General features: G+C 44.7%; 4 protein-coding genes and 2 non-coding genes across 9 annotated transcripts; 3 read left to right on the top strand and 3 right to left on the bottom strand.

Annotated features, from left to right (window-relative positions):
* The first annotated feature begins 17,140 nt into the window (after positions 1-17,140).
* Tac4 (tachykinin precursor 4) lies at positions 17,141-24,897 on the top strand. Its single transcript, XM_076871210.2, has 5 exons — positions 17,141-17,374; positions 20,228-20,321; positions 22,220-22,249; positions 23,437-23,496; positions 24,649-24,897. Exons 1-5 carry the CDS (start codon positions 17,252-17,254, stop codon positions 24,678-24,680), a joined length of 339 nt encoding a protein of 112 aa, XP_076727325.1. The 5' UTR covers positions 17,141-17,251; the 3' UTR covers positions 24,681-24,897.
* A 7,741-nt stretch (positions 24,898-32,638) lies between these two features.
* Positions 32,639-63,129, bottom strand: Kat7 (lysine acetyltransferase 7). Of its 2 annotated transcripts, XM_076869431.2 has the most exons (15): positions 62,940-63,129; positions 60,141-60,288; positions 56,630-56,806; positions 55,257-55,496; positions 51,679-51,761; positions 48,135-48,224; positions 46,482-46,580; positions 45,014-45,124; positions 41,982-42,173; positions 39,121-39,210; positions 38,778-38,918; positions 37,518-37,611; positions 35,587-35,733; positions 34,950-35,056; positions 32,639-34,331 (listed from the first exon to the last, which is right to left on the bottom strand). In XM_076869431.2, exons 1-15 carry the CDS (start codon positions 62,952-62,954, stop codon positions 34,230-34,232), a joined length of 1,836 nt encoding a protein of 611 aa, XP_076725546.1. In that variant the 5' UTR covers positions 62,955-63,129; the 3' UTR covers positions 32,639-34,229. The 2 variants fall into 2 exon arrangements, with proteins under 2 accessions (XP_076725546.1, XP_076725547.1); XM_076869432.2 differs by lacking the exon at positions 48,135-48,224.
* Positions 63,130-64,932: 1,803 nt separating this feature from the next.
* Positions 64,933-65,005, bottom strand: Trnaa-agc (transfer RNA alanine (anticodon AGC)). The gene has a single exon. It is a non-coding gene; the product is annotated as a tRNA-Ala (tRNA).
* An 8,338-nt stretch (positions 65,006-73,343) lies between these two features.
* LOC143411035 (U6 spliceosomal RNA) lies at positions 73,344-73,448 on the bottom strand. Its single transcript, XR_013092764.1, has one exon. It is a non-coding gene; the product is annotated as a U6 spliceosomal RNA (small nuclear RNA).
* A 9,123-nt stretch (positions 73,449-82,571) lies between these two features.
* On the top strand, positions 82,572-127,286 carry Fam117a (family with sequence similarity 117 member A). Of its 2 annotated transcripts, none has more exons than XM_076870097.2 (8): positions 82,572-82,798; positions 108,378-108,547; positions 117,863-117,958; positions 119,324-119,434; positions 119,868-120,002; positions 121,244-121,442; positions 122,658-122,796; positions 126,073-127,286. In XM_076870097.2, exons 1-8 carry the CDS (start codon positions 82,603-82,605, stop codon positions 126,371-126,373), a joined length of 1,347 nt encoding a protein of 448 aa, XP_076726212.1. In that variant the 5' UTR covers positions 82,572-82,602; the 3' UTR covers positions 126,374-127,286. The 2 variants fall into 2 exon arrangements, with proteins under 2 accessions (XP_076726212.1, XP_076726211.1); XM_076870096.2 differs by having other exon boundaries at positions 122,646-122,796.
* A 2,329-nt stretch (positions 127,287-129,615) lies between these two features.
* Slc35b1 (solute carrier family 35 member B1) lies at positions 129,616-135,700 on the top strand. 2 transcript variants are annotated; one of them, XM_076870722.2, is made up of 9 exons: positions 129,616-129,817; positions 130,644-130,747; positions 131,327-131,457; positions 131,749-131,779; positions 132,373-132,530; positions 133,334-133,460; positions 134,440-134,546; positions 134,720-134,873; positions 135,463-135,700. In XM_076870722.2, the coding sequence occupies exons 1-9, from the start codon at positions 129,714-129,716 to the stop codon at positions 135,513-135,515; spliced, it is 969 nt and encodes a 322-aa protein (XP_076726837.1). In that variant the 5' UTR covers positions 129,616-129,713; the 3' UTR covers positions 135,516-135,700. The 2 variants fall into 2 exon arrangements, with proteins under 2 accessions (XP_076726837.1, XP_076726838.1); XM_076870723.2 differs by having other exon boundaries at positions 129,727-129,817; positions 131,352-131,457.
* Positions 135,701-142,153: the final 6,453 nt, after the last annotated feature.

Here is a 142,153-nt window from a genome sequence, read left to right as displayed (position 1 = left end):
CTCCCACCAAGCATTCACACGCCCCTGAAGCTGACTTCCCACGTCCTGTTACAGCTTCCGTTTGCCCCCTCCCCGGGGGTGAGAGAAGGTCAGAGTGTCCTTGCCCGTGTCCACCCCTGTTACCATGGCAGCTTTGCCACCATTGATGTTTTGCAGGCGTCACACCACTCTTCAGGTGCTTGGTCAATCTCTGTTACTCTGCACCCTCCCCTGCTCAGGGACACCCAAAGGAGCAGTCTCCAATGCTCAGAGGGGCACTCATGTTTCCCTAGGGAAGAACTGAGCTGGTGGGGTGTGCAGGAGAATCCATGCCTTCTCTGTCTAGGCGGAAGCTGTCCTCCCAGTGTGGGAGGCAGGAGGCAGTGGCAGGCCAGGTGGAGAGTCAGGCAGGGAGCAGGACTCCCAAAGCTAGCCAGAGAGCCAGAGCTCTGTGAACAAGGCTGCATGTCCCAATGCTCAGACCTGCAGAACTCACAGACCAGGGCCCAAACTCATTCCTGAATGTGACATAAATCAGGTTGGAACCAGGCAGCATCTTCTAGATTTTCCCATATGGTTTCTCTCCATCAGTCCAGATGATTGACAGCTGATAAAACCTGATGTAGTTGTGAAAAACTCCTTCCCTATAGGTAGCCTGTCTTCCAAGGACTTCTCCAGGTTCCTCAGTCCCTGCCACAAATCTACTCAAACACCTGTCCACCCACACTCTCACCCACGTACCCACCCTTCCATCTACTCTTCCTTTCTTAGGCCCATCCATCCACCCTCCCTCCACCTGTCGATCTATTCATTCACCCATTCAATCACGTATCCACCCATCCATCCGTGGACCACACACTCCCCATCCACACACCCCACCCGATTACTTACCCATCCATCCACTCACCAACCCACCCCAGGAGCTTGCTCCCCCTATTCACCTACCTGTCCAGCACCTGCTTTTCTACATTTTTACCCACCTATTCACCCCTGTCTATTTTTATCTCTTCTATCCCAGACACTGACCCAGATCCTGACCCCCATGGCCTCCCAGTTATTGGGAAATCCCAGCCTCCTCGGTAGCACACTCCCTTAAAGGACTAAGGCTGGCACCTCACCACCTCCACAGAAGGCCAAACAAACAGACCTCGTCTGCAGCATGCGTGTGTGTGTGTGTGTGTGTGCGCACATACACACATGAGTGTGTGTTTACCATGCACTGACATTTTGATAGAAGAGAAGAATATGGAGGGGTCTTAAGAACAAAAGGGATCCCAACCCATTAGGCAGGAAGAAGATTTCCATCAATATCCCCCAAGCATGAATGGGTGGCAAGAACTGTCCACAGAATGGGCCCCTGATTGCTTAAGGATCGGGTGTGACTCAGGGATGGGCCAGCCATCTCACCCAGCTCCCACTGGCCTGTTTCCATTCCAGTTTCTCAAAACAGCAGACTCAGGGGTGGAAGGAACAGGGCACGGAGGAGGCAAAGGCCAGGCAACAGGAATTAGGAGCGTCTTCTTGACACTTCAGAGAGCAAGACCCTGGGCTCCAGCACGCCTCTGTTGCTCACCAGTTGTGGGACTGTGAATAAATCTTGAGCTCCTCGGGGCCTTGGTTCAAACCCCCGTGAAATGGGAAAAGCAGCAATCCCTGCCAGATCTTGCAAAACTGATGAGTGCATATGAAAGGACTTGGAGAACCATTTCTAGTTTTGCACAATACAAAGAAAGTGCTAGACGTAAGGTCTCAAAGTCAGGGGGCAGTTACTCTAAACCATTCTAGTCACCCTCCAGATGCAAGAGAAGCCACCTGGAGCTCTCCAGAAACACATTGAAAAACCCAGACTCAATGTCATTGCCAAGTCCCCTCATGGAACGCCATCCCTCCAGAACCCAAGTTGACATAGCCTTGTTTCTCTGGGGTGCAGAGCCCTCCCTAGAGGGGAGCCCACTCCCTTCTCTCTCTGCTCAGAGCTTTCTGGCAGGATTATGACCTTCCGCAAGAATGCAGAGGAAAGAATGGGAGGTCTGAGCTATGGCCACAGGAGCGGGGGCTTGGGTAGACTCAGACATCAGGGTGCCACCAAGGCATTGGCCTGCACCCCTGCTTCCACAGCAGTGCTGGGCAGGGGACACACACACACTCCCTGCTGGAGAGGCTGCGGTGAGGGGTGAGGGCACCGCCCAGGGCTCCAGGTGTTGGTGCCAGCCGGGTGGGCTGGCACGAGGTGGGGAGAGGGCGGCGCGGGGAGCTAATCCCCCCAGCGTCTCCCAGACGCCCACAGAGACCAGGGTGAGCTCTTTGTCTGCACGCGGAGACGACAGAGGGCGGCGGGCAGGCGGGCAGGCAGCCGGCTCCTCTTTCTCTCCCCTGCCTCCGCCCCGGGGCAGGTAGGAGCCTGCCTTCAGTGGGGACGGGTCGGAGGGAGTGGGGGTGAAAGGATTAGGGGAGAGACAGGCGCTTGCAACTCCTAGGGTTCCCTCCCTCAGGCCCAGGGGCCCTGTGGCTTTGGGGTGGGGGGTCCCCGGAAGGGCAATGGGGCATGAACCTCAGCGGGGAACAGGCCTTGTTTGCAGTGGGAAGCCGAGATGCAGCCGCACATCCACAGGCCCAGTCACACTCAGAATCACACACACACAGCCGAGTCCCAAACTGCTTCCATACATGTGTTTACTAACAGTCTCACACACAGAGGCCAGCCTCCAGGGGATAATTACACAGCCCCACAAGATCACAGCGGTGCAGTTTAAAACAGCCCTCGTCCTCCTCTGCTCCTCTGCTCACCGGCTGCCCCCCAGGAACACCAGGATGGAGTCCCTGCCATCCTAGCTGTCATCAGCAGGCAATGCCACGGTCACTGGGGGCCACCTCATACCCACACAGCACCAGAACCCAGCAGTGCAACCCCCCACTTCCCCAGGGCCCCAGTTTCCCAGCTCCCCACCGCCATGTTCAGATCCACTAGGCCACAGTGCAGATCAAATGCTGTGGCCTTTCACAGACACCAACACACTCGATGTGTCGTGGCCGCGCTGGGTGACTTCTTTTCCCCTGCACCCATATACCTGCCCCCAGCCCTCTAACATTCGCCAAACATAAATGCCCACACGTCAGTCAGTCTTCTTGGAAAGCAGTAAAAAGCCACTCCCTTCCTGTTGTCTGAACTCTGCCCTCTGCCCACCTCACCTAAGGAAGGACCCTGGATTCCCCGGCTGAGGCTAAACGCCAGAGAAAAAGTCCCAAGTCAGGGATGTGCTAGGTCTAGGCTGGGCCTGGGTACAGGAAGCAGGTGCTGGCATTGTCTCTGATACCTGCAAGGACCTTGGAGCTTTGAGGACATATTTTTACCATTGCCATGAAGACATTGTTGCCCCGACTGGCGTCAACTTGCCAACCCGCAACCCAGCTCCAGGGGTGGGCAGGATCACTTGTGCCCTTCTCCTCCCTGACCCTGCTCCCTGCCTGCAGCCTGGCTGCCCTGCAGCCCAGGAGCCCGGTGTTGGCAAGCTGAGGCCCACTGTGGCCGGCGCCTCCAAGGATGAAAGACCTCTGGCTCCTCCAGAAACCAGGGCTAAATATACCCCTCGCCTGCTTTCTTGTGCCTAACTGGAACCAGCTGGGCAAGACCCACCCTTCCGCCTGCAGGACAGGCCGTGGACCAGCACTTGATGGACAGGCAGGCCATCTGCAGACGGCTGCCTGAAAGCCATGCCTGACAGCGCCGGACCCAAGAAACAGCTCAGAAACCGACCAGAGAAGCCCACATCTCAGTACCCCTTTCCTCCAAAACCCCTTTAAGGACCAGGGTGCTCCTTCAAAGCAGGTCACCTGAGACCAAGCCTGGCATGTGACAATGAAGTTCCTCTGAGCCTCAGTTTTCCTAAACTGTACAATAGGAATAAAATAACCCCAACCTCAGAGTGCCTTAAACATGAGTGAATACAGGCACCTGGCACACAGTGAGCACATGCTGGTCATTGCTGTAAGATTCTGAGAATCTCTCCTAGGGCTGACACTGTCCTGAAGCTGCTGGTTGCCCAATCTTAGACACCCAGAGATGCGGGTCCAGGGCTCACATCAGCAGGAGTGTGCCCACCATACACACACACACACACATACACACACACGCACACAGGCACACACGAACACAGGGGTGGGCCGGGGTAGAGTACACCAGTGAGAGACCCAGGGAGGTGTCCATGAGCCAAGACACACCCCCACCCCCAGCCCTGGCCTGGCCACGTCCTGGCTCCCCTCCCCCGTCAGGACTCCTCCCCCGCCTGTGGTCTGTCCTGTGGCTGCAGCTCCCACGCCTCGGCCCAGTTTAGCGGCTCCAGCCCTCGGCCCCAGGACAGCCCACTCTCTGGCCCAGTCCAGAGGCCTGAAATAGGAAGGAAGAGGGGCCTAAAAATAGTCCTAATTACAGAGGGGCCCAAGGGGGTGGGGGGTGGCGGCTCCTCTCTGGCTCCTGGGCACTGCCACAGCCTGCTCAGGATCCTGCTCAGGCCCTAGGGAAGGGACCCCACCCTGGTGCCCCTGGCCCCAGCCCACAGCCAGCCTCCCAGTGGAACAGGAGCCAGGGGGAGGAGATGGGCCAGTAGGGGAGCTTAGCCCAAGTTAGGGCCCACGCAGTGCCCTGCCCTGACTCCAGGACTGTGACAGCCCCACCTCTTTTGCCCCCCATACATGAGGGTCATTGAGTAACTCCCGGCCTCAGAGGGCCACTGAGGGTGCGCCCTCACTCAGCTACCTTCCCCTCCTCCCTCCAGCCCCCGGGCTCCTCCAGCACTCTCCCTGGCTCATGCTGGCACAGACAGGGGACCCTCCCAGAAGGCTGCACCTCCGTCCTCACCATCCAGCTGGCCTGCCAGCCTGGGGTTCCCTGACAAAGCACAGGGGCTGCCCCCTCTACTTTTCAGCCTCATTAGCATCAGGGTACATAGAGAGACCAAAGAGCACAGGAAAAGCTGGTTCGTGGAGAGATGTCTACATCCTGGAAGATTTAAGGTCTAAGGATCGATCTAAGGTCCCTGGACTCGGGAGCATCGTGAGACAGGTTTAAAGAAAACAACCCCAGAGACAGAAAGAAGGTGGCAGGGACTGAGCGTGGCTGACTGTGACCTGCTCTGGAGACCTTTGCACTCCTTGACCCCTATCCAGGAACCCCCAGGGTTTGGCACCTGCAAATCCTGGACTTGAGGTCCCTCCTGCTATACAGCTGCTGTCCCACCTTCAGCAAGTGACTCCATCTCTGTTTGATTCCCTTTGTATGCAAGTGGTGACAAGAACCATACCTCACAGGGCTGTGAAAAGTGCTGTGACACTGTTGGCAGGTGTCACCTGAAGGGGACAGGAGGCTCTTGTCTCCACCCTTGACCTGCAGGAACTCTGCTGTTTGTCCTCCTCCATGTGTTGAGTCCCAGTGGGGGTGGGCATTGGCAAGGTGCAGACGTGGAGAGGGGTAAGGATGGATCCTGGGCATGGGTGTATGTGGTTGGGTGAGCACCCCCAGCAAGGAGGGGACACGTGGTGCGCTGGTGCCATCTGGTGGCTATAAATAGCAATGAGCGCTCCCTGGGGAGAGTGGGAGGAGGAAGGAATGGGGAAGAGGGTATGAAAGGAAAGGAGGAAGACAGAGAAAGCCCTGAAGGAGAGAAAGAAGGGGGGACAGGGAAGGAGAGAGGTCCAGAGGCCTCGGCATGAGGGGAGATGAAGAAGAATTTGCCGTGGGCCAGGCAAGCAAGAGCCATGTACCAGAATGTTTCTCTGTGGTGTTTCAGGGGCTCCCAGAGGCCATGGGGGACCTGTAGCATGTGGCTGTGAGCCAGGAGGCATGAAGGGCAGGATGGGGGGACGCAGCAGGTAAAATCAGGTGTTGCTCCAAGGGGACCTCAGATTCATGACCCCCAGACAGCAGGGATGGGGTAAAATCATTCCCATGGCCCAGGCCATCCCCATGAGCTTAGTCCCTGGAGAGACTGGCTAAAGGCTCCAGCATGGAGCACATTCTATGCATTTCACCCACAAGTGGAGCCCACAGCACATGCCACCAGCCCCCGGGGAACCCAAGATATGCACCTGTGTTGTGCAGATGGCCGGGAAGTGTTCATGGGATCCACCTCACCCTGGGCTCTGCTCCCTCACAGGGGTGGGAAGCTCAGGGTGAACTTGTTTACCACTTCTGCTCCGGGCAGTGGTGATGAGCTCAGACTGGCCCCATGCCCTCCACGGGCAGGGCCAGGCCTGAGTCATGGGGGTCAGATGACTGCAGAGGTTAAATAGGTCCCATCCTGCAGCCCCCGGGAGCTGCTGGACACCCCACCCTTACCCCGAGAGTGGGCCACCCTTCCAAAGGGGTCAGGCATTCCCAGGCCAAAGAGAGGGTGGAGAGGGTTCAAAGTTCAGGCCACCACTGTTGTCCCCTCCCCTGACCAGAGGACAACTGGGCTGATCCCCATGGCTGTCTCCCCAACCAGGCCCGCTCCCCTGAGCACCCATCCCAGGGCCATTCACTGCCCTCTGGGACATCCTAGCTCAGGTCACCACCCTCTTAGAATGTCACACTCCTTTAGTCACATGCAAGTCTCCAAACACACGTCAGAAATAAATGAAATGTTGACATTATGTGACTTCTCCCTGGGCCTCAATCTGCTCTGTGGTAATACAAGGAGGGGGCCTGACATTCTCCAGAGTCATGACCAGGGTGACTTCTGCCCTTGACCAGTTGTGCTATGGTTGATGAAAGCCAAAAGAGGTCTTCACCTGTCCCCCAACAGACCGAGGCCCTCCGGGTTATTTGCTGGTTACAGAGCGAGACCCTGGCTCTCTTCAGACAGCATGAGTAACCAAGGTTAGCCTTAGACACAGCCACAATCTCTCCTTTGTAATATATCTTTGTCTTCTGAAGTTTTTCTGGTATAGTACTGAGGGAGTTTGGTTTCCACTGAAAAGCACCTCTTAGTGCAGTTGTAAGGCCACTGTTGCTGCAGCCCCTGGGGACCCCAGGTTCTAGCTCACAGGCTCTGCCCCAGGACATCTCCCAGTGCTGCTCCTGACTGCGGCCTGGGTTGGGGAGTGGGGGGTCCTCACCTCCCTCCCCAACAGGACTCGTGGCTCCTGGTGGTCGAGGCCAGAGCCCTCACTCTGGACCTGCCTCACCCTGCCCCAGCCCTCCAACAGCCAGGTGTGGGTACAGGCCTGGTGGCTCGGTGGGTCCAGTGCAGCCCCTGTCACTAGGCTCGCTGGTTGGCTTTGCACCACTCAGTCCCCACCTCTGGGCACAGCTGCCCCATGTGTACTGGAAAACAGGACCCCCAGGCCCCCCTAAGCCAAGGGACTCTAGGGTTTTACAGTTGGCAGCAGAGGCAGTTGTGCGTGTTCCAAAACAGCTACAGAGGAGACCCGGGGAGAAAGCAAGTGCCAGGGCTCCTTCCTCCTGCCCCCTGCCCCCAGCCCCGAGCTGGCACTGACTCTTTCTCACTGCTCCTCTGGCAACGCCCGCTTCCTCCCAGCCCCCCCACCCCCAGCTTCACTGATCCCCCACACTCTACCCCAGGCGGCCTCATGCTTCAAGCCCCAACAGTGCCCTGCCCCCATCTGCTCCTCTGATCTCCTGCCCTGGCGGCCCTTTCCCCAGCTTGGCACTGCATCTTTCAGCCTGTTGTCTGCCAAGTCTGGCCATCACCCACTCTCCATGCCAGGGCACCGGGGTTTGGCTTTGGCCTCCCCAAATCTTCAAGCCTCAACACTGTCCTCGCCCACCATCCCTGGGCTCTGGAGACTCACTGGCTCCTGCAAAAGTCGGACCGGTCATCTGCCTGCCTCGGGGCCAACCTACACCCATCTCTGGCCGCAGTGGCTGGGAGGGCCACTGTCATGCCCTCAGGTCCCCAGGGAGTCTCTCACAGGGTGACAACAGGGTGGAGACAGCGGAGGACAACTTGTCTGCATCTCCGTCAACAACTTCCAGCTTGGTTCAAGCTTGGTGCTTCCCAGCACTGGGAAATCCCCAAGGTTGGCTAATGGTGGCATTTCAGGGCCCCCTAGTCAGGAGGAAGACTTCAAGCATATCTCCGCCTGAGGCCCAGTCCCCTGGTAGCCTGCTACTCCAGGGCACCCCAGCGCCTGCCCACCTCACTAGCTCACTGCGAGACCTTCTTCCTCATTTCACATTGCTGACCTCCTTCATTTTGGGGGGTGAGGGTGGGGGGTGGACCAGGGATTGAGCTCAGTGGCACTCAACCACTGAGCCACATCCCCAGGCCTATTTTGTATTTTAATTAGAGACAGGGTCTCACTGAGTTGCTTAGCACCTCGCTTTTGCCTGAGGCTGGCTTTGAACTCATGATCCTCCTGCCTTAGCCTCCCAAAGTGCTGGGATTACAAGCACGTGCCACCTCACCGCCCCCCCTATCTTCATCCTTAAAACCCTCTGCTCATGGTTTCCCATAGATCTCTTCTTTTTCCAAGTGGGTAGGATACATCAAAAAGTATAGATAACAAACCAGGCTTGGTGGCAGACACCTGGAATCACAGTAACTCAGGAGGCTGAGGCAGGAGGATCCCAAGTTGGAGGCAAGCCTCAGCGACTAAGAGAGATCTCAAAATAAAATAATAAAAAGGGTTGGGGATGTAGCTGAGTGGTAAAGCACCCCTGGGTTCAATCTCCATTACTGCAAATGATGACAACAACAATAATAAATACATTGTTACAGAGAAAATAGAAAACTATGTCTCCTCCATCTTCCCTCCCTCTTTCCTTCCCCAGAAGTAAGATCCTTCTTGAATTTATCCACTATTCCCAGGAGGTTTTTATACTTTTGTGACATATGTATGTATCCATGTTAAATACATATGATGTTTTTTCACATTTTCAAATTCTGCCTAGAATTTCAAGTTGAACCCCGTACTTCAAGCATGCTAGGTCAGTGTTCCACCACTGCGCTGTACCCCCAGCTCCGGTTCCTTGTATTGTTTGCTCAACATCTTGTGAGTTGTATCCATGTTGGTTGCAAGTACTCTAACTCATTCATTTTCACATGTAGTACTCCACGATCACAATGACCTACCTGTTCCCCTATTAATGGACATCTAGCTTTCTTCTCCTCCTCTTTCTTCTTTTTTTTCCATGTGTGTGTGTGTGTGTGTGTTTCTTGATCCTGAATGCAGGGTGCGTGCTAAGCCACGTTTCGTTGACTTCTATCTCTTTGGTTTTAATTGTGCAGGTAACACATTTAATTTGAATATTGTAAAATATTCAAATAAGGGCTGGGGTGGAGCTCAGCGGCAGAGGGCTTGCCTACTGAGTTCGAGGTGCTGGGTTCGATCCTCAGCACTGCATAAAAATAAATAAAATAAAGGTATTGTGTCTATCTACAATGAAAAAGTTTTTAAAACATATTCACATAATACAGGATGTAGATGATGGATGCTTCCCTGGACCTACCGCTCATCTCGGAAGGAACCACAGTGAACCGCTCTAGAGCCTCCTTCCAGTCCTGGATATATGTCTCTTCTCACATATACGCACCCTCCACCACATCTCTCTCTCTGATCGCTGCACCCCACTGCTCTCCTGATGCACCCCTCTTTCTCACGTCTCCTTCTCAGTCTTCTTCAGTCCAGCCCTATCCATAGCCTGCCTAGGTCTCCAGATTCAGCCTGTTTAGTCTCGATTTCCTTTGGTTTTCTTGGTCTCCCCAGAATTCACCAGCCTGGTATCCTGATCTCCTTAAACTCCACAGTCTTGCCACCCATGGTCCCCTGATGGCACCTGAAGCCTCGCCATCTTCCCTGCACAGGGCCCAGAAGCCTCCCTGAATCAGCCGCCCTGTGAACAGAGCCCTTTCTCCAGCCTCTGTGCCTCTGTTTGTGCCATCCCCACCGCCTAGGCCACCCACCCCGTCACTGCTGCTCTGTGTCCACTATTCCACATCTCCTCTGAGGATTCTTCCTGACCCTCCCAGCAAAATCCCCCACTCTGTGCATGGTGAATGTACAAAGTTCTACTGAAGACCAAAGGGCCCAGGTTGACCAGAAACCTCTCATGACAAAGGTCCCTTTTTATGAGCCCTGGATGCCTCTTACCTGCCACATGCTGTGTTCTGATGGACAGTCAAAGTGCTTCACCTCAGCCACATGCCTCTCTCCCCAGACTCACGGGAGTTTCCAAGGGGGTGTGACACATCTTATTTTTACCTGACATTCTATGCCTGGCACAGGCATTTCAATGCCTTCTTGGGGACAAGGAGTGCTCTGAGGTATATATGTCACCATCCTCTTTGGTTTTACCCAGGTGTGTGCTAGTGCATAGGCATCTCTGTGAGAACTAGAGAAAGCTTTTCCAGGGGTGCAGTCAAGCCCAAGTGGTTGGGTTGGTGCCATGAGCAGGGACCAAATTTCAGCTTCTACCTTCGGCCTCAGCAAAGTGTCCTTGTACAGTACTCAACCTGCACCACTGCATAGGGCAGCCCTGCCTCTGATGGTTTACTTCACCATCAAGGCAGAACTCAGCCGACTCCTCTCATGCCCTAACCGCATCCTCACTCACCATCCCACACATGCCCATACTCAAATGGCATCTCCATCCACCTCGCTTAGAATCTCAGATCTTTCCGTTCAACAAACTTGTCTGTTTTCCAGGTAATCCCAGAGCAAAGGCTCTTCCCCAGGGTCACTCAGAGCAGAAGGAGAAACAGACATCAGAGAGTGAACAGGGAGGAGTCTGGAGACAGAGGAGGTGCTTGCTGAGATGGAGAGATGGGACAGTTCCTAATGGCAAGTTCCTTAATTGCCACCTCTAGTGCCAGGCATAGATCACGAGTGCCCTAACACCTTGCTCTTTTGTCTGCAGGATCAGAGTGCAGGAACAGGGAGCCGGCTCAGCCAGGAGGAGCAGAGCCGAGGGCCCCGGCTCCAGTCCTGGGCTCTTCCTGGGATCACACTGGTCCAGAGGACTCAGAATTTTTTGGGGGGGGGTGGGTACCAGGGATTGAACTCAGGGGCACTCAATCACTGAGCCCCATCCCCAGCCCTATTTTGTATTTTATTAGAGACAGAGTCTCACTGAGTTGCTTAGCGCCTCTATTTTGCTGAGGCTGGCTTTGAACTCATGAGGCTGAACTCATGCTTCAGCCTCTTGAGCCACTGGGATTACAGGCATGGGCCACTGCACCTGACAGGACTCAGAATCTTTACCTTGCCCTCTATATGCATCTCTGCTCCCTGCTCCAGGGCTCATACATCAGGCCAAAGGGGGACTGGAGTTCTTCCTTCCCCACCCCTAGACCGACCCCTATTCTACCCAGACCACAGGTGAGCTTGGGTACCTCCAGGGAGGGGAAAGGAGGGCATGGGCAGCACCTCATCCTCCACAGCTGCCCTCCCTGACCAGTTCTGTCAGCTCAGGTATCCCAGACAGTGGTCAGAAGAGCAGAGCAGAGGATCAACCCCGAATGGGCAGCTCGCACACCTCAAGCCCCGCCAACCAGCCCAGTTCCCCGCCCACAGGCACTGTCTCCACATGGCTGTCTGGGGAGTCCTCCCCGACAGGAGAAACAAACTGTTCTGCAGACAGTGGGGTCTGGAGGCTCCACTCGGTAGACAAAAGACAGTGCATTATAATTATATTTTCAATTAGCCCTTCACTTTTCTCCTGCACTCACCAACCAAGATCCAGGAAGAAAAGGCTGATTTTAATCATGAGTTTCTCTGCATTCATTAATGGGGTCAGAGTCAGGTGCCATTATTGCATGCAGACTCGGGGAGAAGAAAGCACCCCACCCCAGGGAGACTTCTTCAGCGCCACATTCGAGGCAAGGGGCAGGACTGGGACCCACTCCCAAAAAGGGTCTGCACCAGCCTCCCTCAGCCTCAGCCCAAGGCTTCTAAGTCCACTGCTAAGGTCTGGTACATCAGAACTTGTCTAAAGAAAAACCAGCCACAGGGAGCTCCTAATCTGATGGGAGACACCTAGTTCCTGTCCTTAGGAAACTTGGCCTGATGGCAAAATATCAGGGAATACCTAAAACAACTTTCCTCAATCTGGGCTTTCCCATGGAACAAGGATGGATATTATCATTTAATTATATTATTAACAGCAATAATAATTATGTCATTTATTAATGCTTATAATGTGCCAGATGCTGCATGAAGTTCTTTTATACATTATCTTATTTAATCCCCAACAACCCTTTGACATGAGCACTGTATATTTATTAATTTTTTCAGTGAAAATGTATGGTTTTGGGGGGGTACTGGGGATTAAACTCAGGGACACTCAGCCACTGAGCCACATCCCCAGCCCTAGTTTTTATTTTATTTAGAGACAGGGTCTCACTGAGTCTTAGTACCTTGCCATTGCTAAGGCTGGCTTTGAATTTGAGATTCTTCTGTTTCAGCCTCCGAAGCCCCTGGGATTACAGGCGCAAACCACTGGAAAAAATGTACTTTTTGATGACATTTTAAGTTTACATGTAAAATAAGATTTTATGTTTTCTTTTAAAATATTCTACTTTTACTATTTTCAATCTGACAACTTTATGAAATTAAAGAATTAAAACCTAAATATATGCCCTTACCCTGTCATTTTTAAATTTTTTCATTTACTTTTTGGTACATAATAGTGGGCTTCGTTATGCCATATTCATCCACACGCATAACATAACTTCATCAACCTCTTTCCCTGTACCTCCCCTCCCTCTCTTCCTCCTCCGATCTACTTGCTCTGATCTGTATATTATTTTTCCCTTTTTATGAATAAGGTGAAGGAGCTTAGGGAGTTCATAATGATTAAATAACTTGCCCAAGGTCAAGGATGGTAAGTGGTGGGGGCAGAATTCCAATCTAATCCCCCCCCGCCCCAGTGTTAGGGATTGAACTCTGGGCCTCCCACCGGCTAGGTAAGTGCTGTATCACTGAGCTACAATCTCCAGCCTCCAGTCCAGAATATTCTTAACCACTCTGCTCTGCTTCACTTCTCTTGACTTTAAAGCTTTGTGTGGACAAGTAATTCCACTGGTCTGTTTGTTTTTCCTTATGGAACCTGATTGCTAAAGATGTGGATGAGTGTGGGCCTTTCAGAGGAAGTCGATAGAGAAGGAAGGAACCAGGGTGAGCAAACCCAGGTTCCTGCACTCCTGGGCCAGCTGTGCATTTGATGGCAGGGCAGGGCCTGGTAATAAGATAGGGATAGGGACTGTTAACTCTGATCAGCTAGCAGTGACAATCTATTTCTGAAACTGGGTGATGCCTTCAGACCCTTCCTATGGGCATAGCTGAGGAGCTATAAATGCCAAGAAGCAAGGCAGGCTGGCCACCAATGTGGGCAGAGAAGTCTGCCCACACAATCTCTGGACCTAAGGGACAAGGGTTAGGTCCATCTATGCGATGGGCTTACAGTTCTACTTCTAAACCCCAGGTGGGTTTAGAAGGACCAGTGTGCATGTGTCCTGCATCAGGAATGCATTAAAGTCTGCTGGGGATTCTTGCTCCTCTCTGGAGCTGTCTGCGTGGCATTCTCCACACTGTGTTAAACTGTCATGAGTGTCCCCTTCCTTCATCTCAGTTCTCTGACAACTCTCATCTTACCTGTGCTCAATAAATCCATAATCAAGGACTGGGAGCCCCAATGTAACCGCAAAGAGGTCCCCAAAAGCCATGACAGCTGAAAAGGTCCAAGCACAGGGTACAGAGTATTCTCCCAGCCCTGGGCTCTGTGGTGTGTTTACCCACTACCTGGCTAATAGAAGAATGCACTGCTGGCCCCAGGGGACCCTCCAGGGCCTGTCTCTGGCAGCCCAATCCCTCATTTACCTCCTGTCCCTCTATACAAGGGACAAGCCATGGGAGGGAGCCAGCTCTTGCACTCCGGGAGTTATAGGAAAGGGGAAGAGGCAGCCAGACAGAACCTTCCACATGGGGGTGCTGGAAGAGCGCAGGAGAGATGAAAGCAATGCTCAGAGGCTCAGTCACCCGGGTGGCAGAACCAGATTGTTAGCTGACAGCTCCCTGTCCCCTGAGGGTCCCCAAGAGGCAGCCAAGACCTCCTCACCCTTCTGCTTCTCCTCTCTTGCTCTTTGGGGCTCCCAGTCAAAGTTGAAAAAAAGCATGCAAGCGGCAGATGATCAGGATTCGAATCCCGCCTCTGCTAGTCAACAGGTGGGGACCTTACCCACGGCTCTCCACCTCCCCAAGTGACCTGTAAAATGGGCCAATGACCCCACCTCCTCTGACCGGGGCGGGCACTTGGATGTGGGTCTCCCCATCCCGCCCTCAGCTCGTGTTTCCTTCTCCGTCCCCCTCGGCTCCTTTTTCTTTTTTCTTTCTTTTTTTCTTTTTTCAGTCCCTCCCTCCTGTGCCCTTTTTCTTCTCAGCTCAGCAGTCCTAGCCAAACCGCAGCCTTTAGCAATCCTGCGCGCCCACCCGGCGCCCAGGGAGCCTCCGGGCGGCCGCCACCGGCCCGCGGCCACACCACCCCCACCCCCTGCGCCACCCCCGGCCGGTCTCCGGGGCGCAGCCTGCTAGACTGCCCGATGGCCAGGTCTCCCGAACCCGAACCTGCCCCGGCCCGCCTTACGCGAGGTCGCGCCCCACCTCAACCTACCCTGTCCACCCGGGGTCACACCCAAACCCGCCATCCCGCGTCCTGCCCTCCTCCCTGTCCTCGTCCTCCCCGCTGGCAGCTGCGCCCAGTCCCAGCTGCCGCCCGGGCCGCGAGGACAAGGCGAAGCGGGACGCAGCGGCCAAGGCCGTGCCCGGGTGGCCGAGGGCACCGGGCGGGGCGGCGGGCTCGGCCGCCAGGACTGAAAGCCCCAGCCTGACCGCAGCCCGAGGGCGACGCTGCAAATAGCCGCGGTTTCCAGCCGGTGCCCTGCCTGCCTCCCGGCCTTCCGGACCTTTGGGGTTTTCTCTCCCTGCTTTCCGCCGCCCTCTCTGCTCGGCCAGATGCCTCCTGCCTCGTCCTGCTGAGCGCACACCACATCCTGCCCCCCGCGGGGTGGTTCCTGCACCCGCGAGGACCGGAGCTGGCACCCGGGCCAGGAGACCTGCATCAAGATCCAGAGCTCCTGGGGTCTAATAGTCACAATTAAGTTAGAGTTTATTAAATACTGTGCAGAGCACTTTCCTAGCAGGACTTCATGAAATGCTTACCATGCCCTATGAGGGGCGGCTTCAATTTGCAAATGGTGAAACTGAGACTACCTTACTCTTTAGGGGCTAAGGTCACCCCCTTTACATCTGCAAATGGAAGGCCATCTCTTCTGTCCAAAGGCCCATGCTGGGTCTGCCTGCAGCCTTCTTCCCAGTCAGGCCCCAGAGAAGATGGGAAGGCACTGACTGGGAAGCTGGTCTGCCACTACTTCTCAGTGTCATCTAGAGCAAGCCCAGACGGCCTCAGTTTCCGTATCTGTAAAATGAAGAGGATGAAAAGCAAAACTCCATCAGTCTTTTTAATTGTGGTACTGGGGATTGAACCCAGGGCCTTGTGCGTCCAAGGAAAGCACTCTACCAACTGAGCTATATCCCCAGCCCAGTAAAACCCCATTTGTATGAAAGAACTTGATAACAACAGTGGAAAGCCCAAAAGAAAATGTGAGGCATTAAGCATCCTGCCTTAGACTTAAGTAAGAGTCAACAGGATACTTCTCTGGAGTGCCGAGAGGGACCAAAGGCCAGCCCAGGCTTGGGAGCAATAGGCTGAACCAGAGAACTGTAGCAAATTCTGGGATTCTGAAGCCATCCTGGCTGGGACCCACCAAAGAGATTCCTGGATGAGGGGAGTCCCCTCCAAATACTCGATGCTAGCCCTTATTTAGCTCTGTCTTAACTGGCCTGGACTCAGAGTGAATGCACAGTTATTATGGACCAATTGTGTGCCAAGTGCTGTCTTTCACAGCCCCCTTCTCAAAGAGCTCACAGCACAATCAACTACCACGTAGCCAACTAACAGGGCTGCCCTGTGCCCAGCTGGCCCATTTGGGAGAACTGGAGCCAACCTCCTTCTTCCAGGGTGTGCAGCCTCCCTCGAGGATCTGTTGCTCAGTGATCAAAACAGGCTGAGTTCCACTCTTCCTTCAGGCGCTACCCTTGTTCAGTACATAACCTGCACAGCCTCTCACAGCAGTCTTTGGAGAACCATAAGAGATGTATTTGGAAAAGAGGCCAATTAATTCTTGCTACAGACGGGATTAGAGACAGAAAAACCCTAATAAGGGGGTGCACAGTAAGTGGGACCAAACTTGAAGGATGATTGGGAGTTTATCAGGTGGAAAGGAACATCCGGGCAGAGGCAATGACAGGATAAACCATGAGGGCGGGAAGTCTCATCCTGTCCTGGGAGCAGATGGTGGGTTGGAGTCTCAGGCAGGGCAAGAGAGGCTGGCACATGCCAAACAGAATTTAGCCTATCTGCCACCGATAATAGTAAACAGGCATTACATATTTACCATCAAGCACTGTGCTGAGTGTTCCACATGCATTATCTCATTACATCAAATTTTGGAAAGAGTGCTATCGTTAACCCTGTTTTACATGAAGGTTCTAAGGTCACACAGTCATTCAGAGAGGAGGCTAGAATTGGAATTCAGGTCTCTGAACAAGCCCTGGTTCTAGATTTCTGATGGGTGGACAGACAGATGGATGAATGGATGCCTGAGTGAAGAGGGAGGAACTGAACAGGGAAGGTTTGTGATGTAGCTCGGTTGGTAGAGGGCTTGCCTTGCATGCACAAGACCCCTGGGTTCAATCCCCAGCAGAAGGAGAGCTAGATGATGGGGTACTAAGTTCTGGGAGGAAGACTCTCTGAACAGGGGAGCAGGCATCAAAGGGGGAGGAGCCATAGGGAGGAGCCACCTGTTTCTTCCTCTTTCCAACATGAGGTCCCCTGGGGGTTGTGGGCCTGGAGCTGGACGCTGCACACCCCACACACTATGCCATTGTGCACTGCCCCTGGAGGGAGGCAGCCAGAGGTGAGGCTGGTGTTGCATCAGAGTGCTAAGCCCAGGATCAAATGTTGGGGGCACAGCAGGGAGAGGTCTGATCCCTCCTCCTGAGCAGCTGGGCCCATCATTGGCCTTCCCAGACCAGAGGCGGCACAGGAAATGTCTCAGGGGTCAAATAAGCTGAGAAAGGAAAGCAGAACAGCTGGAAGGACCAGAGGACAGGGGAGCTTCCCCCACCTACACTCAAGCAGCCAAAAGGCAGCCACTGGAGACGGTGTCTTCAGGCTGAGAGGGGCTCCCAGAGGGTCCTCAGTCAGAGCACCCTCACCATGCTGCCCTGCCTCACCCTGCTTCTCCTGATAGGGCCCTCCGTATGCAACACAACAGATGACAGTGGAGAGGAACTGGCACTCAGCGCTGAAGCAGGGTCCTGGGTGACCCTGATTCTAGAGGTAACTTTGGGGAGAGGCTCTGTGCAGGGCAGTGGGTGACCCATGGTGGAGGGGAGGAAGATCCCTTCCACACCTGCTTGGAGAGCAGGCGGTACACTGTACACTGCAAGGCAGGTCAGCTGACTCCCCTCTGTGACTAGCTTCAAGGCCATGACCAAAGAGGTCACGGCTCACACGACTGAGAGCATTAGCTCTGTGTGTGTGTGTGTGTGTGTGTGTGTGTGTGTGTATAAACACTTATTTAACACATATTGTATTCCTAGTACTGTCTAAATGCATTATAAACACTAAACACATTTTATCTGTATTTCAACCTCATGGGGAGAGTACCATTATCATCCCTATTTCACAGATAGGGAAGCAGAGACAGAGAGGTCAAGTAGTTTGTCCAAAGTTGCATAGCTTCAAAAGCACAACTGCACACCTTGTCCAAGATCTTATTTTGTGTATCTCTGTATCAGAAATTTTCTAGAATATCCTTTTGAGGGGATCAACTTTGGGCAAGGTCACTGTTTTGTCACACATGTAGAAACACTTTTATTTCCTGACCAGTACTGATATGATAGCAGTCTTGTCTACTCCCCTGAGCACTGTCACTAGGGAGAAATCTAAAAACTGGAGACCCAACATTGCTACCACCACAACCACAACCAAAATCTGATCTGATCTGATTCAGAAGACAAAGACCTTTGACCTTGGAGCTCCCAATTCAACCAGGGAGAGGGGCTAATAGACCAGAAACAAACAGATAAATAAGAGACTAGTGCTCAGAGCTAGGTACAGTGAAGCACAGCATGGTCCGGGGCCATGCTGAGGTCCTTGGAAGCTCTTAGAAAATGGGGCCAAAGGAAGGAAGACTTGTGACATGGCAATCATAGTGATGGTTTCCTTTCTGGTTTAAACATGGAACTGTGGATAGCAAGAGGGCAGCGGGCCTGGGAGACGTGGACTCAAGTCAGCTTCTCCACCGGTGCCTGCTTCTCTCTAGACCTGTTTCTTTACTTGCAAAGTGGGGAGTAGGCATGATACCAAAGATCTTCCTTGAGCTTTGACCGCTTTAGGAAATCTATGCCAAATGGTTGGGAACCCGACAATATGAGAAGCCCAGCTGTGTGAGGAGGCACTCTGGATGGAGCCATGTGGGGACAGTTGTCAAAAACTCCAGCAAGTTCTGCGGGCTTTCTGCCCACCCACAACTCATCCTGCAGCCGTTCTCATCCTTAGTCTCCTTTCACTTTCCTCTGCCTCCCAAGATGCAGGACTTGGAGTACAGGTGGAGAGACCCGGTTAAAAAGCTGGAGAAACTTCCAAACGCTGTGGGTTGCTAAGCATTACTATAGGAGGCTGGCGCTTGGAGACACCTTCCCAATGATCTGCTCACTCCCCAGTTCAGGGCTCCCTGCCTGCTGTCTTCTCTGGAGCTGGGGATTTGGGTTAAACAATATGGACAGCTCCACTGAGGGAAAGATCTTCCTGAGTGAAAAGGAATAGATGCCTTCTAATGTCCCTCCAGAAACCCAGTGGCTAGAAAAAGGGTCAGTCCTATTTAAACTTTAAAGGGCCATTCTCTCCCACTTACATTTGAAGGCTGCCTTTTACCAAGGCAAAGTGGTTTTCATGAGCTTCTCAGAAATGGGTCCAAATCTCCAAAGAGACTTCCCTGGTTTCTGGCCAGGCTGGGCGACTCCAGCCTGAGACAGCTGCTCTAGCCACTGACGACCCAGGGAGGAGACAGATGGGAAGTGAATGAATTAGTCCACAGCTTAGAAAACAATCCACTCTTGATCCCAAAAGTTGGGACAAAAAAGACTGTGAAAGGCCTGTGGGTTCCTATTGCCCCCAGACAGGTCGGTGCTGGTCCTGCTGGAGTGGGGGCTCCAGCACTGCCCTGGAGGAAAAAAAGGATGGAAGAAAGAGCCCCCCGATCCGACCTCAGCTCCCAGTCTCTGGGAAGGTGCCTGCATACTCTGGGCCCTGACTGCCTGACTTCAGCCTTCCTGGAAAAGGAAGTCCCATTCCTTTCCCTGTTCCCAGAAGGATCCTATTCTGGGTTATAGAAAGGACCACCACTTCTGGGGCTCAGGCTAAGATGCGAGGGAGAAAGGGCTTTAGCCAAGGTCACGGAGGTAACAAAGGAGGGAGAACTTAAATCCACAGACTTGGATCAAGATGTTTGTCCTGTCAGCTCAAGAATTAAAATGACTGCTCAGGGTAACAGCCTCCGCCCACATGCTGCTGGAAGGCACAGGCTCCAGGGTAGGTAAATCTGGGACAATAGGGGAAGTGCCCAGGGCAAGGAAGAGAGCCAGAGTTAGAGTAGAAGCAGTCCCACCCTGTCTCCTTGGTACCCCTGAGTTTAATAGGGGTCCCTTCCTTGCCTATGTTGGGGATGTTTCCCAGAGCAGAATTCTGGGAGTCAGACTTTTGAATTCTGATTCAACCACTTGTGTGACCTTGGACAAGTCACTTACTCACCTTACATCTTAGATGGCCTGGGTTCATCTCTCACTTTCTAGCTGGGTGATTTTGGACATATTTAATCTCTGTCTACCTCTGTGTTTTCATCTGTAAAATAGTAACAGTAGAAGTACTAGGTAGTGTTTTCATAGGAGTTTGGTGAGCATTAAATTAGTTGCTACATTAAAACCCTCAGAACAGTGTCAGTAACTTAGTAGGTAACATGTTAGCTGGTAAATATTATAATGCACAATAGGATGGAAATATGCGAATGAGCTCAGTGCCAGCACACAGCAAGTGTCCTGTGACTGAGCTGCTGTTATTGAGATTATTACTGCTGAGGATTTCCTCCTTGACAGCACCCCTCACCCTACTGTTAACTCTCTGCTTCTTCAGGAGGTCGCTGTCCCCAGCATTCAGCTCCAGCTGCAGGAGGGGAAGAGGAGCAAGGCAAACCAGTTCTTTGGGCTGATGGGGAAGCAGGTGGAAGGTGAGTGACAGTCGCATGCAGGAGCCCAGCAAAGCATGGTTCTGAGTAGGTCCTGAGAAGGGGCCCTAGGTTAAAGCAGTGAAGCTTGAATCAGTTACTCCAGTCCAGAAGGGGTCACTCCTGAGATGAGGTAGGGTAGACCATTTATGTAAATTATCATCCTTGGAGTGTTAACAATGACAACAGGCAACAGATGTAAATAGAGACTGTCCTGGCATATGGGGAGCACAGACACCTTAATGGTGGGGCAAACACCTTGTACTCTATCTGGTGTCCCTGGCTTCCATTCCTGGGTGACTTTGGGGAGTAGCAGTAAAGCTAGAGGCCAAAGTCAATAACACGAGCAAAGCAACCAGCCAAGCTTTTTAGCTGTTTCTTTGGCTCAAACAGAATTACTAAAATAAACCTCTGTTTCCCAAGGGCACTGCCAACGTGGGAGTCCTGCCTAGGCGGGAAAGGAGGTTGCAAGCAGTTTTCTCCTTGCTTATTGTCAACATCCTATTTCGGGGGGGTGAGGGGGTACCAGAGATTAAACTCAGGGGCACTCAACCACTAAGCACCATCCCCAGCCCTTTTTATATTTTATTTAGAGACAGGATCTCACTGAGTTGCTTAGTGCCTTGCTGTTGCTGAAGCTAGCTTTGAACTTGCAATCCTCCTGCCTCAGCCTCTGTAGTCGATGGATTACAGGTGTGCATCCTATTTCTTAAGTGGTCATGCTCAGTGTTGGTGAGGACATGAGGAAACTGGCATTTTTATTCACTGTCTATATCCATCAAAATCGAAAATGTGCATGCCACTGATCAAAGTATTCATTTTAACTCTTTTGTAATAGGGAGAATTTGGAAATAACATAAAGACCATCATGGGGGAAAGACTGAAATATATTAGGCACATACATAACCTCAAAAACATTTAAAAAGATGAGGCAGCCGAGCATAATAGTGCATGCCTGTAATCCCCGCATCTTGGGAGGCTGAGGAAGGAAGATTGCAAGTTCAAAGCCAGCCTCAGCAACTTAGCAAGGTCCTGAGCAACTTAGTGAGAACCTGTCTCTAAATTAAAAAACATAAAAAGGGCTGGTGATGTGTCTCAGTGTCCCCTGGGTTCAATCCCCAGTTTAAAAAAAAAAAAAAAAAAGAGGCAGATTTGTGGGCAGATATGGAAAGAGCTCTAAGATATATGGTTAAAAGGAAAAAGCAAGTTACAGAACAAATATACATGATAGAAGCCTACTTGTTTAAAAAAAATTACATACTTACACATATATGCAAACTCAGGAAAAGTTCTAGAAGGATAAACATCAAACTGTAAGTAGTGGTTGTATCAAGGACAGGAAGTAGAGAATGAGGGGGATAGAATGAAGAGGAGCTTTAATTTTTACTGTACAAACCTTTACATGGTTTGGGTTTTAAAACAGTGGGCGAGTATTCAAGGACTACTTCTGCAGTTAAAAAAAAAAAAAAAGTATGCATATAAAAATAGAGAAAACCAACTTGTGACCAGTTTTGGCCTTAGTTTCCTCTTTTACAAAATGAGTTTGGGAATAGGCCATTTCAAAGTTCTCTTCCCAATCCAACAGCCCAGGAAGAGCAGGGGATGGAAAAGAAAGATTTCCTGAGTATGACAGTTTAATCTCCTTATCACCAGTGGGGACTCAGCTTCCAGTGGGGGAAGTCCCTTCCCCAAGGATGCCCACCCAGCAGGTGCCAGGCACCAATGAGGCCAAAGTGTGTGTATCACATTACTCCTCACTGCCTCCTGCCCAGAACACTCCTGCTGTCACTTGAGGATACCAGGGGAATGACTATAGCTCCAATGAAGACCCCCCTGCCCTACCTCCCCAAGCACCCAAAAGGGGTGGCACAGTCTTCATTCTTTCTTTTTCCTTCCCCCAGGAATACCTCCCATCCAGCCAGAGAGAGCAGGTAAGTGTTGCCCAGACCTTCTCTCCGCATGCTGTCTAGGGATGGGCAGGCTGTCCTGGCCACTAGCAAATCAGAAATGCAAGGCTGGCATTGCAGTATAGAGGGTGGGACCAGTGTGGTTTGGCCAAGTGCTGGGCTTTCTGGTTGTTTCCATAGAGGGTGGTCCATGCATGCCTCGGGAATGCTTGCAGGGCTGGGAGGAGACAGGGGTGAGTCTAGTTCTGCCAAATTTCAAAATCACTTTGGATCTAAATCCTAAAGTTGGAAAAGTGAATCAAAGATCAGAAGTGCTCAAAGCTTCAATCCCCTGCATACTGCAGGATCTTAAAAGTGAAAATCTGATTAGCTATTACCCTGCTAAAACCTTTCAGCTGAAAGGGAAAAACAAAATCAAAAGAAAGCAACCAGCCTGTACCCATGACCCCTGAGTGCTCTCGGGATCAAGCCCAACCCCAGCATACTTTTTGGGCCTCACTGACTTGACTCTGGCCCGTCCCTGGCTGCTGTCCTCCCTGACCACCTGCCCTGCCCAGCCAGTGTGGTCTCCTCAGCCTGGGCACTAGATTCTCCTTGGCATAGTGCACTGTGCTGTCCTGCCAGGTCACACAGCTGGTGTTCCCAGCCCTCCAGTGCACAGGCTCCAGATCTGCCATCCCTCTGTATCCCAGATACACAGTCTAGTTTCTTCCAAAAGAAGCACCCACTATTGGGCTGGGGATATAGCTCAGTTGGTAGAGCGCTTGCCTTGTATGCACAAGGCGCTGGGTTTGATCCCCAACACCCCCCCCCATCCACCCCCACACACTAGGTGCTAGGAAAAACAGATGGGAGAATGGAAGAAAAAGAAGAAATCAGGGTTGGGGCTGTAGCTTAGTGGCAGAGCTGCTTGCCTAGCATGCATGAGGCACTGGGTTCAATCCTCAGCACCACATAAAAATATATAAATAAAATAAAGGCATGCTGTCCATCTACAACTACAAAAAAAATTAAATAAAAAGAGAAGAAATCAATGAATGAAGACATGAAAGAATGAAACAATCCAGGGTATCCCTCAACTCCAAGATGATTGAGAAATGACTCCATTTTCGAGGTCCCAGCTTTGGCTCCAGTCCTGCCCTTCACTGGTATCCATGACAATGGTTCTCTGTTGCCTCTCTCTTCTCTCCCTCATCTTTCTCCCTCACCAGGGTATAAGCTGGGACAAATGGTTCAGGCCCTCCTGAGCAGGAGGGGATCATCCATGGAAGGTAAGCGAAAGCCCCTGGTGGGCCACAGGGACATCATAGGAAAGTGGCCTTGCATTTTGCTGCCAATCAGACAGAACAGGCTTCCACAAGCCACCAGCAGTAGCCCCTTGGGAGAGGGTAGGGGTGTAGGGAGGTGATCCCTGATGATTCAGAACAGAAATAACATGGCTCTGAAACTGTGCCCTCCCCACCCCAACATGCCCCAGCACACTCTGCTCTGCCCCCCAGGGCCAGCTGAATCCACAGACAGTGATGTGTAGTTCTCCATCCTGAAACATGCCCTTACTCCCTCACTTTCCATAAAGTCCTAGTCCTTCCTATTGAGAGGGTGGTGAAGAGATTCACTGCCTTCATCAAATGTCATTAAGTGCACATCATTCTGAGATGGGTACTATCCTAAACAGTTACCAGTTTACACCTCTGGCAGGCATCAGGCATGGAGGCTGGTAAGTGAATTGGGCAGGGAAAAGTCACAGGTCTGGAAAGCCCACACAAGAAGAGGATCAGTGGGTGCCCCAGAGGTCAAAGATACTTATGAACCTGAGCTCTAGGCTGCCTTCCCTAGTGACTAACCTCTTCCTCTGAGCACAGACTTTGGGGTCCCTCCCTTACTCTCCAAATAGAACATCTGCTTGGGAAAGGTCTCTATTTTCCCCTGAGATTTTCTTGACATGTTTGAACCACTCCATTTAAAGGACCCTGGAAGTCACCCCAACACCAAATAGAAACGAATGCCACAGGCATGCTGTGCACAGGAAGCTTAGAAGCTGTTGTTTTTTGGAGATGGAAAGCAATTTGTTCCAAGTCACAAGTAAGCTAATAACAGAGCCAGGACTGAAAGCTATGTCTCTAGTTTCCTGATCCATGGCACCTCCCATGTCCCCAGGCAGGCCTTTGGGACTTTTGAATGCCGCTTCCTCTTCTTTAGAGTAAATAACAAAGGATTGGCTCCATCCCTGTTCTGGAGGCACTTATGATTGAATAATGGAAGATATGGCAGCAGGTCTGTAATTCTGCCACCCTAGATAGCTACAGACAGAAGAAACATGAGAGGGAAATGGAGGGCCCTGGGCAGTGACTAGGGAAGGCCTTTCAGAGTAGGGGAGACATAAGAGCCCCCTAACCACCATCTGTGTACAAAACTCTCCCCAGACACAGAGGATGAGGACCCAGGTTCAGAGTGAGAGCCTCCAGAGGATGCAAGACCTCTTCCCTGGATCTCACTGCCGACTCTCTCCTCCCCGGGTCTTCGATCCTGCATGCTGGCAATCCACACCAGCCCCACACTGAACTCACTGGGCTTCTTCCAGAACTCTCAGTGACAAGCTGTGGTACATAGATGTACTGTGGTCACCCTGGTGAGCAGGAGTGGCCCTGCCCTCCCCCACATGTTGTGCATCACCAGAGCTAGCTTCACAGCACACAAGCAGGGACTCAATAAATGAATGACCACTGAATGGCTTTCTCTGTGGTGTGTGTTGGGGTGGGGGGTGGGGGTAGAGGGCAGGATGTCAGCAGGCCACCAGGCTTTTATCAGAATTGCAAAGGAAGCCTACTCAGCCCAGGTCCTGTTCTCAGATGGGAAAACAGGCTTGGGACACAGGTAATGAGGTCCTACACAGAGAAATAGGGAAGAGACCACAGGGTGAGGAGATGCAGCAGGTATTTTGGAGTGGGAGGAACTGAGGGCAAGGGAGACTTTTCCCCTTTAGGCTCCTCATCTTCTCTACCCCAACCATGACCTCAAGGGTTCAAACCCACACATCTTCTGATTTGGAGAACTGGGTCCCAGGTCACTAATCAATTCCTTTGTATAAGGTGGCCCCTTTGCCTTTAAGACACAGTGATGCCATTTCTTAGTCTTGGAAAGAGCACTAGGGGAACAGAACAGCTTCCAGCCTCAGGAGGTCCCCAGTGTGTTGGGGGGACCCTTGTCCCTGCCCTAGTAGTTTGAGGCAAGTGGGACACAGAGGAACCCAGAATGCCTAGAAAGAAGCCTATTAACCAGAACGAAGCCCCAGGGGAAACATAAGCAATGAGAGGTTCTGAACCAGGAGTGAGTTGGGAATTATGTGGGGAGGTTTAGCTGCAAAGGAGATCCATTCATTCACCAGGCCACAAGACGTTAAGCTTCTGTCACTCAAAAAAAAAAAAAAAAAAAACAGGTTAGTTTTTCTGGACATTTGAGTCTTGTCAGGGAATGTGGGTGGGAGTAGGTTATATTTAAAAGGAGGGGAAAGCAGGCCTTGATGGAGGGCAGGACCTTCATCTAGGTGCCAGGGAAGTGACAGGAAGGCTGATAAGGGGAAGCCAAATGGTGTCAGTACAACCTGTGGCTTCTTCCATCTGACCTGTAGTGACTTTGTCCTAAGACTGCCTGTTCATTGTAAACCCAGAACACACCCTGAGCCTTTTTTTTTTTTTTTTGGCAGGAGCTGGTACCTGGGATTGAACTCAGGGGTACTCCACCACTGAGCCACACCCCCAGCCCTATTTTGTATTTTATTTAGAGACAGGGTCACATAGTCACTTAGTACCTCGATAAGTTGCTGAGGCTGGCTTTGAACTCAAGATCCTCCTGTGTCAGTCTCCCAAACTGCTGGGATTACAGGTGTGCGTCACCATGCCCGGCTCCTGAACCTCTGTTTTATCTCATACCTGTCATGTCCAATGATGCATATGGGAGCAGGGGACAGTGCAGGTGTCCTAGGAGTCTTACACTGCCGAACTCTCCCGTCAAGGAGCTTCCTAGCCTCACCAGTGCCCATTTCACCCTAGCCCCCCCCGCCAATGGTTGGTCCCAAGGGATGGGTTGCTTCAATAACCCAACTCAAGGAGCAGCAAAGGGTTTTATGACTTTATACATGTGTTTGAAGTTTGGGAGGTTTAGGAAAAAACAAACATTTAATAAGTTTCCTCAATACGCTAGCACTTCCCTAGAACCTCAGATAGGACTGGGAATATGAAAGAAGTGAGAGGAATTTGCCCTGATGACCTAAGGTCCTTAGAAGAGAACCAAGATGCGCTCACTCTGGAAAGCCCACAGCCTTCTTGCCAATCATCTCTTTGGAACCCACCATGTTCCCTCAAGCTCCAGTTCCAGCACATGCCATTCCCTTTCCACTTTGTGGGTTCTTATTCACAGGTCAATTTCTCCATAAAGTTTCCCCCTTGGGAAACTACCCATTCATTGCCTGCTCAGTGTTCCCAAAGCACCTTACACACTTTCTTCCATTCACACTCAATAGAAAATGTGTTGCTCTAATTAGTTTGCCTCAAGGAAACCTCACCTTAATTATCTTTATACCCTCAGCTCAAACAGTAGTGCTTGATGCATAAGTGGTCCTCGGGGAGTGGGTTGGAGGGCTCACGTTTCCTGTCCACAAGGAGTCTGTCTCGAGGGAGCCAAAGTTAATGCAAGTAACTGAAGTAAATAACAGCAGCCACTGCTTAATGAACACAGTGGGTAGTCCTTGAACTCTGCATGTCCAACACTGAACTTCTGATCTGCATTGCTACACATTAGTATACCCAGATGCCAAAGAAAGCTGGGAGTTACTCTTCACCTCTGATGCATCCTCTAGCTGTGGAGGATGTTAAATTCTTCCACTTCTGGCCATCTCGGCTAGCTCCATTAACATAAGCCACCCTTGGCCCTTCTTGGAAGGGAGTGGCCTCCCCACAGTCTCTGCTTTCCATCTTGCTGCCATTCACTACTTTTTTTTTGTGTGTGTATGTGGTGCTGGGGATTGAACCCAGGGTCTTACGCATGCAAGGCAAGCGCTCTACCAACTGAGCTATATCCCCAGTCTTCCCCATGCCTTTTAAAAAAGGAAAATGGATTGTGCCCATCCCTGACCAGTTCAGTGCTGTCCTGAGATAAACACAAAAATCTTGTCAACGCCTCCAAGGTCCTGTGCTCTGTTCTCTCCTCCCAATCCTCAAGCTCATTACCAGGTTCTCAGGCTTCCCCAACTGGATACTGCCCCAGTTACTCTACTTCTCTCCTGGGTTATCTTTCAGGTTCTAGGATAAGGGCCCTTTTAAAGACAGGACTTCTTAGTTCAAGTTCAACCAATCCTCTTTTGGTATGCTTTCATAATACCTCGTCCCATTCCTGTTACACTGATCACAATAGAAAATAATTCGCCTCATCCAGGAGATTGCTGGTCACTCGTGTAGCACTAAATCTCCTGTCCCAGGGCCTAATGACACTTATGAATACTTGGGTACTGAATGAATGTCAGGCACTTTGCAAGACAATTCACCTTCACAACCACCATTCCTGGTCTGCAGATGAGTATAAGCCACAGGAAATGGCAGAGCCAAGATTTGAGTCAAGGTGGCTTCACTCCCCACATGCTCAAACCTGACTCTTACAAGCCTCAGGTGAAATTATAAGTGGGGCCTCAAAGGAATTCCTTTTTAACTGGGCCTATTTGGGTAGGGGAAAAAAAATTTCCCAATATGTCTGACCCCAGGATACCAGAATCTCCAGAAGCTCCATCTAGATCAAATCATTTCAGAAATGTTACGTTCTCCCTCCTCTTTGGAAAATTCTAGTATGCATTAGCTTACTGGAGGTTTTGAGAAGTCCAGAAGTCAAGACATATACTGGTACTTACAGTGTTTTCCAAATTTATTTGACCACAGCACTCTTTGTTCATACTTTTGTATTTAATGGAAGACTTCTGGGGAATGTTGAAGTGGAGGCTTTCCCAGTAAACACAGAGAAGGGGATAATGGGCAAATTCAACTGCATGCTGAGGCTACGTAGAAGGGAATGATGAAGGCTATGAGGGCTGAGTCAGCTTATGGAAAAACTTGAAAGCCAGGATAAATACGAACTTAATCTAAGGAGCACAGGAGGTCACATGAATTCTTGAACAGGGAAGTGACAGGCTGTGTGTCAGTTGTAGAAGCACATTAATCCACTTCTTATGAAGTCAGAGGCCTCAGAAACAATTTTAGAGTTGGGATGTGCTGAATGACCACACTGGGGCTGAATTGACTGAGGGTGCCATTCACATAAGAGTTGCCCAAGATGGGGATCCTCCCCTGTGCACCTTCCAATCACAAGAAGGAAATTAATGGAAACTATAGGATCAAACTGAATTCTAGCCCTTCAGAAATCCTTTTTTTAAAATTCTGCCCCCAATACTGGGAATGGAACCAAGAGTCTTACACATGCTAGGCAAGTGCTTTTACCACTAAGCTATACCCCCAGCCCTCATTAAGTTCTGTCTCGCTTACCCTTTAATTGTTTGTGTCAAACAATTCCAAAACATGGCTTAGAAGAATATTTCTCTGGGTTGGTGGGACTTAAAGCTGGATGTTTCATTGGCTTCCTATGGTGACAGCAGGGACCATTCACAAAGCTGCAGTGAGGAGTTTGTCTGAAATTGAAACTTTCAAGAAATCCAAGTGTGGACTTGTGGAGCTACCAGCTAAAGTAACTCAGTTGTCCTACACATGGTCTCTTACTTGGTCTCCCTTTCCCTGGTAGTTTAGCCCAAGCTCCTAGCTTGAAGACATGTCAGCACATGTCCAACAGCAAAGGTGGAAGCTACCAGAAGCACTTCCATATCATTTTACCAGTCAGTCAAAATGAGTCATAGGTAAAAGTGGACCACTGATAGGAAGGAGCAGCACATACTTACGGGGATGGGAGCAACTGTTGGTAGCCATCTTTGAAGATATCCAAGAGTATAAAATTCTGGTAACTTTGGAATAAACATAAAGCAAGATGTTTCCAGAAACAAATACCAATTAAGAACAAAGACTGGCTTCTTGGAATGAACGTGACTTGGTTAAGAAAAAAGGTGTTTCTCTCTACATAGAACACTTGGCAGGTACCATGAAGCCAGAGCTGTACAACAGCACAGGTTATTCTCTCCACTCTTGGGCACAAGTAAACAAACTTCCAAGCCCCTAAATGGCGATAGCAGGACCTGTGTCTGAAGTTATTGCACAAGAGTGAAGAGGCAGACTCATATTTTGGCACCAGGGGCATTTTTCACCACCAGGCAATCCTTTTGTTTCTTTCTTAGTGACATTTATTGGCATTGTTGAAGACACCACAAAGGAAGTGAGCAATTACACTGCCCCCATCAGCAGGAGATAGTCTGGAAGAAGCAGTCTTACATGTTTGTGGCAAAAAGTGCTGGAGCAAAACCAGTTGAGGTCCAATTCTAGAATTTCAAGATCCTGATGAACAGCAAAGGGTCGTTTCTGAATTCAACACGTGCTATTACTTAACAAAGAGGTTTTCATATTTTATTCTTACGACATGTGCAATTCTATACATTTTGTACGTATACATACCTGTGAGTCTCACAGGGAAGAGGGAAGCCAATGTTGAGAGACAGTAAGGCATGCCTTTGCCATCCCATTTCACTACACTAGATGAAATTAGTTGTGGAGTCCACTCACACTCAAGAACCAGCTTAGGGCCTTGGGCTAAGAGTGAAGGCAGGCCGAGAGCAAGACTCCTATTCTCACTGAGGCTTCTCAAACCAGGCTTTCTTAACCCCAGGTCCAGATATGGCCTTCAAAGGTGATTTCCTGAGCTGTAGATAAGTGTGTACAGATCTGCACAGGTGCATTAAGAAAAAAAAAAAAAATCAAATCCAGTGCTTTGATCAGATTTCGAAAGGTCAGAAGAAAACAAAAGGGAGTAAAGATGTAGCTAAGAACTCTGCTGCTTGATCCTCCACCTCATGAAACCACTGTTTTAATGCCATTTGACACTGATTGCTCATCAAAGGAGGAAAAGGCAGGGAGGTAAAGGACTACCCTTGGAAAGTTACTAATATACATCCAGAAAAGACTGGTTTTCATTTGCTTCATCTTCTAGAAGGAATGTGTACTGTAAGCAAGCTGTGGCTTTTTATATACTCGTTTTAGATGTTATGTAGCTCCCACCTTCATCTCAACTAACTGGCTTGACATGGTCAACTCCATTCCAGGCCCCTCCTAAACCCCAGCCATAACCTGTCCAGAACTATAGGGACGAACAAAAGTTGAGCAAATCAAAAGCATCACCTTGTCAACATGAAGGGTAAACTATATGCTTACTTGATATGATTCACTATTACCATGTAAGAAATGGGAAAACAGGGCTGGGGTTGTGGCTCAGTGGTAGAGTGCTCACCTAGGATGTGTGAGGCACTGGGTTCGATCCTCAGCACCACATTAAAAATAAATAAACAAATTAAAGACATTGTGTCAACCTAAAAAAAAAAAAAGAAAGAAAGAAAGGGGAAAACAACAGAGGCATCAGGTCACCAGACCGCACGACAGCATTATCAAAATATAGGATTTGGAACTAGAGGAGCAAGGCTCTCATCCTGTTGCTATTAGCTGCCAAGAACTCTCTGAACATCAAAACTTCTCTTCTGGAAAAAGCATCTAAGACCCCTCTTCCAGTGCTGTAAGGGCACTGTACAGGCAAAGGGGCAGTTTGTCTCTAATTCATCAGCAGTCCCAAGTGAGGCATATCTTCTGCTTCCCTGGTTTCCCACTCTGGCCCAACTTGCTACCTCTACAATCAACCAAAATCAACTCTTGTCTCAAAGTATTTACTAGCTTCCTTAATATTCTTGTAATGGAAGCTTTAGAAACATGGGTGTCTATAGCCAGGGCATCTAGCTAGCAGGGAGAGGATGATTAATCATTAAGGAATCAAAAGAGCTAGAAGAAAGGTGTGGGGCTTCACTGCTTATGGTGTCACCGTGGGTTCCAGGTTTCCCTGCAAAACCAATGTGAACATCAGCTGCATGGGGCTATTGCGAGGCAGTGATGCCACCCAGCATATGGGAAGTACATGCTAGAGGTTACTTCCTCCCAAAATGGCGTAGGTGACTCCCTGGACGTCAGGAGTTAGATCCAGGACTGTCAACTTCTAATGAAGGAACAGCTGAGCTTCTTTTATGCACAGGGGTTAGAGAACTTCAAAGGGGATATCGAGTCCCACTCAATGTTGTGCAGAAAAGTAAACACTCTGTTCCCATAGTTGTAAAAGGTTCAAACCAGAGAAGTCTTCCTTTTACTAAAAAGGGTAGCAACCAGTTTAGAGGACTGGGACCAGAACTGTGCACAAAACTCCAAGCACATTTTCCTCTGAGCAGTTCATTCCCATAGTTTATATTACCTACTTCAATTTTTTTTCAAAATGTAAAGAAAAGCAAAATTTTCCTTTGAGGCAAACATTTACAACAGGGAGACTTTGGCATGCATCATTAAGAAAAGATGAGTCTTTTCATAAAAAACTTCAGCTTCTCTTCACCCCACGCTTACCCTAATAAGTGGCACCCAAGGACTCTAGCCTTGCAAAGGACTCTTGGTGTGCCCAGAGGTATAGGGTCTCAACACTCCCAATCACAGTAAACAAAACCATCTCAGCAACACAACAACTCCACCCTCCTCTGTTTCTACCAGACAGATAGAAAGTGCCCAGCTTCCTTTCCTGCCACTGGATAAAAGCTGCAGACAATCTGGAAGAGAAGGAATGATTAGAGGTGACACAATTCACTATTGGAGAATGTGCTTAGAGATAGATGAGACATCTGTTTCTGACTCCCTTAAGTATCCATTGTAGCTGGGGACTGTGGTACACTCCTGTGATCCCAGTGGATCCAGAGGCTAAGACAGAAGGATCGTGAGTTCAAAGCCAGCCTCAGCAACAGTGAGGCACTAAGCAACTCAGTTGACCCTTGTCTTTAAATAAAATAGAAAATAGAGCTGGGGATGTGGCTCAGTGGTCAAGTGCCCCTGAATTCAATCCCTGGTTACCACCCGCCACCCCGCAAAAAAGTATCCATCATATGCTACCTATACTCGTTTCCCACTGATTCCTTTGCCCCTAAAACCAGACAAAAATGAACTCAATAAAAAAGTATGTGTAATACCAAGTAGCCACTGCTGGCACCAAAAAGAAGGCAGTTTGAATTCATCCCAACTACACAAGTTCAGACTTAGCACTCCCTCTATGGCTAGCACCAAGGGAAAAACAATTCCATAGCCACAAACCACATCCCTCAACAGTCTAATGCTAGAAAAAACAAGTCCCCACGCACTTACTATTAGAGCAGGTCAGCTGCATCATTTTCGTACACAAATGAGAGCCCCAGATAAAACGGACTTGAGCAGAGAACATGCTTTATTGAGGAGTAGATATAGAAGAGCACATTCTACCACATGTGGGGAAGGGTTTAGCATCTGTAAAAGGCCTTTACCCCTTAAGAAAACCCCCAGTGAAGTTGCTTTTGGATAAGTTTTAACAGTGACACTGAAACTGGAGGGGAGCCGCCACTGAACATGCTTAAAATCAACTCCCCCCAACCCACAGTGAATATAAGTAGTGTACAGAGATGACAAGAGAAAGGCACAAATGACCAGAGTCGGGAGTGTGGTAAGGGTGCCACATGAAGACAGCAGTGTTGTAGGAGACCAAGTTGGGAAGGGTGACATGTCAGACATCAAAAGCTGCCCCAAGATAGCAGGTTATGACGGGCTAGGGAGAAATTAGAGGGAACATCTCTTCCTTCACTTGAACAACACCAAAAATAGGAGACCAGAGAATAGGATGGTGTCAAATCCCAAAAAAGGAAATGGAGGAGGAGTTCTTGGAAGGGCAGAAGCACTTTAGTCCTAGAAGAGGGTGAGTAACTGTTGAAAAGAGAAGCAAACCTTGGCAGGTGGCCACTCTGCCTTGCTGAAAGCCATGGGCTGAGACAGAAAGTCATTTTCAATCACTTTCAACTTCTCCCAAGATGCTCTGGACAAAATCAATGCAACTTATGTGGAAGTACAGGGGTCCTATTAAAACTGGTATGAGGGAAAGGTTTTAGTACTATTAAACCAGTTAACATGAAGCATGAAAGGGAGAACTGGAAATTATTTTGGCACCTGTGAATGTAAAAGAGGCAGGGAGTAAAGAGAGAAGAAAACATTTACTGCTGGGCACTTTGTGGTGAAGCAAAAGAATTATCCATTCCCTTCCACAATGCCCACTGCCCACAGGTGAACTCAAACCAAAATACAATATCACCACCTCTTATTGCTCTCGTCATATCATTTGGATGGATTATTGTACTGTTACCAAAACTAATCTCTGGGAAACTCTAAAGAAGTATTTGGTTCTGGGCAGCCCAATACTGATCAAAAACAAGTCTTCCAATAAAAATGGAGGAAAAAAGGTTAAATAAAGCAAGATGAAATCTCATGTGAATGGACCCCTCCCAGTACACATACACACCCTCAAAAGTGCTGCCTCTTCCCTGCCCCTCCACAAAAACACTTGTAAAGAGTAACTGGAAAGGTCTTGGTAGTGGCAACCATATTTGGAGGTCTGGTGACCAGGCGGCAAGAAGCACTAGTACAAAGTTCAGAGGACAAGACACACCTCATGGGGCAAGAGAACATGAGGAGGGAACCAGTGACTGGACAGGTACAGTACCATAACAGAAATCCTTGGGTCAGTGCTATGAGGGATCTGCACTTGAGTCTAATACAGATCTCATCCAGGCAACCTCACTGAGGCCGAAACAACAGTTCCTCAGAACCAGCGTCTGCAGTGTAAAAGAAGGTCAGAGCCAGGACAGTCCTGAGGGGGATGGCCTTCCCAAAGGATACTGTACTTGCCAATCACAAGAGCAACAGAAATGACAGACAGATCCCTAGGGTACGGATTCCTACTGCTGGGGTTCGCTGGCTCGGAATGACAGGTCACTTTAAGTGCCCTTGGGAGGGGTCCATTTTAAGCAGCTTGGATCCATGGTTTTATTGGAGTTGGACCTTTTGGCCTCTTTGGCTATCCACTCATCAATCAGGTCCTGGGAAGAACAATGGAAACAACTGTTAGACTCGTTCAATCAGCATGCATTGACATACAGATTTTAAAATAACTACTAGCCAAGAAGAAATCACCAAAAGGTTAACAATGTATTAAGGTTTAAGAAAATATCATTTGATTTGCAAACGGCTTTCCTACCTAATAAATTTCTTCCAATTTTGCCCATAGTAAGAACCAGAATCATTATTCACCTATCTTTATTACACGTATGAGTCAACTAAAAAAATTAAAAGTGGGCATTAGTTGAGATGGCATTTAAAACCATTCCAAAAGCCCTGGAGTCTGTGAAGATTCCCCTCTATAGCTGGGCCATTCTTCCTAATCTAAGAAAATCATTAAATGATAAAAGTGCTATGCAACATAAAGCTGCTTAACTGGTGTCATCTAACTTTGAGACAGGAGCTTAACAAAAGCTCCCGATAAGGACAAGGTAGGAGATAAGCTTAATACCAAAGGTCACTCGGGCTTCACACTGCCAGTTAAAGAAATGAAGGCATAATATTTGAGCTCCTCTGTGAAAGGATGGGTGGTAAGACCCCTACTGGGCTCTGCTCAAGGGACAGTCAGCAAGGAGCAAGCAGCTGATTAAAAACCTCACCTGTCTCTTTAAAACTAGGTGTTTGCCTTTCCAATACTTGAGCATCTGAAGGGCTTGCAGAGTGCTGACAATGTCCACGGGATTCACGGCGGTCTCCTGACTAATTTCTGAAACAAAAGAGTCACTGAGAACCTGGTCAAAGCATAGACCCCCACCCTTTTTGAGGTTTCCTTTCTCTTAGGAGAAATCCAACGGGCTAGAATCTCTGATTCAATCCTACCTGTTCGGAAAATGTATACAAAGAATTTGACCAGTCAAATAAGAGTGAAAAAGGATATTATAATAAGAAGCTACTCTTGGTTAATTAGAGATATCAAGGTCAAACAGACCAAAATAAATCCTACCTTTGCATAAAAGGGATATCTTAGAAGCTCTTGCATATGTCAAAATATTTGTTTTTCTTCTTCATTTTTAAGAAACCAGTTCATAGCCATTCCCAGGGGTCAATCACTCTAGAATCCCTAGGCACTCTAGTGAGGCTCTCTGTAATGGTCCATATCAGTGGTCTTCATATTTAGAAGAAACACAGAATGGGGGACAGCTTTGCAGGTGACAAAAAGCATGAACAGGGGTCAAGTGGAAAAGGTAGGACATCTAGTGGAACTAACAATGAAACATTAAAGAATTACAAACCAACCTTTGATAGAAATCTCTTTGCCTTGAAAATTATGCAGGTAACGAAGAAGCACTTCTTTCCAGTAACTACGATAGCTTATGAGCCCCAGATCTGAGAGTGGACGTTCTGGAGAGCCAACTTTTTCTTCCACTTTGGAAAGTAAATAACCTGCCAGGGAATAAATACAGACTTTTTCTTTTTTTTAATTTTTAAGTTGCTGGTAGACCTTTATCTATCTATCTATCTATCTATCTATCTATCTATTTATTTATTGTGCCAATGTTTACTTATTTATGTGTGGTGCTGAGAATTTAATCCAGTACCTCACACATGCCAGGCAAGTGTGCTACTGCTGAGCCACAGCCACTGCCATAGCCCCAGCCCAAATACAGATTTTTTCTAGCAACACTATATTTCATCCTAATAGCAAAGAACAGTGCTAAAGAAGAAAGTTTAAGAAGTACAATTTGCTCTGCAGTATCAATTAGGGATCAGCCATTCAATGGAATATGTACTGTGTAGCTGTTAAATATAATATGCTGCCTTTGTATAAACAAAAGGGGAAGAAGGTGTATTTACAGTTACTTATAATAACACCAAAAAACAAAACAAAACAAAACCAAACCTCCGGAACTTTACTAGAATTTTAAAAACAATGACTCTATGTTGTGGTATGTTGCAAACAGGTTAAGAACACAGAGGAGAAGCCATTTCATTATATGGCTTTTTATATTTTTCAAAATTTTGAACAGATTATCTCAGTACCACCCATGTAGTAGTAGGGAGTGGGAAAGTGCAAATGAAGATACCTCCAGTTTTAACGTCTAACATTCAATTTATACAAAATATACATGAGAATGTGGTCTGCAAAATACATAATATGAAAAACTCTACTAGACAACTAATCTTTTGTAACCAAAAGAAACAGCAGGGAGCAAAAAAAAGACATGGAGTAGGCACTTTTAGATTCAAAGTGAATTACAGGCCAGGCCAAGCGGCACATGCCTATAATCTCAGTGACTCAGAATATTGAGGCAGCTGGATCACAAATTCAAGGCCAGTCTGAGCAGCTCAATGACACCTCAGCACACAGAGAGACCCTGTCTCAAAATAAAAATAAAACTAGAACACCCCTGGGTTCAATCCCCAGTACCACATTTTTTAAAAAGGTAAATACCCTGTTTAATATATGCTGTTGAATCAAAGACATTTTGTCCCAGCCAACAGCACTGTAACTCATCTCATCCCTGCAGATCCATCAGTTTTCCTGTATTTAGTAACAGCACTGAGCACACTTCGCGGCCATTAAAAATTATCAACAAAAAGCACAAAAATGTGGAGAAGTGGCACTAACAGACCGACAATGACACTTGTTCACGGTATGAGAGCTAAACAGGGCGACTTATTTGAATGTGGCTAAGTATGTGTGTATCCAATGACCCTTAATTTTTCCTGCACTGAGCATGTCCGTGGATGACCACAAAGGTGCCAAGATGTTAGGGTTTCAAGTAAATTTTAGTGAGCAGACAATTCCATAAAGGTGGAATCCAAGATTAATGAGAATAGAGTGTAATACTCAAAGTCTGTATCAGGTATATGGATTACCTCTAGACAAGTCCTTGAAAAATGAAATCCCAAACATCAAAGAAACAAATTTTAAGCCTTATGCATGTGTGTGTTCTGATTAAGTCTCAAACTAGGATAATCCTGAAGAGCTTGATTTTTTATTCTCCTAATTAAGTACCAACTCAGAGTCCTGTATTCATTGAGTGTTAACTGAGTTATCAGTAGACTGACAGTGTTTAGGATTTCTCCACTTGTTCATTCATTCACTAAGAAGCAGGATACTTCTACTACATCCCAGGAATTGCAGAGACCACAGGACAGATAGATAGACAATAGTCACAGGGTCCCTGCCTTTTGAAGCTTATGACTTTAGCAGTCCTACTTACTGAAATCAATAAGCATCTTGCCATAGCCCTGTCTCATGTACTGAGGCATGGTAAGGATACAGGATACGTTGTAGTTCAGGAATGAATTCTTTTCCTAAAAAGAGCAAACAAACGAGCAGATCATTAAGAGTTTTGGACCAAGGTTTTCACACTCCTACAGATATAAAATAAAGCTGCCTATAAAATATGACTAACCAGTCCTGGGGAGTGGCTATCAGGCTCAGTTATTATACCCATACCCTTTATGATGCCCAAAGTCATTAATCCTAGGGTTTCAAGCTGAGACCTCCAGTTCATTTTAAGGGGGCTAACTCTGGGTTCTTTATAGCCAGAGTATAGGTCAAGAAAGACTCCTGAGTGGCTCTACAGCATTCCCCCTTAAAATTTTTTTTTTTTAAATTTCTGTGTGGTGCTGAGAATCGAATCCAGTACCTCACATATGCTTGGCGAGTATTCTACCACTGAGCCATAGCCCCAGCCCTACAGCACCCTCTTTAAAAGCAATTTTTTCAAATGGAGACTATGTACTGGAAGAGAAGAAAAGGAAATTAACATAAATACTCATTCTGGAAGGGGATCAATAAATGATCAAATTGCATATAATACAGTTTCCATTAGGCAAGCACTCTACCCCATTCCTGAATTGTACACTTCAAGTGGGTTAACTGTTTGGCTTGTGAATGTATATAAATTTTATTTCAATTTTAGTTGCTATACTAAAAAGTCATAAGCCAAATCCAGCCTTTGTCGGTGAAGGCCCAGAGGCATTAATCTATGCTAGAAGGAGCCCAGCTAACCCCAGGCAACTGGAATATATTCCTGGCTTTAAGCTAATAACACTGAGGAGCGCGAAGCCAAAGAGTTGGCTTGACTGCAAAATGCGTACTCATGGATTACTAGGGAGGCCAAGGCCACTAATTAATAGGCAGCTCTAGCCTGCAAGTCCAGAAATGAATAAACCAGAACTTTATATATAAACAATCGGATATTTTCATTAAACTACCTTTGATACATGCATTTGTCTTTAATTTTCTTAAAGGAAGGACTTTCATCATTGCCAGGGGTATGGTCTCTTCCCCATCAGAGATTTGAGCCCCAAGATGCCAACATCCATCACCCCTGCTCTGACCATTAGCTGCTGCTTTTGTTTTGGCGCTGGGAACTAAACCTAGGGCCTTGTACATGCAAGGCAAGCACTCTATCAACTGAGCTATGTCCCCAGCCTCAGCCATAGCTTCTTAATCCCCAGATCCTACTGACCTTGGAAAAATATCCAATTAGGTGACAGCCAGTGTTGTCTGCTTCAGTCATAACATAGAACAGGAAGGGTTCCACATCATAATATAATGTCTTGTGGTCCAGAAAAAGCTTGGCCAGCAGGCACAGATTTTGGCAGTAAATCTGGAAGAGAGGAAGAGATTCCATGAAAGGGCCAGTGAATTCAAAACTTATCAGATAAAGGCCTAAAAATATGATCATATCATTATTGTGCACGCAAAATGTTGATATTCTTTACGAGGTGTGGTTAAAAAAAATACCCAACTCCTTCAGAAATCTATGAACACATATTCCCACCACTCTTATCTTACTTGCCACTTTTTACCTTATTTTTCTTGCCATCTACTTCAAACACAGAGATTGAGCCTTTGCGATATATCTCATCACCAGGGGGGTGTTTCCACACACACTTGGCCTGCAAGAGAATGAATTCCCATCAGGGATAAAGAGCTCCCTATGGAAAAGGGTCCTCAAAGGAAAAAAGCAACACAGATCAAATCTGGTTAACTGAACTGAGGGAAAGTTGGATACACATATTACAGATTTTTTTTCCCAGTAAAACAAATAAAGTCTTCTAAAGTCATTGTAGTATATTTGTAGAATTTTTATAACCATTTGGAACAAGTTTTCTAGATTGTATTCTGGCAGTGTCTTGGTCCAGGAGATTAAAATCATCTACTACGTAAAAGCCAGATAAATAAGAATATCCTTGCTTAGTGTAAAATGCCTCATGCCAACAGGAAACTCTTAAGCAGCTTATTTGTAGGAGCTTAGAGTTGCTAAGTACTTCACTCTCACCTTTACCAGTAACTTCTCATTACCACTTAACCATTACCGTCTTTTTCCAGATTAGAAAAATGACCCACAGTGATCAAAACCAAATGAACCACTATCTGCCCCAGCTCCAGGCAAATGCATTCTCCTTGTTATGTAAGGATATAAGAGAAAGTCTTTCTGTGGCTTAAAAAACAGGAAAGGCACCATGGCTGAGTTGCAGGACACTGGGGGGCATTTGGCCACAAGAGGGCACAAGCCATTTTCTTTTCTCACTCTCAATTGTCAGTATATTTGTTGCTGTTTTTCTTTTGAGGTGCTAGGGATGGAATCCAGGGCCTTGGGCATGCGAGGCAAGTGTTTTACAACTGAGCTACACCTCAGCCCTACCAATAGCTTTAATGTAGCCCATCACTCGTGTAAACAGGTTAATTCTGGAAAGGTTTCAGGTAAAAACATTTTTAAATGTTGTTTTAAAAAACTGTACGTATGTGGAATATTTTTGTGTTTTTTTAGTTTTTAGTTGTAGTTGAACACAGTATCTTTATTTTATTTATTCATTTTTTAATGTGGTGCTGAGGATCAAACCCAGGGCCCTGCACATGCTAGGCAAGTGCTCCACCACTGAGCCACAACTCCAACCCCTATGTGTTTTGTTTTTGTAGTGCTAGGGATTGAACCCAGGGCCTTGAACATAATAAGTGAGGGCTCTACCATGGAGGCACATCCCCAGCCTAGGAACATTTTATATTAAACAATTTTATTTTGATTCCTGTCAACTCAAGAATCCTGTTCCTCCCAGCAGCTTGGGAGGCTGACACAGGAAGATCATGGATTCAAAGCCAACTTCAGCAATTTAGTGAGACTCTGTCTCTAGATAAAATATAAAAAAGAGCTGAAGATGTGGCTCAGTGGTTGAGCACCCCTGGGTTCAATTCCCTAGTACCGAAAAAAAAAGAATCATGTTTTAATTTTGTTACATGTAAATCCAAATATTATTAACTGGAATTGCTTCAGAGCTCCACCTATAGTTTGCTCCCATCTCCACCCTTTTGCTCATGCTGGCTCTTTCCAATAATATCTAACACAACATTAATTTCTTTTACAACAAAAGCCAAGTCAAAGAAAGACCACTTCAGTTTACATGGTATTCAGAATAGTCATGGAGTAAAATACATTTATAATTCCTCAAATTTGATTTTTATAACTCATATAATACAGTAGGCCCCAAAATATGCAGAATATTTATTTGATCCCTGAATTTATTTAGACTCTTTGTTTCCTCTATTTCTTGTCTTGTCCTTTTGGCTACCTTCATTGGTGAATGTTACTAAATAACCAGGAAGAAAAAGGTAGAAATGTAAATAGTTCATATCATTAAAAATACCAGTTTTACTTACCTCCATGATCTACAATCTGTGTCAGTATTCAGTCCCCTGACACCATTACTGTCTATGCCAGTCCTCACCCATTACCAGCCCTCCATAATTGTATACCCACCTCAGGCAAAGCAAGGGTGATAAGAGTCTGGAGGGTTTAATTCATCACGGCAGGACTGGACCACAAAGCTACATGTGCTCCAGAGCTGGGAACCCAAAACAATACCACCAAACTAGGGAGCAGTACATAACAGGAATCACAGTAATCCTGGATTGTAGATGATGGGGAAGAAAACAGTTTTACCTAAAGGCTTTAGAGCCAAAGTATGTTGTGACTATAGAAACAAAAATATTTCATAACTCTCTACCCCTTCCCCTTTCTCTTTTCCTGCTCCATGGCAGAAATTCCCTTTAAGACCAGGCTTTTTGTTCCATAACTAGGGAAGGAAAAATGGCTTAAAGCTGAAGAAAATCTAATAAGCTTGTTAACAACAAAACCAGATTCAAGTTCTTATTCCTATTTTAAAATGAAGAATGCTCAGAAGCCAGAAAGTACTAAAACAACTTGAGGATGAGGCACCCAGGACATGGTCTTTAATTGAAATTATCTGTCAGTCTTGCCTTCTTTATATATATTTTCATTCAACATACATTTCCTGAATACTCACTGCTCAAAAGGTGAGCTACTCTATCTCTACTCTGGCTAATGAAGTCCATGCATTTTCATCTAGTTTAAGACACGCAAAACCCTGGGCAGAGGTAATTCATATTCTGAGGAACAAGTAGAGAAGAGTAGGAAGCAAGAAAAATAGACAAAGCAAGGCCTATGACAGGATGTGGTTAAGGGCCTTCAGCGGTTCTGAGTAGAACCAGCATCAGCTTGGCCACAGGCTATATGCCTCACCCTGAAACGTGACTTTCGATTCCCTATGCCTTTGTACCACTAAGATTGCTAGGACTGATATCATCTCTAGGGCAAAAATCTTGTAACACTGTTATGATAGTCAAGGCAGAGGAACCCAAGACAACTCACCATGTGGCGGCGGAGTATAGTTTGGCTCTTCATATATTTTAAACAGAATTCACACATGTAGAGACGTCCCAGCCGTGCATATTCTTCAGGATAGGGAGAATGGTACCAAGTATCAAGCTCATAGCGACCAAATGCAATTGTTTTAATCATGTTGCTCCCTTCTGTGATTTGGCCTTGCAGCCTTAATTTCTCCTATTGCCAAGGAGAAATCAAAAGTCAAAAGAAGATTAGAATTTATTGTCTTTGTTTTCAAAACCTGTAGTAGTAAGCTTGTGTGCAGGCCACCATGCTAGGCTATGGAAAAAAAAAAAAAAGACTTTACTTCTATGTATGAGATACTCATACTAGAAAGGGCCACATGGGCATGGAAAAATCAAGCAGACGATTATTATTTACTGTGTGGTGGGGCTAGAGATGTAGCTCAGTAGAAGAGCACTTGCCTGGCATGCATGAGGCCCTGAGTTTGATCCCTGATACTGCCAAAAAAAAAAAAAAAAAAAAGAAGAAGAAACAACACCCATATACCTATATTGCTCAGAGCATAGGTTTCAATAAAACTGCTTCGCTACTCCCTGCAACATTCTGGGTCTCATCAGAATGAGTCCTTGGAGAGGATGGGACTGTGGGTCAGGGGTAGAGCGCTCGCCTAGCATGCATGGGGCATTGGGTTCAATCCTCAGCACCACATAAAAATTAAAAAAGAGTCCTTGGATATGTTTTTATCAGTCAAAACCAAGCAGAGGGCTGGGGATGTGGCTCAAGTGATAGCGCGCTCGCCTGTCATGCGCGAAGCACTGGGTTCGATCCTCAGCACCACATAAAAATAAAATAAAGATGTTGTGTCCACCGAAAACTAAAAAATAAATATTAAAAAAAATTCTCCCTTTCAAAAAAAAAGAAACAAAAAACAGAATTATAATCTACCACAGATTCAAACTCCCTACTTTTCCAAAGTATTCTAAACCTAAATAAATACGAAACTAAACAAGTAAGATTTAGACTATCTCCTTTACTATGCAAAAGTTGTTTTTTTACAAAATCATATCTCAGTGATATATATTCACAATATTCAATTTTAAAAATAATAGCCCTTGGGCTGGGGATGTGGCTCAAGCGGTAGCGCGCTCGCCTGGCATGCGTGCGGCCCGGGTTCGATCCTCAGCACCACATACAAAGATGTTGTGTCCGCCGAGAACTAAAAAATAAATATTAAAAAAATTCTCTCTCTCTCTCTTTAAAAAAAAAAAAAAATAATAGCCCTTAAAATTTTTTTTTCTTGGGAGGAGCACTAGGGATTGAATCCAGGGGTGCTTTACCACTGATCTGTATCTCTAGTACTTCATATCTTTTATTTTGAGACAGGTCTAAATGCTCAGGCTGGCCTGGAACTTGTAATCCTCCTGCCTTGGCTTCCTGAGTCCCGGGATTACAGGTGTATGCCAATGTGCACAGCCTTAAAAAGTATGTGGACAACAATTTAATTCTGCAGTCTAAGCAAGTAGAAAATAGTTCTGGATCCCTAGCTTCCTTCAGTGCCGGGAACTGACTACAGAAGTAGTCTGTTGGGCTAGGGCTGTAGCTCAGTGGTAGAACGCTTGCCTAGCACATGTGAGGCACTGGGTTCAACCCCCAGCACCACATAAAAATAAACAAATAAAATAAAGGCATTCTGTCTACCTTACAACTACAATAATCAGATGGAAAGCTGTGAAAGGTAGGACTAGGTAATGCTTTTCCAGAACAGGAAAGAAAAGCAGCAACAGTGATGGCAGCCTATCCCAGCACAGAGGAGTCTTTAAACCTCCTTCAAGTTTTCAATCTAATTTTTTTTTAATATCTTTATTTTGTTTACTTGTTTTTATGTGGTGCTGAGGATCGAACCTGGATCTCACACATGTGAGGCGAGCGCTCTACCGCTGAGCCACAACCCAAGCCCCCTCTAATTTTGATATAATAAAAAAGAGTGAAGAGTGGAGATGAGATTTCTTTTACAAGCTTTTCCTGAATACACTTATCTGTTAAATCAATTCCCAGAATTTTTTTATCTATATTTGTTTAAAATTCTGCCACAGGCATCAAACCTAACTATAAACTAATTGTACATATAAATCAAAAGGAAACCATCTTATATATAAAACTCGGCTGTGTCAAAACTTAATTCTAAAACATCTGACAAAAGTGGTGGATGAAGGGCATGCACCTGTAGTTCCAGCACTGGGAAAGCTGAGGTGAGGAGGATCATTTGAACCCAGAGTTTAAGACCAGCCTGAGCAACATAATAAGACTTCTGTCTCAAAAAAAAAAAATAAAAAGGGCTGGGATCGTGGCTCAGTGGTAGAGCGGTTGCCTAGCATGTGTGAGGCATTGGGTTTGAGTAAATAAATAAATAAAGGTCCATCAGCAACTAATAAAAATATTTTAAAAATAAATAAATAATCTGACAGTAGCCCTCCCCCTTAATTTCCCCTTCACTTTTATTTCCTTGCTTTCAGAATAACTATTCAAGTGCAGTGAAGAAACCTTACAAATGGACAGGTCGCTGCTAAAGCTAGAGATGGGCATGGGCTAGTATGCACACTGTCCCTAGGTTCTCAGAATTGCAAATTACCCAATTGAGACAAAGGAACACCTACTCAAAGTGCCTCAAGTCAAACTAGAACTTGGTGGGGTGGTAGGTGGAAAGTAGGAAAATAATATAAGGAATAGGGAAGACAGGAGGAGAAGTGGTTTATTTATTGATTTTTAATACCTTTATTTTATTTATTTATTTCTATGTGGTACTGAGAATTGAACCCAGGGCCTCACACATGCTAGGCAAGAGGCACATGCTAGGCAAGCGGTGAGTGCTCTACCAGGTGGCTTGTTTTAAATAAGAATGGGAAGGGCAGTCACAAAAGAAGGACAGCTAGGGGAGGGGAAGAGACTTGAGCAGCAAAGCAGTATCATGGCCATCAGACTGAGGCTAATCATTTTTCCTGGTAGTTCTAAATGCCTTTCACAAGGGTCCTCAGCTTGGAGGTTTTAACTCTCACCAAATCCTCTGAAGCCCGGGCTTGTGCTCTTCGGAAAAGATCTAAGTCATACTCGCTTGTCAGGTTTTCCAAGAGAGGTTCCCGAGTGTTCCCATAGGTCTGTCTGTGTTCCTAAGAAAAGAAACAGAATGGAATACTCTCTGCTGCTAAGAAGTTAGTTCACTTCATTCCAATGGACATCGACCACAGCCATAAACTGTCTACTCAGCACCTACATACTAGGTGCTAGGGACTAAGCACAGACTCCTTAGTAGGTTAATACTAAAGCACACTCACTACCCATTCTAAAGAATCTGGACATGCTTCTACAACTCCAGGATGGAGTGCTGTTTATCTATACATGAGCAACCCCAAGATCAGAACTCTGCCTCCATTTCTTCATGAGAAAACACGTAGCACAGTGCAAAATATGAAGCACAGCAAACACAGAGGCACTTCAAATCCTGGAGTCCTGAGACCTAAAAGATTTTCCCTGATTTAAAACAAACAAAAAGATTCTCCAAGTCTTAGTGTTTTATGTTTTAACACATTAGACTAAAAGAAAATCTGCAAGTAAAGAGGGTGGCCAGGTTAATAAGCAGTCCTCTATAAATTCTTTGCCTTGCTGTAAATTTATAAATTGCTGTAGCCACCATTGCCATTGTCCACCGACAATGTAAGCTCCCACTTTAAAACTTCAGCCCAAAACTGCAAGGAAAAAAAACAGGCTAGCCTCTTTAAAAAGTCTCATTAAAATTAAGAAAGATTAAAAGAAAAATCACACAGAATTAAAAGCACACAATTTGGTTCTAGACAACTTTCGTATCTTACCATGGCTCTTGCTTACAAATACGTTTCTCTGGAGAGAAATCAGACAATGGAAATGTCTCTTTTAAATCTCTGATTTAGTCCTTCCCTCTGGGCTCTAGACTCCACCTTCCCCGCCAGAGGAGAGGAGACAATGGTAGTTAAATTAAGTGGATGGCTCATCCCAGGAAGAACATTCCTGGTTTTCCACATACATTAGCATCTGAAGAAACCATTCACCTGTACCTTTACCCCTTTAAAAATTTCTTCTGGAAGCTGGGGATGTAGCTCAGTAGCAAAATGCTGAGGCCCTGGGATCCAAGCTCCTGCATGCACTCACAAGGGGATACAAATACTGAACAGGACAGTGGCAGGCATGCAATCTGGTACCCTACAGCCTACTATTAAAGCTTTCCCTAGGCTACAAACCCAACAATCTGGTACATCAGGTGTTCAGCTACAACTTCACCTAACAACCCACCATCCATCAACACTCCAGATGTTTGGGGGCCTATAGTAAGTTTTGAGTGCCAGAGAGGAGTCACTTGGCATTCACTCAGCCTTCACTGGGTATTAAATTGCACAGAATATCAAAGAGCAAACCTGACAAAGCTTAGAAAGCAAAAGGAAATCAAATGCCACAGCAGGAGTTCATGCTAATTAGTACTGAACTCTTCCTTACCATGTATTTCTCTTTCTGTTCTTTGCTCAGTCCAGAATTTCTTTTCTTCCTGAGTTCGGCCACCTTTTCCTTGTATCGCAGCTGCCTTTCTGATGGTGCCTAAAAGGAAGAAGGAGAAAACTGAGAAGCTAGCTAGAAAATTCATCATGAAGTAAAGCTTCAAAGCATCATATTTTTAAAAAAAATTAAAGAAAAATACTGCTAGAAACAATTATAACCACACTAAATAATATGTCAATTTTGTAATTCCAAATTAGGTTTTTTTCCATTACCCAAACCACTACCTTAACTGCCAGTTAAATATGGGTTCAGGGATGCAAATTTATTTTAATACAAATTAAAAATGGAAGTCTCCATTAAAGCAACAGAAATAATAAGATAAAGATCATTTCAACTCAGTATTTATTGAATATTTACTGTTTTGTTTTTGTTTTCGTTTGGTTACTAGCAATTGATACCCAGGGCCTTGCACATGCTAAACATGTACCACTGATCTACATCCCAAGGCTGCTTACAATTTTTGAAGTAATGCTTACTGATCTGATCGAAAGTGATACAAAAATAAATAAAAACAAAAACTGAGTAAAACTAGAACCTAAGACAGATGATGACAAAGAATGTGGCTACCATTTACGAGTGCCTTCACCTGCCAAGCACTAGGGATAGGTAACTTTACATACATAATTTAGCTCTACCCTGACAGGTGGGCATTGTTTACTCTTTTTATTAAAAGAGAAATAAAAGTTTAGGGAGATTGGCTGAACTTCCTAAGACAACACAATTAAACAAACACAGTATTCAGAATCAGATCTGTTTGGCAAAGCCAAAATTCTTCCTCACCACACCATGCCTCCTTTGCTATCCACCTACAATGTAACTACAAAAACAAACCTGGATGATGACCTATGTATAATGTGAGACAAAGGCTGACATTTTGAGAACATAATATGGAAATACATAAGGAAGAGATTCACTACTGGTTCAGAAAGGATTTGAAAAGAATTCCTACAACAGCTAAGAGCTACACAAAGCCTTGAAGGAAAATATCAACTCCTCTTCTTGGTACACGTAGAGTTTCAAGCAGGAAACCAGCAAGAGTAAAGATCAAACACATTTAGGAAGAACAAGGAATTTAGGGCAATCAATGTGGCTTCAATGTTCACAGAGGCAGGAGGACTAGGACAAAGCCAGGATGCTTCCTGGAAATCATAGAAAGAGGAAAATGACTTGGTCAACAAGTGGCAAATGCTGAGGAAAAGTGGATGATGATCTTGCAAATGTTCTAGCAAAGTGGAGGGGGTCTGAAGAAAAACTATAATGAGATTAAAAAAAAGAAAAAAAAAGGAATGCAAAATGAGGAACTGGAACACCAAGTATAATCTTTTCAAATAATCAGAATACCTGTTAATATTAACTACTATTATTATAAAGAGCTTGATTACTCCACATGAGGTAAAAGTTTTGCTTGATGAAAATTTACTATTTGAAAAAAAAAAACACGATTCTCAGTTTAATACCTGAAAGAGCAGTTATTTAGACATACCATGGGAAACAAGAGGCATGGATATGACTATAAAGACAGTTATGGGGCAAAGGAGATCCAAGACATGGATCTCAAGCTGTGAACGGCCAGAGCTTTCACAAGGCCCGTACCTGGTGCCTGGTTGCATGCCTGTTGTTGTCATCTTGCCTGTGGGACAGCATCCTTTCTTCTATCTGCTTATCCCGGCTCTGTGCTCTCACCTGCAACCATCAACAACGTCAATAAATCCACCTGATTCTAAGACTACGTTCACTTAAAGTATAAAAATACAATAATAATCCCTTGAATTTATGTTGTACTTTGAAAGTGAAGTACAACTTATTATCACAATCTCCGTAAGAAAGAGATAAAGGCAAGCTTCATATTTTGCTTTCTCAGCCATTAACTGAGAACCAGAGAAGTGAAATGATTGCAGCTAAATGATGATAAAACTAAGATTTTAATTAAGTCTGATGACTCAAGAGCCTGGACTCTTTCCACTGTGCCATGAATAAGAAACTGTGAGAAGTGCAAGAGACTGAGGAAGGACAAAGAAAGTCGGGTTCAAGTCCACAGGAAAACTGAACTCTGTAGTTATGTGATCTCAAACAAATTATATCAGCTCTCAATAGTTTCAGTTTCATCACTTGGGAACTGAGACCTCATTTCCAACTGCCTATCTCAATTTCACCATTAAAACTTAGCAAGGTCAAAAGAGAAAAACTAGCATTCTTCACAATCCACTCCATCCCAAATGTTCCCAATAAATGGCAACACCATCTCAATAACTGATCAGACCAAAAGTCGGATGTCCTTAATTCTTCTTTCTCACAACTCACATTGAATCCATCAGTTAATCTAGTAGCTTGCTTCCCTCCAAAATACAACCTGAATCCAACCTATTAAGACTCTCCACTGATGCCACACTAGAATAGGCATCTAGTATCATTAATGCCAGGAATTCTAAGCAGTCTTTCAATTGCTCTACCCCATGTGAACTCTCCCCTAACAGTCCATTCTCCACGATACCAAGTTGTCATTTAAACAAAACGTCCATGAAATTGTATCAAATGTCTGTTCAGACCCTTCAAATGCTTCCTGCTGCCATCAGAATAAAAACAACTCCTTGTGCCAAGACCCACAAGGCCTTCAAGATGTGAATCCTGCTTTCTCATTTCCCTTGATGGTCCAGCCACACCGCCTATTTTCAATTCCTCAAAACCAACGATTTATCCCCACGTCCTGGTCTTTGTGCTTGTTATTCCTTCTTCTTAGCTATTTCTATTACTATTTCTTCTCCTAAAGCTTCACACAATTGTCTCTGTGCCATCATCCATGTCCAAGATCAAATGCCAACTCCTCAGGAATGTATTCCTTGATCCCCCCACCTTGCAAAAGCAGTACATTATCCTTACCCCCCAAATAGTCACTCTCTTTAGTTCTTGTTCCTCATAGTACTTATCTCTACGTGAAATTCTTATTTACTTAACAATTTATAGATTTGTATTGCCTCCTCCCATGACAGTGTATCCCTCCCTGAACGCAATTATCTTATTCACTGAATCCTATTATATCTGTAACAGTGTTTACCATATGCAGCCACAGAAACATGACTAAATCAAAATGGTAATATTGCTGACTACAAAGATTTACTGAGAAACTCCTGAGTCATGATGTATATGCAGGCAATTTTTAAACTCTAGAGCTTGTGCTGGGCTGGTGTGTAGACCTGTAGTAGAGTGCTTGCCTAGCATTCACAAGGTCCTGAGTTTGATCACCAGTTCTGAACAAAACAAAACAAAACTCCACACAAAAACAACATAAAAGATTCTATCATTTCTTGAAAATGTTCATGAAGTACCAGTTTAAACTCTCCACTTGGTATTCCAAGAGGAATAAAGATTTTTTTTCAGAAATTCTCCTGATCTTCCAAGCAACATGGTCCAGAAGTAAAGATGGATTATGTATGCTAAGCCTCCTTCTCCTTATAAAGGACAGTAGACAAAGATGAAAAAAATCAGAACATAAATGTTTTCTTTTTTTCAGAATTTTATTCCCCAGAATGAATTTTTTCTTTTCCTAAAAGAAGTTGCTTAAGGTAACATGCAGATACTGCTATGAACCAACATTTTTTAAAGTTATGCCTTAAAAAGATTTTGATGTAAAACCAACCACATTATCAGATCATTATATTTAAAGGCAAGCAGTAGACAATTCACATAACACTGAGATCAGATGTTTTCAGAGCAAGAAGTACCCAATGACTTGTCATCTTCTGATTAGAAGTTGGAAGAGCTATTCAGTCAAAGATGTGTTAGCCCAAGAGAATGGGACGACAGCAGGAAGAACCTATGCAAGAGAAGAAGCAGCCTTGCTTACAAAAAGATTTGGAACGAGGGCTGGGGTTGTGGCTCAGTGGTAAAGCGCTTGCCTAGCAAGTGTAAGGCAATTCAGTTTGATCCTCAGCACCACATAAAACTAATAGGATCAACGTATTGTGTCCATCTACCAAAAAAAAAAAAGATCTGGAACAAAGAAAAATAAAATAAAAGCAGGGTTCTTGACCTCAAAAATCCATACAAGCATTGGAAGTATACTACTTTGCTGAAAGACAAAACACACAAAGAAACTTTTGCCTGTGTGGCCTACTGGTAAATAAGAAAACAAATTCCTGAATCAAGGAGAACTAATGTTGGTTAGGAAACCTAATTTTTCTAAAAAAGAAATCTGTTTAGGCAAGCATAAACCTGATTCAGGTCTTGACAGCAAATAACAAAACAAACAAACAAACAAAAACTAACACTTTAACTGAGTATTTAGTTTAAAAAACTTGTCCAATGATATTTGAACGATCTATTAACTTGCTTCTCTTTTATTAATTCTATCCATGGTAGCAGCAACCTATGCAGGAACATACAGAGTAGGACCTTAGGTTCTACTCTCAAATATTTTCTCAAAATTCCAAAGGTCATTTAGAAGCTATATTTTTTCAAAAATTTAAAAGACGAATTAGCCAAAAGTAGGTGTGATTGAGAGTAACAAAAAGGAAAGTATTCTGCAGAAATGAAGAAAGGATAAGAATTATGAAAAGAAACTTTAAAAGCAAGACAATGTCATAGATTCATAAGAGAATCTCATGCATAAACAGAGACCACAAATTTTTGCAAATTATGCCATAGAAGAGATATGTCCCTAACAGTTTTTGAAGTGAGTTCACAATGGAAAATATCAAGGCATTCTATTACTATCCTATAGGTAATTTCCTTGCTAATTACTTCCAAAACACTCATTACATACTGAAATTCTTTTATCTGTTTAAGTGGTAGTTTGTTTTATTTTGTGGTACTAGGGATAGAACACAGGGAAACTTTAACCTGGGCTATATCCCCAGATTTTTTTTTTTTTTTTTTTAAAGCTAAGTTGCTGAGGCTGGCCTCAAACTTAGAATCCTCCTGCCTCAACCTCCCAAGTAGCTGGGATTAGAGGCTTGCCCAACCATACCTGGCATAAATACTTTTTTTGTTTTTATAAAGAATTGTTTTTACTGTTTCTTCCACTAGAAAGAACAGGACCTTGCCCATCATGTTCACAGACAAATCCCCAGTGTTTAGCAAAGTGCCACACAAACAGCAAGCACTCAATAAATTTATGCTGAATAAATGAGAATACAATTACCTTGCATTCATCGGCTGAGAGGTTATGATAGAGCGGGCATCCTGAGATGGAGAAATGTCTCTCGTGTTTTCCTGTAAGGTGCCCTGTTAAAGGATGGAAAACTTTATCTCCAGAAAGAAGATTTAAGCTTAGAAAATTCTCCACAACAAACCTGTTTTCTTGGTAAATATAAAACATATATTTTTATCAAATATATGTCACTCAGATGGAATCCACCAAAGATAAGTGATGTTGGGGTTATGGCTTACACCCACCATAAACTTTTTCCTACAGAATGCATATGTCAATCTTTGAACATACTTGTTATGTTTAATATAAACTACAGCTCCTTTTGTTCTGATACAAATATTATTAAATCCCAAAATGTCATAAAGTCAAACATTTATAATAAGACACAAAATTAGAAACAAGAACACTTTCCTTTGGTGGAATTTAACTCACGTTAAATTAATTAATGAAGTCATATAAATGAATAAGTGTATTATTCTTTCTATAATGCAATGCTATCCAATCTGAATTTAACTCCCTTCAATAATCAAAAGAAACTTAAAAACAAAGAAAATGCCCTTTTCTAACATACAAATAAACATTTTGATAATTTTGAATAGGATTAAGTATACCACTGCTTGGAGGAATGACTGGTTTTGTTTGAAGATTTAAGCTTCTATAATTAAATCTTGAAATTGGCAGTACAATACCTTCTTTAGGAGCTTAAACATTGGGAATAGTAACACGGAAAGTTTGTTTTTATCTAAAAGAGTGACTCTTATTCTTCTATTTTTCATGTGTTTTTTTGCAAACACACAGAGAAACTGAACATTATTTCCTTGTTATACATCTCTTTAATAAGAGGCTTATAAAACACCAGAGAGTGAAAGAACTGAAACATTGCTAATGAAGTAAAAAGATAAGTTACCTAAGCTGAATTTCTACAAAAATCTCCACCTGTCTTTCATGGAAAAAAGAAATTATTTAATTTTCAGTAAGAGATGCTACAATTCTAAAAACTATACAACATGTTATAGAGTATATTTTTTTAATTTTTTTTTGTTATTGATAGACCTTCATTTTATTTATTTATATGTGGTGCTGAGAATCAAACCCAGTGCCTCACACATGCCAGGCAAGTGTACTACCACTGAGCCACAAGCCCCAGCCCTAGAGAGTACATTTCAAAGGGCAAAAATAGTTCAAAAATGGTGGGAGTGGTATTCTATGACACTTAGACTACCAGGTCCTTGGAACTGTATTATTAAAAATGTAATTGTGGAGGCTGGGGTTGTGGCTCAGTGGCAGAGCACTTGCCTCATACATGTGAGGCACTGGGTTCGATCCTCAGCACCACATAAAAATGAATAAATGAAAGAAAGATATTGCATGCATCTTAAAAAAAAAAATGTAATTGTGGAGAGCCAGACACTTAGGTCATACACTGCAAAACAATTTTTCAGTCAACAATGGACCATGTATATGATAGTAATCCCATAATATTATAATGGAGCCAAAAAATTCCTATCACCTAGTGACATCATAGCTATTGTCCATGGTAGTAAGACCCATTACTCATGTGTTTCTGATAATGCTGATGCAAATAAACCTACTGCATTGCCAGTCATAGAAAAAGCACTGCCCATAAAATTATGTAGAGTACATAATACTTGAAAATGATAAAATAAACAACTGTTACTGGTTTGTGAATTTACTATAATATGGCTTTCATGTTAAGAATGTAGTCCTTCTATTTATTTAAAAATGTTTATTGAAGTTCCATGTGGTGGTGCATGCCAACACCACCAGCTACTCAGGAGACTGAGACGGAAGAATAACAAGTTCAAACCTTCAAGGCCACCCTTAGCAACTCAGCAAGACTCTGTCTCAAATTAAAAATAAAAAGGGTCGGGAATACAGCTCAGTGGTCTAGTGCCCCTGGGTTCAATCCCCAATACTGAAGGGGAAAAAAAGTTTTCTGTAAAACAGTGTGCCATATGATATGGGCAACAGCCTCACACACCTTGAGTTTATCACATCTCTCCACAGCACCATTTTCACTTATGTTTGATTTAATCTCGTTTTGTTCATCAGTGCCCTAGGAGCAACTGGCTGTTTTTTCAACACACACACCCCATATAGACTGGAAGTACAGTAAACTATACCATCTACATTTGTATAAACATACTCTCTCAGAATGCATCCCTGACATTAAGCAACTTATGACTATTTCCTGGACTCCCAAAAGACTACCTTCAGTGGTCAAACACCATATATAAAAATGTATCATCACTGCTACGCAAGCGTGCTTTCAGATACAGGCATTATTTCATTTTATTGTGCTTGGCAGATATTGGCTTGTGGCAACTCTGCATCAAATAAGACTACTGGCATCATTTTTTTTTTTTTTTCAACAATGCATAGGAACATTAGCTTTCTTTTAACAATGCAGTATTCTTCTTTTTTTTAATTTTTTTTTTTTTTTTTTTGCTGTATCTGGGACTAAACCCAGAGCCTTGTACATATTAGGCAAGCACTCTTTTTAACTAAGGTATGTACTTTTTTAAACCCTAATGCTACTGTACTAGGTAGCTATACATAGATTCTATGACATAACTGTTATATGCACTGGGAAGTCTCAAAAAATTTGTTGTGAAAGGCACCTTATCTCCCAAGTGATGTGTTCCAACTTTACACAAAAGCTTAACCCACGATATTTGTACCTCAGCTCACCTGAGCAGCACAAATGGGCTTCAAATCATTTAAGAATCTAAGAATCCCTAGTTATTGAATAAGAATTAAGTCTTAAGAAAAAATGAGATATTTATGTGAAAAGAAATACTTTATCATGTTTATATTTATTAAGTACACAAGCCACAAGATTTTAACTACTGAAGTCACAAAAGGCCAGGGTCTCACATGTATTTATTAGTTTCACAGCCTATTCATAAGAAATCTGTTTTTCTCATTTCCTTAACAACCATAGCCATGCAACCAATATTCTCCACTAGCTTATGCTCTATCAGTCCTCCTCAATGTGAACTATGTGCTATATACTAAGAAAACTGGAGATAGCTGGTCATCATTTTTTGTTTATTTACTGTTTTGGTACCAGGGATTAAACTCAGGGGCACTCGACCACTGAGCCACATCCCACCCTATTTTGTATTTTATTTAGAGACAGGGTCTCCCTAAGTTGCTTAGCACCTCACTTTTCCTAAGGCTGGCTTTGAACTTGTGATCATCCTGCCTCAGCCTCTGGAGTCGCTGGAATTATAGGCGTATACCACCACGCCCAGCTGTTTTATTTTTGATGCGAAAAGAAGGGAATTTTTCACTAGGAAAAGTTCTTGATAAAGTGGTTCATCATAGTTAATTTCCTTCCATTAGATCTGCTGTTATGGACAGCAGGCTAAGAAGCAGAAATGCTTTCATTCAAGTGAGCAACACACTGTTACTCTCCACATCTAACCGCTGAAAAGTCCAAGAAGCTAGATCACAACAGAACACAAAATATTTCTGGCTGATCCTAATTCCTCAGAAAGACAAAACCAAAGAACAAAGAAGTAGTGAAGCCAGGGCACACCAACCTAGAGAGTTACAGCCTGGTGTAGGACACTTCATATTGAAATTATAGCTTTCATGGAAGCGACGGCGCTTGGGGCGATGAGAGAGATCGCTGCCAGAGTCCTTCAGGGACATGTCCTTGGCAATGCTCTCATCATGAGACACGTTGGGGCTGGAGATGTCTATGTCAGACTCAGAAGAAGGTGCATTTCCAGTTGGAGTTCGAGGTGGTGACTCATCATGATCAGCTGCATTTTTAGTTTCTAAAGCAAAAGTAATTGGTAGAACTTATGAATGGGATTCATTCATTTAGAAGTTTACTATTCAGAAGAATTTATGGGCTTCTCATAAAGTCTCTATGACTTTACCAGTAACTCTTAGTTACGTATTTGCTATAAGATACCGACATAATTCCTTTTGTGCAACTTTAAATTCTGATTAAAATTAAACTTGGGCTTTACCTAATACATTTCACTTCTCTTACGTTTCTCCTAAGTTGACAGTCATGGGTAATCAAAACTCCATGGAAATAATTTTTTAAAAAATAACCATCACATTTTCTTTCTAGAAGAAACACAAAATGAAAATGGTTCTCTTTCTGGATGACATTGAATAATGTGGTATGAATATGACAAGACTTAAAACTCTTGAGTTAGCTTACAGACAGTCTAGCAATCTAATCTTGAAATTCCAGACTCAAAATCAAGGATTGTAAATCAAATGCTTACAGGGGAAAGGCAAGATCACATAAAGAGATCACTGTTCATCAAAAAGAGAAAGCTACCATTCAGCTCCAGCCAATTATTACTATGGGTAAATGGCTACTCAGTGTTCCCAGATCTTCCTATTTTCTTAATGAACTAGTAATCTAGGTTATTATATGAAATCTTTATATTTCAAAATACTGGCAACAGATTTTTAAAAATTTAAAAACAGTGCAAGCAAACCAGCCAACCATGTTGGTAAGCTACCAGAAGCTCAGCATCTTCCAAGCTCTACTCTCAGGCCTCTTGTTCTAAGGCCTTTGGGCAGGTGAATCATAACCTCAAAAGTCCTATGAAGGTCAATACTACTCAGAAATTCAGAGATAAACAGACTGGCAGGCAAGCATAATTACAGGAAAATCTGTGTCAGGCCATCTTCATCTATGGTTGAGAAGGCCCTACTCCCTTGGTCCTATTACAGGTTCTAATATGTACTCCAGCTACTCTGGACCAAGGAGATTTGAGGTACTAAACTGTTCTCAGCAAGATAAAAGAAAGAAATCAAGTAAGCAGAGCTCATTTGGTTGAATTTTTTTCAGTATTAGGTATCTATCTACAATGCCCAAGCCCTCCTTAAAAGCCAACTGCCCAGATTCTCTGTAATATGTACAAGTGACATCATACCTACTCACCTCTATCTGAAAAATCAACCACTTGCTCGGTTTCTGAGCCAGATGAACGAGTCTGCCGAAGTGGATACTTTTTTGGAGTCACTGGGGTGGGTTGCTGCTGACTACGGGTCACTCTCCTGGTAGAATAGGCCGGTTCCTCAGTGCCAAAAGACTGCAAATTACGAACAGGGCTGGAATCTGATCCCAATTTTAAAAGACCATAAAATAAAAAAGAAGGGAACATATAATTTATTAAAATGTAGTTTCCTTTTCTTCCTATTTTACAAAATTCAACAAAACTTTAAAAATACCCATTTTACTAAAAAACATAAGCAAAACAGTTTAGCTCAGATATATATATACACACACACACACACACACACACACATACACACAACATAGTATAATATTAATTGCTTAGGTTCTGGAATCAAGACTGAACTTGATTCAATCCACTCTACTACGGCAACTAGCTATGGCATTTTGGTCAAGCTAATCCCTCCAAACCTGTTTATTGACCTATAAAAAAAGAAAATACTGGTAACACATTCCTCATAGCTTGTGGTAAGGAGTAAGTGAAAAAATGCATAAAGAGCACTTAATGTAGTACCTGGTATGAAGAAAGTGCTCTACATATATTGGTCACATCCTCTTTCCTTCCATACTCTAACCTACCATAAAACAAATATTCTACTACTAATTTTAATATTATTATATATTATAGTATCCTATACTACTGTTTGTAATAGTACCATTCTATTACCAAGCATATTTTCCCTTCAATAGATGGGGCTTGTTTTTTCTTTCTAATTTCTAATTACCCATACTTTTTTTTTTTTTTGTACAGGGGACTAAACCCACTGAGCTATCCACAGTTCACAATGCTTTTAATTTTTTTTTATTTTGAGACAGGGCCTCACCAAGTTGCTGAGGCTGACCTTGAACTTGTGATCCTCCTGCCTCAGCCTCCTGAGTCAATGGAATCACCAGCATGCCCCACCACACCCAGTTACTCTCAGACTCTTATGCAAAATCATATTAGACCGAAAGACAAGACACAAAGAAAAATAGCTTCTTAAGTTCTTTTGGATGGCAAAACCTATTCTGATGCACTCAGCAGCCCTTTTACATCTCTAACCTGATGATACTTATAGGAAATAAAAGAAATTCAAAGCTGAAATTAAACCATATTCTAAACAACAAAATGAATCCTAGAATAATGTATAAATTGTAAAGATTCCTCAAGGACAACTGGGCACAGTGGCACGAACCTGTAATCCCAGTGTTTCAGAAGGCTGAGGCAGGAGGATCACGAATTCAAAGTTAGTCTCAGCAACTTAAGAGAGGTCCTGAGCAACTCAGAGAGACCCTGTCTCTAAATACAACACAAAAATGCACTGAGGATGTGACTCCTCTGCTCACAAGGTAGTCTACTTTTCACTTTAAAGAGAATGGGCTCACATATAGTACAATGTGAATGATGCTCCCAGGAGTTGTGCATTCTTTGATTGAACCCAGGGCCTCACATATGCTAAACAAGCCCTCTTCAACCTAGCTACATCCGCAGCCCAAACTGTGGAACTTTGTGGTCATGAAGTAAAATAACTAGAAAAAGATCCAGAGCTCATGCATTTCCTGTTTTTTTTTTTTAGTTGCAGATGGACACAATATCTTTATTTATTTATTTTTATGTGGTGCTGAGGATCAAATCCAGGGCCTAACACATTCGAGGCAAGTAATCTACCACCAAGCTACAGCCCCAGCCCCTCCAAGCTGTTCTGAATAGTTACAATCTTCAAGTATCTGAGGCATGGCAAATTATGCTTCTTAAAAGCATATGCCCTGTTCTTTGTACATACTGTTCCCTCTTCCTAGAATAACATTTTACCATCTTTCAACTTATAAATTCCTATAGATCCCATGAGAAGTCATTCTGAAAGACCTGTCTTCAGTTGGCTGCCTCACATCTGGGCTTCCATAATATGGGCAAATCTCGGGGTTGGGGCTTATTTGCTCAGTGGCAAAGTGCTTCCCTAGCATGTGTGAGGCACTGGGTTCAATCCTCAGCACCACATAAAAATAAACAAATACAAGCATTCTGTCCATTTACAACTAAAAAAAAAAAAAAATTAAAAAAAAACAAACACCTTTCTCACAGCCCTGTCCACATTATATTATTACCATTACATTTCAGCTATCTATATCTCACAATAAACTAAGCCCCTTGAGGGCAGGAACTGTGATTCTACTATTACAGTATCCCAGTATACTGGGATATAGCCCAGTATATAACAGAGTGCCTAAATTATAAGAACCATTTATCAAAAGCCCCGCTGTTGTTTAAAAAAAAAAAAAAGCTTGCCTTACAAGCACAAGGCCCTGGGTTCAACCCCCAGCACCACCAAAAAAAAAAAAAGATTGCGGAATTTCAAGGCCAGTAAAGCACACCTATAATCTCAGCTGAGGCAGGAGAATTTAAAATTCAAGGCCAGTCTAGGGCAACTTAGCAAGACCCTGCCTCAAAAAAATAAAAGGACTGGTATGTAGTTGAGTGGGAGGGCATCCTAGATTCAATCCCCAGTACCTCAGGGGGAAAAAAAGTGGAGAAATCAAGAGAAAATAATCATATTTCAGTTGAAACCTTAAATTAACAATAGTGGAAACAGTTCTTGAGAGAATATTCCTACCTTTTTACTTAAAAATTCATGTTCTTTTTCTCATTTTGTAACATGCTCATGTAGCAGCAATCAAATCAACACTAGTCAAGTACTCAAGGCAGATTGATCAGCAGCTTTCTGTATTAACTATAACTTGCTTTCATTTCTAGGCAATCTCTGAGCAGAATCATGAGGGGTCAGGCATATCCTCCAAACCTAAGCCCAGATGGGTAAATATACTAGAGAACCTTCAAACTATCTTCCAACTTTGAGATTCTTGTTTTTTTACTACCAAAGCAATATTCTGAGTATTTAAACAATATTTGGGTACAACTAGTTATATCCATCAAATGTGTATCTAACTACATTCCAGAATTAAACATGCTTTTAGAAGCACTGGACCTCATACAATAACAACTTCAAGAGACTCTTTTAAGCCCCTAAGCTCTTCTAACAGAGTGAAGAGACAACATTCCCACTTAATTGATGCTAATGCCATAGTCTTTAAAAAAAAAAAAAAAAAAAAAAGACTCAAGCAAACATATTACATCTGTGATACCTGCTTTGGGCACTAAGCCCAACAGAAGCATTTTTTAGTTGTAGTTGGACACAATACCTTTATTTTATTTATTTTTAGGTGGTGCTGAGGATCAGCCCAGGGCCTTGCACATGCTAGGCAACCACTCTACCGCTGAGCCACAACCCCAGTCCCAACAGAAGTTTTTTAAAGGCCTAATACTTCTGTATTTGTCTTACATTTTACCAGATTCTGTCATCTACAAGTCATGAGTCTAGTTTCCACATTAACTAGCACAATAATATGATAACCAGTGAGTCCACTGTGAAAAGTGGTCAGGAAGAACAAAGATTTTTACCTTGAGAACTCTGGCTTAGCCTGGCTGAGGAGCGGGTGACTCGGGCAGATCGGCGGGATGTGCCATCACTCTCTGAACTGTCTGTGTGCTCGAGATCTGTAGAAAAATCGGAATCTTCGGTTCCATCTGAACTACTGCCTGCATTCCTCTGTAATACCATAGATCCAGACATTAGCACAGAAGCATTTACTCTGTGGGTTTGTATAAGTACTGGAAATAAAATGAACCACGATGCTGGAAATACAAAGTTCAGACCAAGAAAGGACTCCCCAAGTATTTCTCCTCCCTGCCCCCAGCCAACTTCCCTTTGTTTAGGACATTTAAATGGAGCAACTTACAAATAAGATACCTTTGCTGAATAAGTAAAGAAAGAATTCTTGTATTATCACTAATTCTGAACCAAGTCCATTTGGAGATGAGTATCACAAACTGAAAATAAAAGTATCCACTCATAATGGTCTGGCTGACATAGCCACACCAAAACAAACAAACCGTAATAGTGTGAAAAATGTTGCTGCTATGTTCCACTGAACTTTCGGGTAATTTTGTTTATTTATTTTTTTATGTGGTGCTGAGGATCGAACCCAGGGGCTCACAGTGCTAGGCGAGCACTCTACCGTTCAGCCACAACCCCAGCCCCTTAGTATTGCATTTTTAAAAAGCCATACATCATTTCAAAATATCATAGCCTATAACTCTGATCCCAATAGAACTTAAGCAGAAAGAGATAAAACTTCTTCTATCTTATGCCATGTGTCACTGAAGTTTCTCTACATGACTGACAAAAGTGCTGAAAAAGATATCCTTGTACTGAAAATTCAAAGATATTCAGAACCAGGGTTTAAAAAATAAAATAAAATCACATTTCAATTAAGAATTATTTGTCAGTTAGCCTCCTAAAGAGTAATTAGCATAAAGATTACAGTTATCAATTGTGCATTATCCCTATCCATTTTACTAAGCCAGAAAGAGAAAAATATTTGCCAAAAGTGCCATCTAACTTCAAACTGTAAGTCCCAGTGTTTGGGTTGGGTTTTTTTGTTTGTTTCTTTTTTTTTCCTTTGGTGCTGGGAATTAAACCAGAGCTTAGCATGCTAAGCACTCACTCTTACCATTGAAATGTACCCCAAATCCTAATGCTCTATTCAAAGAATAAGCCCCTTGAGGCCAAGTATTTGGAATTCATAATTTCTCACACATTTAGAAAAGAAATACTTCATATATACCTTGGTTAAAAAAAAAAAAAACATAATCAAACACATTAGCATTCCTACAGCAAAATATATGAACAGTCACACCAAAGGGTATACACACAAAAACCATAAGTAGCCTCAGGATAGTTTAGGACAGATTTGCCAAACTAGTTACAAAAAAAAAAAAAAAAAGCATTTTGGAGAACTCATTGCATTTGGGCATTGCAGAAAGACTGTGGACTTATTCCAAAGTACTGACAGTATTCCTGTATAAATACCATCTACCAACTTAGGTCATTTTAGGAGACATTAAATGTGTAAACATTTAACGTGGTAAGCCTCTGTGGGAAAAGATTTCTCCAGAAATGAGCAGAATACCACCCACCCAGCTTTCCAAATATTTCATAGGTAACCTGCCCAGATATCAACAAAGGCCTCAGAAAGGGTCACAGAAAATCACTAGGATGAAAGGAAATCTTAAAGGTCACCTAGTTCAATGACCCAGATATGTGAATCCCTGACCTCTGACTTGCTCCTCCTGGCATGACCGTAGAAAGAACTCAACTCCTCTTTTTGGTTTTCAACTAACTCCAGAGCAGACTTAATTGCTCCTCATTTCCCTTCTCTTAACACTGTGTTTATATTCCCAAGTAAATAACTTACTACATCTTTCTATGGTTACTTGTATGTCTGTTTTACCCATCAGATTTATATCTTTAAGCCAGGGATTAAGCCTTATTGAATTTTTGACTCCCCAGCAACCAGTCAATGAAAATCTGTTGAACTGCACTACATTTGTTTTGTAGTTGTGGCTCTGCTAATGCCTGATGAGTAGCTTTGAGACATTCCAGTAAGCTTCTGTGTGCTCAGTTGAAAAAAGAGAAGCGGGTGTTCCTGTGTGATCTCATAAGACCATTCCAATTACAGCCAAGTTTTATTCAACCTACGAACAGCATTTGTGTCAAACTAAGCAAATACAGGAAGATGATAGCTTAGACGCTACAGGCCTGAAAGGGATCCCTCGGGAGTGGGCGCTGGTTTTCCATCACCTGGGTCCTCGGCTTTGTTGTGCCCCCCACCTGGGAAGGAGAACCTCACAACAAACCACGCCTCCGCAACTACCAGCTTCCACACCCGGAAGGGCGGGGACTCGGGTCACCCAATCCAGGCCCTACTAAACCGCGCCCCCACGGGACAGACTGCCAAGCTTGTCCAATCGAGAGAGGAGGGATCGTTCACCACAACCAGTGGCAGAACGCTGGGGCCTGGCCCAGACACCGCCCCCGCACGCGGGGAGGTGACCGTTGGGCCCAAATAGGCGGCGTCACCAGCCAATCAATGTGCTCCGAGACGTTTCAGAGACCAATTAACAATAAGAACGCCTCCGATCCGGGCAAGTAGAGGGCGGGAATAGTTGCAAGCATAGGCCGAGGCCAGGGTCGGGCCCACATTTTTCTGTTGGGTACCGACTGAACAGAGGGTGGCTGAGCTAGGTTTGGGGGAGCGGGAAGTTGGAACCCGACCACTTCAAGGCGTGGCCAACTGCGTCACTTTGCTTCATCGACTGTCCTTAAAAACCCGCCATCCCTCCTCTCCCGTTTCTCACCTTCCTTCGTGGCATTGCCGGCGGCTGCGGCCCGACGGTTCCGATTCGGGCAGCGGCGGCAGCAGCAGCAGGAACGGTGGCTCCGGCGGGCTCCGTGGCGGCCTCTGTAGCAGTCCCAATCCAGCGGACGATCCCAAGTGCCTCCTGCCTCTCAGCGTCTAGAGCTTTCTGCGCAGGCGCGGCGGGCTGAAGCGCTTTTTCCTTCACTTCCGGCTGGAGCTCGCGTCACCTGACGTTATGAGCCAGAGAGGGTGCTGGGAGGTTCTCTTCTCTGGTGAGGCTAGTGATCGCCATTTTTGATTTGGGCTGGAAATGGTACCGGTAGTGGACCTTTCGGCCAGCCATTTTTAGTTAGGGAAGTGACACCCTTCGTGGTCGTTGGCAGCCATTCTTCTTTGGGGCAGAAGCCTGACATTTGAAGTTCACAGTTTTCATCTTTACCTTGGGCAAAATTTCTCTTCCCGGTCGTTTTAATTTCTGGACTCGTAAAAGGAAATCCCCAGAATCCATCAGGTTGTCGAAATTTAACCCATTCGTTGCCTAACTGCCTAAAAGACGATTCCGTTTATCACATAAACTCAAGTTGGGAAGGGATAATTTTGCACAAGAAACTTGTGTTTTTTAGGAGTCAATTTGTGTCCCAAAAGGGTGGGAATAGGGATTCAAAAAAGGAACGAAAGAGTGGCGTCTGTCCTGAGGAAGTTTCCCCGTGTGGTAGAGGAGACATTGTCCTTGCCCTAAGCGAACAGCAATAAGTTTGTCGTTCACGTTACAGGAGGCGGCAAAGCTATTCTCCAAAAGCTGTAGCTAAAAAGAATTCTCAGTTTAGCTCTGTGGTGAGCACCCACCTCCTTCCCCCAATGTTTGGGTCTGAGAGCAGTGTGGCCAGGGTGGGAAACATTTCTTGAGTGTAGGAGAAACGTTGAACCCCATTTAACCCAAATGGACTTTGGAATCCCGATGTATGAGTCAAGAGTGCTTGTGGGGAAGGGAGGAAGAGGAAGGAATATTTTTAGTAAAGTTGGAGTCCAAAAAAGAATGGGTATTTAATAATGAGAAATATCCTTGACCATTTTCTTCTTCTAGGAAGAAAATGGTCAAGGATATTAGGTTGAAAGAAGAGCTATAAGGTTGGAAAATGGAGATCAGGCTTCAAGATTTAACCTCCCTGAAGGAATGAGAGGAATGAGGTTTGGCTGAGAGTGGCTTGGTGGAATCCAAGCAAGCTCAGGCACTAAGTTAGGGTATTGGACCCCAGTTTCAATCACCTGAGATAACTTACCCCAGGCGCAGAACTTAGAACAAAGCAACCTGACTGAAATGCTAAACAGAGGACTCTGAAGAGTTAAAATGCCAGACATTTAGCCCACAGGCACTATTCTTGAGGATATACTGGGCTATTATTGACACAGGCAGATTTAGTGTTTAGTATTTAGCTTTTATTGCTTAGTATATTAGAATAACTACCTGGGTTGAACTTATTTGAAGGTGTCTCATATTTCTTTTTTATGCCCCTTCTTTCTGTCCCTTTATGCATTTAATTTTACATTATCACTGTTATTTTATACTAACTGCTGTTCTCCTGAGGTCACTCATGGATGTTCTGGATTCCTGATTAGTGGTAAGAACCTCATATTAAGAACATATCTCAGTTTATACCATACTTTCTAATAGTGCCCAATCGTGTTTTTACCTGCAGTATATGCTTGCTAGTCAATCAGAATATCATTATCGTTTTTAGCATTACAGATATTCAACATTAGGTACCAATCTCTTATACTGGGTTCTCTAACATTGCAGCTGACACTGAAGAGTTTACAATTTCATTTAGACATGTTTCTTACTTTAGAAAGTACATGCTCTGTTGGAAAGATGAAAAAGATAATACCACCAGGATAGAAATATGATTATAAGGAAAACAACAGTAGATCAGCTAGGTATATTTAGAACAGAGAGAGGGGAACCTCTTTTTTTTTTTTTTTTTTTTTTTTTTTGGTGGGTGCTGGGGATTGAACCCAGGGCCTTGTGCATGCTAGGCAAGAACTCTACCAACTGAGCTACATCCCTAGCCCCCCAGAGAGAGGGGAATCTTAAAAACTGTTTTATTTTATTATTTATTTATTTTATTTTTCTCCTTAACTGCATGTAATCTTTTAGAGTCATTTTCATCATGACACAGTTATAAGCAGGAGCTATTGATTTCAAAGCCCCTGTCATCCTCACCCACCAAACTTCACATAGGCATTTTCCACAGTTCTCCCTGTCTTTATGCTTCTTCACAGGTTCTTCTTACCGCCTGGATGCATCTCCCAACACTCTTGAAATTTTTCTTTCTTCCAAGAGACTTTCCTCGTTTATTCTTTGTGTGTGTGTGTGTGTGTGTGTGTGTGTGTGTGTTTAGTTGTAGATGGACACAATATCTTTATTTTTATTTAATTATTTTTTTATGTGGTGCTGAGGATTGAACCCAGGGCCTCACACGTGCAAGGCAAGCGCTCTGCCTCTGAGCTACAATCCCAGCCCTCCTCAGTTATTCAAGTATTAGAGCTTAGTGATATATTATTTTTCATTGACTGCTATATTTATACTTGTACAATTGGTAGATGATGTTCCCCACCCCATTTCTCAAATAGACAGAAGTAACACAAATCTTGTTTTATTCATCACCTCTACTAATGTCCAGTGTGGGGCCTTGGGGTGAGCTGTAGCTCTGCCACTTTCTATCTGCTCTTGGACATGTTTTAAAGTTTATCTGTGCCTTAGTTCCCTCATCTGTGAAGTAGGAACATTAATGGCCACTTCTCAAGTTATTGTAAGGAATGAAGGAAATGAGTCTTGTAAAGCACTCATCACAGTTGCTGAAATAGAGCAAGTGCTCAATAAATGGCTGTTGTTATTTATATTTCCAGCCACCCTAGTCTTGGCTATAACATCCTAATGTTTGTGACTGTATCTTTACATAGTCTCAATGATTGATTGCTTTTGTCTGTTCAACCTCACTTCAACTCAAGAAACACAGAGTGATTACCCAGGTGTTATACGGCAGACACTGAGTCACACCAAGATGGACAAAGCACCATCTTTCTACTGAAGGAGCTTTGAGTCCAGTAAGGAAGACAGACCAGTGCCTTACTTTTCAGTAAGCTCAGAGTTTCAAAATGCTGTACAGTATTACATGGCAAAACAAAAGGATAAACAAGGTCCAGAAGTGGAACAGAGGAAAGAGTGAAGTGTTTGATTTGTAGTTTTACACAGAAGAAGTGAAGCCAGTGGAATTTGATAGAATGAGGTGCAAAGGAAACAGCATTTGCAGAAATAGACGTGTGGAACAGCATTGTGTCTGGGGGTGACTGCCTTGGCACGGTAGGGATGAGGTGTTTGCCAAAAAAGCAGGACTGATGTTGAGAACCAGTTCATGCAGGACCGTCAGGGCCCTGCTAAGGAGACTGGACTGGAGGTGGTGGACAGTTTCTAAAGAACTTTAAGCTAAGGAGTCCTGTGATCAGACTTGCATTTTAGAGACTTCATTCTGGCAGCTGTTAGGAGAATGATCAGAGTGTCAGAGAGACCAAGGCAGGAAATCATACTTCTGAGTCTTGTCTTGTAAACTCCCTTAAAGATCCTTCAATTTCCTTTGAGATGATCCCTTACCAGGGAATTGATAGGTATCATATTTCAAATTCAAGTGTAGTTGTTTATTGTTTCCTCAAAGGCCTAGGAGCTTCTAAAGATTGGAATCCTTGCCTGGCTGGTCACAATGTCTCCAGCTTCTCCCTTGCTTCCTGACTCCTAAAAAGGCTCAGTCATTAGGGTGGCACTATATTGAATAGTCCTGACACCACTGCCAGGTGTTGACAGTTAGGAAAGACTTGCATGGACCAGCTATCCTCCTCTACGCCTCTCTCTGACCATTTTTGTGCCCAGCGGGGTCAGGGATTGGCATTTCCTCTGTGCAAATGACTGTCTTATAAGGTGGGAGAACCATGCTGGGGCCTTTTTAAGACGATGCTAAGTAGGGGAGCCAGGTTCAGCTTTTAACTTTTGAATAAAAGTATTGGCTTACTCTCTACCCCTTTGGGAGAATCTCAAAGGTTGCTGATATGATCATAACTCATATTAAAATCTTTTCATTTACAGCTGCTTTAAAAATAGAGTCAGCATAGTCCTAATGCACCCTTCTTTCCTTCTCTTGCTGGAGGTGGCCTGGAGCTCCTCATGTCTTCTGGCCACTTGTTAATTTGGTTCTTGTATCACTCTTAGCAGTCCCCCCAGCCCACCCTGGGGGAACTTATTGGATAGATCCCAGCAGGCTCAGACACAGCTCCCCGCCTCTGCAGCTGGGGTTATAAATAACTACCAAAGCTAAACACTCAAATAACCACATTTTGAAAATTGCTTTTAAAAACCCACTCTATTCTGTTTCAATAGGAATTCTTCTCCCGTCCCTACCCTTCATCTCCCCCTTCCTCCACTTATCTACCTCCCTTCCGTGATCCAAGCCCCCTAGGGAAGTCAGTCTGAACACAAAGCTGTCTTATGATGAAGACATCGTTTTCCATATTTGACGGGGCCAAAGCCCTCCAGGGCTGTAGTTATAGTTACATGATGTTGTTATGGCAGCAGAGGCCTCAGGGCAACATATGTTCCTCGGTATAATTGGGTTTGCTTTAACAGAAGGTCTCTCCCTGGGTTTTCCATGCCCAAATTCACTTACCAAGAAGACCAGGGAATTGTGATTATGGATGGGCTTTTGTTTTTTGATTCCACCAAAACCAAATACCTTGTTATTCCCCAGGATGCAATGTACCCAGTAACCATGGGTTGAGACTTTTTAGATTATAGTCATTTTCATTATTTATTTGAACAAATATTTACTGAGCATCTGATATGTGTTAGGCATTGGGCCGGCAGCTGAGTGTGCACCATGAATAAGCCAACACCGTCCTTTCCCTATCAAGTTGGGACAAGTGTATATAGAAGGGATAAGACTTCCACATGCCCTCAGCCCCCTCCAACTTTTCAAAAATTATCAGTCCATTGTAATAATAGTAAATTTTTTAGGAGAATAAGACATCCTTAATCTTACCGCTACCACAAAGCTCTTTTTATTGTTTTACATAGCCGCCCAATTTTACTCCACCTGTACACATTTTATTGTATATGCATTCATTGTTTACATGAGATTTCATATTTTTGGCATACTCTTAACATTTTCTACTGTAATCTTCATGATTGTAACTGTAATAGCTTTGTGACTTTGGCCATACTACTGTGATATAAAGTGCTCTCATTCCCGTTGTGGGCTTGTGGGTCTTTCATGTCAGATAATGCTGCAGTCAGTATCTGCAGGCATCTATAGCTCTCTTCTATTTTTATTTCTGCCCTTGATCTATTGCTTTATTTCTCCCCCTTGAACAAATTTATATCATCACTAGTGCAAGGCTGCTAACTTAAGACATTGTTTCCAGAACTAAATGTTAACCGCTTTTGAAATTTCTGCAGTTTTTATTGAAAATGAAAACTCCCCTCACTTGTGCTTCTGATTTTATTTCTAGTGAGGATATACCCCAGTCTTCTGTGTGTGTATTTTCTTTTCTTTTCTGTGAACATATACACATTACTAATTTCTCTGACGGAGTCTTGATGATTTTCTTTTAAGTTTGAATGAGAAATAGAGACGCTTTACTCTGAGCCATATTCAGTTACAGAGTCAGTTATTAAGAAGTCAGAAGCCTGTTAAGGTGGCGCACATCTGTAATCCCAGCAACTCAGGAGGCTGAGGCAGGAGAACCATGAGTTGGGGGCCAGCCACAGCAACTTAGTGAGGCCCTATCTCAAAATAAATAAATAAAGGGCTGGGGATGTGGCTTAGTGGTAAAGTGCCCCTAGGTTCAATCCATGGTATCAAAAAATAAATAAGTAAATAAAAAGTACTTGGGCTGTAGCTTAGTGGCAGAGCACTTGCCTAGCCTGTGCAAGGCCTTGGTACTGTATGGGTGAGTAAAACATGCTATTGAAGAAGAGTGAAATTTTGAACAGAATGTATAGATGACACTGATAAAAACAGGAGGCAGTTTATGCCCTACCCCAGAAAGTATTGAGGGACCACTTTAAAAGCCATAGTCACTCTTAACCACCATAAGAACCATGAAGATGATTCTATAGACACCATTTTTCTGTAAGAAACTAAAAAATTTCCCAAACTAATCAACTTCAGGAGGATGAAAAGTGACCTTGCATTCTGCCATTTGTAAAATATGAGTCTTTTTAATTGTTGAAAGATGCTTTCCTAGGAATGGGTTTCCCTGAGTCATTTATACATGTTTACCCAAACTCTCTTGTGACTAACTATACCCAAATGTGAATCAACCGGCCAACATGAGAGGTACAAGCTACAACTAGGAAAAAACATTTTCTCTATTCAGTGCAGACTAGCTCATACATGGTTCAAATCCACAATCTTGGATTCCTCAGCCTTTCTCTAACTGAAGTTGCTGAGCCCAACTCAATCTCAGGGGTTAACAAAGATATTCTTGTTGGTCTGGAAAAAACATGAGAATGAGTAGGCATCTGGTCATTTTATCACCTGCCCAGTCTTGCCAGCAGATGTCAGTGCACCAAGCCACATTCTCCAAATAATATCTGGGATGAAAGGAAGGGCTTCAGAAAGGCCTGGTCTGACCATTCCAGCCCTCTTTTCCCATGGTTTCCATTAATACCTCTGGAAAACTATTAAGGCTATGTATGCATACATGCTTCCCAATAGTATTGAGGCTTAAACTTACCAGGTCAAGATCCAAGCCTCGGCAGAGTCAGAGTTCTTATCCAAAAACCTTCTCCAGATTGGGTGGAGAGCACAGCTGCTGTAGGAGGGGAGGTAGGGCAAGCAGACCATGTAAGTGGGGGGTGCATATGATAGAGTTATCTAGGAACAAGGCCTATAGTGTTGGGGTTGTTCCAAACATCACTGTGGAGCTGATATTCAAGTAGAGAACTCCACCCTACCCCTATGTCCACATTGGCAGAGCACATACCTTGCCTGAAGACAGTAGGCTGGTTTTTATTCATCAGTTTGGGGGCCTCCTCAGTGCCAATCAGGCATAGCAACACCATGCAGGACACTGGGAAAGTTCCTAGCAGTTCAGACCATCAGTATTGTTCCTTCAATACAAGTGTGAACTACATTAGTAATCTGGGGAAAAGAGTCATCATGGGCTGACTTTCTTTTTATGTGCCTATCCATGATGGGATAAAGACTGAAGACCTGGGCTGGGGATGTGGCTCAAGTGGTAGCGCGCTCGCCTGGCATGCGTGCGGCCCGGGTTCGATTCTCAGCACCACATACCAACAAAGATGTTGTGTCCGCCGAGAACTAAAAAATAAATATTAAAAAATTCTCTCTCTCTCTCTCTCTCTCTCTCTCTCTCTCTCTCTCTCTCTCTCTCTCTCTCTCCCCCTCCTCTCTCACTCTCTTTTAAAAAAAAAAAAAGGCTGAAGACCTTCTTGGTCAATCTTCTGACTAACCTTCCAGGTGGGCCTGACTCATATGACCCTCTGCCTCATTCTCTATGATGCAGTCTCACTTGGCCTCCTGCAATTCTTAGGGATGCTCTGGTTTCTTCTATCTCAGGACTTTTGCACATACCCTTTACTCTGCCTTAAATGTTTTTCCCCATACTCATCTTTACCTATTTCAACAATTCTTTCAGATCTTAGCTTAAATGCCATTCCCTTGGAAACCTTTCCCTGAGCCTTCCAGATTAGATAGGGGTTCCCTCTTGCACACTCTTATAGCACTCTGTACTTTTCTTCTTAGCACTTGTCCCAGCTTATAGTTTTATATATTTATTTGTGGTATATGGATTCTTTGCCTTCTGTTTCCTCCCATATGTACCCCAGACTGTAGGCTCAAGGAGGGCAGTGTCCATTTTACCTATATTCCATTCCTAGACCCTAGTAGAGTGCATGACACTTAATAGGCATGTAATAACTATTGGGTGTATGAATGAATGGCAAGTGGATAAAGAAAGTCAGCTAACACAGTGGTACACACATTCATATGATACTTGCATATGAATTGTAGTATCTAATTCTTGTTATTATACCTAAGGAAGACACATCAGAGTCCAGGAAAAGTCAATTCAAAATAATCAAAGTGCATATTACCACATGAGCACATTTTAAAGGAATGTGAAAGATGGAGCCTGAGGTCATGATCCAGGTGTATGACACAGAAAGGAGATAGGCACTGATTTGTTTTCCAAAGGTCATTGCTAAGGAAAATTTTTTGAAAACCAGACTGCATGCTGTCCAGAGAGGGGACCATGTGCCATTCATCTGCATATCCCCGAAACCTAGCATGATGTCTGGCATATAGTAGGGACTTAAGAATTATGTGTTGGATTTTTTGTTGTTGAATCTTAAAGAAGATAGTCTTAGATCTAGGGATAAGGTAGTATGCAATTATTTGCTTGAGAAACTCCAGAGGCAAAGAGAGAGAGAGAGAGAGAGAGAGAGAGAGAGAGAAGAAAGTATGAATAGGGTCAAGAAGAGTTCCTTTACATGTATAGACAATAGCTACACAATGGACTGTTTCAGGAACATTAGGGCTATTCAAGGCCCATCCCTTGACCTTTTGAGATCATCCTCATGAGGGGTAATTACCAGGGGTTCTCACAAAATGCATCTTCTTTCCACCAGCAGGGACCAAATTCTAAACAGTATAAATCACTAACTGGTCTCACCCTACCCCAATGTCTCAGTGTTCTCTCCTTCCCTGCCCTCTGCACTCTTGGGCACAGGATCTGTTGGACCCTCGGGTATATTCTACTGTTTCCCACACAGAAGGGAAAATCCCAGAAGGTGGTGCCCTTCAATCAGAAGTAAAAATGGCTGCATCTCTCAGGGCAACCAGTGCCTGGGCCTGGTATTCCTGAGCCCACAGCAGGGAGGCCATTAGCCTCGGTCCCAAGCATCCCTGCAACCAGCATCCCTGGCATTTAGCCTTCCATCCCTGGCACTTAACCCCCTGGCCCCATAAGAAAGGACATTTCAAACAGTTTTTCTTGGAGCCATGGAGGGTTCAAAAGAATTCTTGTGTACAAGAATTTTTTTAATGCATTAAAAAAAATAAATCCTCCAAAAACAGTAGCTATGGAACTGCTCAACCTCATTTATTTCTTCCCTCTCCTAGTAATCTAGAGCTTAAAGAAAAGGTTAAGGATTTGGATATGTGTTCATTAACCTTATTCCAGCCAGTTCCATTGGTCTCATACAAAATAGAACCAGAATCTTGGGCCTGGGAACGGTGAAGTCTGTACTCAGTCTCAAAGCTGAGGCACAGGCATCAAGGAAATAGGTACCTCAACTCTTGTCAATGAGGTGCTGGTGCTTCATGGAAACTAGTCTTGGGCCTTCCTCTTTCTGGCTTTCCACCCAGCCCTTTCCAGCACCCATAAATCACTGAGTATTAAATACCATCTGGAGGACTCTGCTCCCCAACCCCTACTCTGAGGCTCCCTGCCAGGTAGAGGCTGAAAACTAAAAGCAGGGAGAAAAGAGAATGGGTAGCAGACAGGGGTGCCCTTGACTTATCAACCAAGCATTGTGGCCAGGCACTCTTCCCAGTGGCATTCTGGTGGGCTGGGCAAGTGATGCAGCCAGTATCCTGGCGCTGAGGCAAAGTCTGGCAGAGCTCCCCTTGCTTGGCTGCCCCACTCCCAGGGGGGGTGGGGGGAGACTGTCAAGGATGAGTCTTTTGTTTGTTTGCTTGTAGCTTCAGAATTAAAACACACCTCCAGTCCTTGATAGATTCTTACCTCCTCTTCCACCCTTTTCTGCCAGGTTTCCCCTAGGGCCTCCTCTAGTGGCTTTTCTTTTACCCTACAAAGAACTTTCTCATTTGCCCTGGCACACTACTACTGGCTATTTCTTAAGAATCCTGGCTTCCTAGCTCTTGCAGACTTTTTCAAAGGGCAGCACCACCTCTTTTTGTCTTTTTTCTGATTTCTCCTTAATGGAAGCCCCCATTCCCCTGCACCCCCTCCCCCATCCTTCTCTTATTCCACAAGGTAGGAAGCTCAAGGTAGGTGTATATTTGGTCCTAGGCTAGCCATGGGAGGCAGACACAATAATGTTTCCACAGATTTCAACTCCTATGCCAGAGGCAGCTAGATGCCCGCAACCCACCTCCATAATTTGAGCAGTATAAACAAAATCAGAGTTTTAGGAAGTTTAAGGCTGAGGGAGATAGGGGAAATGGGGTTATGGTGTGACTGGTCTAGTCTGTATTCCTAACTCTGACCTTTAGCCTTTGGGTTCAGAAAGGGACCTCTAGGTCTGGATCCCTCTGACCCAGGACCTGAGACCTCTAGTAGAATTATGCACATATTCTTTACAAAAAAAAAAAATAGAGAACTCTTCACAAATTGGCATGTCATCCTTGCATAGGGGCCATGATAATCTTCTCTATAAGTCTAATTTTAGTATATGTACTGCCAAAGTGAGTGCTGCACATAGGCTTTGAAAGTAGGTGGAACTGTCACTTCCAGCTGTCACTTTCAACACATTTCCTAACTTCTTTTGTGTCTCAGGTTCCTCACCTGTATAAAGTAGTCATGAAAATAGGAGGGTAGTTAAATGAGATAACGTGTGCAAATTGCTTAGCCTATAGTAAGAGCCCAATAAGTGGAAGCTTTCTAATAAGCTATGCAATATGGGCACATGGCCTGTAATATTGTGGTTAGGTTGCTTTTTTCTTGGAATCCTGGTGTTACTTACTGTCTCCACAGGTGATGGAGGCCTCTTGGGCTTTCTGAGGAATGCAGACACACCACTAGTTAAGGAATCCCAGGATTTCTCATCTCTTTGGGAAGAATTCTGAACTGGGTGTTTAAGGTCAAGAAACTGCCATTTGGTATGGCAGCCCTGACTCGACATTCTATACCTACCCTCAGGAGGCCAGAGAGCTGGATGGAGCTTTTGGGTGGGACTTCCAGGGAAGGTGCCAACTTGTATGATATTATCAGAGTAGCATAGAAGAAGCAAGGCCAAGCTGTTTCCTATCCAGCAGAATACCAGCTACTCTGTAGACTATGCCGCTTTTGCCAAAACTGAATGGAAACAGGAGCCACAGAGGTCACTGGTGGAATGTACTGGAACATTCCAAGCCCTTTTGTGGCACAACACAACCTTTAGGCATTGAGCCATTAGGGGCTTCCAGAATTGGGTACAATTTCCTTACCCTGCACCATGCGCAGCAAGAGAACCCACCTGCTCTAAAAGGAGCACTATTCTAAGGACCACCAAGTTTCTAAGTGGGAGGAATGTCAATCCAGCTCTTTGGGACTTTTTCCTTAGGTAGAGAGACTTGGTTGTCAAGGCCATTTTGTTAAACCAGAGTCATCTTGTGGAATAGATGTGTTGGATACAGGAAATTCACAGGAAAAGCCAGGAATAGACATCTAATTCAGTAAGGGCTGGAGAGTTGGCCAGAATATAACCAGGCTTCGCTGTCTCAGCCAGAAGCTGATTTAAAAGAAGCTAATGAAATGCAGAGTCAGAACCCCTCACCTTCACAGACCTCTTCCAGGGTCCTGTATCTAATTGTATGTTTATAATTTGCTTACTCTTTTACTCAAAGAGGAACTCCAAGATGATTGATTGATTATTTATTTATTAATTATTTTCAAAGAAGAAGGGCAGGGGGTGTAGCCCAAAGGCAGAGCACTTGCCTAGCATGAGCAATACCCTGGGTTCAGTCCCCAGCAACACACACACACATGAAAAAAGGAAGAGGAAAAAGCAGCAGGATCAGGCCTCACAAAATCTGGAGCCTTTCCTCCTTTCAGTTTGCAAGGTTTTTAGCCTCAAATTCCAAGAGTGATCAGAAATACTAATCAGAGAAACCATTAAATACTTAACCAAATGACATCAAGTCAGCCTTACTGGATTCAGTGCTTATACTAGTTGCTGACAAGTGATACCAGAACTTACAGGTCCTGAGCTGGAGAGAAAGGACAAACATATATACAATGGTTTAGGAGGGGGCTGGGGATGTGGCTCAAGTGGTAGTGTGCTCGCCTAGCATGCGTGAGGCACTGGATTCTATTCTCAGCACCACATAAAAATAAAATAAAGATATTGTGTCTACCTAAAACTAAAAAAATAAATATTTTAAAAAATGGTTTAGGAGGAATTATAAATGTCTTTACAAGTTAATATAAAACAATGGGCTATGAGTCTTGAGAGAGTCATCTAGTGTCTTACTGGGTGGTTGGGGAACTTTGGAGAAAGCAAAACACAACTAAAGCTACTAGGGTGAAGAAGATGGAGTTATAGGGAGGGGGAAAATTTCTTTACCAAGGCACACATGCACACAATTGAATAAGAAATCTGTAGTGGCACTTTGTAGGTATCTATTTTAAAAAAAACCTTTATATAGATAATATAAATATAAGCTGAATATAAGCTCTGGAATATAAGCTCTGGAGCCTGTGTCTAAAGCAAATCAGAGGGCAGGCCAACTTTCAAATTACTTGTCCTTCTGTTATAACATCTTTGAATTAGATTTCCATGATACTTGATGCCTGGCTTGGTGCATGGTGTGGGGAAGAGAGAGGGACTGGATGTGAAATTAGATGGAGAATATCAAAGGTATTGTAGCTGATTTTCCCCAGGGGCAAATATTTTTAAGGCAGATGTAAAGGAGTTAAGAGGGAACAATAGGGACTGGGGCTGTGGCTCAGCGGCAGAGCGCTGTCCTTGCATGTGTGAGGCCCTGGGTTCCATCCTCAGCACCACATAAAAATAAGTAAATAAAATAAAGGTATTTTAAATTTTAAAAAAATAGAGAACAATAGTAGAGAAGTGAGAAATCTAAAGAGGGAATGAAGCAAACAGGTCTTTTGGTTTGTATGCAGTCTAATGGGAATGTGCTAAATCAATATCTCTCCAAAGACTTTCATCTCTGGAGTAGAGGAGGGTACCTGGTAAAATCAGATGTAGGGGGTACAGAGTGTTTCCCCGAAGGCACTGCTCTAGAAACCAGCTGGCTCCCCAAGGTACACAGACCACATGGCACAATGGACTAGAGTGTATTTTAATTCATTTTTCTGTGAAGCACCATCTGTATGCTAGTTACAGTACTAACTTGTGGAGTGATGACCCAGACACACCTGTTCTCTTTAGGAAGCTTATCTATTTTTAAAAATGAGAACTGCTAACTTAGGTATTCCGTAGTCCAAAGAGCCACATCTTCCATCTCTCACAGTGACCTTTTAGCAATATCAAAGGGGCAGGTGTACTTGTTTCCTGGAATTCCTGGGATATTTCCCTAAAAAGATTAGCAAGGTCTCCCACATATGGATCTCTCATCCATAATTTTTTTTTTTTTTTCAGTACCAGGGCAGCATTCTACCACTGAGCTACATCTCTAGCCCTATTTTTTTTTTTTTTTTTTTTTTTTTTTTTTAGACAGGGTTTTGCTATATTGCCCAGACTGGCCTCAAACTTGAAATCCTCCTGCTTTAGCCTCCCAAGTAGCTGGGGTTATAGGTGTGCCCCACTGCACACAGCTTCTCATCCACAAGTTTATATAAATCCTTTTTTACAAACAGTTTGGTTGAAGTATAATTCACATATCATAAAATTCACACATTATACTTATGTGATTCTATAGGTTTGTTTGTTTTGAAATTAATAGAATTGTTCACAGTTCACCATTTTGCAAATTAAGACCATTTCACCACCCCAGAAATTTCCATTTGGTCTATTTGCAGGTAATTCCTGCTTCCATCCCCAGCCCTAGACAATCACTGATCTGCTTTCTGTCTCTGTAAATATGCCTTTTTTTTTAAAAAAAAAAAAAAAAAAGAGAGAGTGGGAGAGGGGCTGGGGATGTGGCTCAAGCGGTGGAGCGCTGGCCTGGCATGCGTGCGGCCCGGGTTCGATCCTCAGCACCACATACAAACAAAGATGTTGTGTCCGCCAAATACTAAAAAATAAATATTAAAATTCTCTTTTTCCCTCTTAAAAAAAAAAGAGAGAGAGAGAGAGAGAGAATTTTTTAATATTTATTTTTTAGTTCTCGGCGGACACAACATCTTTGTTTGTATGTAGTGCTGAGGATCGAACCCGGGCCGCACGCATGCCAGGCCAGCGCGCCACCGCTTGAGCCACATCCCCAGCCCCCTGTAAATATGCCTTTTCTGAACATTGTCTATATACAGAATGGTACAATATGTGGTCTTTTGTGAATGGCTTCTTTTACTTAGCATAATGTTTTCAAGTTCCCTCCATGTTGTAGCATGTTTCAGTAATCTGTCCTGCTTATTGATAATAGTATTCCATTTAAATTCTTTTAGAAGTTATTTATGTTTTGAAGCAACACTGAATGGAATGCAGGAGTTCTGGTCCCTTGTCCTGCCTCTGACTTGCTAAATGACCCATAAGTCCTTCCCATGTCTCAGCATCTCAACTGAATGGGAGAGGCTGAATCAGATATAGTCTCTACCAATTTTTTTTAAAAATATACTTTGTATTTTTCATGGAGTGCCACTAGGCCCAATATTCTAAAACTTCAGTGTATTGGATCCCCACATTTACTTTTTGCCCATTTGAAAATTTCCATCCATCCTATCATTTACTGTTACGAATGAGAGGCTCAGTGGTAGAGCGCTTACCTCGAGTGTGCGAGGCACTGGGTTTGAGTCTCAGCTCCGCATATGAATAAATTAAATAAAGATCCATCAACAACTAAAATAATTTTTAAAAAAATGTTTTTAATAAAGAATGAGGAGTCTTCAGTTTTAAAAGGCTGCAGTTTAATAAGAAAGTTAGATTCTTCCTGAGAGCAAAAAGGAGAGTTAAGGAGTGAATCTCCTCCAATCCAAATGAAGAACTAATGAAAAAACTAAAGAAAAAAGAATGTTATGGGCTACAGCAAGGGACAAAATGTGTCACAGAAAGCATGGAAGGTCAAAATTCAGGCCATCTGGTCACCCTGGGAGTAAAAGTGAAGGGGTACTGGAAGAGGGAGGCTACCAGAATGGGAAGAAGTGCTGAAGGATAGGACCCCTCCCTACTCTGTTCCCGTGACCTCATTCTTCCCTCAGCCCTCCTTCCCAATCCCTCTCTGGCTGCTCTGCTCCTTCAGTTCTGACCCCATTTCCTCAGGATTTTGTTCCCTGAGGAGCTGGGCCTGACATTTCAGACTGAGGCTGAGTAAAGGAGGTAGGTCAGAAAGAGACACTGTGTCTGCGTCATCTTAATTTCTGTTTGATTATTTTGGTACTAGGGGGCTAAAGACATAAGCATGTAGAAATTTACCAGGAAGTTCAGAAAGAGTCCCCCAGGGACCAAGGAATATCAAAACTTCTCAAGTCTCCTCTGAGCAACTGCTTCTGGTTGTCATATTTCAAAGGGTAAAAAATTGGAGCTTTCATTCTTGTGGGTTATTGTGGCATAAAAGATGCACAGGGCAGATTCAAGCTGCCCCAGTGTAAGGGCTAGAGAGCCTTCAGAACTGAAAACTTCTCTCAGCTATGACAACCCTGGCCTTTCTGGATTCAGTGGCCAGAAGGCGAAGAAGGCCTTCCTGCTGACTGAACTACCTCAATTCCCTGAGACTTTTGTCCTTATTAGTCCCTCAGGGTCCTGCAATTTAAAAAAAAAAAAAATTTATTTGTAGACGGACACAATCTTTGTCTTATTTATTTATTTTTGTATGTGGTGCTGAGGATCGAACCCAGTGCCTCACGCATGTGAGGTGAGCAGGTCGGCCACTGAGTTACAGCCCCAGCCCCCGGGTCCTGCAATTTTTAAGGCACCAAGCCTTATAGGGACTGCTGGGGGAGTGGCTGTACTTCTTCTTTTTTTTTTTTAATATTTTTATTTTTTAGTTATCAGCAGACACAACATCTTTTTTTTTTGTATGTGGTGCTGAGGATCGAACCCGGGCTACACGCATGCCAGGCGAACGCGCTACCACTTGAGCCACATCCCCAGCCCAGAGTGGCTGTATTTCTGACTCACACTTATAGGGAAAATCATTCCTTGAGTCCTCATTTATTTGTGATGGTTATAGACATCCCAGGAGCAGTCTGGGACCAAGGGTCTAGCACATTTACTATTGGAACCCCATAAATCAAATAAGGGTTCTGTAGATAAAAAAACATTGATATATTTGGTGTATGAAATCCTCCACTTTTGATGTTTTTGAGGGCCTTCCTCTGACCCAAAGTCTCTGAAAGCAGAAACCAGGTCACATCGCTTAATTGGATAGCATCTAGCCCAGTTCCACTTCCACATACAAGCTTCTAGACCCACCGGGCTGTTAACTTCAAGTTGAGGAGCATGTCTGGAACATTATTGTCATTTCTTAGTGCTTAGCTCAATGTCTGGCACATAGTGGTCATTTCAGTAAATTTGTCATAAGGGAATTAAAAAATGACAATCATGTTGATAAGAATGATAGTGGGGATGGTAAGAAAGATTTTCATGAAAGCAAGAAGATGCTTTGTAATGTATGACATCTCCCTTCAGCCGCACACAGTTTCCTGAAAGTCATGGCTATGCCTTCTTTCATTAAAGGAGAATGGAAGCTGATCTTTAGATGAGGTCCTTATCCTTCTTCTTCCATCATGCCCACACCAGAAGCTATCAGGAATAAAGAAGGGAACAAGAGACATCTGGTTGGGCATGATACCTAGTGAAGAGATACAGAGTTCTCTGCATGCCTGCCTTCAACTGTTGCAGCTAGGGTCAACTTCAATGTCTTTTGCCAACAACTTATCAGGAAAGACCATGACTTTCTGGACTCAGAAGATTCAAATTTTCAGCTGTGCCACCACCAATGACTCTTCACTGTCCAGGTGCTCAACTCCTGGTACAGAGGCTTTGGAATAAAGTTTAACCCCTATATCCTCAGTACCAACCATATTTCTCCTCTCTCCAAAGCAAGAATACATCTGTACAATAACGTGCCATTTTATCTGTAGAACAAGTCTGTGAGATTGATGGAGAAGGATTGATTCTGGCACAGATAAAGGAAACCACCTGCCCAAAATATTTCAAGATTCCTCATCCCAGGGCTTTCCCCTCTGACACACATCATAAGGCTCATCCAATAAAAAGCACTCTTCATCTCCTAAGATCATCTAAAATTCTACAAGTTGAGAGATCCTAAAATGGTAAAAGCTGTCAAGAACAGATTTCAATAGACCAACAAGTTCACCCTTTCATTTTCAGGCAGTTCTAATGTCTAGAAATTGAGTGTTTACTGGGAAAGAACTTGAATCTGGAGTAAAAAGACCTAGACAGTAAGTCCTAAATCTACCATTAAGTGGACAATCTTGGGTAAGTCATCTAGCCTCTGTGATTTAATCTATAGAATGAAGACAAGAATATTTATAATATTTACATTTTTCTACTTTACACATTTATTGTGAGGATTCAATGAGATGCTGTACATGAAAACTGTAAAGTACTAGACAAATGTTAATTTTAACATAGCCAGATTTGCATCTTTGGAGGCTGTTTATATAATATAAATAGTAATCCTTCTGTTTCATGAGAAAGTTTTACAAGCATAGAGATTAGGAACTCAGTTCTAGAGTTAGGCTGCCTAGGTAGCCTTGGGCATGCTACTTTTCTCTAAAGTCTCAGTGAAGAGGAACTAATAACCCATCTTATAGGTGTGGCATTATTAAATTAGATAATGTATAGACAGTCCTTAAGATGTACCTAATATGGAGAAAGGAATTCAGTGAATCTTAGTTACTATCATTACTGATTTTATTAATGAAGATGTGAGGCAGGGTGGTTCAATAAGACCAGTGAAACTAGAGATTTGAGATAGGAATCAAAAGGACCTGTTTCCCTACTTACACTACAGTAAGAATTTTTTTTCTCTTCCAGATCATCATGAGGATTTTTTTAAAGTGTATAAAAACTTTGAACTAGATTATTGAGAAACAATATGAATGCAGGCTATTTTTAAAACTGAGCTAAGTTTATGAAGACAGAGTTCTTGTAAGTTCAGCAGTTTTTGTACATAAAATCTTTGATAACTCTGTCCTCTTTATAGAAGTACAGAATTTCTTCAGTCACTGAAAAATGAATTTGAATGTCAGCTCTTGAAGCAAATCCATCAAACCCATGAGATTACTGACTTTGCAAAGAAAGCCTTTCTACAGAATGTTTTATTGCTTGATTTGTTCTGTGTATGTAGGCTGATTTTAATATTCAACCAACTCTTGAATTTCCACTTGAGTATTATCTGCTTTCAGTATTTAATCCCCAAATGACCTCTCCTTTCTCACAGCATACTACCAGTTTACCTCCTTTTCTCTGATTAGTTCATGTGGCTTCAGGGAATACCTTCCTTTTAACATTAAACTAGGCAAAAACAGAAATAGAAAGATAAATCTGAAGCAAGATCAAAAATAGAATTCATAGCTAAATATAAATCTAGAGGGAATTATCCAATTATTTGAATGGTCCCTTATCACAGACAACCCAGGTTGACTGACTTTTGCTTCTTCCATATATAGAACAAAATAGTTAACAAATACCAAGAGTAATATATGTATATATGTGTGTGTGTATTATTTTTTCTTTTTAAGAGTAATGATTTTTAATAGTATCTTAAATGCTGTTTTCTTTACCAAATACCTTCACATATATATTGTAGCCTGTGCTTTTCATAACCGCATGCTCTTTGGAGACCATCCAATCTCATTTTGACTTGTAGGTCAGAGAGCATTGAACTGGGAAAAGTGGAGTTATTGTGCAAACTTGAGCACGTTTCTCAGTCACTTTGCTCCTTCCACTCTGCTGAGGTAGACTTAGAATGTACGACAGAAGGGAAATTCCCAGCTCCCTTTTAGAGTCCCATTTTAATTTGCAGGCTAACAGCTGTTTTTTTTTTTTAAGGTTGGATAAACCCCAAGTAGGAACTTGGAAACATGGAAAAAGACAAATGATGTGTTTGTCACTCGAGGCAAGGTAGCTATTAAGTGCACGAATTCAATGCAAATGGCAGGCAAACGGTATGCAAACTTTGCATTAATTTATAGAGTCTTAGTGTGGACTTTGCAAGCTGCACTGAACTTCTATGAGGTTTCTAGATTAAACTAAATGTAATACCTTTACAAATCATTGTTTTCTCTGTGTTACGGGGAGTCAACTGCTTAAAGTTTGACACTCTGCCCCCCACAAAGATTTCACTAGTGATTCATTCCGCCCTACACCCGGCCCCGCCCCCAGTACCATTTGACGTCACGTGACACCGTATTTGCATACTACCTGGGACTGGGTGTGACGCTCCCCCTTTCTGAGCCTTCTCATTGGTGGCATTGGAGAACCAGCCTTCTTCCTGATGGACCAATCAGCGGCCTCTCGGACAGAGGAAAGCAGGAGAGGGTGGGGTGAGGGTGGGGTCTTGGTTTGGATCGCTAGGCACAGCGACCAATCAGCCTTGTTAAAGGAAGAGGCCGCTGTGGATTGGTTGAGAGGGGAGGTCTGGGGTTCTGAACGCCAATTAGAGCTCCGAGCTCTGGGGGCCGGTCTCCGCCCCATAGGGCAGATAAGCAGCGGCCGCGGGGGTTGGGGGGCTGTGCGGGGCTCGCTCTGGGGCCGAGGCAGGCGGGCGGCTGGGCGGGCGATGGCAGGGGCCGCAGCGGGCGGCAGAGGCGGAGGTGCCTGGGGACCCGGGCGCGGAGGGGCCGGGGGGCTCCGGCGGGGCTGCTCTCCACCAGTCCCCGCCGGCTCCCCCCGGGCCGGGCTGCAGCCGCTCAGGGCCACAGTCCCCTTCCAGCTGCAGCAGCCGCATCAGCGCCGGGACGGGGGTGGCCGCGCAGGTGAGCCGGGCCTGGAGCGGGTGCTGGGGAGGCGCCGTTGGGGGAGGGAGCGCACGGTGGGGGGAGGGGCACGGGGAGAAGTGTGAGGGGGAAGTGGAAGAGGAGTAGGGAAGAGAAACGGGAGCACACAAAGTCTGCGAGGGAGAAGGGAGAGAGAACGAGGAGCTGTGAACCTGGGGTGCAGCGCCGGGACCGTGTGTGCAGGGAATCTGGCCCGGGAGGTGAGGGGAGGGACCTGGCACATAGAGGCTGGTTTGGGGGCGTAACCGAAAAGTGGGCAGAGGTGTCGTATGGGGGTGAGTGGAAGATGCAGGGAGTGGGAGCGAGGTGTGAGGAGTGACGAGTGATGGGGGCGCCCTGTGCGGAGGGCTGCGCTGGGAGCTAGGAACCGGTGGGCGCTGGACGTCTGCACGGGGAGGGGGAGGGGCGTAGTGGAGAGCCCCGTGGAGCCATGTGTTACTTCTCCAGCTTGAGTTTGGCCCCAGCATCCCTCTCTACAGCTCTGAATCTTTTCTCCACGCATTCACGTGCGCTTCCCTTTTTGCCACCTCCGGGAGCTGATTTAGTTTCAATCCTTTGGAATAAGTTAGTTTAACGGCTTTTACTGCACTGCAATCGCTCAGTTCTCCCTACATTCCTCTCAGTGTGGTCTGGAAGTTGTTCCCAGATCATTGACCTGCTTGATATGGCTGTCTCATTCCAACCATCCTGTGTAGTGTGTGCATGTGTGTAGAACCCCGGCGAGTTTGCCCATCCCCCCAACCAGGTGGTTTTGTCCTGAGCATTGCCGGCCAACGTGGCAGTGGGGTGAGGGCTGCATTCAAGTACGCTGTGGCGAATACCCCACTTTCTGAACTTCACCGAAACAGTTTCTTAATAGCAGCTTGATGTGGGTGTGGGGAAACTAGGGAGGAGCAAGTTTAACTTTGCTTTCACACTCAAAGCTGTGACGGGACCCACAAATGCAGGCACTTAGGAACGGAAAAGGAACCTACTTGCATGAGGAGGTTGGCAATAAGTTGAAAGTGAGGCTTGCATTTGATTCACACCAGATGTGAAAAGATCATTCATTGCACACTTCCAAAGTCTGAGTCTGTACCAAATGTATGAAAGTCATGGTTCCTGCCATCTTAACAGTTAATGACATGCTCTAAACCAAAATCTCTTGAGCTTTTGGTGATTACAAAGCTTAGTTGCTGCACATTCCCATCCATAAAGTATAGCTGTTACCGAGCCTTACTTGGTAGAAAAGGAGATTAATCAAGTCTGTGAGGTAGAAAACCCCCAAATCTATCTGGACCTCACTGTGTTAGCATCACATCTCAGAACATAGAAACGTGGTCAAATCTGGTAGCAAGATGGTGACCGAGTAATAAAAGTAATTGTAGAATCTGGTGGTGTAAAAGAAGGCAATGCCCAGACAAACTCATGCCTATCATGAGCTATAAAGCAAACCACAAGACTACAAACCTGTTGGTTTTGTTTGGGCTTCCTTAAAACCAAGGGAAGTTAGTGGAACAACAAGCACCAGAACCTTAGTCACTTTTAATAGAAATCAACAGATAGCTTGCCTGTGCTGTAGAAATTGATTAGCAATCATATTTTGAAAGCAGTTATTTTGTGACTCCAATTACAGCTAACATTAAAAGGAAAAACAGTGGTGGATGATCTGCAGAGGGGAAGAGTGTAGGTTTGGATGCCTAAAATTCTTTACATGGCTTGCTCCTTTTGTAACATCAGGGGTCCTAAGGTACTGATAAAACACAGGAAGCTAGAACTCAGCATAGCTTGTCAGGTACCTTAGGGCAAATTGAAAGATCTCTTGTTATGTATTGGGCTGATGGCTTCTCCACCTGTTAATGTCCCAGAGGTACTAATAAGACATTTACCTAGTGGGTGGTGGGATTATCTGCAGTAAAGTAGGAGAAAGAAAAAAGTAGAGGGAAAGACTAGCCTGAGCCTGTGGACTTCTTTGTGGCCAGGCATTAGAGGAATGTACCTGGCACATCAGATCTGCATGTTAACTTTAGCCTCCGTGTTGAAGGTTGTTTTCATTCCATTGCTTTGGGAAGTGGCAGGGGTGGTTCCCTCTAGGCCAGTAAGAGATACATGATGGAGGAAAATCCCTTGCTATCCAAACTCTTTAAGAGAATGGTGTTGAGAATCAGAATGCCAAGTTTTGCCATTTATTTACTAGCTGTGGCTAGAGAAAGTTGGTTAATTTCTGTGCCTCAGTTTCCTCATCTGTGGGTAATAATATCTACATCCTAAGAATCAAATGAGTTCATAAAGTACTTAGAACAGTGACTGACACACAGAAGGTTCTATTAAGAAATGTTTACTGCTGCTTATTCCCTTGGCAGAGCCAAGGTGAGAGCACTGTTGGCCAGAGCCCATTGCCTTTTCAGGCTTCAAAGAGCAAACCTAGGTTGGTCTGAAACCAGTACTGCAGGTTTCAGAATTTCAGGGCTCCTTGTGTGTTTTTATTCCCCATCTTTTAAAATGAGCTTTCTAAACAGGGCTCCAAAACCCAAAAAGGCATATGAGCTGGGACTAGGTTTCAGGAACAATCAAGTGTCGTCACTGTTTCTGTTTCTCATCCCAAAATGATGTAACATTCAGGCTGTGCAGTTATCTCCACACTGCACACCCTACTGTGTTCTTGACAAGATATATTAGATCTTGTAAAAAGGGTTGTGGCGTGAAGAATGGAATTTACCTTCTGCAACCATTTATCCACAAGAGACATCTTCATAAAGCGAGGAATGACTTCATTTTTATGAGTCTGGGCTATGAGAGAGGAAGGCTAAGAAAGTGAAAAGAAAAATGAGGGTCAAACCTAAGAAACCACTAGTGGGTAATAGAAACCCAAAATAAATTTCTTACTGTACTTGCCCCTTAAATTAAATTCTCTTTTGTGTCTTAGGTCAGTTAGAGGCTGCTGACTTTTATGTTCTTTCAGGACCACTGATGATCAGGGCTGAGAGGTGGATTTTTCTGGGTTTCAGTCTTACCTATTCTATTTGGTATTTCTGTCTCTATAGCCCTAGAATAAAGATAATGGGTTTCTGTTTTGTTTTTGTAGTCCTGGGGATGGAAACAAGAGCCTAGGTGCATGCTAGGCAAGCACTGTACCCCTGAGCTACAGCTGCAACCCCATGAAGATAATGTTTAATCAAACTTTGCTAATTATTTCTCTTCTGGGGCTAACTGGCTGAAGCCAAATATTGCCTTGGAACCTTCTCTATCCACCAGAACCTTCTTAAAACCAGTAGCTTGTTACAGCCTGTAGGCTACATGCTACATATCTCTGCCTGTTTTTGTAAATAAAGTTTTATTGGAACTCAACCACACTCTTCCTTTAGGTATGATATTTGGCTGTTTTCATGTTGTCAGTGGCAGCATTGAGTAGTTGTGATAGAAACTACCCACAAAGCCTAAAATACTCACTGTGTGGCAGTTTACAGGTTTGCCTACCCTTGTCCTAAGTAATATACCTGACCATTATTCTTACATAAAGAGCAGTTTAAATGTGTGTAATATATACCTCCTCAGAAAATCCTGAGGTTAAAGAAAGTAACTAATAAGCCTATATCCCTGCTAGTATTTTAGAGGAAAGGGGACCATCCCCCTACATCCCACTGGTGTTGGGGATCCAACCCAGGGCCTGGCATGTGCTAGGCAAGCACTCTACCACTGAGCTACATCCCCATCCTGGGAAAGGGGACCATCTGCTTCCAGTCAGTTCTCAGTCTTTGTGGAAGATCAGCACATATGAATCCAGACTGCCCACCCCCACTGCTGTCAGGTGACATGTGTTCAGTAGACATAGCTAATTTGAATTTACATAAAAGCTTAACTGTTAGGCAAATTTGTTCCCCCTCCTCCCTATGTCCCCCTCTTCTCAATCTAACAACTCAAATTGCAGTGAACACATTTTAAAATCAGATGGAAATTACTTTAGGCATATCTCCTGTTTTGAATTTTTCTCATTACCTTTCAGTTTTCTGAACAGATCATTGAGAGCTGGCAGTAGTCATGGTTGCCCTAAAATACTGGCTTCCCTACAGGGACATAGGAAGGGTAGTTTTTGTCAAATGTTGATTATGGCTGCTTCATGAATATAAGGCAGCATTGTTATTAGCAATGCTATTGGTAATTATTAAGCCCTTTTTCTTGCAGTGCTTTGAAAGGTTAGTCCTTTGGGGGGTTGGGTGTTTAGCTAGGTATGGAGCCGTATCAAAGAGGTTGCAAATTAGAGATCTGGAGAGAAAGCCCTCATCAAACTGTGATCTTTCTAGCCTCTGGTGTCAGAAACAGTCTGGAGATTATAATAGAGTTGGACCTTTCTATGCCAAGGAGCTATCTTGCTATAATGAGGTTTAGGGGTACAGTTAAAGTCCTTCAGGAATACAATTGTCCTACAACCTGTGATTGAGGCAGCTTCTATTGGAGCATCATTAAAACCCCAGGCTCTTCCTAGCCTGACACTGCTAACTGCTGCTTTTGATAGCTTTGCCAGAACCAGGAACATGGTCAGCAAAATGCATTGCTAAAGCATCTGACTCTTAAATGTTATCTTAAATTTGTTGTCTGTCTCTTTGGTACCTAAAGGAGTGTGGGTCTACTGTTTTGAATAGCATGGGATTAGATGGTATGGGAAGTTCTCCACTTACATAACGTAAAACTAAAAGATCTTAAACTCTTTGAGGTCAGTTGAAGAGGGGTGAAAACCTCAGTGGGGTATAGTGGTAAAATGACATCCAGATATGGGTCTCTAGGAAATTTGAGGCAGGATTGCAAACTTTCATGATGATGGGGTTAATTGGAATGTTGCCAAAGTGGTTGGTGGGCTTCAGTGGCCAAGAGAACACTGCCTGCATTCTCTGCTAAATTCAGTTTAAAATGAATGGCATGATGGGCTCCATGGCCCCATTATTCCTTGACCTTGGTGGAACTGTTAGATATGCAGTATCCTCTTCTAGGTAAGACCTTAGAAGTGGAGGGGCCTTCTCTAAGTCCTTAGAAGTCTCAAGTAGAGCCTTTCTGCCAAAGGATTCAGACTTCATAGTCTTCATATTCTGGGGACAGATCTGCTTTTTGGAGCTCTTAGAGAAACTGTCACATATATAAAATGCTATTTGATACTAGTTCGAGTGTTCTGACTGGCTTACCTGGGCTTACTCTTATTCCAGGAGCAGTGTAAAGTTCTTTGAAGGGCTGGAGGGGAAAACTGGTGTTTCCTTTCCAGTTCAGAGCACAGGTGAATGCCTATTAGCAAGTTAATTTAGAGAGTGGACAGTCTCTTTAAGGGTTAAAAAGTTTTCCTCTCTTCCAAGATGGAAGTTGCCTTTTTCTGTCCTAAAAGTGGGAGCAGGGAAGAGAAAGTAGAAGCTAAGAAAGGCTGAGTGGGAAATCTGGTCAGTTTTCTTCTCTGCTGAGTTGCATCTTCATAGAGAATTCCATTATTTGGTTTGCAGGGTATGAATTAACCAAACATTAGCCAGATCTATTCACATGGTTAGGTCAAAAACAAATCCTGATGTCAGAGAGGAAAGTTTGGGATGCTATTTGAAGTTTATAAATTATTTGTGCTCCATTTCCTCCACAGCCATGTGGAACTCATGAAGGGGCCATGGTTCCTGGGTACAGCTGTGTGGTGGGAAGCTCTGGTACAGCTGACTGTGAACAGCAGACTCAAGCTCCTGGTGCCCTTCAGACCTCCTGGTTTTCTGGCACTGTGTTCTCCCTCTAGGGTCAGGACAAAGCTGAATGCCTAGCTTTGGAGTCTTTTAAATGTTTATCCTCAGGCCCAAATAAGCCTCAATTGACTTTTCTGTGTGGGAGCACCACAGCCAATCAAGGGTGGCTTTAATAAACTTAAAAGAATGCTATCAAAATATTTCATAATAGGAAAATTTCAAGTCCAGCCCTGGGGGACCTGGAACTGAAGTTCAGGCCATGTACAGACATTTACTCTGCCCTGTTCAGGCACCCAGGTCTTTGGGTTTGCTCAGGAGTCCCAGACAGCTGGCCCTGGGGGTGGGTGGAGTGCCTTTGCCTCAGCCATACCTGCACCTTAGAAGTTTGTATTTCTAGCTGCCTCATCAAACAGGGAGAGGTAGGGAGCACTTGGCTGCTCTGAAGCAATCGGCCTGTCTTAGGAGTTGAGGACTGTGTTCTCTCCTTGGGGTTGCCCTAGCGTGGCTTCTCAGGATAGGTAGGGTTTGGCACAGTGGAGTTATGCCTTGGGGTGCCTCCTTTCTGACCTTGAGCTCTTTCCTGCACATGGTGGGTAACTTTTCCAGGGGAGCCATGCTTGTTAGGGAGCAGTCTGCCTAGTTTACCACCAGCTCTGCCACTTGGATTCCTTATCTGATCCTAAATGAAGACCTGCGAGAGTACTAAGGTCCTGTGTCCTTAGGGGCCAAAAGTAGGATTCAACACACAACTCCAAAATTGATCCGGTACATCTACAAGTGAATAAAATATAAATTCAAGCTGGAGGAGGCATAGAATTAGTGAATATTCACTGTGTGGTAAGGCTAGGGAACTACCGGAATGTTTTTTGTATGTTTGTTTTTTGGTTTTTGGTAGTGGGGATTGAATTCAGGGATACTCAACCACTGAGCCACATCCCCAGGCCTATTTTTGGGGATGTGGTTCAGTGGTTGAGTATGAGTTGCTTAGCGCCTTGCAGTTGCTGAGGCTGGCTTTGAACTCACAATTCTCCTGTCTCAGCTTCCCAAGCCACTGGGATAACAGGCATGCACCACTGTGCCCCAGCACTACTGGAATGTTTTGAGCAGGCTTTTGTTTGTTTCTTTCTTTTTTGATTGGCCAATGTTGTTATTCTCTCTAAAGTTAAATTAAGTTCTTAACTTTCTTCTCTCCCTTTCAAAGTGACATTGTTGGGACTGGGGTGTAGCTTAGTGGTAGAGCAGGTGCCAAGCCCTAGGTTTGAGGCCCCCCCCCCCAAAAAAAAAAAAAGGAAAGAAAATGAAACATTGAAGTAGTGTTTTCTGGTCAGCTGTGTTTCTTAACTTTTTTAAACCTCTATAGTTCCTTCTGCCCCATTTTGGAAATTGTGTGCTGCCTTTTTAAGAAGTTGGCACCTTATGTTTCAAGTTCAAGTGCAATGGAACTCACCATGCAGCTTGAACAGATTTGAGTGTTTTTGCAGAGGGAGGGCCAGGGCAGATGGGGAGTGCTCAATAAATACTTGTTGGATTGAGTTGCTGGAAAGGGGATGGGGTGAGGAGAGGGAGCCACACCTTCCCCAGGCTCACTTGTAATAGTCTTCCCACTTCTGGTCTCCACACACCACTTCCCCTCTGTAACACCTCTGTTTGACAACTTACAAAGCACCCCCCACCCCCAACACATTAGTGTTCTCTCTTTAAATCACTGGTCTCCCATTCATCTCGGTCATTGGGCTTAAAGCCCAGCTGGTGGCAAAGACGTGGCATTTCCATGGATGTCGTCGTTGGGTTGTAGGTTCTCTTCCCAACACATTTTAAAGCCAGAGGGTGAGTTTGGGCAGTTACCACATTAATCTTTGGAAATAGCCAATTTGTAGGGTTTGGTTATGCTTTTGTTAAAAAGCCAGATCACCTATCTTTAGCCTTAGAAGTAGATATGGGTGATGGGCTTTGGAGACAAATGCTGGATATCCTTTCACTCCTAGTAGATTTGTACCAAGCACTACTAAGAATAGACGTGCAATACCACATAGCAAGGAAAAGCAGGACAACAAAATTGAAATCTTTGACCTCCTAGGCCAGGGAGCAGAATGACCTGTGGGCCCTAGGGTGGCTTCTGAAGTGTGAATAGACCAGAAGCCCCTTCTCCCAAGCCAGGCATCATTCTATGATACCAGAGACTGCTGTTTCTCTTCCCTGTCCCCCGCACCCACCTATAGGAAAAAGCATGAAAGAGGTGCTCATTATCACTCCCCAAATAACTGTCCTTCCCAGTCTGTGTTCCCTTGCCTTTGAGGTTGCCAGCCATGGGTCTGGTGAATTAGTCAAAATGACTTTATAGGGGCTGGGGATGTGGCTCAAGCGGTAGCGCGCTTGCCTGGCATGCGTGCGGCCCAGGTTCGATCCTCAGCACCACATACAAAATAAAGATGTTGTGTCCACTGAAAACTAAAAAATAAATATTAAAAAAAATTTAAAAAAAAACAACAAAAAATGACTTTATAAACTTGCCCAGCTGAATGTAACTTGAACAGAATAAAATGCGATTATGAGGATAGGCAGCTTCTCTTCCCTTCTCTTCCCTCCTCCTCCCTCCTCCACACTCCCTTCCTTCTAAGAGTTTTTTGTGCTCCATGCCTGTTTGATCGCCCACGCGGCTTTGAGGCTTTGAGAGAACCACTGCTGATAACACGTGTGTTCCCTGCCCCACAGCTGCAGGCTGGCAGAAACCTGCTGCACAGCCCCCGTTTGGGGATTGTCTGTCTGACTCGTGCCCATCAGATATGACGTACATACTGGGGGTGGGGCAGGTGTGGATACCATGTGGCATGATAGAGGGGATGCCACCCAGGGCTTTCACAGTAAATATTGCCTAGTCTGGATTGAGAGAGTGGGGAGAGGAGGGCAGTGGAGCTACATCCACAGAGGGATGTACACATCTTAAAGCCGAAAGCAGCACCTGGATGGTTTCTCAGTGGAACCTTGATTCTGGGTACTTTTGTGTTCACAGCAGAAAACTAAAATGGCTCCTTCTGTAGGAGTCTGTGAATCCCAACTCTGGAAGGCCCTAAAATTCACCTGTATTCTTCAGACTATAGATAGTTTTAGGGTTTTTTTTTTTTTTTCCTTGCAGTACTGGGGATTGAATCCAGGGTAGATAGCTTTAGTTTTGACAGTGTATTCCATGTGTTTCATTCTAGGTACTTAAAATCAGCACTCAAATATTTTATCACTTATCCTCACAACTGTCCTATTGATACAGGTAATGTGTCCTTGTTGCAAATAAGGAAACTGAGGCCCAAGACCATGTGACTGATAAAATCCTTTTGCTTTATTAAGCAAAGGGCTCTTCCCACATATGTATGGGGAATCTGTTGTAAATTTCACCCCATTTGGGCATCCTGCTGCCTGCCTAGCACTTCTCCGGCCTTTGTTTCCCTGCTGATTGTTTTCCTGTATTCCAGGAGCAAAGACTGATTTGTTAGACAACCCAAAAAAGAATTAGAAATTGGGCTTCGAAGTAGTCTGTTTCTTCAGCACCCCAGAGTGACCATCTACCCTCCGGCTTTCCACATTCCTCCTTTCCCTGCGAGGTATAGACAGATATAGATAATTGGAAGGTGATGGTGACTGCATAACTACATATGTGATGTGGTGTGGCTTTTGAGGGTTTCTAGTTGGTTTGAGGATGCAATTTCCACGTGGAATGTGCCACTACCATAAAGAGGGCATCAGAAGCAGATGGGGTGTCCTGCCTCTGTGGGGTCATGATTATGGTTATAGAGCTGGGAACTTGTCAGGGGGATATGCTGAGATGGAGCTAGTAGGAGAGGCTATCTCTCTAATGTGTGACAATCTGAAATCAAAAGAGCATCTGGGAAAAATGTGGGTGGTACATTCTCATGGTGGGATATAGGTGCAAGTGTGTGGCAATGTGCCATGTAAGGGAATCCCTGGTGTACCCACTCCCCTTTGGTGGTAAGGGAGCCTGGGGGAACATCTGACATGCCTGAGCATGTCTCCCTCTCCTCACTTAAGGTTAGCTGGGAGTAGGTGATGTATACACAATATAGCCCAGTGAGGGTGACAACAGGGATGGAACTCTGGGAGAAACCTCTGTCTGGGGACTTGGCATTAGGGAGAATTGCCTGGCCTGCTTCTTAGAGGTATCTAACCCTCCCTAAAGGGTTATGGGCAACTCTAATTCTCCAAATCAGATTTTGTATAGACTTTAATGTTCTAATACCCACATGCTTGTGTGGAGTTTTTCTTTCCCTGTTACTTCCAGCCTCATAAGATAATAAATATTACAAAACCATTTCTGTATATATAATAAAGATTTTTCTATGGTTCATATAAATGCTTTGTTGTTGTTTTTTTTGTGGATTTTGTTGTTAAAAAAAAAGAAAAGAGTAACCAACAACCTTATTTAACTTTTTTGACCTTTTTTGGTCCCCTTCCATGTACTAGTTCGCCTCTAGTACAAAATACTTGAGTGCTTGCTGTGTGCATTGCAGGCGGGGGGTGGGGTGGGGGGTGGGGGAACAGAACTGTGGAACCATCACCAAGCAGCGATGCCTCCAGTGCTGTCTCTTCAGCTCCGACCTCCCACCCTCTGATAGCTCCCATTTTTTTTTTCCAAACAGAACACCACACAAAATCCCAGGAAGGACAGTGCTTGTGTATGTGTGTTTGTGTGTGAATGAGTGGGTGACAGGCATGAATGTGTGTGTGAGCACATGTGTAGAGAAAAGTGCATGTGAAAGAAAGCCAACAGTAAAGCAAACGGAGCAAATGTTGATAGGCAAATCTAGGTAAAGATTGTATGGGTGCTCTGTCTGCTATTCTTATCTTTGCATCTATAAATTTGAAATGATTTCCAAATAAAATGTTTAACAAATGACTGTGCTAGGCTAATTTGACTATCAGAAGAGCTTTAGAATGAAAGTTTTCTTCTACATCCTTATAACATCTCTTATTCTTCCCCATTTAACAGACGGACCAACTGACACCCAGAGAAGTTAGGTGACTCATCTGAGTTCACGAAGCACATTGAGGTAGAGACAGGGTTTGGGTCCAGGTGTGGACCTTGTAGTAGGCCACCTCTCAGGAGACTGCAGCTGGGCCTTACCTCTCAAACTGGACAGGGTTGGCATCTGATTCTGACAGCTGATTGGGTGCCTGCTGCCCTATGAGTGCCCAGTCCCTGCTACACGTGGACCCAGCAGCGGAGTCAGCAGGGTTGCAGCGGTGTGCTGAAATACGGAGCATGCTCAGGATGTCCAGGTACCTTTAGGGAGAACCGCCTCCTTACTCTAAGGTTACACATTCTCACCGTGATCTTCCTCAACTCTTCATTTCTTGAATTACATGAAATTGGAAGGCTCTTCTGCACCAGAGCCATGGAGTAATGTAATACCACTTCAAATTTACCCAGTAGAGATCAAAGTGGGAAAGCAGTGAATTTGGTTTAGAAAGCGATGCCAGGTTATGGGCCTAAGTCAGACAGCTTTCCTCCGCTATGTTGCCATTAGTTGGTATACCTACTGCCTTGTAAATGTCATGGACTTCAGGGGAGGGTGTTTGTGTGGTTCAGTGCGGTGTATCCTACCAAATGGGTTGGGAAACTACGACTTCGTACAATAAGGAATGGCTCACTTTTAGTGAGAACCTTCCCTGCATCATGGGGCAAAGGGGAGCTAGATCATTGCTAAGCAGGCGGAGTTAGGGAATTAGACCCTGCCATTGTGTCTTCTTTCACGCTCAACCACACGTTAGGTATCTGTGCTCCTTGAAGGCCCTTAAATCATGGATTTTTTTTTTTTTTTTTGATGGTGTTGGAGATGAGACCCAGGACCTCATGAATGCTTGGCAAGTGCTCTATCACTGAGCTACACCCTCAGCTCTTCTTATTTGACCTTGAATTTGTGATCTTCCTGTCTCAGGCTCCTGAGTAGCTGGGATTATAAGTATACCCCACTACCTGACCCTACCTTACTACTACTTTTTTTTTTTTTTAATATATATATATTTTTTAGTTGTAGGTAAACACGGTACTTTTTTTGTGTGTGTGTGTGGTATTGGGGATTGAACCCAGGGCCTTGTGCATGCAAGGCAAGCACTCTACCAACTAAGCTATATCCCCAGCTCCTGACACAATACTTTTTAATTTTTTTTTTAATGTCATGCTGAGGATTGAACTCAGTGCCTTATGCGTGCTAGGTGAGCGCTCTACCTTGGAGCCACAACCCCAGCCCCCTATCTTACTTCTTAACAGAAAAAGAAAAAAAAAAAGGCTTTCTGAAAATTGTTTTAGTGAGCATCTTTTTAAAAAAATATTTTATTACTTATTAATGGACCTTTCTTTATTTATTTGCGGTGCTGAGAATCGAACCCAGTGCCTCACGCACGTGAAGCAAGCGCTCTACCACTGAACTACAACCCCAGCCCCTTAGTGTGCATCCTTTATGTGAAATTCTTACCTGCTGCTTCCCTAGACTTGATTAATCTAGCTGTGGTTAAGTTGTCCTCAGGATGATTTTCAAGGGCCCAGGCAGTTACATGAAGTTTATCAGTGAGCATTTGCTATTATTATCACCCCAGCTCATACACTCAGGTTGTTTGTCTTTAGGCAGTTGTCAAGTTATATAGACTATCCCCTATAATTCTTTGACATCCTCTCTCTAAACCTCCACTATTCTGCCTCTGTTCTACCTCAGAGTATGTGCCAGGTGGATGACAACCAGAATCAGGGTGAGATGGAGGAGGGCGACAAAAGGCTGCTCCCAAATTCCTGTGAGGTTGTCTGAAGCTTAGATGTCTGTTGGAGCTGCTGTGCAAGTGAAAGGACTGTGACAAGTGAGTTTTTGTTTAGGTTTTTTTTTTTTTGTACTGGAATTGAACCCAGGGGTGCTCTACTACTGAGTCACATCCTCAACCCTTTTTATTTTTTATTTTAAGTCAGCTAAGATTCTCAGGCTGGCCTTGAACTTGTGATCCCCCTTCTTCAGCCTCCCAAGTTGCTGGGATTATAGGTGTGTGCCACCACACTCAGCTGACAACTGAGCTTTTATGTTCTAGTTCTTAAGAGGCTTGGATAGGACATTCTGTTTTGGGTTTTGTTTTGTTTTTGCAGTGCTGGGAATTGAGTGCAGGACCTTTGCATGCTAAGCAAGTGTTCTACCACTGAGTTATATCTCCAACTCAGACACATTGGTAATTAACATCCCGTATTATTTCCCTGGATCCAATTCTCCCTTTTGCATCCGGAGAAAAAAGTCATTTCTTTACCTAAATTATAAAAGATGATATTATCATGAAGCAGCTCCTGATTTTAGATCAGACTCAAAGCCTATCATATGCAGGGAAAGATGGCAGAACTATCTTCCAGTGCCTTCTCTGCCTCTGCAAGAGCATGTGGGGAGGTAACTCAGGTAGGGACCCTCTGTTGAAGTCATCAGAAGCCAGGCATCTGTTGAGGGTAGGAAAAAAAATCTTTCTAATGTAATACCTTCAAGATTCTTTCCGGAGGGGCCACCTAATCTTGTTTTTCAGACTAGTTTACCCTGGAGGCACCACATAACCTTTGTGCCTCTCTTAGGAAATCTGAACAACTGCAAGACCAGGGCTTTAGAGCAGGGGCTGTCCTGGAATGTTGCCCAGCACACTTTGGGTTTTTCCACAGCTAGGGCATAGCATGAGAATTTGCCACTGATTTAAGGTCAGTTTCTGAAGGTCAGGGCCTGGGGAGGGAATCACCCCGTGGGATATGGTGATCTCTTCTCCTCTTTATAGCTGGAGATGTAGAGCAGAACTTGAGTGAGGCTATAGATATTCAGAGCAGTGAAAGTGAACAAGATGGTTCACACAGGTTTTCAAGGATGTGATGGTTGAGGAGAGTAACCCTAATAGGATCTTAGACCCTGAATGCAGAGCAGGCTTTGTGACCTTTCTGGTCCTGAGGCATCTATTGAACCTTATGCATCTCCTCCCCCACAAGCCCAGAGCAGATCAAATCAGAGTCAAGGTTAAGAACAGAAGATCCTGATAGTCCAAGCCAGTGCTGGGTAGCAAGCTGGCCAACCTGCCCTCCGAGCTCTGAGGCCTGCTTGGTGGTTAACTCCTAGCTTGTCGAGTCACATGACCAAATCTTCTGCTTGTGGCTAGCCACAGGTAAATTGAGCACTATTTATATTCTCCTGCTCAGGGGAGGAGCTGGGAGAGATCATCTGGTAGTTCACAACACAGCTGTTGGAGCAGCCTAGGTAAGGCAAGCCTTCCTTTAACTTTGTGCCTTTTTTTTTTTCTTAACTTGCCCCTGGAATAGCATGAGCTCTGAGATTTCACCTTAGCTGCATTGGTCAGTAGCCATCTTTACTTATCCTTTAATAGTTAGGGAATTGTAACATTAGAGGAGGCTCAGGCTTATCTAGTGTGACCTCCTGGCTTCATTGGGTGAATGTTGAGATAGCCGAGGACTTTTAATTATCTCTTCCTGATGCTTTTCAGGAGCAGACTCAACAATCTCCCTCATTCAGTTTTGATGAGCAAGTTCATCCTTTGTTTAGCCAGAATCTCACCTGTTCCAGCTAAAACCTTTTTATGGTTCATTTTTCACAAACACAGAAGGCTACTGATAAATTTTAATTCATTTTACCTTCCTCCTGGGGTCTAGCTACCATCTCTCTAGCCATTTTTACCCCTCTCTCTCGGGATCTTTCTCAGTCTCACAGGTTTCCTTTTGAAGGGCAGTAAAGACAAATGGATGCATATGGGTCACTTGACTGGCTCTATCTGAGGTTGTATCCAACTCCATCCATGTTTCTGGACTCCTTGGAACCCCTTAATTCTGCCTGAAGTCTTAGTTTTGTCCTTGGGATGACATGGTCCTCCTTAATTTAGTTTGATGTCTCCCTTCATTTAGTATCTTTATTCTAGCTTGATTGCACTTGCATCTTCTTGTGAGTTTTCATTCTTTGCCTCAGATTGTTTCCTTCATGGTTTTATTTCTTCTTGTTCATCTTCTTTTTTCCCCAATTAGACATCCAGAGCAGTGACCATTGAATTTGGCTACAACCTGCCAAGGTTGGGATGCTAAAGATTGTAGGTTTTGCTGCAGAGTGAATTGAATTTCTATCTTGTTAAGCCAGTTTTTTGTTTTTTTCCCTCAGGACTTTATTTTGGAGATTTTTCAAACTATTTATCCTTCATCTAGATTTATTGGTAACTTTTTGCCACAGTTTTTACCTGTCTTCTCTCCTGTGCTTGTAGTAGACATACCCATATATGTGCATCCATATATACTCTTTTGGGTGAACTTTCTGAGAGTAAGTTGCAAATATCATGACATTTTACTCTTTAGTAACATTCTAGGAATAAGGGCATTCCTCTACATAATCATAATAATATTATTATGCCTAAGGAGATTAACTTTGATTCATATCATATAACATAGTTTGTTTTCACATTTCCTCTTTAGTGGCTATGTGATCTAGAACCCAGTTAAGATCTAGCTCATTTAAAAAGTCTTCAGTCTAGCTGGACACAATGGCACATGCCTATAATCCCAGCAACTCAGGAGGCTGAGGCAGGAGAATCACAAGTTTGAGGTTAACCTAAGCAAATTAGCAAGACCCTCAACAATGTATTGAAACCCTGTCTCAAACTAAAAATAAATAAAAGGGACCTGGGATGTGCTTAGTGGTGAAGCACCCCTAGGTCAATCCCCAGTACCAAAAAAAAAAAAAAAAAATCTATAATTACCCCCTGACCACCATTGTTTTTTTATGACTGACATTTTAAAAAGTAGTATTCCAGCTGTTTACACTCTCCATTTTTCTGTTTCTTCATGATGGCATTTATCTTGTTCCTCTATCCTCTGTGTTTCCTATAAATGGGAAGTTAGGTCTGAGACCTTAGTGATTTAGGTTAAACTCCTAACAAGGACATTTCATGGGTAAAGTTGTGCGCTTAATAACATTTAGGAGGTATATAATGACATAATGTCCATAAGTAGTCTTGCTAAATTTGTGTGTGTGTGTGTGTGTGTGAGTGGTTTTTGTGTTTTTGTTTGTTTGGTGTTACAGATTGAATCCAAGGTCTTGTACCTGCTAAGCACAGGCTCTGCCACTGAGCTGCATTCCTAGCCTCACCATGCTCAATTTGTTTATGAGAGGTGGTGACCAACCTCTCATGGCAAAAGCACATTATTCTCTATCATGTGGATTAGGGGGTGGTCCTTTGATATTATATAAATATTCTCTTCCCCACAATCTTTCACCCAGTGATTCTGGCATCAGTTGACTTCCTGATTGAGATATTACCTTGGGAGCTGCACAAAGCCAGTTTTGAATTAACACTAATGAACATGAGTATTGACGTGAGCAATTCAAATAAGGAATACCAACATTTTCTTTCTTTTGACTTTTGAAATCATTGAGGAAGGCAACAAAATGCCGTCATCAAAATTTTATCAACAATTATAGGCATTTTAGGCTAACATTAAATTGACTACTACTTAATTAAACATATTGCTGTCTGGCAGTTTGCTGGAAGTCAGAGAAGGCAGGTTGGATGGGGCTAGAAGTAAGTCATGGTTTGTTCACAAAGCAAAAATTATTTTGATTATTTGAAAGTTATCTGTATGATTTCCTTTTTTTTTTTTTTTACTCTCTTTCTACCTTCTTCACTAGAAAAGGAATCCCTCGTATTTTTTTTTAATTGTCTTCTTCCTTCCTTGGCTGACCTAACATGTCTAGTAGATAAAACAGTGTTCCCCAGACCCAGGAACAAACATCCTCACTCCTAGCAAAGGAAGGGAATGCAATCTTCTGGTCCATGGAGCAGTTCCTGAACCAAGGCAGCCAGGAGGTCATGACACAGCTGAGTCTGACAGTGAAATACAAAACTGGGAAATGTACTTTGAAAAGTCTTCTGTGTGGGGAATAAAGGGCCTCACTTTACTCTTTGACTTTGGAGAAATCAATTCACCCCCACAGGGTGGGTGTAACACTTAGGAAGCCCCGCCCTGTAGATTTCATGACTGTGTGGGGTGCACATATTCAGAACAGAAATCAGGATGCAGTTTTTTTTTTTTTAATTAATTAATTTATTTATTTATTTTTAGTTATCAGCAGACACAACATCTTTGCTTGTATGTGGTGCTGAGGATCGAACCCAGGCCGCATGCATGCCAGGCGAGCGCGCTACCGCTTGAGCCACATCCCCAGCCCCTCAGGATGCAGTTTTAATCACTGTCATCTTGCAAGATCTCTCATGGGTGAACCTCCTCAATCTCTGGTTCTTCCTGTGCCTCACTATCTTAAAAGACAAGAGTAGACTGGGCATTATGATTCCTTTTCTACTTGATAGGAATCGGATTGTTATAAGAAGTAAAGATATGAAGGGTGTCTACCTATCCTTTGAGTGTATAGACCACCCCCAAATCCATCACTCCCAACTAGCAGTGGGGTAAGGATTTGTTCAGAGGGAGGGGGCTAGGCTGCCCACTGTGTGCTGTTATTGCAAAGGCCCTGTAGACCCTAAAGGAACTGCTCCAATCGGTAACTGCTGGCGTTCTGTTTTGTTTTGAGAATGTTGAAATCCTACAGAGCTCCTCTTTAGAGAATTCAGATAAAAGGTGAAAAGTTCACACCACTTCCTTTTCTTCTAACTGTAGTTTCTTGAGAATTGAACAAATGTCAGTGACTGCTATCTAGATATTCTCTCTCTCTTTCTCTCTCTCTCTCTCTCTCTCTCTCTCTCTCTCTCTCTCTCTCTCGCTAACCTTTGCCTCCTTACTGATACAAAGAGTTAGCGTATTCCTTATTTTTTCCCACAGTAACATCTCCAGAAGGGTTTCTCTTGGCCCATCTCTCCAGCTGCCTCCAGCTTGGGAAGTCAGACTTGCAGCCAGAAATGCTTTCATTGGCTCTCGCTTGATCTGTACACTTAAATATGGAGTCCGTGATTGATGGAGGGCCTGGTTGAGAAGTTCATGTATACACAAACACCATCACTCTTATTTTGGGTAATAAGCCTTCTTAGTAAGGGAAACGATGTTACTTCTGTTTTGCCTTTCTTTTGAATCTAGTTTCTTCTCCCTGATGAGGTTGAAGTTAGCTGTAACTTGATTTTGAAGAAGGTGTTCAAAGCTCCAGGTTTAAATTCCCCAGCTGGGGTGAATGGGGTCTTCGAGGGCTTTCCATAGAGGGCTTTCTGACTCTTTTATAGTCATATTGGGGATTTCCTTTTCACCACAACCTCCCTCCCAAACCCACACGTTCCTGAATTAAGCAGTTAAGCAGCACTGGACCACAGGGAACTCAGGAGAGGCTTGCCCTGTTTAATCCCAGTACATGTACTGAAACAGAAAAGTAATGTCTATGAGGCTGCTTAGAAGAACTTCCCCTAGTTACTTCAAATCTGTTCCTGGGGAAATGTTTGGAAATTCTGAATCCCTATTTGACTTTGTTCCTTTCAAGAATAATAATTCTCCCCAACAAAAGGGCTGCATCACAAGGAACAGAACAGGGGAGAACCTGTTCCCTCAATGTCTAGCCATACTACCCTGGCCCTGCCTACTTCACCTCTCAAAGTGAAGATCATTGACAAAGCAACAAACAACAACAACAAAAAACGGTGGTAGAAAAATATAACATGACCTCTTTTTATTGAAAATGTATATGCATACCTATGTGCACAAAGAAAGGTCAGGACAAATGTGCACCATGGTGATCTATAGATGGTGGTTGGATAGTTTTTATTTAATATTTTCTTGCTCATCTGCATTTTCTTATTTCCTGTAACTTGTGCAGCTTCTGTTATGATAAGAGTTATTTATTTGCTTTTTAAGACGGGAAGTGAGGGCTGAGGATGTAGTGCAGTGGTAGAGTGCTTGCCTAGCATGTACAAGGCTGGGTTTGATCCCCAGCACTGCAAAAAAGAAAAAAAAAGGTAGGGTTATGTGTGAGAAGGCTAGTGCTAGTACTGAAGCACGAAGAATGAGAAAATGACTCATAGCTTGTTTGTTGAACCAGCTAGTTATTGAGTTTTTGCCCTGCGCAAGATCTCATTGGCTGTCTCTTCCTTCTGCAGTCCTCCTTGGGTATTCTGGGATGACTAGACCTCGTGCTGATGGAGGAGTAGATGGTAGCCTTGTCTTTATGCCCCAGGCTTCTCTCTTCCACATTGCCCCTTCTACAGAGGACAGTTCCCTTAGATGCCCAGTTAGAACCTATTATTCAGGGGTTGATTTCGCCTTGTAAGAGTCTCTTTGCCCAAGCTAAGCAGAGCAGCCAGAAGCACCTCACTCCCCGCATCATCTGCTCCCTTCCTCTTCCTCCTGAACCCATTTTCTTCTAAGAGCCGTTACCCTTCTCCATCAGGTTCCTCTGATAGGGATGTGCTGGTGTGGTCAGGATGGAATTGATTTCCAGCAAGGGGTATTGGGAGCAGCAGAGACAAATGGGTGTGTTTCTTCTCAAGGATCGTGCCTGGTGGTAGCTGGCACTTAGGGATAAGTTGCATCACTTCCCCACTTTGACCTTGACTGCAGCTTCTTGTCTTACTCCTTAGCATCACCAGTGTTTATCACAGAGCTGATGTAGTGGGTACTCAACGTGCTTCTTCAAGGAATGGGTTGGGTGCTGTGGTGTGCCGGGCCCTCTTCCGCTGTTGGTTCAGTATCTTGTCTGCCTTGTGTGCTGTCTGCCCTGTTGACTATCCCCCACAGACATCTGACCTCTAATCCCCACCATAGACAGCCCCTCTCCCTAAAGCCATACACCCATAACAGTTGGGAGACAGGGCCAAGTGGTTCTGAAGATAGCACCTAAGGCTTCTTATCTCCAGCATGTGCTGTTTTGTTTTGTTTTTTCCATTTGCTGTTGCCCAAGAACCAACACATCCGCCACTGCTCAGCTACATGGCGAAATGGCCTGGCCTGGTGCCAGGGTGCTTCACCAGGTGGTTGGGCTGGGGAGGCTGCTGCATGCGATGGGCCGATAATACCCCACAGTGCTGTAAACAGGACACTCCACCCTCCCGCAGCCACTCAGCCAGTGCCCCAGCGCCTGCTGCTTTGTCATGACCTGTCATGATACAGACTTCTCTGATACCAGAGCCAATTATGGCCATTTCCCAAATCTGAGAGGGTGCATTTCAGAAATTAAACTAATTCATCTTCCAACCACAAGCAGCCTTTGTGACTTCTCAATGCTTCCTATCCTTTGGTCGCAATCACGTAAGCACAGAGCAGGACCCACTGCCCAGATCTTTCCGGTGTGCCCATGAATGATTAACCCAAGAACCCCTATTACATCCACACTCATGAGATTCCTAGGGGGCTGTTTGCAACTGAGGTCAGTCTCATTGTGCAGCAGAACTTAAGTGCTGACCTGCAGCTGCTGATGCCCAAATCTGTGAGCTGTGTTATTTCCCACCCTGTCACCATTTATCTCAGGTGGCATCCATGACTTTGTTAGATTGTCACTACTAAAGGAAAGAGCTTTGACATGAAAGATATGCACACACCTTTCCAGGGAGCAGGAGACCACAGGCCTATGGATGTGGTGGCTACAACTTGGTCACGTCTTTTCTGGGTAGTCTCCTTTTTCTTGACTCACTCATGATATTTTCATCTCTGCTTTTCTTCCCAGAATCCCTAAGGGGTAACACAGGCCAGCTAGGGACCCTGTTTGCGGAGGGAGAGCAGGCCTGGTGAAGTAGGTCATATTGACTGCATTTGTATCCTTGTGAGGACAGAGCTGCAGTCAGACCTGTATTGCTCGCATCTCAGCCCCTGCTAGATATCAGGGGACCACATTGCCCTTGTCAGCCTGCAGTCCCTTTAAGGAAGGCACGGGAACACACCAGTGCCTGATTTGGGCTTTGATTTATATTCCATTTGGGGCAAATTGACATCTTGGTTTAGTCCTTAATCAGTTTTGTTGTCCAAAGAAGCTGGTGCTTATCAAACCATGTGGAGGTTTATAAAAAAGGGAGTAGATTATTTTTCCCTATCAAAATCTAATCTTTTTAAAGTGCCCCCCTCTGTTTCCTAGGCACATAAGAAACATGGCATTTTACCCTCCTCTAAGGGGCTGGACATGCCAAGAATTTGAGGATTTGGGAGGGGCAGTGGAGCCGTGCTGAGGGTTCTGAGACAGTAGAAATTCTGTCTTGTGGCCAGCTAGGAGTGGAGCCAGGGTACTGTGCTTGGGTGTGGCTGAGGTCTAGCTGACTCCTCATTTAAGGAAGAGAAACTGAGGCAAGACTTCCAATTGGGCCAGGTACAATGAGAGCTTTGCAGGTCTGTGGTGGAGAGTGAGGCAGTACTTGTTCTCTCATTTCTTTCTCTCCTATCTTCCTTCCTTCCTTCCTTTTTCTTTTCTTTCTTTCTTTCTTTCTTTTTTTTTTTTTTTTACTATTTGTGTAAGTTTTTGTATATGGAGAAGCAAGTCAGGACCCCTGAAGTCTGTAGAATTGTTGCAAATAACTTTGGTTGGAAAAAATGAGGAATTGAGCAAAATGGGTGGTTGGATTCTCACACCAAATTCCAGGATTCTGGGTTCACCCTACCCTAGCCCAGCCAGTACTGGGGCAAAGTACCACTATGATTATTGTTCTTAAGGTTGGACTCCAACAAAAATTCATGGAATAGGGTGGAACATGAGGGTGATGAGAATTCATGCAAAATGAGTGTCGTTAAAATTGTCCCAGGGAGATAGAATCCTTTATACTAGATTTTAAAGACTTCCTCAAGAAACAATCAAATACACAAAATAAAAAATTAAAACAGGTCACCAGAAAACCCCAGGTCAGGCCTGCCATCTCCTCTTTGCTTTCCATTCCTGAACAGGAGCTAAAAAAAAAAAAAAAAATGCAATTCAGCATCCAGGTATCCAGGTGGGTGTCCCAGAAGGTTCCTGATGCTAGAGGATGTGAGATTTGGGAACAGCTGAGAGAACAGTGACTTTATAGGAAGGAAGCTTGGATTTAGATCTCGCTTTCTGCGACTCCTTGGGTGGTAGAGTCCCATCTGAGCTGCTCTGTACCTGTCTTCCTTATCAGCCTCTCCTCAGCCGCTTCTAGAACTGACAGGACAATAAAAGATTATATCACACAAAGGACTTTTTGTGGATGGGGCAAAGCTTGAGAGTACCATATGAACACGAGATAGTACTTTATATTTTTAATTACGGAAAAAAAAAAAAAACCTAAAAAAAAAAAAACCTAAAGGAGATTCTTGCAGGGACTCATTTGAGAGGATGGGACAGGTAGCTTCAAGAGCTTTCCCCCATTCCTGTCTTTCAGCTCTGGAGTCATAGTCCCCTTCCTTTTGGCCTCTGGAATCAGAACATTCTATCCTTCATCTTATTTACTCACTCGCCCACCTCCCATCTGCCTCTTTGGTCATCTGTCATGTAATTTTGCATATCTGCTTTCCAGAGGCCCTCCCTCATCACTGGGCTCTTGTAGGTGCTTTTGGAGGCCCACAGGACAGCGTTTCAGTTGTGAGCCAGCTGCTGATGTGGGCCAGAAGCTCCCAGAAATATTCAGATTGCCAGCCCAGGAAAATGAATAGTTGAAATGCTGTATAGGAGGTAAAGTTGGGGCTTGAACCAGCAGACCTGTCACTAACTTACTGGGCTATGAGATTTCAGGGAAGGCAAGAAAGAGGTTGGGTCTTCCAGACTTGAGAGAGAAAGTCAAGTAGCTCATGGGGTCTGGGTTTGGGCTGGGTTTGGATGTGTACGATAGGCAAACTCAGGATCTATGGTATTAATTAGTATCCCTTCTAGTATCAATTGTTCAAGTTTTTGGAGAGGGGGGTACCAAGGATTGAACCCAGGGGTACTTAACCACTGAGCTACATCCCCAGCCCTATTTTGTACTTTATTTAGAGACAGGGTCTCGCTGAGTTGCTTAGCACCTTGCCATTGCTGAGACTGGCTTTGAACTCTAGATCCTTATGCCTCAGCCTCCCAAGCCACTGGGATTACAGGCATGTGCCGCTGTGTCCGGCTCAATTGTTCAATTTTATTCAAATTCTTGAGTACCTACCAATTGCTGGCCCTATGCTGTAGACACTGTAGGGGATATAAACATGAATCAAAGCCAGTCCTCTGGCCACAGGTTGTTTATTATCTAGGAGTCACAGATACCTGCAACCCAAGAGAAAGAATGATAAGTACTGAAAGAGTACAAAGTATACTGAGGAAACTCAGAATGTCCTGAGACTCTCCTTGCAGGGGATTCCCATGATCCGGAAGGCGCATTGGAGGTAGAGGCAGTTAGGCAGGCCCTGGCAGGTGGCTCATATTTAAACGTTGGGCAAAACCTCAGGAGGGAAGGCCCTGACGGTGGTGGGAAGTGGTGTGTAATGTACTTGGTTCAAGACCTAGAAAGGAGTGAGATGTAAAGAGGTAGTGAGACCAGAACATGAAGCTTTTGACTTCCATCTTTGAAACAGTTTGTGAAGGGTTTTAACATGGAAATGTTAACATCATTTAAAATGATATGTTGTAGTCAGTATGTATTCACTTAAAGTTGATGATATAAAGTGAAAGCAGTGAAATAGTATATACAGTATGATACCATTTTTTTATTCTAAAGCATACACACATGCGTGCACACACACAGAAGGTAAGGAGTACAAGGATAAATATCTCACAGTAGTGACAGTGGTTATCTCTGGGTGTTGAGATTTGTTCTTTTTGTTTATATATTTCCTGACACTTTCACAATTTATACTTACTGCCTTTGTATTTAGAAGTCATTTATAAATTCTTTTTTTTTTTAAGAGAGAGAGAATTTTTTTTAATATTTATTTTTTAGTTTTTGGTGGACACAACATCCTTATTTTATTTTATTTTTTTATGTGGTGCTGATGATCGAACCCAGCACCCTGCACATGCCAGGCGAGCGCGCTACCACTTGAGCCACATCCCCAGCCCTATAAATTATTTTAACTGAGCACATATTGTATGACAGCTGAGGGAGATGATCTAGAAATATGCCAGGGAATAGATAAAAATTGAGAGTGAAAGTTGGCTTTACAATCACATTGATAATATATCCAAATTGGAGGGGAATTCCACAAACGTTCACTAATGTGGGAATGGCTGAGCAAATTACCATACGTCAACCTGGTGATATATCAATCATATATAGTCTTTAAAAATGACAAATATGTAGATTGTTGATACTTGGAAATGGAGTTGTAAAAAGAGTGGAATGGGATAGAACAAAATGTAGTACCTTTTATATTGATTACAAATATGTCAAGATTTTCATAAATACCTACTTAAATGAATTTGGAGAAGGTGATGGTATGTCTTTTTTTTTGTTGTGGTAAAATATAAATAATATAAAATTTGCCATACATTGACACGGTTGTGTAACCATAACTACTGTGCATTTCAAGAACTTTTGGGGATTTAGTTTTGTTTGTTGAGGTGGGGTCTCCTTTTTTTTGCCCAGGCTGGTCTTGAAATCCTGAGCTCCAGTGATTCTCCCATCTCTACCTCTGGGGCAGCTAGGACTGTGGGCCTGGCCTCCGCTGCCAATTGCAGAACTTTTTTTTATCATCCCAAACAGAAACTTCATATTCATTAAAAAACTCTCATTCTCCCTCCTCCTAAACCCCCGGTAACCTCTATTCTCCTTTCTGTCCCTGTGAATTGGTTTCTAGGCACCTTGAATAAATGGACTCATGATTTCTGCCCTGTGTGTCTGGCTCATTTCACCTGCCATCATCTGTGTTGTAGCATAGGCTGCATCTGTTGTTTGGCTCTTGTGATTCGTGATGCTGTGATCATGGGTACACAGATACCTTTTCAAGCCCTGCTTTTATTTTGTGGGGAGGGGGGGTGTATATACCTACAGGCAGAATTGCTGGATCATAAGGGAATTCTATGTTTAGCATTTTGAGGAATTGCCAACTTTTTAGTGTCTTTTTAATATAAAACTCTTCAAGTCTATTTATACCTACAGTTCCTAGTTCTTTTTGCTGTGCTTAATATACACATAAATTATCAAGGGATTACTACAGATGTGAAAGCATTTTATTCTGTTTAAAGGAGAGAGCCTTTATAGATCTTAAGATAGTGGAGTGTTTTTAATGTGGCCATGGAAAACAGGGTCAGTTCAGACCATTGAAACTTCCAGATGATTCCAGAACCCTTGCATTTTATCAACAGTTTCAACTTTTGCCCTCTCCCAGAAATCTTTAACCAAGGTAGATTAAAATGAATGGATTTATAATTGCTCATTTTATCCTATTGAGACAGAGGAGAGAACCAAATGACTTGGATATTTTCTTAAACTGGACTCCTCAGTCCTAGAGAGTTGAAAGTAGTTATGTCATTTTCCTCTTCGCAGTCACTAGGTTCCCTGGAGCTTACTGTTCTAAAGGGATTATGAAGAATCCTTCAGTTAATTGAGCTGACTTTGAGCAGTGTGCAGGAGCCCTGCAATGTGTGCTGGAGGAGGAAAGGGAAACAGACACCAAAGATGGGAGAAAGCTTGGTTTTTGTACACTTAGAATTCCCTCTAATGATGGAAAACACTGCTAGTTTCAGGAAACTGTGTTCATGGTTCATGTGCATTAGGAACAGGAAAAAGACAGAGGACAGGTATAAAGTAACTCTGAAGTCCATAGCAAAATGGTCTAAATTGCTTCCAATGATAAAGCCTAGGCGGTTAAGTCAGGAAACCCCTTGACAGACTGTGCTTTTGTAGGCTGCTTCATATTCCTCTAGGAGGGAAGTGAAGGCTTGGCAACCAGGCAAGGCTTCCTAGAAGAGAGAAGGCCGGTTGCCATGTCTCCTTCCTTAATGCTGATGACAAGGTGTGTGGGCTGTGCTCTCTTCCAGCCAGTGTCCCATGTTCGGTGGCCCCAGAAAAGTCAGTGTGTAGGCCTCAGCCACCCCAGGTCCGACGTACCTTCTCCCTGGACACCATCCTCAGCTCGTACCTTCTGGGCCAGTGGCCACGAGATGCTGATGGGGCCTTCACCTGCTGTACCAATGACAAGGCCACCCAGGTAATGCAACTCGCTCCTAATGGGATCAGGATGGGGTGGGAGGGCTGACTGAGGAGGCCTCTGGTTTCATACCCTTCTCAGTCATTGAGATGATTTGTCCTTGGTTTTGGTTATACATGTAAATAGCTTTTCATCTTCTGCTGTTTTTTTTTTTTTGTAAACTTACATGAAAATGAGTTTGCATTCCATCTGACTGGTGGAAGGGAGACGTCAATCTGGGTTTTCAGTTTGACTTTCAATACTTATGTGGGTAATCTACAGTTGACTTTGGAATTTAGACTGGGTTTTAAAAAATGAGATTTACCTTGCTAAAATTAAACTAAGGCCAACATTCAATTGAGTTTGCATTCCCCAGATAGCCAGAGGAAGTGGTCAAAAAATATGCTGAGCCAGAATCAATCCCACTGGAGAATTAGGAGTGGAAAGTTCTCAGATAATGGAGTTATTCCCTGCCTGTAGCCCAGACTGGGATTCCAGTGCACCCATTTGAGTCCTGTGGAGCCCAGGTTCCTCTCCTTCAGTATGTTTATTCTTCTCATTAAGAATCCTAAGCTTGGGCTGGGGTTGTGGCTCAGCAGTAGAGCACTTGCCTAGCACATGTGAGGTACTGGGTTTGATCCTCAACACCATATAAAAATAAATAAATAAAATGTATTGTGTCCATCTACAACTAAAATAATAACAACAACAACAACAACTTAAGCTTAACTACCTGGGAAGTTGAGGTAGAAGACCATAAGTTTGAGGCCACCTTGGCAACTTGGTGAGACCCTGTCTCAAAATAAAAATTAAAAAGGGCTGGGGATGTGGCTTAGTGGTTAAGTGCCTCTGGTTCAATCTCTGGTGCTTAAAAAAAAAAAAAAAAAAGCCAGGCTAGGGTTGTGGCTCAGAGGTAGAGCACTCACCTAGTACATGCGAGACCCTCAGCACCACATAAAAATAAATAAATAAATAAAATGAAGATATTGTGTTCATCTAGAATATTTAAAAAAAAAAAAAAAAAAAAAAAAGCCCTAAGCTTGGAAGAAGTCTCATAGACCATCCAGTCCATTTGTCAATTTTTGAGTAAAATAGTATTAGCCTAAGCAAGAAATCATCTCATACAAAGATATTTCTTAATCTGATTCAGGACATCAACATTCTTAGCAGTTTAGTTGGTAGGAGGCAAGTCTCTCTTCTGATGCAGTTTAAAGCAATTCACCTTTAAAACAAATGGATGTTCCCAGACAGGTGTAAGCAGGGAGGAAAGGACACTCGGCTCAAGGTCAGCCCTCTCTTCTGGATGCTGTTGGACAAGTCAGCTCTTTCTTTGCATGTTAGGTGAAGTTGCCTGCTCTGCCTATTTGTAGGCATCCTGACGGCAGGTGACATGCCAACGTATCCCTGCAGCTCACTCTACATCTTCTCCTGAGCACATCATGTCGGTTCTTTTACTTATTTTTTATGAGATTCATTTTCAAATATCACTAATGAATGTTTGAATGCCCAGTCCTGTTCTTGGCATGTTGGAATGGAGAATAAGGAAATGAAGACAAGATTTGGCCTCTCTGAGCCTGGATTCCAGTTCCATGAAGGCCAGTGAGCAGCCAGCCAAGGGCGGAGATGGGGCCAAATGTCTAGCAAAGTTTAGAGGAGGAGAATTCTTCTGGGGATACTCCACCTTGAACCAACAAGAATTTAAAAAAAAAGAAGTTAAAATTGATGGCCCTCCTTGGAGCTTTAGGTAGAAGATGAAGAGAATACACTCTAGGTAGCACAGAAAGTGGGTCTACTTCCTGGGAGCCCAATGTCCTTTAACCTTTGACAAGGGCAAGCCAACTAGGTTATGCTCCTCCCTAATGGGCCTGGAAGCACATGTCCCTTTCTCTTTTTAGAGAAATGCTCAGGCCAAATAATGTAGTCAGGGAGGGCTTCCTGGAGGAACAGGACATGAGTACATGGACTCACCATGGTTCCCGCTTTGCCAGATGGCAGGTTTCTGTGTAGCCCACCCATCTCTGCCTCTGTCATTTCCTGCTGCCAGCCTTCTAGGAAGTCACCATCCTACCCCTTAGATAACTTTCTCTTTGTCAGTGCAAGAAGGGTTGGCCTCAGATGTTCCCTGGCTGGGTGGAGAGGCGTGGGTTCCAGGCTGCGTGTTTTTGCTCAGGCTCCAGCTGTAGGCCAGATCTTTTATATAACAAGTCTGGGCTTCTTGCCACAGCAAGACAGAGGTCAGCGATGCGCCTCCATGGGTCTGGCAAGGCCCAGCCATACAGCTTTCCTCTTTTCCTGGGATGGGCTCCAGCCCTCGAGGAACTCTTAGCAACCTGTCAATATTGTGGCTGCAGGCAAGAGATGGGAGGATTCTGATCAGCATACGCATCCAAACCAAAATATGCGCTCTGCCCATTTTCATTCCTGGTCTTCTGGGAATTTTCTGCTTCTAGGTTTTGGGCTCCCTTCTAATTCCTGCTTGAGGCCTCTGGCCTGGCATGAGCTACCTTCTGCAATGCTGGTATTGCACTGTGAAAGCCTAAGGTTCTCCTGACAGCTCCTTCAATAGCATGTTCCTTTCCTACTGAGCACAGGGAGATCACCCAGAAGGGTCGGAGATGAAGACAGGTTTTATTGGTAGGTACACAGAGGCCGAGACTACTGAAGTCCTTGACAGCTTTATTATTTATTTATTTTGCAGTGTTGGAGATGGAACCCAGGGCCTCGGGCATGCTGGGCAAGCACCCTACTACTGAACTTCAGTATCCCCCAACCCATTGAAAGCTTTTTTAAACTGTTAAAAATTGGTGGATACCAGACTTCCCCCAATTGCTTTGAGCTAGTGCTATGCCCAACCCTACTCCCACTTCCTGCCCTTTTCTCTTAGCACTAGCAGTGTAGTCGTTTATTATCCGCTTTATCTACCATAACTGGCAGTACTTGCTGCTGCTCTCTTACTTGCCTAACTTCCCCAACACAGAGGCAGTGCCAGATTGTATGTTTAGAGACCACATCAGCCCCAGCATTCCTAGGGGGAGGAGCCATAGTTATATTTAAGGCTAAGCAACTCCTCTTCTTATGAATCCCATAAAGGGAACAAGGTCCCTGCATTTTCCAACCAAGTTTACAGACCAAGGCAGCAAGGACAGAACTCCTGCCATTAGATAGCTGGTTTGCTCTGTACTCAAGGCCTCTTTGGAGGGCAGAAGATGGAGTTAAAAGCTCTTAGTTCTTGAGTCTATTCCAGTGTTGCCAATAGCACCAGTGTTCACTTCCTGGCTGTCTTAAGCTCTTAGGCAGATACAAAGGATTGTCCTCAGGCAATTCACAGTCTGACATGCGGAGCTGGTTACCCGAGGACTTGGGGCAACAGGACTGGGAGAAGTATGGATGGATCTTATGTGGGAGATTGATTTTTTTTAGGAAGGAGAAAAAGGTGTGAATGTGATCACTGGGGAGGAAGTGCTTTGGAGAGGCAACATGTTTTGAGCCAGGAGGAATAATGGGAGAGGGAATGACCAGGTGTCCCAGAGATCAGCCTAGTGAGTTCAAGGAAGATGGGCCCAGCAGGAGCTGGATGCACAGTGACTGGCCAGAAAAGGCTAGAAAGCCTCTTATATGGTATCACCCTTGTCTGTAGGAAGTTTCTTTGATCTGGAAGCACTTTTTCAGAATTCCCCAGGTTTGTCTGAATACGTTTTCCTCTCTGGCCCATATTCCCCCAGGTCAGTTGGTAACCCAGAGGTGGCCACCAAGTGCTTTGCATTGCCCCTTCTAGTGACTGTGTCCAGACCAGGGCCAGTGATGGCAGAACATGCCAGTGGTTGTGGTCACCCCTCTTCCTTCTTGCTGTGCAAAACATTTGAGTCTTCTTGCACTCTTCTGGAGGGAGGAAGTGGTCTCACCACAGCTGGGATGACTGTTTGAGACAAGTTCCCCTACTGGTCTCATCCTGCCCACAGACGGGACCTTGCCTGCTCCTGCCCCATTCCACTCCTCTGCAGCCCTACTTCCTCTGCATTCTCCAGGTGAGATGGGGAAGCTTTGATGATGTTCCTTTTTCGTCACCCCTGACTTCCTTTTGGGAAGCCTAAGTCCTTGACAAACCTCATAGAATGTCTTGAGGGTGCAGGTGAGCATGCGGTTTGCAGGGGGACTCCCTGTTGTGCGTTTTCCCTACCTGCATGCCATCCTCCCCTTTTCCCAGGCCAGTGCTTCAGTGTTCAGTGATGACACATAATTCAGTGTGACCATCACAGGCCTTTAAAAAATGTTTTTCTTTGTGGGTGTGGGGGCCTGGGCACAGTGCCTGTTTTCCAAATTGGTGACCAGGACCAGTTGTTCAGTATATGGTTTGACAACAGCAGCAAATATTTGAACATGGGGCCATGATGGAAAAATCTGAGGGCTGCCTAATCATGGTAGGGCCAGAGATGGTGGCCTTGGCCACCTACAGCCAGGGTTCTCAGTGCTGGCCAGTGGGCCACCCTCAGAACCTTTTCCTGCCTTTTTGATTGGCCAGAGCTCAAAGGGACTGAGTCCCTGCTGAGTATCAGCTCACTGCATAGTTAGTTCCTGAGCATCTCTTCCAGGCCATCCATTGTTTTTTCTGCACTTCCAATACGTGCAGTGGGCTTTGTTCCCAGGGCCCAGCCCAGCTCTACATAAACCTACTCAGGTACCAGGCTCTTTGGAGATGGTGAGGCCAGGATTCTCCCTGCATTTGGACAGGGAGTCCTGGTAGAAACTTAGTGAGGTTGGAGGCCAAGAAAGGCATTCCTGTGTGGAGGGTTTCCTGCTCTATCCTGCCCCTCCTTCTTGCTTTATTAGGCAGCTCTTTGGGAAGCTGTCCTCCATCCCCAGGCCCAGTTATCCTCCCACATGTTATGCTGGCATCTCAGAATTCTAGGCAAGGCTTTGGTCTGACCATATCCAGTTTTGTGCAATCTAAGCACCAGCTGCAGAGCTTGTCGCTGCCACTCATGGTTAGTGAACAGCCCTGTTTCTCTCTCAGCTGTGCCCCAGGCCAGGCTGTGAAATAAGTCTGTTCCAGTGCATGAATCCCCTGAACAAATGACTTTTTGGTCTCTGTGCTCAAGCTATGCTTGTTTCCAAAGGGTCATCTAGAATGAGTACTCAGAGTGCTGCCATGTAGCATGGCTACCTCTTTGAAGGGTGGCTGCCTTTCACAGTGACTTTTCTTCTATGCCCTAAGGAGATCTTGATCAAGACCTCTGTGGCAAGATCCACAAGAGGAGAGTCCTGTCCTTTCAGGGGTGCTGGAAATAAGTGGCCATGATTCCCACTCTTTATTTTTTTGCAGTGCTGGGGATGGAACTCAAGGCCTTGTGTACACTAGCTCTGTTTGCAGCCCCTGGTCCTCACTTTTTTTTTTTTTAAATACATTTATTTTATTTTATTTACTTTTTTTTAGAAAGAGTGAGAGAGAGTGAGAAAGAGGGAGAGAGAGAGAATTTTAATATTTATTTTACAGTATTTGGCGGACACAACATCTTTGTCTGTATGTGGTGCTGAGGATCGAACCCGGGCCGCACACATGCCAGGCAAGCGCGCTACCACTTGAGCCACATCCCCAGCCCCATTTATTTTATTTATTTATTTTTAATGTGGTGCTGAGGATCGAACCCAGTGCCTCACATGCACCAGGCAAGCACTCTACCATTGAGCCACAACTCCAGCCCCACTTTGATGCACCCAGTTCTGTTGGAGGGGTTAAAGCCCCACTTAAGTATACATCTGCCCTGATAATACTCAATGCCAGCATGCCAACAGCTTCAAGCAGGAGCGCCTTCATGCCAGGTTTCTGGGACTGCTTTTGCGAATCCCTTCAAATTTAGTGGCTTAAGACAACAGAAACTCATTCTCTCATAATTCTGGAGTTCAGAGTCCAAATTCAGTGTTGGTGGGCCAAGGTCAGGTGTTGGCAAGGCCACACGCCCTGAGGAGTCTCTTGGAAAGTCTGTTCTTTGCCTCATCTAGCTTCCAGTGGCTGTTGGCATCCCTTGGTTTGTAGCCAATCTCTCCTCTGTGGTTATCGCTTTGTCCTCCTCTGTGTGTGTAGAGTCTTCTCTGCTCCTCTTACAAGGATACTTATAATAGCATTTAGGGCCCACCCAGATGATTCCAGAATAACCCTCCCATCTCAAGATCCTTAACTTAATCACATTTGCAAAAACTTTGCCATATAAGGTAACATTTGTAGGTTTCTAAATCTTTGGGATTTTTTTTTTTTCCTTTTTCTCCCTCCATCAGTTATTCTGGGCAATTCAACAGAATATGGTTGGAGGAAATATTAGAAAAAATAAAACCATTTTATGATCTTACATACCCCACTGAGGTAACACCAAAATACACCAGATATACTTACTTTTTAAAAAAAATTTTTAGTCGTAGATGAACACAATTCCTTTATTTTATTTATTTTTATGTGGTGCTGAATATAAAATCCAGTGCTTCACATGTGATAGGCTTTATCTTTCGTCAGTGCTCTACCACTGAGCGACAACCCCAGCCCCCCCAGATACACTTAGGTTTGCCTCAAAAGTTTTTGATATCTTACAATGAACATACATCATTTTATAATTAGAAGAACCAGTACTATTGCCAGTAGAGATCAGGAAGCACTAGAGACTGCTTACAAAATCTTGAAAAGCCTAAAATAGAAAATAAAAATCCCCCTTTGACACTGAAGATTTTCCGCCCTGTCACACTGACCTCTATTCCTGCTACTCTGCCCCGACCTCACTCTGTTCCCACCACCCTGGCCACCTAATGATTCTGAAACACTGGCCTTGCTCTGCCTCTGGGTCTTTCCATTTGCTCTTCCCTCTGTCACTCTGACCTCACTTACCCATGTGGTTTGCTCCCTTACCTCTGTCCTGTTTTTATTTAGATGTTACTGTTCACTGAGGACCTCCCTGGCATTTCAAATCCTGTCCCCTCTGCCCAGTGTTCCTATCCATTTTGTTTGCCTTATTTCTCTTTTTAGCACAAATCACTATTTAAACTCTGCCCCCAATTAGAATATAAACTCAGGGGTTCAGGATATATTTGTTGTACACTGTTGTGTCCCCAGCACCTAGAACAGTACCTGGCACATTGTATGCATTCAGTAACTATTGAATGATGAATGATGTACACCGTGCCCATGTGCCCAGGGAGACACGAAGCAGAGGAGCACCCAGTACGAGGCAGACAAGTGAGGACAGGCCCCCTGATAACAAGACTGAGAATGGCTGTCAGGTGGGCCATCTTAGTGGGCAGACCAGGCTTAGAGGCCAAGGGGTGAGTATGAAGAAGGAGCTAGAGATGGGGTTTGCCTGGGCAAGACACAGAACCCCTGGGATGCAAGGTGAGATGGTGGTACCTATGGCCATGGAGCGGTGTTGAGACCAAGCGAGGCCTTAGCAGGAAGTTCCACAGAGTAGGCAACAGTGGTGTTCCTGAGCAGAGGTGGGGAGGAGCTGATGCCAGCGGCCACATTTTCATATCCTTTCTAAATCCTGTGCTGGCTCACATGTCCTCCTTCCACCCCTCACACATCCCAGAAGAAGGAAGATAGATAGTCTGAGAAGAGTTTAGTTAGTAGCCAGCGGCAGGCTGTACATGGCTGTTTTTTCTCCTTCTCGCTGCCCTTCTGTGAGCACAGTGTCTTCCTGGAGGAAGGGATGGGCACCATCTCCTTAGCTGTTGTCATCCCTCTTCTGTGGCCCCTGCCACCTTTCAAGGGATGACAGGTTTGTATGGGACTCAGCTTTGACAGAACTAGTCATTTTCAGGCTTGGTTTTGGCACCCTAGGAAGGGAGGTCGTGTGTGTCTGCTGGGTCCAGGTGGCTGAGGGAGACATGGGCTTCCTTCTCCCTTTTCAGCACTCCTGTAGCCATTTCAGAGGAGCTGATGTATAGGGCGGGGGGAGGGGGGGGCGGGCATGAGGAATAATTCCAGCTGCTTGGTTTCCAGAAACTCAGAGCCGATGTCATCCTGAGAGCCTACACCATGGGCCTATAGGATATGTTGTCTGCCCTTGTCCTAAAGGAGGAATGGTGGGAATGGATCTCTGGATGTCCTCCCTTGTGGCACTAGTATCAGGACAAGGAAGTTAGGATGGTTGTCTCACCCTGGTCGTGTTGCACAGCCTAAGAGAGGTCCTGGTCAGTGGGTAGCTGGGGGCAGGAAGAGTCAGGAGGCTCAGTCCCCAGTGGCCCCCTCCACACGGCTGTCACACCCCGCAGTCTGCTCTCACAATCCGGCTCAGACTGCCTGCTGAGCTTCCCCTTAGCAGCTGTTGGGTGGTGAGTGGTGGTGTTTTCCCCTCTCCTCCCCCTCTCTGTTTGCAGCAACCTCTTGGGGGAGGCCAGCAGATCTCTTGGAGGAGACAGTTCCCAGACTGTCATGTTTTTCACGGTGCATGCACACAAGTCAGAGAAGAGCTGGGGCTGCTGGAGTGTTCCCCTCAGGCCTCTCCCTTGGAATTGAAGTAGGGATGTTGCTGGTGGGGAGGGATCTGGGTCCCTCAGCTTCCTTCCTTAGTGGGGGGAGGCGGTCAGGAAGTGGCTCTACAAATCCCTCAACCCTTCCTCCATCTTGGGCCCCTGTCTTCATGCAGCAGGGGAAGGAAGATAGGGGATGAAGAGGCCTTCTTTGTGAAGGGCAAGAGGGCCTAAGACCAGAAATGATAAGGCCAAGAGGGGTCAGAAATCAGGGCTGGGCTAAGAATTCTGGCTCCTTCCTTTCTGAAAAGGACTCATGGCTCATTTATTCAGGAGGACTGTGGGGCCCCATTCTGTGTGCTGGAATAGATCAAGGAGCAAACTTGAGGTGCTGCTCTATACAGGAGCCTCCTGCTTCAGTGGTGGTGGGGGTAGGAGGGTGTTGGCCTTTTTCCTATTTTACCAAGTACTGACTCCTCCCTAGATCTGTTTACTGTTTTCCCCAGGCTCCCAGGCCTGTGCTAGGCACACCGAGAATAAAGATTGCAGAGGTTCCCTGAGCTTGTGCCCTTTCAGAGCTGGTTAGGAAAGGAGGAACAGTACTTGTCCTTACTATTGAGAGCACCTGCAATAACTGTGGGTACAAAACCTATTTGAAAGCCAGAACAGAGTAGAGAGGCTGGCCCTGTCGGGGCATCAGGAGGGTTTCCTGGAGGATGTACACCAGGAAGGAGGCAGTGCCCATGGGGTCCTGCCTGGAAGAACACAACAGGAGGTTGATGAGCAGATACAGGAGGCATCACAAGCCACCACCCCTACCCAGGAAACTCTCTGCTTCCTGGGCCTGCCTTTGAAACTGCTCAGTCTCATTGTATTTCTCCCCTACAGACACCCCTGTCCTGGCAAGAGCCAGAAGGTGAGCGGGCCAGCTCCTGCACACATAAGCGCTCAGCGTCCTGGGGCAGCACAGACCACCGAAAAGAGGTAATTGCCCTCTTGGACTCTCTGAATGGGCCAGCTGCCTCTGCTCCAAAGGGCAGTCACACTTTACCTCCAGTGTCACCTGCCTCCACCCAGCATTTTCCTGAGGAGATGGCCCTCAGCACCTACTCTCAGCAGCCCAGATCCTCCTCTAGGGAAAGATCAGGCCAGGGGCTGCTGGTGCCTTTTGTCAGCCAGGCACAGGGCCACAGATGCTGCTGTTCTCACTTTACATTTCAGGTTGGAGCCACATAAGTGATTCAGAAACTGAAGGAAGATAGGGAACAAGTTCCAGGGAATTAGGAACTCCCAACCTCAATTACCACTTAACTATTCACTCATTTTGAAAAGAAGAGAAAAATGATTATGTGTTCCTAAATGCTTTGTTCTGGCCTTCCCTCTGCTTCAGGAGGGCTCAGGACACCAAAGTTGAGTCTAGAGTCATAGGCTGGAATTCAGGGCTCTCAATCCAGCTCCTCGACATGTCATGAGGATCAGCCTGCCAGGACTCACTCTTGACCCCTTCACAAAGAAAGTTGCTCCTGTCCTCCTCATTGCTGAGAACAATGAGAAAGTATGACGTGAATGCACTGGAAGTTTAAAGCTAAGAGAGTTTAAGGCTAAGTTTAAGGCTAAATTAAAAAGTACTTAAAAGTCTTTAACCATCAGAGTATGCAAGTTACAGTGATCCACAATGGCAAATCCACTTTTCTTCACAAGTTTTCTGGTTGTGGACAGCAGATCTCTCTGAATTCCCTTTAGGCTCACATTTCTACAACTCTGTATCCCGTGAGCATTTGCCAGCTGGGGGCAAGAAGGTCAAGCATTACAAATGTGACAAGAATAATATCCAAACTTGTTGATGATACTCTGTAATTGTGACAGGGTATGGAGTCAAGATGAAATGTGGTATGACTTCTAGAGAACCTATCTTTGCATGGTATAGTTTTAAATGGGAGGAAATCTTTCCATCCTTCTCGTCTCAGGACTGCTGGGGTTATTGAAAATGTATGGCCATTGACATTCAAACACTTTCCGCTATTAGTGGAGTAGTATGCCATGCTTTTGCAATTTGTAAGAGACAAAAAGTTCCAGTATTGCATATTTTCAATTTGACTGATCCGTTTATAAAATACATAGTAATGTTTTAAGAATGCAAGAGTCTGATTCACGAGACATCCACCTTGTTGGAGGAACTGATCTTCACAGGTTTTAACCACTGCTGAGCTATTTTGAGATGGAAGATTAACTTCCATGTCCCTTTTATGTGTCTTTGGGCCTGTGACAGAGGACATACCTGGGAGGAGGGACCCAGTACATTTTTGTTTGGCTTCACTCACTTCTGCTCTTCTTCTTTCTGGCCTCTAGATTACCAAGTTGAAGCAACAACTGCAGAGGACAAAGCTGAGCCGCAGTGGGAAGGAAAAAGAGCGGAGCTCCCCGCTCCAAGGGGACCATGCTGTGCGGGGAGCACTGAGGGTATGTGTTTCCTCCCCAGACACAGCCCCCTCTGTTTCCCTCCAGAATGGACTCTCCTGGTGGGCAGAGTTCTCTTGGATCTTACAGCTACTGAGTCCCACCACATTGCATGCTTTGTGGCCACATGGGGGACAGGTGAAGTTTTAGTCCAAACTTGGATTTATCTGAGTGACACTGGAAAGGCTTCTTGCTGTTCTCTACCCCATCCCTGAGCAGTTGAGGCAATGACTCTAAAATCACACTCTAGACCTCAAAGTCCCAACTCCCAGAGGAAACGCCACCAAACGGGCCAATAACAATCTGTAACTGTTACCAAATTGTCCTTTATTCACTGGGTCCTGCTGTGTGGACACCATTACCCTCTGGTCAGAACTGATAGCTGGATAGGTCTCTGTGGAGCTTCACCTAATTGTTTCATTTGCCGCCGCCTCAGGCGTCGCCTCCCAGCTTCCCCTCAGGGTCTCCTGTCCTGCGGCTCAGCCCCTGCCTGCACAGGAGCCTGGAAGGGCTCAACCAAGAGCTGGAGGAGGTGTTTGTGAAGGAGCAGGGTGAAGAGGAACTGCTGAGAGTAAGTGGCAGCTGCTCCTTGTATGCACCAACAGGTGGATAGGCGGTGTCAGGGGAGATGGGTGTGCCCCATCTAGGCCTCTCAGGCTCTAGCTGTGTAAACAAGAATGGACAAACATCTGCCTGCCAGAGCAACACGGGGAGCTCATTAGTCTCAAGTGGACTTAAGCACAAAGGTGGCAGAGAGGGTAGCTGTACCTGGGGAAGGCTTTGTGATGGTGAATAGAGGAAAGGAGCAAGGATTGGTAGAGGAGAGGGTCCCCAGCAGGAAGCAGCAGGCAGGGCATCATTCTTCAGCCACATTGCCAGTTCACTATTCCTTGAATCTTCGGTAACTTTACCCACTTGTACCTCAGTTCATGCCAAATGCCCTGTCGCCACTTCCCTCCCTCCAGCTTAACCTGGTAACACGCATCCGTCCTCGTGTCCAGTTGCCCCTGTGCAGCCTTCTCCCTGCCCCACTCCCAGGCAGAATTCTGTGCTACCTTTTCTGCAGTCTCAGGCACATTTTTATACTGACACAGTACAATTGGGGAATGCCAGTTGGACAGTATTAATATAATTCTAATGAGCACACTCCTCGGTTTATGATTTACCTCCTGGTTTATTTTTAATTTGGATATATGCAGGATTTCATATACACCAAAACACATGTGTACAATTTAGTGAGCTGTGTGTACAAGTACTGTTGATGTTTAATAAGGAGGGAGCAATAGGTATTTATACATGATAATTGTCTGCATCCTCACCCTGCGATGGCTTACAGCACATCTTGGTGCCCTGTCCCTTGTGAATGAGCAGGGTGAAGAGGAACTTCTGAGGGTGAGTGGCACACTCATAGAGCACTAAATGTCAGTGCTATATATGTCCCCCTGCATATAGCACTCACCATTATGTTCCCGGAGCCCTGCCCACAAAGGTCCTTACCCTCATAAGGCTTATATACTAGTGGGGGGACACATTGATCCACTGCACAAATGAATAGGTAATGATACACTGGACTACCAGTGCTAGGAGGGAAAAGAACAAAGTGCCATGGGAGGAGAAATGGGGTTTCTTTAGACTGAGGGAAAATGGAGTTGAGGTCAGGGAAATCAAGATCTCGAGCCCATGGTGTTCTATTGTGTCTGTGTTCTGAATAGAGGCTGAAAGGAAGGATGCGGGGAGTACCCTTGGGGTCATTGCAGTGCTGTAGGCCTGAGAAGATCCTGCATTGAGAGTCTCGCCTTCTTTCTCTGTCAGATCCTTGAGGTCCCTGATGGACACCGTGCTCCTGCTCCTCCCCAGAATGGCAGCTGTGATCACTCCCTCCTACTGCTGGAGTCAGGCAACCATGCCAGCTCTCCTTCCGTGCCCCTGGCATCCCCCCAGCCTTCTGGCAGGGCCAGCCGTGAGGAGCACCGGGGTGCCATTGAGCTGGCATCTGTCCCCAGTGACAAAGGTAAGCCACGGAGCCGAGGCAGCAGGACTGACATTGAACTGCAAGAAGGGTTTCTCTCCCTTTTCCCTCCCAGCAGTTTTAGGCCCAGCACGATTTGTGAGCCAAACGTTAGTCTTTCATTCTGTACACTATACCAACAATAATGTCCCTTTCATGACATTCTGATTTGTAATTTATAAACTCTGTACCTATACTTTACTGAATCTTCAGTGGAGTCCAGAAGAGCAATCCTTCCTGTTCCTACTTTTGGCTGAGGGTTAGAGTGCTATAGTAGGAGGCCAGCACATCTCCGTTTGGGTGTCCACACTACTTGTTACCAGCATAAGCCTTCAGGGTGACTGGAAATGATCAAAAATAAGAGAATGTGGTCCAGGGCCCAATTTGACCAGACTGATATGTGAACTTTCTGATTCCAAAGCCTGACTTTCTCCTGTGCCCTGACTTCTCATGGGGAAGAAGAGATAGGATTCCTGCCTCCTACTAATGATCCATATGTTATAAAGCACTGTGCCTGCGTCCTCTGATTTGATTCTCGCAGCCACTTTATGAGGTAGGCTGGTCAAAGGCACATGATGTAGGCTGGATTTCTCAGGGACAAAATGATCTAACAATACACATAGGTAAATAGAGCCAGGAGTAACAAGGAATAAATGAGGTAAATACAGATAAAGTGAATATTTGTAGCCTAGGCAAAGTACAGTCACTAGGTAGAAAATAAGAAGAATTTTATCCTCTGATAGAATTTTATCCTGTGTAAAGGTGGTTTCTCAAAGTTAGTATGAGAGTGCTCCCTGTAAAGAGGGATGTATGTTCCAGACTGCAGCAAGGAGAAGTCCTGGCATGCTGGCAGGTAGGGATAGTCAGGGGCATCACAGTCTCAGGAGAAGGCAAAGAGGGATGCCATATAGGATTCCTTTAAGTCTGAGGTCTGGAGGTCCAGTCTTCTTCTACCTCCCAAGAGTGCAGTATTATAAGACCTTCTTTTCCCATCAACTCCACTGTTCTTGTATTCTGTCATATGTTATATATGTTTGTAAGCTACCTCAAAGGCTTTTTAAGGTAGAATATGAAACAGAGCAGCCTGGTTAGCATAACCACTACCACCTACTTTATCATGTACCTCCCAGCTTCACCCCTTTACACCCAAGGTCTTAGCTGAGGAATGCAGAGGCCTTCTGGGACTCAGCCTTACTTTGTTTGCAGCCTATTCTCCAGGTCACCCAGCCTTCCTTGAAGATGGCAGCCCATCTCCAGTCCTTGCCTTTGCCGCCTCCCCTCGGCCCAATCACAGCTATGTCTTCAAACGGGAGCCCCCAGAAGGCTGTGAGAGAGTGCGAGTGTTTGAAGAGGCCACGTGAGTACATCAAGTGGACAGGGTGTGGGAGGGAGGGACAAAGATGGAGGTCAAGCCCTATGTTATCCCACCTTGCCGCAGCAAACTAAGGGGGCGGGGGTGACGAACAACTTGTGTACATTGATACAGCAGGAGTGGAAGCCGTTTATTGTAGGACAGGAGTGGTATTTATACATTTCACACAACTTATCTTAATTAGCATAAAATAGATACAGCAGTCAACCAATAAGGAATCTCCACACTTAATGGCTCACTGGCGTTACTTCACAAACCACTCCCTCTGGCATTTTGCCAGGCGCCATCCAGACTTGTTTACAGACTCTAACACCACCTGCCAGGTCCTTTTCACTCTTGCACTCTGTCTTGTCTAGAGGTGTTGGCAACATCAGATTTTCAGTATTGCAGTTTTCTCATGATCAAACTTGTTGACATTACCTACTCTGAGCACTTAAATCTTTGCTTATCATTATCTCCATAGAAACCTGTTCTCTGCCCACATGCCAGCCATAAGCACAGCAGGAGCTGAAAAGGAAAGATATCAGAAACTTCAGCCCTTTGTTTCTTCCATTTTTATTTTTTTATCCCTAGGGAAAGTGTGAGAATTTGCTAGATCATGATCAGAGAGAGGGAGAGAGAGAACATACTAATAGTTCTTCACCCTGTGGCTGTAATGGATCAAGTATCATGAACTTGCAGACAGAAAGTTCCAGACCTTGCAAGTAAGGACTGTGGAATATTCCCAAACCAGACTGGATAGTTCAGAGGCCATTCTTTTGTGATTTCTTTACAGTTCCTCCTGTTAGCAGAAGATTGAGAGGTCATCTTCCAAAGATACACACAGAACCCCTTAGCAGGCCCCACAGAGGGCCTCTGGTTTCTCCTGCAGCTTCATATCCATCAGGGCAGATTCACATTGGAAGTTGTGGTTTCAGTGGCAGTCAGGGAGTTCAGTAATGGTGTGTGAGTGAAGCTTTAGCTAGGACTGGGTTCTGGGAATTAAGGGCACCATTTGTATCTCAAACAATAGAGAAGACAACCCATGAGGGTAGGAGTTTGTTCCTGCTGTTGCTGTTGCCTGGTGTCCTTTAAGAATGAGGTGTTGTGGAAGCAAAAGGCCAGCACTTACAGCTTAAGCAGATTTCAGGCTCTTGTGTCCTCCCTCACTCCATGTTATAGGTTAATAGTCACATCCTGGAAATGCTGATAGAAATTAGGCTATTGCATGTCCTGATTCTTTCACAGACTCATAATGCCGGAAGTAGTCTTCAAGTCATCTCATCTAGCTTTCTGCCTCTGCATTACCCCTGTAAGAGAGTGTGACTGATCCGTTGTTTTCTAAGACATCCTGGGTCTGAAATTCTGTAGCTCATGAGGTCTCTTCATTTCATCATCTTTCCTTTGGGGAGTTCTCGTGTACAGTGAGTTTTTTTGGCGACATTTTCCTCTTCTTAGCTGCTGTCTCTGTGATCGCTTAGATTTCTCAGGGAGGGTATCTGGCTGCTCAGGGTCATGTTGGTTGCACTCATGTTCTTTGTTGCTTGGTCTCCTCTAGTCACACACCAAAAATATTCCCTCTTCTGCCCATTCCCCACTCCTCCATAAAGAGGGGTTCTTTTAAACCCTTCTCTGGTGGGAATACCTTGCCACTGAAGTCTCCGGGCCCACAGGCCTTCCCCTGGGCCTATCACACTTGCCACCTCTTCCCACTTTGTGCCAGAACTCTGCTCTTCTTCTCCCACCTCACTCTTCTTCTCAGGCCTTGGAATTATTAGGATTCTAGGATTAAAATGGAAAATAATGTATCAATTTTTACCCTAAGTGTGTTTTTTTTTTTTTCTTTTTTTTTGCTGTGCTGGGGATTGAACTGAGGGCCTTGTGCATGGGAGTCAAGCACTCTACCAACTGAGCTAGATCCCCAGCCCCCTAAGTGGGTTTTTCCATGTATATTTTCCTTCAATAAAAAGTACCAGAAAAGGGAACCACTAGTGATGGAGCTCCATCATCTTCCCACACCTTTGTCTTCTCACTGGAAGCCTCACAGCCAGCAGCTTCTCAGGGCTGCTTCACTCCAGACACTTTTTATCATAAGGATTCCTTACTCAGGAGCTCACTGAACTCACCTCTTTTCATCCTTCCATTTCTTCCAGTGGTCAGAAGGGAAGGGATGATTCTTCCCACTTTAAAGGTGAGACGTGGGGAGTCAGAATCCAGACCTTCTGAGAAAGTCTAACAGCCTTTCTCATAGTTGTTGCTGTCCTTTCCTCCCAGTGAAAGTTTTTGATAATCCTTCCTTCCAAACCTGCTCAAGAATTAGAATCTTCAGGCCAATTATTTCAACAGGAGACATATTTGCCCTGAGGTAGACATTTGACAATGTTAAGAGATATTTTTAGTTGTCACAAGTGTGTATGAAGGGGGAAGAACATAGTACTGTGGGTATTGCTACTGTCCTGGGCAGAGGCCAGGAATGCTGTTAAACGTCCTGCGATCTCAGGACAGTGCTTTCCCACTCTCGCCTCTGCAAAAAATTATGCAGCTCAAAATGTCAGTAGCGCTAAGGCCAAGAACGCTGCTTTAGGCTATAAAGTCTTAGAATGTCACTGTGCCTAGATATCTGCCTTCAGGCATGTGGTCTGCCCCTCAAACACTACTCTCTGTAGAAAATTTTCCAATGAAAAGATCCCTTGGTCTCCTAGAATCACATTATTGGGAACTGTTCCTCCTATTTCTAGCTAAATTGTGTTTCATCTGTTTAGCCATATTTTTAAAAAATAGAGAGCTGAGGAGCCTAAAGACTGTAGCCTTTCATTTTTTGATTGATCAAGTTACTCTCCTGTTTGAGCTGGGTGCAGTGACATCCCTGCAACTTGGGAGGCTGAGGCAAGAGGATTACAAATTCAAGACCAGCCTGGGCAATTTAGAGCCTCTCAAAATTAAAAAGGGTTGGGGATGTAGCCTTGTGGTAAAGCACCCTTGGGTTCAATCCCCAGTGCCATTTAAAATAAAAAAGCTGGGGCTGGGGATGTGGCTCAAGTGGTAGCGCACTCGCCTGGCATGTGCAAGGCACTGGGTTTGATCATCAGCACCACATAAAAATAAAATAAAGATATTGTGTCTATCTAAAACTAAAAAATAAATATTAAAAAAATAAAAATAAAAGAGCTACCATCCTGTTTGAGCAGAGACCCAGCTCCCTGGCTGCTGGCAACACCTCTCACCCTCTCTCACTGGCCACTTTTCTGTGTGTTTATATGTGTTTGTCTCTCCATCCTCCAGGTCCCCAGGTCCTGACCTGGCCTTCCTGACTTCCTGTCCTGACAAGAACAAAGTCCATTTCAACCCGACCGGCTCAGCCTTCTGCCCTGTCAGCTTGATGAAGCCACTCTTCCCTGGCATGGGCTTTATCTTCCGTAACTGCCCCTCAAGCCCGGGGTCTCCCCTTCCCCCTGCCAGCCCCAGGGCACCGTCTCGGAAGGATCCAGAGGCCTCCAAGGCCTCCCCACTGCCATTCGAGCCATGGCAGCGCACCCCACCATCAGAAGAGTCTGTGCTTTTCCAGAGCTCCCTGGTGGTTTGAGGGGACCCCCCTCAACTTTACCATGGAGACCAGTGCCTTGGTGGCAGGCCCCTCTCTAGCTCCCCAAGCAGGGGGATGGAGGAGCCCTTCCTTCTCGGCCTTTGAGCACTTTCACTTATTGTGTCAAAGCCCCAGGTCCTCTTTCTGATGGACACCAGCCCCTCCAAATGTGAGGGGACTTGCCTTCTCCTTTAGCAGCTGGGCAGCTGACAACTCACACCTGTGTACCTGCCGCTTCCCTCACTCAGTGGAAACTCACCCAAGAAGGTCTTGAGTCTCCCACCCCAGGATGCAAGTCCAAATGACTTATAGGAGGCCCCTGTTGTGGTGGAGTAAGCTGGCTGTGATTGAAGGAGAAGGGAAGGCCAGACTCCCTTCCCTCTCCACCTCCAGAAACACGGAAGAGCAGCCCAGAAGACAGACACCCCAGCTCCATGCCTCCCTCTTTTTGGAGGAGCTGACCAAAGCGGCCCTAGAGGGCCACAACACTTGACCAATTCAGCTGCTGGCAGAGGGAGGAACCAAGTGTTTCCCAAGTGGCATTTTCATCTCACTTTCACCCTGACTAAAGATTGTCTTAAGCAGCAGCCCAGCCCCAGGTGGGTGGCGGGGGAGAGGGAGGGCTGGCATTCCTCCAGGTGGCAAGTGGTGACTCTACACCCTTCACCTGCCCCAGGGCTGGGCTGGATTAGAAAAATGCCTATTTTTCTTGTATCAATGTAGAAACTCTATTTTCTCCCAAAGACACTATTTTTGCAGCTGTTTGAAGTTTGTATATTTTCCGTACTGCAGAGCTTACACAAAATTGAAGAAGAATGTTAATGTTCCAAGTTTTCTTATCTTGTGTTTAGAGATTTTTTTTTTCAGATCTTGGTGTTAATAGACCAAAATAAATCAATAAGTATTCCCAGCAGCTTGAAGTTCTGTTTAAATACCTGGGGTAGGAGGAGTGGGGCCGAGATACAGGGTACCATATTCATCACTTGGTCTTGTCTTCAAGAGAAGGAGCCCTTACTTAATATATAACTAGTGGGCTTGGGTGCTGTATGAACTCTTCCCAAGAATAACAACAACAACAACAAAAAAAAAAAAACAGGTCCAAGAAAAATCTTTCCAGAATGGTGTGTCCTGGAGGTGGGGTGTGGGAATCATTAGGGAAATTACCTGTTTCTCTATGAGTCTAAGCAGAATGGGTTTCAGAGAGGAAAGAAGGTGACCAAGGAAAGACAGTATGCCCTTGCACTGGCAAGGGGGACAAGACCAGGGAAGACTACTCAGGTGGACTCCCATGGCACGGTAAAGAAGGCTTTGCTCCCATTGGGTATTCTCAGTGAGTACCCCCCAGCACAGTGTGCAACCTTAGAGAATACAAAGAAACCGTCCTTGCCCTTTTGCAGTCTCTCCGTCCAGTGCTCCACCTGTAAGAGTGCTGAGGCTTTTGATGAAAATTTGAATAATCACCAAACATTCTGACAGTGCTTTGGAATTCACAAAGCATTCTCACAAAGGACATCCCCACTGCATTGATGGAAAGTTGACAACCTGAAGGAGAGTCACAATAATGATATAAATAACTCTACCTATCTCAGGCCACTTGTAACTACCATTCATGGGCTTGGTAAAGCAGCAGATACCATGTTAGATGCTTCATATGAAATGCCATCAAAATATGACAACCACCCAAGGAGAGAAATGTAATAAGTCCCATTGTACTGATGTGGGAAGGTCAAAAAGATTGAATAACTTTTCCCAAAAGACAGACACATAGTGGGGGAGCTAGGATTGGAAACCTGATCATTTGAATACATTGTCCATGCTTCTAATGACAGTGCTCTCCTGCTTGTTATTATATTCCCATTAATTTTACATAAGGAAACTTGACTCAGAGGTCAGGTGAATTGTTTGAGGTCCCAGCTGGCAAAGAAGCAGAGCTGGAACTAGAACTCAGGTCTGGTCCCAGCTCCTGTTTGGTTCCCAGGAAGTGCCACCTGATTCAGTGGAATAAGCTAGAGGCAAGAGAGCAAAGGTGTGGGGACCCCTGTCTCCCACCCATAAAAAGAGCTGGGGACAGACCCAGTATTCTATCTACTACTCCTCCCACTCCATGAAAGATATCTGGCTTGCCCCCAAAGCCTTAGTGAGTCAGGCCCCAGGCGATGGGTGTGGTGCTGCCCAGCGTTTCCTTCCTTTGCCTGAGGTGGTGCCAAAGGAATAAGCTGCTAGAGAGAAGCTCAGAGTCCAAGGGGCCACCTGAGAATTGGGCCAATTATTAAGTGGAGGGTTGGGGGTGGCAGTGGAAAGACCTGGTGTCATCGGGTGGAGATCTAACCCTTGGATGCGGAGGTGGTGGTGGGGAACCAAGAGGGCTTAATAATGGTGGGAAAGAAGCTGGGGGGCAGCCAAAGTATTTGCTCCATTGTTGGTGAGCTGGAAGGCCTTGAAGAAAATTCACTTCAATAAGCTTGCATTTCCACCTTCAGGATGTGATGAAATAAGATCGGAGTTGAGAAACAGTAATGACCAATAAAATCTTAAATTTCCACATCACAATTTACAGTTTATAAAACACTTTCATAAACCTCAGCTCATTTGATCCTCAGAACAGTCAAGGGGCGACAACGCGGCTATTACTAATTATCTCTAGTTTTCTGAACGTGGCTCAGAATTTTGGCTACACGTGTAGGATGCCCGGATCTAAAGTGACAAGAGCCCTGCTCCTCTAAGCCAGGCCTTGAACGCTCTGGAGGAGCCCGCTCGAGTTGCTGACGCTACGTAGCAGCTTGAGGGCGCCAAGGCTCCACCTGCTTCTTGGTGTTAGGACCCAGCAGAAGCCGGGCGGCCGACCCGTAGAAAGACTACTTGATCGGCTCCGCCGGCGCCCCTCCTCCTTCCCCGCCCACCTTTCTATCTTCACGCAGTGCAGCCAATTGGTGACCTCCACATCCTTATACGTCATCATTACACGCCCGGGTATCTCCCAAGCCACCCCGGTGAGCTCCGGGTTGCAGTTGTCTTCGGAATTGCCTGGTCAAAAGAATCTCTTTAGCGAGGCGTTAACCTTGCGAATTCCTACTCTTCTGACCACCAGGAATGAAGCCAAGGTCTCAGCGTCGCTCTTCTTTCCTAGAAGGCGGTTTCTGGGTTCTAAGGAATTTCCCTCTCGGCAGCCCTGATCTGGCAATTCTGGAGGTGACTTCTGGGGCCTAGTGAGAGGCGGTCGCATGCAGCTCCTATGAGGCCCCTGCCGCCGGTCGGCGATGTCCGCCTGGAGTTGTCGCCTCCGCCGCCGGTGCCGTTACCGGCTGTGAGCGGGTCTGTGGTCGGCTCGTCCGGGCGTCTCATGGCCGCTAGCAAATCTCTGGTGCCCGACCGGCTGCGCCTGCCGCTCTGCTTCCTTGGTGTCTTTGTGTGCTATTTCTACTATGGGATCCTGCAGGAAAAGATGTGAGCGGACCCCCGGGGAGGGAACGCAGACATCCCCCCTCATCCAATCCCCTCTGCCCAGCCTGCGTTCCAGTTCTCAGACTTTCATTTTCTGGCCCTGGGCTTTCCTCTTGTTCTTCCACCTGGCTCTGGCCCTCCTAGTATTCCGCTACGTTTGTATCCCCAGCTGAGCCACCCGCTAATTCCAAAACACCAGAGTTGGCCTCTGAATTTCCGGTACCTGGTTAATTTTCTTCCTTTAGTGTTTTTGTTCTTGCTGGTTTCAAGAACCTAGAACTGCCGGGCGTGGTGGTGCACGCCTGTAAGCCCAGCGGCTGGGGAGGCTAAGGCTGGAAACTCCCAAGTTCAAAGCCAGGCTCAGCAACTTAGCGAGACCCTGTCTCAAAATAAAATAACAACTACAATAACAAAAAACCTGGAACTCCTACCCCAGAGCAGATTTCCTTGACCTGAACCAGCTGCTCTTTGAAACTCCCAGATGCTTGCACACAGCCTGTTCTTTTGCTCTCGGCTTTGCTGTCTAGCGCAAATACTTCTGCCTGGGGTACTTCGTTTCACTGTCAAATTTTACTTGTGTCCTTTATCTCTGTCCTTTATGGATATTATTTCCTTCAACTGTGGGATACACAGGCTGAGATGCCTATTCTCTCTATCCAGTAGAATCAACCCCTTTTGTAAATGAGTCCAGTGATCCTCACAGACACTCTCTCCCTACATCCAAAGAGGAAAGATAACTCCAAAGCCTTCAGTGGCTCTGGACACACTAGATTAAATTGAGTGAAGTATACTAATTTCCCCCTTTTTTTCTCATGCATTTTATTTTTAGAACAAGAGGAAAATATGGGGAGGGAGCCAAACAGGAGACGTTCACCTTTGCCTTAACCCTGGTCTTCATCCAGTGTGTGATCAATGCTGTGTTTGCCAAGATTTGTGAGTACTTAAATAGTAAATTGTTGAGTGTCCCCCACCTCCTGCCACCCTGGGCATTAGGCATTGATTCACCTTAAAGTTTTACTTTTTCAAACCCCACCCACTTTAGTAATCACACAACCTCTCTGCAGTCTGTAAAAGTAATAATTTTGAAATGAGATTAAATATTATTTCCTTACATAGCCCAACTTTTGAGTTAGAAATATGCAGAAAGTGGATCTTTTGTGTTCTAAATCCCTATTGAGAATACTTATAACTTTTTTTCATTTGGCCCTTTGACTTTCCTTTGTGTGTCATCTTCAAACATGTTTTGAACTTTTTTTGTTTCCAGGAGACTAGCAGCAGGGCTAAGTCCTCTCTTGAATGGAATGAGATCCCCATCTCCACCCAACATGTCATCTTGTGTTAGGCTCAGGTGGAATTGGGGAGTTGAATAATTTTCAGCGAATCCTCAGTCGAAGAAGATAGAAATAGTTTGGCAAATTCCTTTCATGCAGCTTCAACTTTTGCTTAGTGGTCCATCCTAGCCCCACCAGGTTTCTCTTGTATGTTTTTTTTTTCTTCTTCTTCTTCTCCCAGTGATCCAGTTTTTTGACACTGCCAGGGTGGATCGTACTCGGAGCTGGCTCTATGCTGCCTGTTCTTTGTCCTATTTGGGTGCTATGGTCTCCAGCAACTCAGCACTACAGTTTGTCAACTATCCAACTCAGGTGAAACTTCAGGGTGGGATGAGTGTTTGCTCAGAATTGTTTGAAAAGAACTGAGGGGGCTTCTGTCATGTCTGTGACTTAAATAAAAAGAAACAGCCTTGGGAAACAGTATTTGAGAAATTCAGAGTATAAAACCTGGAGCTAGGGTATAGTGGTGGGTTGGGCCATGACAGGGCTGCTTTCTGAGGCTAATGTGCCCCATGTAGGCCCTTTGCTTACTTAATGTGACATGCAGTATGGTTCCTGGCATGTCACAAATGCTCAGAAATTATTTGCTGAATTTAATTTCAGGTCCTTGGTAAATCCTGCAAGCCAATCCCAGGTAAGCAGAAAAAGATGATCTCCATCTTCTGTCCTCACTTTTCCTGGAATAAGCTCACTTTTCCTCTGCCAGAGAGATCTGTGTCTCTCTGGATTTCATCATACCTTTCTCCAAAGAGTTTCCTTCAGTCCTTCTCCCTGCCCATCTAGGCATCTTTGCCATTTCCTGTGGTGTGTATCAGCTGGTAAACCTCAGTGCAAGCTGGAGACTAGCCTAGTCAGCTTCACGTGGTCAATCATTTTGGTGTCTGTGTGTTTACATTATTATTACATATCCTAAGTCCCATTTTACTCATCAGTTTCTTTTTCTCAACCCCTCGTCTTTCCCCACTGTTTCCCACTCATGCTGCATTTCTTCCCGTAACTTTCACCTTTGTCCTCTACCTTTTCCCCGCCTTATACTCTACTCAAGCTTGTTGCTCAATCATCTTTATCTAGGTGCCAGCTTGGCACCCCTCCTCTCACTTTCTTTAGGACTTCTTTCTCAGACATTCTTTTCTTCCTGAGTCTTTTCTTGGCTCCTGGGAGGAGGGTAACTGGGGTAATTGATGCCTGTGAGTACCTGAATTTTCCACTCTGTTTTTTTCCCTGTAGTCATGCTCCTTGGGGTGACCCTCTTGAAGAAGAAGTACCCATTGGCCAAGTACCTGTGTGTGTTGCTAATTGTGGCTGGAGTGGCCCTTTTCATGTACAAACCCAAGAAAGTAGTTGGGATGGAAGAACACACAATCGGCTATGGAGAATTACTTCTGGTATGCAGTTCTGGGGAAGGCAGACTTTTCTGGCAAAGTTAACCAGAGAACAGCCCTACTTTGGAGACAGAAGGCTAGTTACATGTCTTGAGAAAGGTTGTGGTACTCCTTGCCCTCCATTTTTGGGCTCTGCTACAGGGCTCTGCTGAACCCATGATGGGAAGCCTGAAATATTTAACTACAGCTTCTGGGGAACAGATAACTCTGAGGTTTGTGTCTAGATCATAATGTGAGGTCATGGAGACCTGAGAAAAAAGGAATAATGTGACTCTTACTGTGAACTTCCAAGCAGTGTGGAGGCCAGGGTTAAAAATAATACACTGGGAGCTATAGCTTATGTGTTAGGGACCATTCCAAATCTTCTACATATTAATTGATTTTTACAACAATCTCCTAACACAGGTAATATTTTACAAATAGTGAAACCGAGGCTTGTTGTCCATGCTATTTAAATGGTGGAGTCAGGATTCCAAACCAGGCAGTCTGACCATAGAATCCATTATTTGAAGCACTGTACTTCAAACTAGGAAACTAACCTGATGGGATTAGATTTCTCCAGCTTTAATGAAAGCTCTACTCTATTATAGTTCCATTCTACATCTCAGTTAGCCTGTCAATTCAGTGCCTGGGGAACGTACATCATCTCTGCCCACCTTCTACCCAGGACCAAATGACATCAGTGTTCCTAGATCTCTGTCCTGGGGTAGTGGCTTTTTGAGGAGCCCTGAGGATGGGAATCCTATGTCCTGAATTAGGGAGAGGACTTGGTGGTTGCATTGCAGGTTGCTCCCTTTCTTTCCCAGCTATTGTCTCTGACCCTGGATGGACTGACAGGTGTTTCCCAGGACCACATGCGGGCTCATTACCAAACAGGCTCCAACCACATGATGTTGAACATCAACCTTTGGTCGACATTGCTGCTAGGAGCTGGTAAGGAGCAGTTCTGCTATTCTTTCCATGTATCACCAGAGGGCAGACTGCACTTGTCCAGTTGATCCTGTCTCTGCTGCCAGTTGCTTACTTTGTGCAGACCAATGCTTGGTTCCAAGATGCCCTTCTGTCTAAACTCTGAGAAACCTTCCTGGAATGACCTGCACTAGCAGGATTTGCTTACTACCTGTCACTAATACAACAGGGGTCTCTCTCTGCGTCAGATATCATGGGAAGACACACATTGTAAAACACATGGAAGTACCTGGGAACTTTCCCTCTTAGAGGCAAACAAGATATTGGAATAGTGTTCATAGGAAACAAACAGGTATACATTGAATGCAGTTCAAGTGTGAGTGCATTTTTCTCCCCTGGTACTGGGGATTGAACCCCAGGGGTACTCTACCACTGGACTATATCCCCAGCCCTTTTTATATTTTGAAACAGGATCTCACTGAGTTTTCCTGGCTGGCTCCAAACATACAATCCTCCTGCCCGAGTCTCCCTAAAGCTGGGATTATAGGCATCTGCCACTTTCCCTGGCTTATATTTTGCTTTGAAATGATTGTTTCCTAATTGTTCAAATCTGGGCACCTGTAGAAAGTATTTTTTGTGTAGCACATCAGGTTAATGGAGGAGGCTAGAGGTAGCTGGAGGTGACTAATGCAAGGAGCTTCCTTGAGTGAGAGGTATATGGGTCACTATCTCTCTCCACAGCACCCAAGGATCTTTGCTGCCTCCAATCACTGGAGTGGAAGTAACTCCTTAACTTTCAAGCCTTTCTCACCAAATCAAGTCCTTAGTTAGTCTTTCTAATCAGAAAACAAAACAAAAACATGAGAAAGATGTGTGACAGGCAATATAAAGGCACTCCATATAGTTTTCCATACTCATCTTCCTTCATAGTACTGGAGCAGACCATGCATAGGTGTGTGTGCCACACAAGATGTGCCATTTATCTTTCACTGTTTCTTCTTAGGAATCCTGTTCACTGGGGAGCTCTGGGAGTTCTTGAGCTTTGCTGAAAGGTACCCAATCATCATCTATAATATCCTGCTCTTTGGCCTGACCAGTGCCTTGGGTCAGGTGAGTTCTTGAGAGGGGATATCTTGGCTTCCTTGTGGTAGTGGCTGGTTCCTTAGGAAAGACTGGCCTGGCTGGGATAAGAAATGTCAAGATTAGCCCTGATGTCTGTTACTTTAGACCTAATGGTAAGATACCCAAGAATCAACCTGAGCCACCTTTCTCTCATTCTCTAGAGCTTCATCTTCATGACAGTTGTGTATTTTGGTCCCCTGACCTGCTCAATCATCACGACAACTCGGAAGTTCTTCACTATTTTGGCCTCTGTGATCCTCTTTGCCAACCCCATTAGCCCCATGCAGTGGGTAGGCACTGTGCTTGTGTTCCTGGGTAAGTTCCATCCAGAGAAGATACCTCTCTTGGCTACACAGAGGGGCGATGACAGAGCTCTTTATGTTTTTTTCCCTAAAATATATTTATGTATTTGAAAATTTAGCTGTTTTAGAGAAAACTTTCTCAAAAGAGAAAACGAAGCATTATTTCTAACATATTCTTCTTAATGTGCTTTTCTTCAGTGGTCTCCTTCCACTGACTTGATTTACCCAGATCCTGAGCAAGACAAAATTATGCTATTCCCTACTAACTTGTGATGACATAGATGAACTGAGAAAACTAGCTTAGACATTCTGACTCAACTTTCTTTCAGTCTTGCTCTATGTACACACATACACAAATATGCACATGTGAACATGCATGCGTGCACACACATATATTTGTCATTACCAGTGTCTTGGTCATTTTTTTGTTTGTTTGTTTGTTTGGTGCTATTCTGTTGTCTCTGAGAAAGTTATGTAAAACCAGTGTTCTGAAATTCAGTTTATTTAAAGTCCCCATTTAGAGAACCAAGACTAACTCCCCAAAATCATTGGTAGGTTTTGTGTCTCCCCATGAAGCTAAGTCCATTTTCTCCTTTCCATAGGTCTTGGTCTTGATGCCAAGTTTGGGAAGGGAACAAAGAAGACAACCCACTAGGAAGAGAGAGACTACCTCCACTCCAAGAATACTTAAGTTATTATCTCCAACAGTGACATCTCCTGGGAAAATGGACTTAATAGTGATAAGGAACTGGGTTCCAGATTTTGGTTTTTTTTGTTTTTTTTTTTAAATCAAAGGAAGCAAAATCACATATTCCAAAAAAAGCTCTTGGATTTTCACAAGATGAGTGGGCAGTTTCTGTTCTTGATCAACTGGGGCATAGTCTAGTATAAATAAAGAGAGAAGGAAGAGGCAGGGGTCTGCTCGCATCCCACTCTGCCCCTGGCCGCTCTCTTAGGTGTGGGTGGCATGGTTGGCCAAGTGATTCCCCAAGAGTCTGAGCATGATAAGGTGGAACCTTGAGAGATTGTATGATTGTATGGCTGTGCCAGCAGTCTCTGTTCCTGCGGGCGAAGCTCTAAATATGCTATGACAGGTGGCTGTCTGTTACAGCTACAGATGTAGGCATCACTTCTTAAGTTTGGGTGGGCAAGCATGTCATGAAAAACCGAAGGTATGTTCTCTCCTTATGAAGTACCTCAAGGTTAGGGTTAAATGAACCCAGATTCCCAGAGTTTGCTAGTTTTTCTCTTTTCCCCACTGCCTCTCTCAGCCAAAGCATGACAGAGAGACCCCATGCATGTATCATAAACAGCTTTGGAAAGTCTGTGAATGTACTTTTCCTATTCCCTCCCTCCATCTCTCCGTCTGTTCTCAGTCCACCTGGTCCCCTCCAGGGAGGCTGGATTAATCCCTCGTATTCCCCTGCCCCCCTTCAGCTGCGAAAGCATTGCAGTCCTCTGCCATCCTGGCTGTGCCAAGGTGTCACCATGCCAGCTTCTGCCTGTTGAAAGGGATGCTGGCGGAAGGCATGGTGGCTGAGTCCTGGCACAGAGCCGCTGTAGAGTTTTCTGGGTGGTAATGGGGGGAGAAGGCGGAGCATGGAGCAGAGCCACCTGCCCACTGCTGCCTTCAGAGTTGGAAATCACAATCCTCCAAGGACCAAACTTTACACATGAAAGTGCATTTCCACCAGCTGCAACTTTCCCTCCATCTGTTCAACAGCCCCAGCCCCTTGGCTCTCCAGATGGGAGCACGGCCTCCTTCCTGAGCACTGCCTTGGCACCCACCCTCCCCCTGACTTTCATGCCCTGCCTCACTTGCACTCATCTTGCTCCCTAGGGGCAGGGTGTCACTGCAGCCCTGCCTCTACAGTGGCTCCTTCCCCCATTTTTAACTCCTCCTTGAGAAGTTTTAAGTACATCTGGCTGAACTAACTTCCTTTCTCCACCCTTTCCCCTCTGTTTTCATCCTGAAGGTTTCATCATTTGGCTTCTTGCCTGCTAGACTGATAGTTCTTCCAGTGTCTTCTGTAGATTAGTTAGATGGTTAGATCGGTTACAGGGTCAGGGCTGACAAGCAAGCATCATCCAAGCCTGCTGTTTAAACAAGAGACATCTTCCCAGCTATCAGACTTGGCCCTTCCACCTCTTCCCTCTGCCATTCCCAACTAGCTGTCTCAAAAATGCCTAATACTAATCACCAAGAGCAAGACGGGGTGACAGCAGCTCAGCATCCCGGAGAGATGGCTCACAGGGTAAGCCTGTTCTACCAGTGGTGGCTGGTCCTGTTCTAATGTGTTCACTCAATCTCTTGTCCATTCATCCAACATTTATTTCCTTCTGGATGCCACCCATTGTGAGCATGCTGGGAGTTCAGTTAAGTAGAACTAGTACTTAACCCTCTAGGGGGCTCACAGTCTAATTGAGAGATAGGAAAACCGAATCACTGCTTCTCAGAAATGCAGGGATAACAACAAAGGAAGGTGTCCAGGCAAGGTGAGGCTTGACTGGAAAGTGTAGGAAGATAAAAGTAGCAGATGGAGCTTGGCAGCATTGCCAAGCAGGAAAAGGGTTTTCAACTGCCTGACTGCTCCCCCTTTTACCCCTCTGGTCAGTTCCAGTGAGAACACATGGCAGGACAATAGCTTTCATTACTCAACGTGAAGATAATCTGAAAATGTTTTGTAAGCTCCCAGCTTATCCCGGGTGACATACTTACCTATAGCATCACAGGGATGGAGAGTGCCAGATTTGACTAAAATCGGTACCCCTATTCGCTTGTAACATTAGGGCTGATAAATGTGAAATACTAGACAAGTTCAAACAGAAGTGTTGTTGATCACTAACCCTGGGCGGCCTGATGCCTCAGATTTCTAAAGATCAAAGGACTTTCATCTGCAGTTAATTCTCAGCTATGTGCGGAAGGGAGGGAACCAGCATGCAAATTTCTCCAAGCCCTGTGTTTTTACTTTGGGGCACCTTGTACTTATTTCTATTTTGGTCAAAGCATCAGGTCCACCTCCTTTGCTGTTCTTGCACAGGCTCATGGTATAGTGATTTTTCATTTCCTGTTTACCTCAGTCTACAGCAAGGAGAGGAACCCACAAATGTGATTTGGGGTACCATCCTAGGATATGCTATTCTGGAAGTAAACATTAAAAGAAATAAAAGTCACATTGTTTTATAAAGGACTTCAATTGGCAGGAATTAAACATTAACTGGATAATCAATGAAATGGGTATTTAGGAATAAATGATGTGTTTTTCCACTGCCCTGTAATACCCTTGTGAAGAGGACTGAGCAAACTTCTGCATTTTTTAGAGATTAAAGAACCTAAAAGAGGGAATATAAGGTGACTTGCAGTAGGTTCCTGGGTATGTCCCTGTGTTGTGTCCTCCAAGGAAGGAAAATAAAGCTCCTCAGAAGCCCTATAGCCTCCACTGTCTGGCTCCACTTGTCAGGGAACAGTTTGCACATTTATGAGTGGAGCTGGTCATTTTCCCCAGATGCCCTGGCAGAGAAATTGTCCCAGGTCTCTGTGGGATCATTCAGCCCTTCCTATCAAAAACCTACCAGCTGTCTTTAGGAACAGTAATCTCATATATTTATAGAGCTCCTGTTTTCCCAAAGCTCTTTAGTACGTGACATTTTATCCTTAGAACACTCCTGGGGAGAGGTTAGGCCAGAAGCAGGTCTCTCCATATTTGGAGTAGGAATCCTGAAATCCACCGAAGTGTATCACCTGAAGGTGGCAGGACTCCATGGGAGGGTGGGAATCAGAAGTGAGTCTCCTGTCTGACTTCCCACCACTGGGGGTCAGGGAGCTCTTTAACCCTCATCTAAGCCAGTGGATCCCAGCTGTTTGGGTTCTCTGGAAATTTCCAGTAGAAATTCCAAATAATTTGGTGGTCTGATACAGGTATGCTGGCTTTTTATTTTTTCAAGGACATTTAATTACCATTGTAGATTAGAAAAGGACATTTTAACTAAAAAAAAAAAAAAAATTAGGAAAGGCTTTCTGCCTTCCAAGGTAATTATAATTGGAAACCATATTGTTATTGTAAATTGCAAGCTAAATGCAGAAAATATTACTCTGATAATATATTGTAGGGTATATTGTTATGATTATTTGCCTGATACAACCTGGGATTTGGCAGCTGTGTTCCATGGCGCAATGCAAAGGAACTACAATATCAGATAAATGTGGAGAACGATAGAAGCAGACTGCGATGAGATTTTTCATGACTTAGAACATTCTGAGAACCCAAAAACATCCCCTGGCATTGGCTCCTGCTGCTTTCCCTCTGTGGGGCCAGGAGGAGAGCAGGCTGTAGAGGCTCCAAGGGCTTTCCAGAAAGGGTTGCAAGGAGACCTGGGCAGCCCTACCAGATATATATCCCCAGCATGCTCACAGTGATCAGACTGTGGCTTTGATCACTCAGCCGAGGGTCCAGACTGTATTCTAAAGGGTAGCCATCTACTGGTGAAAGCCAGTTTCTGACAGGCAGTCCTCAGACTGGGAGCCAGTGGGCTGGGCCTGCCATTGGCATGAAGGATGGGAATGGGAACTGAGAAGGACTTGAATTGAAGAGTGATTCATATAGTACCTTCCGCTTAGCTGAGGCACGAGCCCACAAGGGCTGTTGGGTTTTCTGTCTCAATACGCCTGACTCCCTGTAATTTCTGGGAGCAGTAAAAAAAAGAATTGGTTCAAGGCATTTACCAAGGGGGAGGGACAGTGCTATTTCTGGTTTTGTCACAGTGTTCTTGGGTCCAGAGCGAATAGAGGAGCACCGTGTTTTTGCTTAAGTTTGGACCAGATGCTGTTTGCTCCTATCCAGGACCCCAAACTGCCCTAGAGGGAATGTGTTACTCCTATGTAAAGGCTGGGAACTCCCTGAAATTTTATGTAAATTATGTGTGTGGATGTGTGCGCACACACATACAAGCACACGTGAGAGAAGAGAGGAAATATGTCAAGCTGGTAGGTTCGCTTTTTTTTTTTTTTTTAATAAAAGGAATCTACAGTTCTCTTCAGATTAACAAGGGGGTTAGTTCATAGGCTCCACCATACTCATTGGACTCCATTAATTAAAGGTGATTTCCCAAATAGAATTGTAAAATATGAAAAGCCATCACCTGCATCTCTGCTTACATGGAGGACTAGGGTTGAGGATACAGAAATTCCTGAGGAGAGCAACCCATCCAGCTTCATTTCTAGTTTTCACCTGGCATCATTCACACACTATCTAGGGCTAACAGATTTAACAAATAAAAATACAGGATGCTTGGCTAAATTTGAATTTCAGATAAACAACACACTTTTTTTGGTTTAAGTATATCCCCAGATTCAAATTTAACTGGCATTCTGTATTTTATCTGGCAACATTATCAGTAGCATTAGTCATTATCACGAATGTCCTCATGGTCTCCTCTCTTCCTAGGAAGGCACTTTCACATACATCACAACTTGCAGTTCTGTGTGCAAGGCTTTCAGGTGCTTTTGTTCTGGGCCCAAAATTTTATAATTCCTCTCATGGACCAGGGGAGGTGCAGGTTCAGACTCGGTCAGCAGGGGGCACCATTCTCTAAAAATAGATTCCCAGGAGAGTTCCAGGGGCTTCAGGAAGGGGAAGGGGGGACACGTGAGAGTTGAAGGTTCTATTTGCTGCTCCTGTCTTCCCTCTGGAGCTCACTTCTCACCCTGCCATCCTGCCAAAGCTATTTTTGTGAATCAAGAATCTGATCCTGTCACTCCACTCCTCACTTCCAGGGTTCCACCGTTACCTTCTCAATGCAGCATAAAAAGCCCTTCAGGGTCCCACTGGAGTCTCCTTACCCTGCATCATCAACTCCTGCTACTTCCAGCTTGCTTATCCCACCCACCTCACACTCCCGGCACCCCCATTCACCAGCAACTATTTGTAGTTTCCCTGTATGCTATTTACTGTCATGCCTTTGTGCCTGAAATTTCCTCTTAAAATTCCTTTTCCAATTGGTCCTTCTAGTGACTGTTCATTCAACACATTTCACCATTATGCATTCAGATGGATCATATAACAGCACCACACTCTGCATTGCAGGTACCATGAAACAGGCCACTGACTGGAGCCTTGATTACAATTCACGTTGAGGGTGATGGGAAGAGGGACCATAAACAAACAAATAAACAAGGCAGTTAGTTCAAGGGTTAACTAACATGTTTTACTCAAATAGAGTAAATACCTAGGGCCTCTGATGGCTTTCATGTTGAAGGTTCTAAGTCCCAACACCCACAAAATCATTGCTGAGAACATGCAGGAGTGAAGCAGTTAGGTTTAAGTCAGTAGGGAAGGGAGTGGGCAGCAGGTGAAGGGGAGTATGACCTGTGACAAATTGAGAGTGCCTGTCCCACCTATAATGTGCAGTGACTTTTCACTTCCTGATTGAGGCCAAATTTGTTATTTTAAGAAAAGCTGGGACTTGGGATGTGGCTCAAGTGGTAGTGTGCTTGCCTGGCATGCTTGAGCACTGGGTTTGATCCTCAGCACCACGTAAAAATAAAATAAAGGTATTGTGTTCACCTAAAAAACTAAAAAATAAATAAATAAACATAAAGAAAAGAAAAGAAAAGCTTGAAATCCTGATTTTTCATGAACTCTCCCATTTTTTGGAATTTTTTGCCAGATTAAACATATAAGCAGGTTAGATTTGGCCCAGGGCCACCAGTTTGCCACCTTCCATACTGCACCACTTGCATCATTGCTTTTTTTTTTTTTTTTTTAAGAAGTTTTTAGTTGTAGTTGAACACAATACCTTTATTTTATTTATTTATTTTTATGTGGTGCTGAGGATTGAACCCAGGACCTCACATGTGCTAGGCAAGTGCTCTACCACTGACCTACAATCCCAGCCCGCCTTTTATCATATTAGTGCTCATAAATGTTTTTAATCCCACAGCTATATATTTGTATCTTTAACCCCTAATGCAGTGTGACTGGCTCATCTAAGAGTTTGATAAGTGTTGGTGGAAGGAAGAAAAGAAGGAGAGAGGGAGGAGACAAACTGGGAACAACAGTTTATTGATGGAAGTTGTTATTGCCATTGCTCTGGGCAGAGGACAGATGGAACAAGAAAGCCTGACTGAATTTATTGCTGAGTGTGAGTGTGTGCATACAAGTGTAAGTTCCCATGTTAGGTGTGACAGCTGGAAAATGTGTCCAAGACCCATCAGCTCCTTTTCCTGTGGGCTCTCAAGCTACTCCTCCTTGTTTTTGGAGGATGAGGGGGAGGAGAAGAATGCAGGGCTCATGG

Source organism: Callospermophilus lateralis, chromosome 11, assembly GCF_048772815.1.
Source record: "Callospermophilus lateralis isolate mCalLat2 chromosome 11, mCalLat2.hap1, whole genome shotgun sequence".
Lineage (NCBI taxonomy): Eukaryota > Metazoa > Chordata > Mammalia > Rodentia > Sciuridae > Callospermophilus > Callospermophilus lateralis.
Note: the sequence above shows the minus strand (reverse complement) of the source record. Positions and strands in the feature narration are given on the sequence as shown.

What these genes read in the sequence shown, in the direction of transcription:
- Tac4 (XM_076871210.2), top strand. Translation starts at nt 17,252, where the DNA reads ATGCTGCCCTGCCTCACCCTGCTTCTCCTGATAGGGCCCTCCGTATGC. An exon ending in CATCCAGCCAGAGAGAGCAG is followed by an intron (nt 22,250 to 23,436) that starts GTAAGTGTTGCC and finishes CTCCCTCACCAG; the next exon opens with GGTATAAGCTGGGACAAATG. An exon ending in GAGGGGATCATCCATGGAAG is followed by an intron (nt 23,497 to 24,648) that starts GTAAGCGAAAGC and finishes AACTCTCCCCAG; the next exon opens with ACACAGAGGATGAGGACCCA.
- Kat7 (XM_076869431.2), bottom strand. An exon ending in GGTTGATTTTTCAGATAGAG is followed by an intron (nt 55,497 to 56,629) that starts GTGAGTAGGTAT and finishes CTTTTGCTTTAG; the next exon opens with AAACTAAAAATGCAGCTGAT. An exon ending in CTATACTCCGCCGCCACATG is followed by an intron (nt 39,211 to 41,981) that starts GTGAGTTGTCTT and finishes ATTCTCTTGCAG; the next exon opens with GCCAAGTGTGTGTGGAAACA.
- Slc35b1 (XM_076870722.2), top strand. Translation starts at nt 129,714, where the DNA reads ATGGCCGCTAGCAAATCTCTGGTGCCCGACCGGCTGCGCCTGCCGCTC. An exon ending in TGCTGTGTTTGCCAAGATTT is followed by an intron (nt 130,748 to 131,326) that starts GTGAGTACTTAA and finishes TTCTTCTCCCAG; the next exon opens with TGATCCAGTTTTTTGACACT. An exon ending in TTGTCAACTATCCAACTCAG is followed by an intron (nt 131,458 to 131,748) that starts GTGAAACTTCAG and finishes ATTTAATTTCAG; the next exon opens with GTCCTTGGTAAATCCTGCAA.
- Fam117a (XM_076870096.2), top strand. Translation starts at nt 82,603, where the DNA reads ATGGCAGGGGCCGCAGCGGGCGGCAGAGGCGGAGGTGCCTGGGGACCC. An exon ending in CCAATGACAAGGCCACCCAG is followed by an intron (nt 108,548 to 117,862) that starts GTAATGCAACTC and finishes TCTCCCCTACAG; the next exon opens with ACACCCCTGTCCTGGCAAGA. An exon ending in CGAGTGTTTGAAGAGGCCAC is followed by an intron (nt 122,797 to 126,072) that starts GTGAGTACATCA and finishes TCCATCCTCCAG; the next exon opens with GTCCCCAGGTCCTGACCTGG.